The following is a 144,179-nucleotide window of genomic DNA, read 5'->3' as shown; positions in this document are numbered from 1 at the left end:
GCCACTTTTTAAACTAACTTATGTTCAACCTGTATGATAACAATTTCTACTTGTGAGAGAATTCAAACTGAAAAGAAGTTTACTCTAATTATAACAACTGATAAACTGTCCCTAACGCACCACCGTAGTTGGCCCGTCGAATCATTTTGACTCGGTGGGGCATCGTCAGCATTTTGTTAAGCGTGATAGCGCAGAAGAAAGATCTAGGAGCCTCCCACAAACGTGTTCGCTGTGAATTTAAGCAGTTGTGTGCTTCTTGGACAAAGAATTTGTAGAAATGCCGCTCTCACTGTTTTTAAGGCCTTGGTGAAGATAAACGGCCGACAATGTTCGTGAGACGGTTTGAGAAGTCAAACCTCCCTTGATGACATCTTACTTTCCACCGAAAGTTCGTCAGTAGCTTGTCAAAAGTCAGTGGTTTATCTGGGCATACTCCCCTTTTCTCCACTCGTAAAACTGACCACCTACCTGTTAAATAAATAAATAAAGAAATGTATGGCCATTTCTGGGTCAACATTATATTATACACCCAACACACTGAATCCGAAGAAAATGATGTTATGTAAAGAATATACATGAGAATATAGGTTATTTTTATTTAAGATAAAAATGATTCTGGGGAAATAGGCCTCTACATTTATTCCCTATCCCTTCACTTTAACAGCTCGATGGTCTTGACTTACTACAGACAAGTGTACATCAAACATGGAGTTGAAAAAAAAAAGCGAAACTATGCACCACCCAGCAAAAGCAAATAGAACATTCAGCTTTTCTCTTTTCAGAACTCGAAATTTGAACCAGGTAGGTTTATATAGGAATGTGTGCAAGTCATTGTCAAGGACTGAGGCATCTTCAGATTTCTAACTTAAAAACTATCGGTTGCTCGTCACAGGCAATGACGTCACTCCAGAGTTAAATACAGGACAAATTTAGGGACATACACGTTGTCGTGGCATATGAGAGAGACAGAACCCGACGTCACTTCCTGCTTGTATTGCACGTAAAGGCCAAAAAAAAAATCGGTAAAGTGAAGTATATATTCGATGAAAAAGACCATTAAACCCATGTGTTTGTTTTAATCTTTCCAACCGAGCATAATGGTTTTAAAGCATCAGATTGTGCTGTGGTTGGAATGACTCAGGAGGTATAATCCGTGCCATCTATATGTTTGTTCATTTGTTCATTTATAGGTCCATTTGGGCACATGGATTTATAGATGTGTAAGTACATGCATCTCGAATGATGAAATCTAGCGGGCTGTGTGTGGTAAGTGACAAAAACATGATGTGACGTCACTGGTCCCGATATGGTTAGATAAAGCCACTGTAGAATTCCAAGTTTCAAATGCGTGTTCCTGGGTTGCGTTTTACTGGGTTGAAAAATTCGAAAAATACTAAATCCAACTATTTTTGTATACGGTGTTTAATGGTCTTTCATCTGACATATACTTCACATTAGTGTTGTCTTTGCCCGGAATACTCTGACGTCCAGACCAGGTGAAACGTTGCTCAAGTGTATACTAGTCGTCCAATTGTTCACAGTCTTATATTGTATTAATATAGTATTGGTGCCATATTAAACAGAATAATCTGCTCAATGACAGAATAGTCTGCTCAATAACAGAATAATCTGCTCAATAACAGAATACTCATTCGACCCATTTTTTAAAATTTAACAAAGTCTTTTTTTTGTTGAGATTTAACACATTTGACAACTATTCATTTCAAGCGGTGGTTCTCTTGTGTCAGTAAATTCAGATATAACTAGAACGTACTTTAGCTGCTGAGGTGACCTATCCAGAAATAGAACTTTTAACATTTGTGTTTCGTGCGTTTATCTAGAACATTAACTAACACTGTTACTTCTAACAATTGCCACCAAAGCTAATCTAACCCGAGCAATGAAATCGTCTCATCCATCACAGAAACTTTCCCCTTGCCTACTTCCTGGTTTTGACAGTAACCAATCCTGGATTGCAGCTATTGTGATAGCTGTAATACTTATATGTTCAGTGTAAGGCCCTTCTTATTCTGACGTAGTTACTTGATTCATGGGCTTCGTGCTTTGGACATTTTCTCTTATACCTATAGCGGACGGTACGATTCCGCTACCAGAGGTTGTGGATTGGAGTTCTCTGCATTCTAAACCCAAACATTTGCTACTTGAAAAAATGACGTGTCTCGTCACCACCACTGTGTACGTGGCAATTTGTCTGGTTATTGTGGTAGGCATGGAAAGTGAGTATATTTTATGGTTATGATTTATAAAAGTTTTACAATAACCTTTAATTTAGTTTATGCCGGAACATTTAAGAAGTATTGCCATAATGAGTCGTGCTCACTTTTAGTGATAATTTATGGTATAAGTTATGGTATCTTATTGATTACTTATAGCTATATTCGTCCCTGATCATTCTGTTTTCATGTATAAACTGACTCAACTATGTATTAGAAACTGTCGGTGACAACATGACGTATGCGTCAAAAAATACAATAAAATATAGCAACAACCAAAACGAAATGTATACACAGTTCGTGGCATGAAACAAGAGGAATAAAAGAATTAGATAAGAACTGGGGTGGAGAGGATTAAAAATTATGTTCTGAAACACAACTTACCTCTTTTTAAATGTCGTGGATTTGTTGCCCTGGAAACGGGAAAGAATGTGTTTAATTCTAAGAAGGGCAGCATTTATCTCAGATATTTTTAGGCAACATTTTTTAGACAATTATTTTCCGTGCTTTATACATTTTTGTGACACTTTCACCTGTGTGTTTTTTACCTGTGTGAAATGGTGTGCTCTTTTACATTTGTTATACTGTTTGGGTTTCTAACACAACTGTCAAACTTTTTTTTTAAACTTCCTTGACATTTTCTGTGCTTTTCGACTTTTGTGGAAGAGCATGTTCACAGTGGGGTATTAAAGGACGTAAGTGACGGGAGCAATTCTGCTGGTAGACTAAACATCCCCGAGGCCTGGTACCTTTGCATTGTCTTAATGTCATTGTATGTTAAACGTGATGGCAACACAGTATGTGGTAGTTCTAGACTAGTAACGTTTAATAACTTGCAAGTAACGTCACTGCATTTTTTTACTTAATTCTGCTTAAGCCATGGTGCTAAGGAGTATGTAATTTTCTACTATTTATGCATTTATATGAAGAGGAGGAATAAAACCGTAAGTGAGGTAAATTGACAAGAGGCTGTATTTTACCCGTTACGTGTGACCATTTGCCAGTTATCACACTCTCGTCGCTGCTCCGGTTCTCTCTATGCTGCATGTCTTAATTATATTTGATATGAGAAGCTAAGACCAGGGTCGTGGGGATTTTATAAGCTAAGACCAGCGTCGTGAGGATTTGTCAGCTAAGACTAGCGTCTTGGGCATTTGTAAGCTAAGTAAACATTCCATTGGCCGTTGAAATAATTAAGAAGTGTTGACACTGAGTCTGTGAAACGATCATTCTAAAGGGTTTCAGTACTGAGTCTAATAATACAGGAAGCGATAACACGGCTCACCCTCCCCAAAGCCGCCCCCCCCCCCCCCACCATTTTAGTGTATATTTGCTATATAGTGGTCGACAATATAAACTCACCTTTTCTAACCAGTTTTTGCTGTTTTTTCTTTTCTTTTTGGCTTTGCCTCTAACTTTCCACGACTGCAATTTTCAGACACTCCTCACAGTGAAAGCGCCCCATCAAAACAATTTGTCACGATGTCCATTTTTGCCTGTTTTCACCATATACTGGAGTATTTACTCCCTTTAGCTACCTATGTATGTTTTTCTTTTATTTTGATCCACATTTAGAAGTTCTTCCGTCCCCAAACTGTGGTAACAATGAAGAGGTGGTATTAACCACCGGCAGAAAAGGCATATGTGTGTGTATTGAAGGATGGAAACGGGTTGTGTCGGAAACAGGCGAAAAACATTGCAGGGGTAAGTTGTAACGTAAAAATACTCTGTTCTCCAGATGAATTAAAACATTGTGCTATACAGGTACACATTTCTAGTTCCATCTGATTATTATTTCTATTATATTTTATTATTCATTTTAATTATTCCATTTTAGGTAGCGGCATGCCACACATCGAACCACGACATCACAATCAGTATGACCCATTCATTAAGATCCCCTAAGTTCAGAGTGAAAAAGCTATGTTGTCAAACTTTCAAATGGGATAGTGATTTACCCGTGTTTAGTTGACACACAGCCAGCTATGTTGACACAACAAATCAAAATAACACAATAGGTAGACCAACAAGTTTTTTCATTTACAGCTGATGGGAATGAGGTCATGGCCTCCAGTCACCATGGTTTTAGGTTACTGAGTGGGGTTTGTGAGTGGTCAGCAAATCCACCACTTTTTGCTCAGTTAAACAAAATTCATGCGTGTTTCAAATGAGTACATATTCACACAAAAATTATCAAAAATTGATCACATGCCTTGCCCACCTGGTGTTAGCATTGTCCTGTGGTGTTAGCATTCAATGTATGCCCTTCCCTTCATTCCGACTCCATATCTTGGACTCGGTTGAATTGCGGTTGTGTAACCTATAGCTCTCTGTACAATCTAAACAGTTGTCTGTATTTGAAAGAATACAGAATCGACGCTGACTGGCTCACAGTGGAGACAAGGTTCCCTGGGTTAAACTCTGCAGCCTTGGTCACGCTTGAATAAGTATGCCATGCCTAAAATTCATTGCGTTCATAGTTAATTTAAAAGTTAAGCTCAAAAATCAGTTTTCGGCTACGTCTTAAAACAATAGGTTTGTCAGGTACCTGTCGAACTTCCGTGGTTTATTCAGGCCAATACACTTTCTTCAACCCATAAACCAATTTCTTTTCAGAGACCTGTAGCCTTTCAAAACTGGAATGTCCTAAAGGCACAGCGTGCTCCAAAGGTGAAAGAAATGAGTACGCATGTGTGTGTGCCGAGAATTTCACACTGTCGCCATCTGGCGAGTGCCTTGGTTAGTACATGTACACCTATAGTAAATAAAGATGACATAGTACAGATGTTAACTCTAAAAAAGCCTAATGTGTATCGTTTTGTACACTTGTGCAAATTTATTACGGTTAATGTGTACATGTAGTACACACATATAGTCTTGTGTATCTTTTGAACACAACTGCTTATTCAAGGGTATTCTTGTGTTATGTCTCGTAAAATACACTTGTTTTCATAAACCGTAAACTTGGAACGATTAATTTGACATTGTTATTGTCAGAAGTTTCCAAAAATGTATGTAGCGTGCCCAAGACGGACGCACAAGACTTGTTTCACGTGATAATCTGTGTCATTAAGTTCACATTTTACAGCATCCTACATGTTCTTAACCTTGCCAGTGTCTTAGAAAATAATGACATACAATTACAAACGATTTAATTCGTGTATAGTCTTGATATGGTCTGTACACTCTTGTGTACTGGGGATTATTTTGATGGGTTGACTGTTGTGCTGTGTAAAATAGGGACGAAATGACGAAATTTATTTGAAAACGGCTACATGTACATCAGGATACCCTCAATCTTGTTACTGGACACACCTCTTTGCGTTTTCGTCGTTCACCAATGCCAACGGACAGGTGTGTTGGAAGAGGTAGGGTAGAGAAATTGGCCAGTACGAGACATTATTCCATGGCTAATGTCTTGGATTTTCTCAATCTTTGAGCATCTGTGTTCAATCTAAAGCGTTACAGGCGCCATCATCGCTGTTATTTCACTATTGTAGACTAGGAATCACACACGAAAGTGAATTCAAGATGCTGTATGGTGTTTTGCAGGTAGTCGAATCCGAAATATGTTTAGGCACCAACAAATGTAGCACTGTGAAGAGTGTACAAAACGCAAATGGTATTGCCTATTTTCGTAGGACACATATACAATAGTAAACATAATCAAACAAAGTTTTTCAAGTACTGGCAAAACTATTGAAGTCAAACGTTTGAAGGCTGAATTTTAATATGCAATCTGTACATGTGCATGTATGTTGCACTCAATGATTTCTCTCAAGTAACACATTTTGTGTTCTCGGGAGCATCGTTGTCAAGAAATAGGGAATAAAAAAGTTAAATAAGTCACAAAATGATTAGCTAAGTAATAAATACATTAATTAAGACATGAAAGCCGCGGTCGTATAAGTGAAATATTCTTGAGTTCGGCGTAAACACCAATCAAATAAAGAAATTAAGACATGATATTCTTGAATATTTCAGCAAACCCCAGGGGCAGCGTTGCGAAACCCTCAAACTTGGCATGGATTGGCGGAGTTGTTGTGGGAGCGATAGGCGTTGTAATGCTGGTCATAGTTGGCCTCGTTTTGATCATAAGGTAAGACAATTAAGCTTATTTCAAAGTAGATGCTTGCAGCGTTTTACCGTCTTTGGTGCGAAACGCGTATGGCGCTATTCTTCACGAAGTATGTTCAGATACAGGTATAGGCATGTAAGGGAGAGAACAGCATTCTTGATAAGCTGTTCTCTAGCTTTCCATTTTATATTAGTTTTTATGTAAGTTCAATAATAATTGTAAATGTCTGTGATTTATTTATATATTTATTTGATTGGTGTTTTACGGGGTACTCAAAAAATATTTCACTTATACGACGGCGGCCAGCATTATGGTGCGAGGATACCGGACAGAGCCGCTTGAAACCCCACGACCATCAGCAGGTTGCTGACAGACGTTCCCACGTACGGCCGGAGAGGAAGCCAGTATGAGCTGGAGTTGAACTCACAGACATTGCATTCCTGAGAGGCTACTGGATCACTGCGTCGCGCTGGCACGCTAACCACCTCAGCCACGGAATTCAGTAATTGTAAATCTCTCTGACGACAGAATAATAAATAAGTCTGGAAAAAGTAGTATTTCATAATGGTAACTATCAACTTAATTAAGGACAGTTGATCTTTTTCATCTGTGTAAGCTTTCATTGGTAAGGACATCAGAGGAGTTCCCTAGCTGTTTGTTACTGTCACAGTAACGGAGTAGGTATAGTTTTATTTAGTACACTGATGTTGCTCCTGTTTGATCCCTGCATATTAAAGAAATACTTCTTTAAAACTTTTTAAAAATTGGCGACATGACATGGTTAACATATATGTATGAATGGCGTTTTATGCCGCAATCAAACACTCTAACGCTTTGCCACCCACGACAAAGCATTACACTTATTTGCGACGAGATATCTTTTAAAAACGTTCGTTTTTTGATAAATTTTATTTTTCGCAGATATCGACGGAAAAAAGAAGACATTGCTTTTCCAGTAACAAATCAACAAGGTGACAATCTAAAGCAGATGACTTCGGACAATGCGAGTAATGCTGAGGAGAACGCCCAGAGACAGTCGGAAACAGACGGAATCTCCCGAGTGTTGTCTCTGCACGTGCATCATGAATATGGAGTGGCCGATAGTGAGCACGTGATCACACACGACGTCACGGCGAGTAGTGGAATGACAGGTGATACCCAGGCGAGAGACTCAGTGACTTGTACTCCAATGGTAAAATTGTTAAAAACAGAAAACCAGTCCAAAGTTAGATGTGTTGGATTCATTGAGGTGCCATCTTTTATAACCGAACTAACAAGGAAAACAGTGCTACTCTGGGACAAAAGACAATTAATGTGTAACATGGGCCTTGAGACCGGAACAAACAACAGACACATAAATGTAAATTGGTATTTGAAACAAAACTATACAAACGGACGGTCAAGTGTGAGATTAAACTCATAATAACAGAAAGAAACGAAATCATAAATGTCTTAGAAAACAATGCCATACAATTACAAACGATTTAATTCGTGTATAGTCTTGATATGGTCTATATACAGTTGTGTTCTGAGGAGTATTTTGATGGGTTGGCTGATGTGCTGTGTAAAATAGGGACAAAATTACAGTCAATTACAGATATGCAATTTATTTGAAAACGGCTACTTGTTCATCAGGATACCCTCAATCTTGTTACTGGACACACCTCTTTGCGTTTTCGTCGTTCACCATTGCTAACGGACAGGTGTGTTGGAAGAGGTAGGGTAGAGAAATTGGCCAGTACGAGACATTATTCCATGGTGATGTCTTGGATTTTCTCAATCTTTGAGCATCTGTGTTCAATCTAAAGCGTTACAGGCACCAGCATCGCTGTTATTTCACTATTGTAGGGCTAGGAATCATACACGAAAGTGAATGCAAGATGCTGTACGGTGTTTCGAAGGTAGTCGAATCCGAAATATGTTTAGGCACCAACAAATGTAGCACTGTGAAGAGTGTACAAAACGCAGATGTTATTTCCTATTATCGTAGGACACATATACAATAGTAAACATAATCAAACAAAGTTTTTTCAAGTACTGGCAAAACTATTGAAGTCAAACGTTTGAAGGGCTGAATTTAATATGCAATCTGTACATGTGCATGTACGTTGCACTCAATGATTTCTCTCAAGTAACACATTTTATGTTCAAAAATGACCTGCCTCATAATGTAGAAAATAAGGCTTATACATGTAGGTGTGAAGAAATGTTTTGGAGCCTATTTCACTTAAATGGGTGGGGATTTTATTATTTTCAAATACAGTCTAGTCTGACAGGGTACAGTCTGTACTGACATGCAGTCATACTTCAAATCCAACTTTCACTCGTATTTTTATACAGTTGTTTGTTCTTTGAATGCCGGGTACATGTATCTGCTACCCCAGTTGTCTGGGAATTCACTTTACATCCCCCGCTTCGGGAGCGGTAGATCCAGGGTCAATCCTGGGTAGGGTCACATCTAAGATCATAAAAGAGGAAGTGGTAACTTCCTCGCTTGGCGTTCAGCATTAAGGGAATGGTGCAACGACCGGTTGACCTGTATCGATATAATGGCTTAGATGGGGCGGCTTAATTGGCTCAGGTAAGTAGTCTCAATCAAGCAGCACTTTATAAAGTAATCCGCCCTGCGACAAGGATTCACATTACATGCACTCTAAGGACCCCTTCGTACTCATATGACTGAAAAATTGTTAAGAGCGGCGTTAAACCCCAAGCACTCACGCACTACCCTTTCCATCCTGTTATTTTGGCAATGTGCTGTTCCAATCTTCAGTTATTTTATGAAGAAGATTCACTATTGAAAACCACTTGTTTACTTGACCTCGGTTATTAAAGGAAATTAATTCTTAAAAGTTTGCTTAGCTTGCCGATGGCGATAATATAGCAAGTACAACTTACCGCGCAAAGAGAACACAGAGTCTGTCGTCTAATTCAAGCGATTAAAAGGATACGGTATTATCTGCTGCGGCATTAAATTTGTCCCCTTTTTTCCCTACTTTTCCTCAGTTCTCCAAAATTAATGTTTGAAGACACTGGTTGGTGCGCGTGCAAATTGTCCTTGACAATCATGAAAGCATTTACAAAGAACGCCTAAACAAACATATTGTGGACAGATAAGGCGGCTTGTTTCACTGTACTAACAGCGAAACGCGTAAAGTAAAGACATCTATACACTATTGTGTATATAAGCTGTAACATACCTTCTCTCACAAAAATAATGTGACAGGAACACAGAAGTAATCTTGATTATACCAGGAGAACAGTCTCTCAATAGTTGAAATGGAGTGGGTTGGCGTTGTTGTTTTTGTCATGACTTTTAACTTGAAAACTGCCGGCGTTTTCTCAGACGGTGAGTAAGTCAGTTTTACTGTATCTCCGTTCTTTCCAAAGATCACTGCTCGTGTTGCCTTTATGACAATAAGCGGCCGGCGACGCTCGTCTGGACGTTTACAAAGTTTATCCTTAGTTAAGGACAACTTCTCTTATAATGTATATTTCTGTACATCAGATGTGGGAAAGTTTACCAGTAAATTGCTAAACTTCGCTGTATGGTTTATGTCGGACATCTGCTGTCCTCCGTCCATAGCGCTAACATTCGTCATATCTATGAAAAATCCTCCAGTGTTAAACAACTATCAAATAAATAATTACTGCTTCCATTGTTCTTGTCGTTATGTTTGATGCTCCGCGTGGTTTTAGGCATTTCCACATACTAAAAATAAGTGTTTCGTTTTTAAAAATATTTCTTTACAGTTTAGGAACGCGTGTTTATTCATAAAAACCATGTTTAATAACTAACGAGATGCATTTCTTACAGTAAACATGTGAGATGTTTATACAGTATTGTATTGAGGTGATTATTTTCATTAAATGCAAATTGTCCAGTAGGCATGACTTTGTGTTTATATTATGTATGAAAAGGACGATAAACATTTTAAGATGTTTACTATAGCAAAGATGTGATATTAAAACAATATAAATGTCACATTAAGAAATATATCTCTTAAGTCACTAAACATGGCTCTTCTTGTGAATAAACGCCATGGCACGTTGATAGGCTTTAACTAAAATGGGTTTAAAAATGAAACATTACTTTTAGTGTGCAGGTGAGTTTTGCTCTCATATTCCAGCGCTTATATATTACCAGTTGGATGTACCGCGTGACACGTATTATACGTCATACCTATAGCTCTTAGCGCATGTCGTAATAGTTGTCGCACATGATGATCCCATAGTGGCACCATTATTACCTCAAGGGGATTAAGCTATGGTTTCGGTGACTTTTGTTCGTCTGTCAATGGCATTATTATGGTGAAAGCTATGGAGGGGGTTCAGGCTATTTTTCATCATAGTGAGAGAAGAACAGATGCGCGGTATTGCGCTTCGTAGTATGGGTATTGGAACAGTTACCCTGTGTTGGAGGTGACTGCTCCCTTGTACAACAGAATTCTTAAAGTACTGGCGTGCGTTTGTCGAATCATGAAGGCTTACCAGTTGTGAGTGTTAGGTGCACAACCAAATGATACACTGTCTTCACGTCTGCTGCTTTACTATAAACGCTGTAGCCCTTTCTTATATTCTATAATGTTTAAAAATTGTCGTCATAGCCTGAACACACGGCAATCGTGTCCAACGCTGGGGTTATGTATACACGGATTTCTACATTAGAACAACCGGAAGTTTACCTACAAGTATGTATTGCCTCTCCTCTTTCGTGATTCTTTACACAGATGTAGACGAGGACACATTTGCTAAATTATATACATAATTATGTCACCTTATGTCTGTCCATGTGAAGGAAGATGAGGGGCAAAATAGCATACAGATACCACAAACAGGTATCACACAATGACATCTAACGATATAACAAAGAATCTTTCTATGCATGTCCTTCGGTTTTCCTCACGACCATCTATCCCATCAACTTTACACTTACCAACTGTATTGCTGATAACCCAAAGTAGTGCAATATCGAACATTAGAAAGCTACAAATTTGACAATGATGAGTTCTTAAACTGAATTTTAGGAAAGCAATATGCACCAGAGATTGGGAAACCAATCTAGATTGCAGTAAATAGACTGAAAGGCTCACAACATAAAAATGGGAAATGGTCACACGTAACCGGTGAAATCCGGGCTTATTAACTCAATCAGGGTTTTATTCTAACCATTCATGTAAGTGCTTGTGGCAAATTGCACGTCCCCGGAACTATACGCCACTGATATTGTAGTTCGTGAGGGAAGAGTAAAATATGAAGGACTTGCCTGTCTTGTCATTCACCTCAGTGAGGGTTTGGAAGTCTACTTGTTGATAAAATAATGCACGCTAGTAAACCCTTACGCCCATGTACGGTGGAGCCTAGTCCCGTCAATAACTTTGGTTAATATGTCAGAGGACTGAAGAGTGATCTAATGGTTACTTTACTAGCTTTAGGATACCCCCTCCCCCCTCCCCACCCCCCCCACCCCGCCAGGATTTTGAAATTTTTCACTTTGCCTGCTCTCACATCACGCTGATAACCTTGAACTATCCACGTGTAATCGTTTGAGCGGTCTATCCTTCGTTTTCTGATCCACATGAGCAACCTCTTGTACATCATATATGGGCAGAGTTCGTCAGTAGCTTACCAATGGTAGGGGTTTACACCGAGCACCCGTTTCTCATACCGGCCGCCACTGTATCAGTACAAAAAAGTCTTCAAAAACAAATTCAGCGTTCAACAACAATCAAGTAAATAAATCAGTGGCCTGAGAGCTTTTTGTGAACTATGAAAGTTTCAGTTTTTCCTGCCTTCCCCTACTTCGTGCGGATACACTATAATCTCTTTGATTTTGATATTCTGATAGGTACAAAACTATGCTAAAATTTGCATAACCCTGAAAAGTTTTGGTTAGGTCATACAATCTTGCTTTCCCCCACTTCAAGCGGATACCCTATAAATCTCTTTAAATTTGATATTCTGATAGGTATAAAACTATGCTAAAATTTGCATAACCCTGAAAAGTTTTGGTTAGGTCATACAATCTTGCTTTCCCCTACTTCGTGCGGATACCCTATAATCTCTTTAAATTTGATATTCTGATAGGTACAAAACTATGCTAAAATTTGCATAACCCTGAAAAGTTTTAGTTAGGTCATACAATCTTTCCTTTCCCCACTTCATGCGGATACCCTATAATCTCTTTGATTTTGATATTCTGATAGGTACAAAACTATGCTAAAATTTGCATAACCCTGAAAAATTTTAGTTAGGTCATACAATCTTGCTTTCCCCCACTTCAAGCGGATACCCTATAATCTCTTTAAATTTGATATTCTGATAGGTACAAAACTATGCTAAAATTTGCATAACCCTGAAAAGTTTTAGTTAGGTCATACAATCTTGCTTTCCCCCACTTCAAGCGGATACCCTATAATCTCTTTAAATTTGATATTCTGACAGGTACAAAACTATGCTAAAATTTGCATAACCCTGAAAAGTTTTAGTTAGGTCATACAATCTTGCTTTCCCCTACTTCGTGCTGATACCCTATAATCTCTTTAAATTTGATATTCTGATAGGTACAAAACTATGCTAAAACTTGCATAACCCTGAAAAGCTTTAGTTAGGTCATACAATCCTGCCTTCCCCCACTTCATGCGGATAACCTATAATCTCTTTGATTTTGATATTCTGATAGGTACAAAACTATGCTAAAATTTGCATAACCTTGAAAATACCCTTCAATAACTCTTCAGCGAAACTGTGTTACTGGCTTCGACTGTTAGGCGCTTGACCATCGAGGATGCGAGTTCGAATCCAACTCTCTGTGAATCTTTCTGACTTCATGTTTTGGCCACATCCACGTCAGTAAATAGCGTTCCGTTATGTGCCGTCTGCAGAGTTTGTAAATCTTGCCTCTGTTCAGAAATCTTCCTGTCAGTATATAGTGTCCCGTTCTCTGCTGTCTGTAGGTTTGTATTACTTGTCTCTGTGTAGAAATCCTGCCGTCAGTATATAGCGTCCCGTTCTCCGCTGTTTGTAGGTTTGTAATTCTTGTCTCTGTTCAGAGATCATACTGTCAGTATATAGCGTCCCATTCTCCGCTGTCTGTAGGTTTGTAATTCTTGTCTCTGATCAGAGATCATACTGTCAGTATATAGAGTCCCGTTCTCCGACGTCTGTAGATTTGTAATTCTTGTCTCTGTTCCGAGAACATGCTGTCAGAATATAGCGTCCCGTTGTCCGCCGTCTGTAGATTTGTTATTCTTGTCTCTGTTCAGAGAACATACTGTCAGTATATAGCGTCCCGTTCTCCTCCGTCTGTAGGTTTGTAAGTCTTGTCTTTGTTCAGAGATCATACTGTCCACTATATAGGGTCCCGTTCTTCGCCGTCTGTAGGTTTGTAAGTCTTGTCTCTGTTCAGAAATCATGCTGTCAGTATATAGCGTCCCGTTCTCCGCCGTCTGTAGGTTTGTAAGTCTTGTCTCTGTTCAGAGATCATACTGTCAGTATATAGCGTCCCGTTGTCCGCTGTCTGTGGGTTTGTAATTCTTGTCTCTGTTCAGAGATCATAGTGTCAGTATATAGCGTCCCGTTATCCGCTGTCTGTGGGTTTGTAATTCTTGTCTCTGTTCAGAGATCATACTGTCAGTATATAGCGTCCCGTTGTCCGCCGTCTGTAGATTTGTAATTCTTGTCTCTGTTCAGAGATCATACTGCCAGTAAATAGCGTCCCGTTCTCCGCCGTCTGTAGGTTTGTAACTCTTGTCTCTGTTCAGAGATCATACTGTCAGTATATAGCGTCCCGTTGTCCGCTGTCTGTAGATTTGTAATTCTTGTCTCTGTTCAGAGATCATACTGTCAGTATATAGCGTCCCGTTCTCCGCTGTCTGTAGGTTTGTAATTCTTGTCTCTGTTCAGAGATCATACTGTCAGTATATAGCGTCCCGTTCTCCGCCGTCTGTAGATTTGTAAGTCTTGTCTCTGTTCAGAGATGATACTGCCAGTATATAGCGTCCCGTTGTCCGCCGTCTGTAGATTTGTAATTCTTGTCTCTGTTCAGAGATTATACTGTCAGTATATAGCGTCCCGTTGTCCGCCGTCTGTAGATTTGTAATTCTTGTCTCTGTTCCGAGATCATACTGCCAGTAAATAGCGTCCCGTTCTCCGCCGTCTGTAGGTTTGTAATTCTTGTCTCTGTTCAGAGATCATACTGTCAGTATATAGTGTCGCGTTGTCCGCCGTCTGTAGGTTTGTAATTCTTGTCTCTGTTCAGAGATCATACTGTCAGTATATAGCGTCCCGTTCGTCGCCGTCTGTAGGTTTGTAATTCTTGTCTCCGTTCAGAGATCATACTGTCAGTATATAGCGTCCCGTTCTCCGCCGTCTGTAGATTTGTAATTCTTGTCTCTGTTCAGAGATCATACTGCCAGTAAATAGCGTCCCGTTCTCCGCCGTCTGAAGGTTTATAATTCTTGTCTTTGTTCAGAGATCATACTGTCAGTATATAGCGTCCCGTTCTCCGGCGTTTGTGGGTTTGTAAGTCTTGTCTCTGTTTAGAGATAATACTGTCAGTATATAACGTCCCGTTGTTCGCTGTCTGTAGATTTGTAATTCTTGTCTCTGTTCAGAGATCATACTGTCAGTATATAGCGTCCCGTTGTCCGCCGTCTGTAGATTTGTAAGTCTTGTCTCTGTTCAGAGATGATACTGTCACTACATAGCGTCCCGTTGTCCGCTGTCTGTAGGTTTGTAATTCTTGTCTCTGTTCAGAGAACATGCTGTCAGTATATAGCGTCCCGTCCTCCGCTGTCTGTAGATTTGTTATTCTTGTCTCTGTTCAGAGATCATACTGTCAGTATATAGCGTCCCGTTGTCCGCTGTCTGTAGGTTTGTAATTCTTGTCTCTGTTCAGAGATCATACTGTCAGTATATAGCGTCCCGTTGTCCGCTGTCTGTAGGTTTGTAATTCTTGTCTCTGATCAGAGATCATACTGTCACTATATAGCGTCCCGTTGTCCGCCGTCTGTAGGTTTGTAATTCTTGTCTCTGTTCAGAGATGATACTGTCAGTATATAGCGTCCCGTTCTCCGCCGTCTGTAGATTTGCAATTCTTGTCTCTGTTCAGAGATCATACTGTCAGTATATAGCGTCCCGTTCTCCGCCGTCTGTAGATTTGTAATTCTTTTCTCTGTTCAGAGATCATACTGTCAGTATATAGCGTCCCGTTCTCCGCCGTCTGTAGATTTGTAATTCTTGTCTCTGTTCAGAGATCATACTGTCAGTATATAGCGTCCCGTTCTCCTCCGTCTGTAGGTTTGTAAGTCTTGTCTCTGTTCAGAGATCATACTGTCACTATATAGCGTCCCGTTCTCCGCCGTCTGTAGGTTTGTAATTCTTGTCTCTGTTCAGAGAACATGCTGTCAGTATATAGCGTCCCGTCCTCCGCTGTCTGTAGATTTGTTATTCTTGTCTCTGTTCAGAGATCATACTGTCAGTATATAGCGTCCCATTGTTCGCTGTTTGTAGGTTTGTTATTCTTGTCTCTGTTCAGAGAACATGCTGTCAGTATATAGCGTCCCGTTCTCCGCCGTCTGTAGATTTGTAATTCTTGTCTCCGTTCAGAGATCATACTGTCAGTATATAGCGTCCCGTTCTTCGCCGTCGGTAGGTTTGTAATTCTTGTCTCTGTTCAGAGATCATACTGTCAGTATATAGCGTCCCGTTGTCCGCCGTCTGTAGATTTGTAAGTCTTGTCTCTGTTCAGAGATCATATTGCCAGTAAATAGCGTCCCGTTCTCCGCCGTCTGTAGGTTTGTAACTCTTGTCTCTGTTCAGAGATCATACTGTCAGTATATAGAGTCCCGTTGTCCGCTGTCTGTAGATTTGTAATTCTTGTCTCTGTTCAGACATCATACTGTCAGTATATAGCGTCCCGTTCTCCGCTGTCTGTAGGTTTGTAATTCTTGTCTCTGTTCAGAGATCATACTGTCAGTATATAGCGTCCCGTTCTCCGCCGTCTGTAGGTTTGTAATTCTTGTCTCTGTTCAGAGATCATACTGTCAGTATATAGCGTCCCGTTGTCCGCTGTCTGTAGGTTTGTAATTCTTGTCTCTGATCAGAGATCATACTGTCACTATATAGCGTCCCGTTGTCCGCCGTCTGAAGGTTTATAATTCTTGTCTTTGTTCAGAGATGATACTGTCAGTATATAGCGTCCCGTTGTCCGCCGTCTGTAGATTTGTAATTCTTGTCTCTGTTCAGAGATCATACTGTCAGTATATAGCGTCCCGTTCTCCTCCGTCTGTAGGTTTGTAAGTCTTGTTTCTGTTCAGAGATCATACTGTCACTATATAGCGTCCCGTTCTCCGCTGTCTGTAGGTTTGTAATTCTTGTCTCTGTTCAGAGAACATGCTGTCAGTATATAGCGTCCCGTCCTCCGCTGTCTGTAGATTTGTTATTTTTGTCTCTGTTCAGAGATCATACTGTCAGTATATAGCGTCCCGTTGTCCGCTGTCTGTAGGTTTGTAATTCTTGTCTCTGTTCAGAGATCATACTGTCAGTATATAGCGTCCCGTTGTCCGCTGTCTGTAGGTTTGTAATTCTTGTCTCTGATCAGAGATCATACTGTCACTATATAGCGTCCCGTTGTCCGCCGTCTGTAGATTTGTTATTCTTGTCTCTGTTCAGAGATCATACTGTCAGTATATAGCGTCCCGTTGTCCGCTGTCTGTAGGTTTGTAATTCTTGTCTCTGTTCAGAGATCATACTGTCAGTATATAGCGTCCCGTTGTCCGCTGTCTGTAGGTTTGTAATTCTTGTCTCTGTTCAGAGATCATACTGTCAGTATATAGTGTCGCGTTGTCCGCCGTCTGTAGGTTTGTAATTCTTGTCTCTGTTCAGAGAACATGCTGTCAGTATATAGCGTCCCGTTCTCCGCTGTCTGTAGGTTTGTAATTCTTGTCTTTGTTCAGAGATCATACTGTCAGTATATAGCGTCCCGTTCTCCGCCGTCTGTAGATTTGTAATTCTTGTCTCTGTTCAGAGATCATACTGTCAGTATATAGCGTCCCGTTCTCCGCCGTCTGTAGATTTGCAATTCTTGTCTCTGTTCAGAGATCATACTGTCACTATATAGCGTCCCGTTCTCCGCCGTCTGTAGATTTGTAATTCTTTTCTCTGTTCAGAGATGATACTGTCAGTATATAGCGTCCCGTTCTCCGCCGTCTGTAGATTTGTAATTCTTGTCTCTGTTCAGAGATCATACTGTCAGTATATAGCGTCCCGTTGTCCGCTGTCTGTAGGTTTGTAATTCTTGTCTCTGTTCAGAGAACATGCTGTCAGTATATAGCGTCCCGTCCTCCGCTGTCTGTAGATTTGTTATTCTTGTCTCTGTTCAGAGATCATACTGTCAGTATATAGCGTCCCATTGTTCGCTGTTTGTAGGTTTGTAATTCTTGTCTCTGTTAAGAGAACATGCTGTCAGTATATAGCGTCCCGTTCTCCGCCGTCTGTAGATTTGTAATTCTTGTCTCCGTTCAGAGATCATACTGTCAGTATATAGTGTCCCGTTCTTCGCCGTCGGTAGGTTTGTAAGTCTTGTCTCTGTTCAGAGATTATACTGTCAGTATATAGCGTCCCGTTCTCCGCCGCGTGTAGATTTGTATTTCTTGTCTGTGTTTAGACATCCTGCGGTCAGTTTACACCGTTACGTTATCTGTCGGCTGTAGGTTTGTAATTCTTGTCTCTGTTCAGAAATTCTACTTGCGCCAGACTGTGGATACAAATCATGGAGAAATTTGGGTCCAGGTAAAAAAGGCATATGTGTCTGCGAAAACGGATGGGATTTGGTCGCAAGCGGGATCAACGAAAATATGTATTGCAGAGGTAAGTTATATATAATACGGATAAGTTGTTGGCGAAAGTACAAATTGGCTGTTAGTTTTAAAGGATATTGTATCATTGTAATGAACCGTGAGTATTTTACACTATGCCATTACTGTGACCCAAGAATGATGCCGGGGCTTCAGTTCTGAATAAGGATAAAGAAAATAAAAATAAATTTATTTAAATGTAAAGGTGTTATTGAAATCCAAGGGCATCAATTTGGTCCAAATTTATTTATTTATTTATTTTTTTATTTTTTTATTTAATTGGTGTTTTACGCCGTACGCAAGAATATTTCACTTATACGACAGCGACCAGCATTATGATGGGAGTGAAACCCACGACTATCCGCAGGTTGCTGGAAACCTTCCCACGTACGGCCGCATTTAGTCCAAATTATGATAACGTGTATACATATATTAAGAATATAAATATGATCAAAATTCAGGTTGTTAGCTGAAAGATGTAAAATCTAGAGTAAATATATTTATTAAACATGTGGTACATCCTTATTTATATCATCATAATACCAAGAAAAGATATACCAAGAGGTGGTCCCAAATACCTACCGTACAAAATCATTTTCTGGTGTCGTTTTCTCTCCTAAAAATGGCGAAAAAATATTGAAGGCCTCATTTACAACTAACTTTTCGCACTGTTTCATCTAAACTTGATGTAATTTTTATGCTTTGTCCACCTTTAAGCTTTTGACAGGACTGGTACATGCGTACCACCGTTTATGTGGGCTTGTTGGAGATCACTGATACAGCGGCTGTATTAGAATCCATGTTAGTGTATGGCCCGAGTGAAGTGTTATTTTGTCAGGTGACAAAATGTGTAAGTACTAAAAGAGCACAGGACAATTTATTTGAATATATTGTTAATAGGAGAAATGGGGAGTGAAAATCTCCTGTTTCAAAATGGCATTCGAAACCTCGTTCTCGTGTGCGATTCGAAAAGGCCCAATAAAAAAACTGTGCATCCAATGTTATGAAGTGTATAAGTTAAGCTCAATGTTTGGTAGTTTGAACGTAACTTATTCGGTTACCCCCACCTCTTCAAACGTGCATAAACCTTTTTTTGTCTTTCAGAATCCTGTAGTCATACCAACGCGGTTTGTTCTGAAGGGACCACATGTGCCAAGGTTGAAAACAATCAGTACGCATGCGTGTGTGCGCCGGGTTACACATTTTCATCATATGGAGAGTGCTTGAGTTAGTACAGCTTTAGGCACTGGGTACAAATTTGCTTCAAATAGAAAGTACCTTTTAACTTTGATGTAACATAACTAAATCACCGTAGCATTAAAAAATCCAAGCTGTTATTTTTTAAACATGGCTACAGCTTTGTTTAAGCAGTTATATAGGCGCAGTTTTTACAAACAAGTGTACTTGGTAGAACGGGCTAAGTTGCTGTCATATCTAATTGCAGAAGAAGCTTCCACAAGTGTGTCAAGAGTTGTTGGATTTATGGCAGGCGGGATGATTTTCATCATGCTTGTCATCGCTCGTACAAGGGTACATAGGAATGTGTGGACAAACATTGGAAAGGTTTCAACATCTGTGAAGAACCTGTTCAGAATTCGTAAAAGCTGCCACTAAAATATATGTCAAAAAGTGTGACGTCACCCTGAGAAACAGAATGATGGAGTAACCAGGATGAAATCCTGAAATGCCGCAGCGCAACATGAACATGGTGCTATGACTTCACAGTATAAAAGATTACAGCACAGATAGTAAATCAACAGTGTGCTAATTGGTAAACGGCCGGTGAAACCCGGTCTCTTGCCACCTTGCCTAGGCTGGGATTTTGTACTAACTGTTCAAGAAAATGTTTTAAAAGCAGCAAGGCACATGCCCCATAGCACCACGGCTTAAGACGAATGAGGTGAAAAAAAGCTCTGTTGTGACATTTAATATACAAACACATCAAAGAAAAAGACCTCTAAGAATCGAAGAATGCATCACTTAAAAGACCATTCAAAACTATGCGTAAATATACTTTCATGTATTTTTTAAAGGACTTTTGCGAAGGGAGTTAAAGTCGCTCAAACATTTAACTTTTAAGGTGGGCTTTATGGACCATACTTTCTGAGTTTAGGAACTCTGACGTCACAGGAAGTTTTTCCAACTATAATCATCACACTGAATGTTGAAATTACTGTTTACCCACGAGTACTGAATACTGAAAAATGTTCTCAAAAATTCATTTCTTCTGATGAACATCAGGGAAAAATGTGACGTGACGTCAGAGTTCCTGGGTACAGTCAGTATGGCTCATAAGGCCCACCATAGAGGTGATGTGACGTCAGTGGTCCTAGGTACAGTCAGTATGGCTCTTAAATTCAACAAAATTCAAATATTTGAATGCCTTTCAACACTATTTTTTAAAAAATCTAAAAAAGAAATAAATGAAAGTGCTTTTATGTATAGTTTTCAGTTGTCTGTATGATGAACTTTACTTCATATTTTAGCTTTATTTTACTTTATCATAATGACAGGTAGGGAACTATGGTCATGTGACCATTACCTAAATTTCCACTTTAAAATGTTTAAAATCACATGTTTTCACCTTCAGTACAGATGTAAATCAATTATAATGTGAACCCATTAATTTGACATGGGCGATAACAACGAACTGAGCCTGGTCTTTAAGTGTACAGAGTTTTCTCCCTTTATCAGAATTTTTTGAATACAAAGATTTATTTATTTATTTACTTATTTATTTATTTATTTGATTGGTGTTTTACGGGGTACTCAAGAATATTTCACTCATACGACGGCGGCCAGCATTATGGTGGGAGGAAACCGGGCAGAGCCCGGGGGAAACCCACGACCATCCGCAGGTTGCTGGCAGACCTTCCCACTGGATACAAAGATATCACAAGCATTTTATCACAGAAATGTTAATACTGGCAACGGATTTATAGGTTTATAATTTAACTGAAAAAAACCTCCCACACGATATAATATTACTCGTTCGTTTCTAATCAGTCAGGGATACAGGCCTGTTGGTGTCTATCCTTTATATATCAAAATTGTTGATTCTTATTCCCAGCACCCTTCGTTGAATAGAAGGGAAACAGCTGGTCAGAAAGCAATCGGCAGAAAATCTTGTTGGAAAATAGCAAGGATTTATCGATTTGTATTGGTATGATCATATGTTGTACTTGGAGTCCATAGAATACGTCTGAAGGCATAGACGTAAAATGCTTACACACTGCTCCAGGGAAAACGAAAAACAGAATCAAAAGAACAGAAAGTAACATAAATTGTGCACCTTTCCAAAGGCCCTCTTCTCTTACACGCACGCAGCACGCTTGTTATTTACTTTATCGATGTACTATGTCTTCCTGATGGTGTAAGCTATTTACTCCGGTCTTCTCCCACCTTAAACTTTAGGGCCGTGATAAAAGGATTTGAACACGCGAAACACATTTGTTATTTACTTTGTCAAGGTGTATATCTTCCTGGTGGTGCAAGGTATTTACTTCGCTTGAAAGTTTAAATCTTTCAGTCGGGATCTTTGTTTAAACGTTGTAGGCCAATGGAAAAAGGGCAGCGCTAACGAATTCAAGAGTAACATTACTTTACAATGACTTAGCAGATACTTTCATCGCATTCACAAATGATAATCTGCAATATAATCTCCAATGTAATAAAAGGCTTACAGAAAACAGAGTAAAAACGGTATAATCGACAAATGGTCACGCATAACGGTTGAAACACGACTTTTGGTTAATTTCTTTTCCCCTCAGTATTCTAATTGTTCATGCAATGCCTAAATACCAGCAAATTATACACCTATAGTACCATGGCTGAAACAGAATTAGGTAAAAAATGCGGTGATGTTAAATGCAAGTTGCTTAGACGTAACTCTTGTAGAATTACACAAAATACTGTGTTTTGGCTGATTCCTCTTTTCCACCCCTTCCACGATCGATTACAACTCTCTAGACTAAAATGTCACCATAAGCTATGCCTATATAATAGCTCATGATGTCTTTATTGCCTTGCCGCTGATCGAACAATGGATGCCGAGGGCGTCAGCACGCCAGCACGGCGCAATCACACAAGAGCCTCTCACCAATGGGGTCGTTGTGAGTTCACGTCCTGCTCATGCTGGCTCCGTCTCTGGCTGTACGTGAGAAGGTCTGCACCCAGGTTCTGTCCGGTTTCCACCACCATAATGCTGGCCGCCGTCGTATAGGTGAAATATTCTTGAGTGCGGCGTAAAACATCTATCAGATAAATAAATCAACAAACAACTGATGCTACAGCATATCGGTATCATCCCACTCGTAAATATTCAATACCTCGCTAGTCTCTCAAGACTGATCGTCTGTCAATGACAGGTACGAGAATCTACACTGAATGATCCATCATGTATATACCCATTCTGGAGATCTCGCAGGCTCAAGTCGTTAAAGCATTTATGTACTGCGACCTGCGAGGTCGCGCGTTCGAATCCAGTTCTCACCGTCAAAAAGTTTGTATGGTAGCACTCGAATGCACTCCTCCACCCCTAAACCTTAATGCCTTGATATAAGTAGTTGAACACGAGTTAAATATAAAAGCCTACAGCATGGAGCAGCGAAGACAGTGTCATACAAGGAATATGGTCACTTGTATATCCGTTGAAGCACGGCCTGACACTTTATCTCAGCTTGGGTTTTGAACAATGATCAAATAACTATGTAAATGATGGCATTATGTCTCATATCTGGACTCGTTCCATTAGGGATTGACGATGCTTAATTCAACAATGCGTCAGTAATGTCACAGCAGTGTGTCCTTGTGGTAGGTTGGGGCAATGGCTGCCTCATGCATGGATAGCTCTGTTTTCGCTGCACTCGATCGTCCCCTGATCGTCGCAGGTTCGAACCCAGTCATTGATGTATTTGCTGTCCACTTGAATCGAGATGTTTGACAGGTGAAGGGCGGTGGTTTCCTCGAGCACTCAGGTTATTTCCACGCAAAATGGTGCATTCTAGAATAAATATATAAATAAATAAACAAATATATAAAGTAAAAGTACTGTATTCGATTCACGCCGATGCCAACATGCTAATAGTGCAGTCTGAGTGCAGTCTGAGTGAGCAACATGCACGTCGACACAGGGGTGATTGATGTTTGCAAATACTACAGATTTACCGGATAACGGTTTGGAAAACATTGATTCATAGATTGCTATTTAACGTTATATACACAAGAATTATTCTTTGATATGGTGGCGGAGTTCCCGGCGTTAACCAGAAACACGGGCAAGTTACTGGTGAACTCGTCCACATATAGTAGAAGACAGGTGGTCATCAGTTGTTATCACCATTGTCAAACGAACTGTGAGATTAGAACAATCAACAAATTTCCTGTCCAGGGTCGAACCCACAATGTATGTGTCTTAACGACTGTAACTTGACAAGTTACTCTGTATCCATGCTAAATGGTAGACGTACACGACACAGACATGTAACAGTTTTGTGAGACGCCAAACAACAGAGCAAGTAGTCACACTGTCAGCATCAAATATAGTTTCATGAATGATTATTAAGCAAAGCTTGCTGGGTTTTCTTCGATGGATTCGATTTCGCTGTTTTCGCAGGCTGTGTATACTTGGCGGGAGGCCTCATTGACATGGGAAGGATCTGTTCATTTTAGCTGTCATGTTCAATTACCCTGTGTAGCGGTCAGTCACTTAAGCCCTCCTCTCATGACACTGATCGTACATTGATCTGAGGCTGGGGATATCCAAACATGTCACGGATTAGCGGGATGTCACGACCATCTGCTGGGGGCATCCCTAAAGTAGGCCCTTAACAGTTAGGGGCAATCTTCATAAGCGACTGACAAGCTCTTCTGAAATATCCCAGGAACAACAGTTAAAACATCATCATCAGACAGAGGTCACATCGGGACTGTCGAGGGATCTCAAGAAGTGGTTAACGGGTTTCTGGTAGTAATGGCTGTCAGTATCTGCCATCATTTTATGAGAACGTAGTAGACAAGGGACATAAGACTGTGTGAAGTTTGCGACAACCAGCTAGAGACTGCTGGTATGATGAGTTTGGATCCTTGTGTATGTGGGTGGGCATTGCAATGTTTCCAGTTTTCGAAAAAGGAAATTTGACAATCATAAAAGTGTTTCAACGAAATGCACAGCAAAATCGATCCATGACATCTCCGCAAAGAGTACACTATAGATTTCCTCCCTACACGGTTACACTTTTGCTCCGTGTAACGAAATGAGGCGTGGCTATGATGGTTTGTCCCTGTGAGAACAAAACAACCCTCTGTAAATAGAGATTTATTCAGTTTCAACACGGATATTTTACAACGTCTGCTTGTATATTTGTGTTGTACTTCCTCTTGTAATCTGTCTGTATGGATATATTGTCACTATTTTACCTAAATTTTTATTCGGATTTGAACTAAATCAGAACGGCCAATACATGTATGCCATTTGATCAGGACAAACTTTAGTTCTAATCAAACATCTTGTGTTGAGAAACATTATATGGTCAACGACCAGGCGCGTGTCAGTGTATTATTGGCTCTTAAGCCCCAGTGCCTTTACAGCCGGAATAATTACATCATGGAATATTTGATTTACTTACTTTATATACGCTAATTCAGTGTTTGTCATATTTATGAAACGTTGTTCTATTGTAAATTCAATGATGTACCAACTTTTATTGATACAGAACAAAATGTGTATGTGACCGGTGATAGAACCCTGAGGACAAACATGGATCTTACATCCTTACCCACTGTAGCCAGTATCTATTCAGAAAAGCCAGTCTTGCGGGAACGTGTGTACATTACATGCATATTTACACAGATTAAATTTACGTGTTACGGGACTTCGTGACCATTGCCAAGTGGAAAAATCTTTGGACTAATTTTTTACTTAGGTGTAAACAATATTCAGGCAGTTTCGTTGTAAGCCACAACAGCGGGTAGCTTCACTTAGCGTTAAGCACCTTACTGTATACAGCTTGCTCGTTCTAGAGAAGGACAGCGCCATAATTCTCCACGATGTTCAGAGTTTAAGACTTTAATGTCCGGAAGACTTTAATATTTTTTCTTGTAATTTTTAGTTACAAACCTATTCAAAACATACAGATTTTGTTGATGCCCATACGGTTTTGGTGTAAATCAGTCCCATCGAGAGACTGGCACACCCAATATCGCAAACACCAACCAGTCCATTAAAAAAGTCATAGAATTTCGGAAATCGCCATTGTCAAGTTGAATCACTGTAAGTCGTCGTTATAATGGAGTAATCAATAAATAATATCAATATTTAACATTTTACCTATTTTGCAAAATAAAAAAGCGCTACACTTATAAAAAGAAATTATCAATTTAAATTCAGAAGGGAGGTGTCTATCTACAGCAAAATGTATGTTAGTACAAGTTAGTAAATTAGCAAATAAATTAACTGTTTAATCAAGGTATTCTATTGCATAGCATAGTTACTGACTTTACTGCACTTGAATCAATGAAATAACGTCAGGTGTGTACACGTTTTAGCCAAATTAGACGAGTTACGAAAGATATCAGAAAACCAGTAAGAGATGGTATGCTGACTGGTGTGTTAATCTGGTGTTTTGTGTCTGTGTGTGAATTGTGTTTCGCTTCATAATAAATTGACTTTGTTACTTTTCTGGTAGACATATTCAAAGATGTATCTGTTGAGATGTTTATATCTGTCTTTCTTCTGAATTTGCAATCTAGATCTTAATTTACCTTCAGTTGAGAGAACACTACAAGGGTGTTATTTCCACGTTTCTTCCTTTGTGTTCATGTCTTGGAAATCACACAATGTCTGGAAAGCCGGTGAAAAAACTGCTGGTCATTCTGTGATCTGTGGTCTGAGATATCCGTATGTCCGTCCCAATCTCTGGTATACTTTGATGATCACCCAGGTATGGTTTTATTATCGACTGGATGTCAGTTAAAACCAACCTTGCGCTCATTGTACAGAGATAAAAGATAAAAGCGATTGCAAGAGAACTAGCAGAATCCACACACTATAGGCTATTTTAGAAAAAGGCTATACAAATGGAAATCGACTAGTTGTCACCGAATAATTACAAGTTGTGGTTTTAAGAAGGTCCTGTTGGTTTGGAGAATGTAGATCAAGGCTCTAAATATAAGCAGACAGATTGTGTGGCAAAGTACACCAGGGCGAAAACAGACGAATTGACTTTCTTTGATGTGGACCGTTGAGGCCAGAAGCCTTTACGTTATCAGCGAATTATCCACCTGTTTTGTTCTTTCCCACAAGATAACAGCTTTGGTGTAAGGGATATCCTGTACACCAGGCGCTAGCACACTCTGACAACGCTGGTTCAATGACGCCGAGGAAAGAGATACATATAGGCTCCATGCCCGCTAGAAAACAGCTCTAGCGATATCAGGTACAACAAAGCAATGACGTAGATAGAATAATAACAGGACTGAGTAAGAGGGCTGCAATTGAAATCAAAACTCTGGCAACAGGATTATTAAGTCCTCTCACCCTGTATATCTCCCGCGGGAATAAAGTCAGCGAAAATTTGACTGTACTATAAGAGCATATCGCCATATGACATGATGTAAAAGTAAAAATTCAACTGGACAAGGATTCTCAATTTCTCTCTTCAAACGTGTGTGTTTTAACATAGATTAATCAAAAAAGATAACAGGATTCTTAGTTCCTCTCACCCTGTATATCTCCCGCGGGAAGAGAGTCAGCGAAAATTTGACTGTACTATAAGAGCATATCGCCATATTTGACATGATTTAAAAGTAAAAAGTCAATTGGACAAGGAGTCTCAATTTCTCTCTTCAAACGTTTGTGTTTTAACATCGATTAATCAAAAAAGGTTTCGAACTCTAAAGATTCCGAACATCTTTTATCTGAAGTGAAAGGAAAGGCTTATTTTACTTTATAGCAAAGTATAAATCATTTTAAAATTTGATTTAAATGCTTTCATTGTGATACCGAGGCATTTGTCACTTATACGATGAGGGTCAGTTTTATACGATGGGGGTCAGTTTTATACGATGGGGGTCAGTTTTATACGATGGGGGTCAGTTTTATAGGTAAACGAAACCGGAATGCGCAGGATGAACCCACCGACATATGGCAGTCTACTTACGAACTCTCCGATGTGTGACTTTCACACTTGCACGATATTTTGATAAAAGACAAGAGTTGTTTCCTTTTCTCTTGAACGCAGAGAAAGTAGTGTGCAAAGCTGTGTAGTGTATTCACAGAGGCAGATGTATAGTCTTTCGTTAAACATGAATGTTTCTAACCGCATAGGTGCTGATTCCTGTCCATTGTCCATCAAGCAACTTCTTTTTGAACATTTATGACGTAACCCGAGGAAACGAAGTCTTGGATCCGAAAACAAGCTGACGAAGTTTTACATTAGGCGTCAGAAAATGTTGCAATTATGTTTTCGTCCAAAAATATATTGATTTACAGAGCGTGTAATATTACGTTTCAATTGCCTTAGGGCAGTTTTGCCAGGGAGTATTAGTGATTTTCTAGATGGAGGAGAAAACACAATGTCCAAAGCACAACCACACTTGAGCTCCAAGATATCCATAAAGAGTGATCTACCATGGTAAGCGGAGATCTTTTGATGCTTGTCAACCGTGAGCGCTGAAGTTTCCCCGGAAATACTTGTGTCGCCATCTTCACACGCCCTTATATTGAGCCGACCTTAATGTCTTCGTTGAAACATCGACTCTAACACATTCACATGGCAACATTAAATCCACGTCATGTCATACATATATAATGAATGATTTGAAGAAAAAATTTAATCCAATGAAAATGAGTTCTGTTATGCTGTATGTCTTCGGTTCTTGGAAGAACTGGAAGAAAGATTTCCTTTCTGAATTCCTTGCCTGCAAAGCTGCTTGTTTGGTTTGCAAACTAAAACAGCAAAAGCCTAGTCATACCTTGACTCCACGCGACGTGAACACAGATGTTTTGGCACATCTGCAATATAAGACTTTAAATACCTTTAAAATTTGTTTACGTATTTATTTTTTCTATTTATTTATTTCTGTGCAAACCCACGACAATACACAGTTTGTTGGCAAACCTTCCCACACCGAGTGATTTCTCGTATTGACATATCAAATGATAGTAGAAGTAGCTACCTTTACACAATGATATAAACTGGCGAATTCTATCTCGTATGAAACAGATCGTTTGTCTTATATTCAGGCATTTTAGACAGCGTTTTAACCCATTGTAATTTGTCCTATTAACCTGTTGTGTGCCATTAATCCAATGATGAAGATTCTAAGGATGGCCACTAGTTTCCCCTGTGCCCTGCCCTAAGGTTGGCGTTTAACGTTTTAAATTTCACAGGTTTAAACTACAAAGCGCCCTTCAAGTAGGAGCGCTTCCCATGTCACGTTTGACAAAAACCTATTATTAGTTTGTTGCCAACAGATCAGATTGCTTACTTTAGAAGGTTTTAAACACAAATCGCGTTAGAGTAGTGTTTACAATAAGGACGGCGTGTCACATGGCAATATATCTTCTCATCTCTCCCCAAATTGGACCGTGGAACACAATCGGGTAGAATCGCTGACGGCGATCTCAGATGTCCTGCTTTCTGTTGGCCAAAACGTACGACAGAATGGACTTTCAGCTGACAAAGCAGCTGATATTCGGAGCGGGCAGTTCGTGACTGAGACTCTACCCTAGTACTCAGGGAGGTTAGTGGAAATAGAATCGTGATTGGACCAATGGTCATCCGCTATACGTCTGTCCGCTCGACCAAGGCCTGTGATGATTTCAACTGCTATACAGGATCCATTCCTTTCACATTCTAATATCAACTGGCGTCTGGTTTCTCCCTTTATGTTCGTCTTCTGTTCAGTGTAAATGTGAGTGGTGAAGGGTATATTTACAGCTGGCTACTCATGATCAGCAGCATGTGTAAAATCTGCCAATGACTTCTGTGAAGTAAGAAAGTAGTGTGTATACATGTTTTGAGGAAACCAATCGAACAAAAAGTGTGGATCCTCTTCAGAGTAAAATTGGGTTTACGTGGCCGAGGGGTTTAGCACGCCAGCACGGCGCAACGACCCAGAAGTCTCCCACCAATGCGATCGCTGTGAGTTCAAGCCCAGCTCATGCTCAATTCCTCTCCGGCCGTACGTGGGAAGGTCTGTCAACAGCCTGCGGATGGTCGTGGATTTCCGCTCGAACCATAATTCCGTCGTATAAGTGAAATATTTTTGAGTACTGCATAAAACACCAATCAGATAAATAAATAAATATATAAATCCAGAGTAAAATTAATCCGGGCGTAAGCTTTGCAATCAAATGTCCACGCTTGACTTGGCAGGAAGATTTGTGAGCAGAGAAATGCTCAAACAGAATCCTACCATAACGAACGTTCTAATTAAAATCTGGAAATTGACGTTTGAGTTTGCTAATACGACTCCAACTTTTGTAATCATTTAGAATTGTCTGAAGTTTTGGCCTTATTCAGGGTGTTATCTGTTTAAATGCAGTTCATCCGTGAATGAACTAAAACTGTAGTGTCCAGTGTCTGCCATACTGTCCAATTATCCATACAGACCTCGCGGGTTTAATCTACTAAAGCCTAATCCCCCTTGCAACAGTTTTGGATCTGACCAATGAGATCCCAGGCTCGAATCTGGCCTTCACTAATTCTACGACGTCGTTAACTCTAGGGGGTTGTCAGGTACCTGACGAAAGGCGGATGTATTATCTGGGCACATCGATTTTTCTCTGCCCGATGTAACAATATGACCGATTTTGTATAAATGCAAAAGGTATGAGTACTGTGTGTTAAACCATTAAAAATATACCAATAATGTGCAAAATGTATAAATACTGTGTATTAAAAAATTAAAAATATACCAATAATTCATTCTACGAAGTTGACTAAAAAGTGAATAAGGGGATTAAACGTGTTGTGGCATTGCTCTGAAAAGATTTGCTTATAAATCTACGCTGACTAAAGTGTAGCGTTGTCATAAGGAACACAGAGCAGAAGTAATAGAGGACATGAGAAGTGTATAGACGTGTAGTCGCTATGTTCTCTGAAGATGTCTATTATCTACAATCAGCTGATAATGCCCTAAGTGATAAGCCCATCTATGAATAATGAAGACCAGATTTTGGTGAAGCTTGTTGGAAATTAAATGTACATGTTGAAGACATGGTAGTGATAAATGAAAAAGAAATCAAAAACCAATATGTCGTGGAAATGTGTTTTTTTTTTTAGAAATCCCTAGCAGATCATTGCCAACGAGCCATTGTGATAGTCCAATACATCACGCCAGAAGTCAGACGTGACCGCAGACGAAAGGAGCAGGAAGATACGAAAAAAATAGCAATGACCTAGGTAGGACTACAAATATAATCGTTAGAGATGAGTTAGATTCGCTGTTAGTGCAATTCCTAGAAATTGTCGAACGTAAAAACTTCTGCAGTGGTGGCTATTAGGCCTTAAATATGTGGCTGTCAGTGAGACGGGTTCTTGTCGGTTAATGGTGAATTAAACCATCATCTATAGGGTTTCTTGTGTGAAAAAAAAAAACCGAAGTAAAAAACGCTCTGAATTTGCACATCCGAATATTCCAAGGATCGGTAGCTTTTACCGAATCCAACGGGGCACGTATTTACTTGTTCCTGCATTTCGGGAATATTTTAGAAACATGTATATGATTAACTGACTTCTTTTTTTCTCTCACGCATTCTGCATATTTGATTTTTGTGTTGTACTACTTGATTCACTTGATTTCATATTGCAGATTTTTGAATATCTTGGAGAAAAAGCGATCAATTCAACGATAACATTAGTGCTTACTGTGTAAATTTGGACATGGTTGTTCCATTCATCAAACCGGCCCCAATAACACAGATAGTAGAGCGTGGCTTCGGGAGGTGTAGATCTAGGGTCAATCAGGTCACACCTAAGACCTTAAAAGAAGAAGTTGTAACTTCATCGCTTTGCGTTCAGCATGAAGGGGATAGTACAACGGCTGGTTGACCCGTATCAGTATAATGGCTCGGGCGGGGCTAATCCGGATTATAAAACTTGATCAAAACATCCATACAAGTTATATGACCATAGAAGAGATGATGCGTAGTAATAGGCCACCAAAATTTGTTTAGTTCAACGGGGTACTGGGTATTTAATTTGGATATTTAATTTACTCTATGAAAATCGTTGTTAGTCAATGACATATTTTTACTCAAACATTCGCATATGTATTTGTGCATGTTGTGAAAGTTTTGTTGTGATTAACGTTTGTCCTCATATGTAAAACATAAACTTTATAATGTTATCACTTTTGCCATATAGTGGGAAGTTGAATATCCGTATTTCTGCACGGTATCCTACAAGATACAGTTAACTAACGAAATTACTCTTCATAATAGGTAATATATTGATAAAGAGTTCTTTTTTTTTGTCTTTGGAAAGATACTTTTGTGTTACTGGATACATGGGTAGGCCAATTTAAATTAAATAAGTGTTATTACGAATCAACATGGATAATTCTGACGGCATGCTAACATGGGACATTCATACCAAAATCATACTGGAATTCTGCTTGAAAGCACATGTCGTTGTCTATCATTAACTTGTCGTGTTTTGTGTTATATTTAGCCAAATTACAAGGCTGAAACTTACATGTTCTTGAATATGAAACTTGAAACTTATAGATTCACTTATTTTGTTTGGCGATGTGGCGTTAAGCCATAATCATTCATTCATTCATTTTGTTTGGTGTTTAACAGCGTGCTCAGGTATGTTTCATCACATTTGTGGCTCAGTGATTTTCCCCACACTTCATTGTCTAATACCAATAATTTCAATGTGAATAGAGTAGGCTACCATTTTTCGGTTCCATTCCTGATGTATTGCTAACACTGATACAAACTCGCTTCAATGCATGCTTGCCTGGGGCTTACAAGTCTCACACTTCTCACATAACCGTGGGGCCTCGGTTAGCGCGCTAGCGCAGCGTAATGACCCAGGAGCCTCTCGCCAATGCGGTCGCTGTGAGTTCAAGGCCAGCTTATGCTGGCTTCCTCTCCGGCTGTAAGTGGGAAGGTCTGGCAACAACCTGCGGATGGTCGTGGGTTTCCCCGGGGCTCTGCCCGGCTTCCACCCACCATAATGCTGGTCGTATGAGTGAAATATTCTTCAGTACGGCGTAAAACACCAATCAAATAAATAAATAAATCTCACATAACCGTATAAGGGGAGTAATACAGATCTGAAAAAAGAAGTGTCCTTACGAAGGTGTCTACGGCTGTCATTGAGAGCTATAGTCAGTTTCGGTTTTGGGACACACTGTTTCTCGCACTAGGGCCGATTCCCCACTTCATCATACCAGGTCCTTTAGTACAAGGGAAGGAAGAGATTTCCCTTCTGGACCTTCTACGTCCTCACATAGCCGAGTTTTCAATTGGACTTAGGAATTAGGCTTTGATCTGGTCAGTCCTGAATGTGAGATAATGCTAATTTTACCCGTAAAATGTTGTTGGCAGGTCGTGTAGTGCAAGGTCTGGTGCCTGAAGGTTAGTGGGGGTATTTATAGTCGCCATAGAGAAGAGATTCCGAGTCAGCCCTCGGAGGTTTAGATCTGCTTTATATTAACAATCACGTGACGAGACGCATCAGGTACCCGCTATATCCAGTCACGGTCACAGATGGCGCTCTTTATTAACTGCCAATGGGAGACTGTTAAAATGAGTCTTTCTGCTCGAGCGTTCTGTTAAGATTAACTTCAGTGAACATATTAAAATATAGTATATTGGTAATATGGCTCTTTTCTAAACGATGACGGAGAACGAGAAAGCAAATATTCAACAAAACATACCCGTACATGTACTATGTTTCATTATAAACCCCTAGAAAGACAATCGCACAGGGAATTTCCCTCATTTACATAGATTTGGTCTTGGTTAATAAACATTTTGTTACGATAGTTTGTCACGCAAAACACCGAATGTACTACGCATTACCAACGCAGAAAAAATCGATGTATGTGCTAAACAGTTGTATTAGTGGCCTAAAGCCGTAAATAGGCTCTAATTAGTGTAATAATTACAATTAAACATTAAATCACGTTTATTATCTGTTGCAAAGAGATATTTATCACGCGTTTTAATTTTAAGCATCTATTTCTTCAGTGAACCAAAGTGTCATTGTTATATACACCGTGGTAGTTTTGTTGTTGTTGTTGTTATAGTAGTCAAGAACATTAGTAGTGTGTACCTTTTCATTGACATTTATCTTTTCTTTCCAAATCCAAAAATTCTTCTTTTACGGTTTCTTTTTAGTTGCTGTCTGATTTTTAAGTTACTGATGTGATTTGTGTTTCACGTCGTAATCAAGAAATTTCCACCTATATAACGTCGATGGGGATTTTCACTGGCGGAAACTGAAGGTCCTAGAGTAAAACAGGGCTACGTACCTTACAAGCCTTATGACAAAAAAAAGCGCAGCAGCAGTAGCATTATGTAGATTCGAACCACCGATCTCTGTGGTTATGACCTGATAGTTACAGCGAGCCAGCACTGTAATCTTCTGATCCATCATTGTGACTACATCATTCGTGATTCTCCATTGGCATTGGTTGATCAGATGGGTTAAAATGTTGACATGCACTTGGCAGAGCTGCAGATTACGCTTACACATGGTATATATATTTTAAACCCTTCGCAGCTGACGTCATGTTTCTTTGTGACGCTGTCTTCCATGGCGCGTCATTGTGACGTAACGCCATCACAGCAGCGCTGTCGGTTTTTCCTAGCTGAGATTTACATATACGCAAGAAGGGCTTTTTAAATTTTTAAAAATAAATATTGTAGGGACAAAATTGTTATCCGCGAGTTGAGAAGGGTATATGGGGATTTAAATCCGATATACCCTTCTCAAGCCTTGGACAGCTTATACTATTCAGGTAAATGTGGGTAATTCCTAAAGCTTGTCTTTATATCTTAATCTAAGGAAAAGACAACAGATAATACAACCGTAGATATTTCTGATCAGGAGCAGACACAGAAATAAATAGCCACAATACATTTGCTATCTCCATCCATGTCTGTTGTGTTCCCCATTAATTAGTAATTACGCTTTCCTTCGACAAAATAATGCGTTAAAAAAGCAACTAATTAATTAATATAGTAATTATACAATTGAACAATTGACCAACCTAACAGAGGTGTCGGCCTTTTACCAGTGGTCAGTACATATTTATTTATTAGATTGGCGTTTTACGCCGTACTCAACAATATTTGACCTATAGGACAGCGGCCAGTTCAATGACCAGTACAGCGGCTAGTGCGTGGGAATAAATTCGAATGCTCAAGTTTTGCCATAAATAATCTTTATTTCAGATCCAAGATTTACATTTTTATACCAGCAAATGTTTTAAGGTACATGAGGAGAGAAAGTTCTTACGGTGTATATTAGCACTACTTTCGTATGGCTGTAGTGACGGCCCTTCACAAAATACAAGTACCTCTTATATCTCCTGGCATCACAGCTCCACAAAAAGTTTGACAGTCTGTGAAAAATGCTTAGTATGCTATTTCACAACATCCTGGATAGTTTGGATATTTTTAAAACGAGACAACTGACGTCATACCCCTAGGTCAGCTTTTGTCCACCTTCCTAATAACGTAGTCTCTATCAGTGGGTCATCTGCAATGTACGACACTTTTGTTGTTCATGAAACACTGGTGAAATAATCAGTGAATGCCTGCCAAACCTTGGCTGTTTTATCGTTACACATTGAAGACATGCGCATAACGGAATGTGAGCTAACGGAACCGGAATTCAGACTGCACGGGTCTACCGATCGATCTCTCCCAACCACACCTGGTTACAATGAGATGACGTCACATTGGGAACACAAACATTTATACACCGTATTTGTGCTTGTTTTGTCTGGTCATTCGCCGTCCACTTCTGATAACATGTGCCTCGTCTCTGAGTTCTGAAAAAAACAAAGAAAAATACTCAAAAAAAAAACATATAGCACATAATTTAAGAATAATGTCAAATCGCAGCCTAAACATTGGAGACTGCGCTTCGTTGAAATGATATAGCGGGAAATAAAAACAGAAACGAATCTTAATAAGTAGTGTTGCTTTAGGGCTGCATTAACTATCACAGTAGCTTTCGGCTTGGCACAATACTGATATGTTAATATTGGGCTTTATGAGGAAAAATTTAGGGGATCGATGATTAGACACGTTGTCAATGAAGTGAAGCTTTGTGTGGACGAATCAGTGGAGAGGAAGACAGTAAGTCTATAAATTACCCGGCAGTTTCGAGTTACGTCGTCGCAGACTTGTCCTGCGGCATAGCACTTGTTTATTCATTTGATTTTCTCCTGCGATCATCGCACTGTCTGAATTACTGCCCGGCTTGTAGAATTGGTGAGAAACTTTACTGTGGCCTCAAGGAAGCCATAAAATAACAAATAACCAATTCAGTCTGTGGTGTAAAGCCGTTCAACCTTTATCCCTGGAAGGGTCACACACCAGACTTAGATCGGCGCCCACATGCTATAATTGGCACCTGCTTGACAAAATTTGTGCTGGTTCGGCGAGGTTTCTTTTGGGCGTCAGTGCAATGGGGATGTGCTATTCCAAAAACACCACAGTCAGACCGTCTGCGGTCAGTATGCCGTAATTATGACTCAAACCGATCAAGTACTTTTTCTTTCCTGAAGCGTAAGACCTTATTCAAGTACGAAATAAGGAGGTTTGACGAATTAGGCCTTTACCGCCTTTGCCTTAATATCAAGCAGGAAGGTCGTAATGTAATATCGAGTTTTAACACCACACCATGCAACTTGTCACAATCATTGTTAATTAAATACATTTTCTTATTTCAATTCCGGTATGACTATATGTTGTTTATTATTTTAATTTTTTTATTCCTATACCGTTTGGACTGTCTGAAAAACCATGTTGTGCAGAGCCGTGTTGAAAAAGTTAAGCATTTCCCGAGCTCTTAATAATTAACTCTTCGTAATGCAGACAGATACCTGCTAAAGGTCACTGGTTCGCTCCAAGCATTCAAGTCTCCGCCACCCGGGATATTAACCCTTTTCATACAAGTGAAAAAGTCTTTAGCACGATGTCAGACAACAAGCAAATAAATAAATAAATATTAATGGTGGAATTCCATCCGACGACCAGCTGAGCAGAAACCATGCACCAGCGTGATTTGCCCTAACAATAATGGGCATGTATTTGACAGCAATGTCCATAATTGGACTGCATTAGGGACTGTTTAACAAAACCATTTAAGTCTTTGCACAACAAAATATTTGAAGCCGGATCCTGTGATGAAATTGTTCTACTGCGAGAAGAAATCAGCGGTCAAAGTTTGTTGATTTAATAGATATATTAATGAATTAATATATTAATTTTTTGTTAATTTGGCTAAAGCCCGAAATCACTGTGAAAATCACATATACAACGTGTAGCCAGACATGTATTACGAAATTCACATGCACTGCGAATTCTTAAAACAACGACTGCATTGTGACAGTATTCAATAATTCAGATACACTGTGATCCAATATTTGAATATTTCAAATGAGGGCAAAACAAAGTACCAAGACAATGAGTCAGAATGAAATATTTGCTTTTGGGAGTTACACTACTTGTAAATTACGTATTGTAGATGATTCCATATAAGATATCATAGACAAACATTTAACAGTATCAAGAATGATATAAAACATGATTAAACTCATAAACATCCAAGCAGTCTCCTCAAAGCACATGCGCCGATCTTAATGCTTACTTTACACAAATAGCACCACAGGGAAATATTGTACAATGCCTTACCGGTTGGTTGTGACCATTTGCCAACTATTACACCATCGTCCCGCTATTGTCGCTGCTTTCCTCTCTATGCTGTACGTTTTAATTTTATTTTTATGCACTTTACAAATATGTATCTTCATTCTAGTGAACAGCTAGTACATTTTTATTGATGATGTTATACAATCACGCGCGTGGAGATAATTTGGGAGGCTAAGCCCAAACAAACCCACATGTGTCGTTCGACGATCGAAAGATGACACCTGTCTTCCACGTCTACTGGTGCCAGTGGTACAAAGCGAGCGTTAGAGAACGATGCATGCACTGTAAGGAGAATGACATCCAAATACCTTGACGCCATTGGCTTTATAACTTGTGTCTAAGCGGCTAGCGACACTGCTTGACGATCTGCGCATGTCCGTAGTTGTTGTTGTAGCGGTGGAGGCCCTATCCTCGCAGTGGGTGTATGATATAGTCCACATAGTGCCCGTGTCTCTGCGGCCTTTCATCAGCTGTCGTTGGTGCCATTTCCGCCTCAGTACAGACAAAACCTGGAGAAAATAGGAGATTTGTCGTTAGGGAAAAGGCTACTTATAAAAATGACAAAAATCAATATGGCTAATAATTAGCAGTTTAATCTATACCAAAAGCTCACTACTATAGTTCGTACTTTAATAGCCCATCACGGTAAATAATGTGGACGTCCCGGGTTTTTCAACTTAAGTATTTAGCTTCTAACGGCGGTCTGTCGACGCTGATGTTAACCATGTGTGTCGTTCAGTAAGACACAGTGTGGTGGACGTCAAGCGGGGTGTAAATTTATCTTAATAAGACTGTGATTTCGTACCTTTTCTACCTCTAATTGTGAAGAGCACACACTCGCCGGATTCCATTAACTCTCATCATCTAAGGATACACAACTATCTCAATGGTTTTAGGGATGCTGAACAAGCTAATCCGATTCATAAAACTGACCCTCATCCTATACGCTAAACATTTTTAAGTTCTTTAATTGTTTCAACAACATTGAAATAACTAAATAAATAAATCATAGCCAGTCTCGACTTTCCAGACATAGTCCATTGTCATCCAGTATTACATCCCATGCAAATGATTGTCGCGGCCTCTGTCGCCGAGTGATTAGCATGCCAGCGCGGCGCAATTTTTTCAGGAAATATCCAATGCGTTTGCTGTGAGTTCAAGTCCAGCTCTTGCTGGTGTTCTCTCAGGTCGGAAGTGGGAAGATATACCAGTAACCTACGGATGGTCGTGGGTTTCCCCCGCTATGCTCGCTTTAATCCCACCATAATGCTGGCCGCCTTCGTATAAGTGAAATATTCTTGAGTACGGCTTAAAACACCAATCAAATAAATAAATAAATAATCAGTCTCAGATAAACGGTTTTAACGGACAAACGGAGCAAGTTAAATTCCACTAACTACAAAGGTTAAACACAGGATTTACCAGATTAATTACACGTAATGAAAACCCATAAGACGGTACACGTATAATGAGCATCCTGGATTAAGTGTAGACTCAATAGGCTACGTAATAATGGAATCTACCTGGATTCCAAAGTCTCACCTCACTGTTGAAAAACAGTATATTGTGGCCACAAAGAAACCCTGAAAGGAAAAAAAAGTGTACGTAAAAATCATGTGGACAATTTTGGGCCATGAGTATTGAATTTAACTGGACTCGTACATCTGTTTCGTACATACATTTATAACAAAAAATGGAGTGTTATTAATCAGCCTGGATGCGTATATATCAAACGTCTTGAGAAAAAATCGAACACAGCTACAATTAAAGTCTAAAATTTGTACGCTGATTCTGCGCTGCAGAACAGAGTACTAACTTTCAGGTCCTTTCCTGTTCCCGAGACTGGCTTTGGCAGCACTTAAGTCTTTATAAGTTGCCTGATATATACGGGCCTTGGTTTTTAACATTTGTTGCCATTTTCTCTCTCTATATATAAATGTTTGAGCCTGTTTTGGAGGGTTCTTATCACATCATGTAACACGATGTCGCTGTTCATTTGACAATTGTGTCTCCTTGTAGCAGCGCATTTTTTCACAGATACGTATTTAGTGCTGCCCCACCGTAACACCAAGCCAGAGACACCAGACGAGACATCCCAACCAGTCAAAGCATACTGACAGGGACATACCAGTTCACGAGCTAACCCCGCATGCTCTGCGCGGCTCGTGATGAAGAAACAAGATTACCAGTTCAGGGTGTATTAGCCTTCTATCAGTACGATGTGAGAGGAACAACGCTGGCTTATTTACTTGATGTGCTCAGCTAATCGAAGACGATCAGCGAGATTACAAGGTCGAATACAATGATATTTAAGGAAACAAGTTTGTTGCAGCATAGCGACATCGTTTCTGCCGTTTTTTGCACTTACAGATATAGAGTTTTCATTGTTATCATTCACTGGGATTAAATTTTACTTCGTCGTGGATTTGGTTAGATATGAATGAGGAATTTTCAAATTATCGATGCTGCCATTACTGATTAGTACATTTATCAAATCAAAATCTATAAGCAAACAGGAACGCTTGTTGATTAGATCCCAGTCTGAAATAGCAGAATATTTTTGTATGGTAAGAAATATTCCGCATAAAGTACATCATAATGACTATTTAGAATAATATAATCTAAAATACCTGGTTCAGTTCATCTGGATGAAAGGTATAAAATCTATATTTGCTTTGTGACACGCAACCGGTAATATCTGGCCTCTTGTCAGTTTACCTCCGTCAGGGGTTTACTCTCGTTCCACATGGCCTTATGTATATATATCTTTATCAACACATCTGATGTTCAAGAATTTTTCACTTCTTTAATTATCATTTTTAAAGCGTTTTATGATAGCAGTCAGTTTTATGGCCGGAGTAAACCAGTGACCATCACCAGGTACCTGACAAATCTTCTGACCTAAAGCTACAGTTGAAGAGAGCGATGGATTCAAGATCGCAGCTTCATTGGCCAAGATTCTGATGGTCAGAAAGAGACAGATTCAGACAGGTCCATACAATGTGCGAGCCGAATGTTTTACTTCATCCCACCTTTACTAGAGATCGACTACCTGCTAAGCATAAATACATGTATTTATTTATCTGAGTTGGTGATTTACGCCTTATGCCGTAGAATATATCACCTATTCGACGACGGCGGCATTATCGTGGGAGGAAACCGGGTAGAGGTTGGATTAAACCTCCAAACATACGCAGGTGCTGATAGACCTTCCAACGTACACTCTCTTATCAAATATACCTGTAAAGATATAATTAGCGCCGAGAGTATGACGTAAATATTCCGAAATGGGACTGTCCTTTGAGGAACGAATCGGGAAAAACACGAACTGTACACCAAGCAACGGAATCAGAATCAGTGTAGCCCGAGTCGCCTGCCTGCGAGAAGAAAAAAATACACTCATTTTACGGTCATTGAAAGTCAAAGCGACGAGAAACAAGGACACAATCTGCCGTCATAACTGCATCGCATGCGTATTTAAGATATGCACCATACGACCAGGAACAAAACGGGCACAACAACAACAACGTAGATAAAAGTTTAACATCATCTTGTACAGTTTGTCATGTTATTGTCAGGTATAATGAGTATGGCCCTCTGCGAAAACATGTTTCATTTACAAGACGGTAGTTAGATGTATATGCTCTCTCTCTATATATAAAATGTTTGTTTAATTGAATGATATCGCCATGGGTAACAACTGTTCATCTTACGACATGGGTAGATAAAAACCCAGACAGCTCAGAGAATCTTCCGCCATGTAACTAACTGATTAACCTTCGTACCTAAGAACAATATATTGTCTCTGGCAAGGCGAGCTTAAAGTGTAGGCCATCTACTTCAGTGATGGGAGATGCAGCCTCTTGGCAAATTTATTCTGGCACACTTCTAAAGACTATAGGCTTAGTACAGACACAGAAATGCACATTTAATTGTAGTGGTTAATTAGCCAGTGATGTTTTGCATATTTGACACATTCCACGTCTGTATGGATGTTTATATTTTTCTTTATAATTTATTCCTACATTAAATTAGATCCTATACATGGTGTTTTTTTATGTTTGCTACGATTTTCTGTCCAGAGAGAAATTTTATAAAATCTTCTGTTGATAGCGTTAAGCTGTAGACACTTTATTTAGTTAGTGCATTTATCTTCTAGCTTAATGATGTACTATTCACAAGTGTTAAATTTCAACGTTGAATGCATTCGTTTACTTTAAAACAGAGACTACAGTGAGCTTAGTTGCTTAAAAACACGACTTGTGGTGTTAGAAAAAAAATGCGCTGGACTTACTTGGTTTGATTTGGCATCCGTAGAGTTTAAGGCGCGTAATTTTGTGACCAACAACCGTACAATGTTACACAGGAAAGCAACATTTAACTGAAAGAGAGGGAATCATTTGGTATCTGAGAGTAGGGATGGACAAATATGATGGACAAAATGATGGACAAAATGATGGACAAAACGATGGACAAAATGATGGACAAAATGATGGACAAACATGTGAGTGGTTCTTATGGTTAACGTGTATGGTCCGTGCGTTCACTCTGCCCATTCAACAAAATTTACTCAATGTGAATTTCTGTTTACTCACTAAACATTCGAGTTCGTAGACAAAAGAGTTTCGCAAACAAAAATTAGCAGATATATACAGACGATGAATCCAAAAACCTAGCAGTGTAATCCTGGTAATAAAGATCCTATTAGCTGTTGCCAGGGCTATATTTAACGAAATGTGGGCTCTTTATATTATTTGATTATAAAACATTCAATAACTGTGACTCTTCCGCCTGTCAAATTACTTGAAAGGTTAACTACTTTTGGATCCTTGCAATTTGCTTCTTTGCATTTGGAAACTGATAATGTGAACAGCAATATTCCACATTAGTCTCATATTCTTAAGTACGGAAATAAAGAAGAGAAATGTACCGCCAAGGGAGGTAATTCTTCGAAAAGGGAAGTAACCTACGCATTACGAAAATACGGAATACCATGACTGAGATAAAAAGCGGTCAAAGAAAACAATTAAAAACTTACCACTAAACTGATAACGATTGGTGCAATTATTATCCACTGTAACGGACTGTGTGTCATCCAGCAACTAACGAAAACAAAACAAAATAGAGATAAGTGCAGTCTTTTCAGGGGAAAGTTGGATATTTAAATTAAATTTGGATCACGAAAATGTCTGACAAGTTTATAGCATAAAAGACGTACAGCTAAAGCAGCGATGGCACTGTGATAGCAAGTATCCGGTGAAATACACCCTCTCGTCAGTTTATCTCGGTTAGGGTTTTATTCGAACTGTTTATTTAAATGCTTCGGTAGCTCCAAATTACACACCCTCTAGCACCCTGGCTTAAGCAGAATTAGATAAAACAAATACAATCATGTTAACTACAATTTGTTAGACGCCACTGGTCTAAAATTAAAAAAGACATGGAAATTTAAAATAAATTTGAGTCACAAAAGTGTTTGATTAATTTATAGTATAATGGACAGTTGCATAGAAAGTAAACCCAGAGCAACGACGGCAGTGTGATAGTTGGCAAATTGTCTCTCGTACCAGTGAAATGCGGACTCTTGTCAGTTTATCTCACTTAGGATCTTATTCTAACTGTCCATGTAAATGGTTCAGTAGTTTCAAATTGCACACCCCCTAGCATTATGGCTTAAGTAGTTTCAAATTGCACACCCCCTAGCATTATGGCTTAAGAAGAATTAGCAAAGTGTACAGTTATGTTAATTACTGTTTTATTAGACGTCACTGGTCTCGAATTACCCAATACGCTGTACTGCCGTCAAATCACATTCGTCCACATGCTGATATACCCGCCGTCTACATCTACATCTACATTCATACCTTTGTCTGTTAATTTCCGTGTCTGACATAGATCTCGTCACGCCGTAAATCAAAGCTAAAATGACCGGAAAAACTGGAAAGAAACAAAAGGTCATGAACCAATCACGCACGTCCAACGTCACTTTCCTCTGTACTGAATCTTTGGAGAAACATGGCAGTTTTATATATCATGTATTAGCGCATATTTCAAATTAGGTAAATATATTTATTTACTTCTTAAATTTGGTGATAAAATCCCTATTTGAAAATGATTGATGTCAGGTTGATAAGAGCAGGAATTTACCGCCCTCACAAACCAGACAAACCTCCTGACTTCTCTGCAAACAAATGTTAAAACCTAAAAAACTCAAGCTTTTGTTAGAATTTGAAACAATATTAAGGTCTTTCTTTAATATATACCGGTGATCTACAGAACTGTATACAGTAATGCACAGGATCAATATTCTATTATACAGGCCACTCGCCTTTAAATAATGAATGGCCGAATGGCCGATAACACCGTCAAATAAATGAACGATGGGTTGTAGTGTGTGGAAACCTTTCAGCGATGTCCATACTGGATGTAATATGAACCGCGCTTTAGTTTGATGAGCAATCGAGAGTCCTATCAGCAAATGTTAGGGGCCTCAATTGAAAAATCCACTCAACAGTTAAGCACAATTTCATCCAGTAGAGAATAATACGGCTATCATTTAGGATATAGTTATGGTTTGCCACTACTACCATTTCATCTACTGTTGTTGCACATAACTTCTCTTTACAAACGTATGAATCTTTCTAACGGACGGGAATTGATTTTCTTTAACTACAATACCGAAGCTATTTTCTCTTCCACGCCCCCGTTTCTATCTATGGCAACCACTTCACGTTTCCCCTAAAACTTAAGCTTACCATCAAATTCTAGGGTCAGACAAGTTGTGGGCGGTTTTAATGACCATCAACTCGTCCAGGAATTTGATTGATGGATTACTATTCTCCAGCGACCGTGGGCTGTGGGCGTGTTAATACCAGGCATCTGTGCTAGGCTAGCAACAATCACGTGACCATTGGAGCGGCCATTTTGAAGCATGGCTGCAATATTACTTAACCCCTATGCTGTTCCAATATGGAAAGCATTTTATCCTTTCTAGAGTCGGGACATGAAATTAAAACACGTTCTTAAGAACACGTGAATGGAAAACTGTTTAAATTGAGCGTCGATAACTACTTGTGGACAGAAGACAAGTGCCACACTTCCGAAATTGCTTTGAACCTCCTCCTTTATACTGTATTAATGAAGGCCTGCCTTGTTTATTTCATTCAATCTCAAGTACAAAAACTGGTATAGGTGGTTTGGTGAAATCTAAGTTTTTCCCATCAAATGATCTGAGGTTAAGTCCCATTAAAATCAGCCTTTCTCCGCACTGATTTGTCACTAACTAGGCTTATAATTACACCAGTCTCACTAAAGCCAAATGTAGTAGCCCCTCTCAGTACTGCCTTATTTCAGACTAGACACGAAGTCACACTGAACTCACATTTAGTAACCGTCCATGTACTGACTTTTCGCTAACTCCACCAAGACCTGAAGTTACACCAATGTCACTGAAGTCAGATCAAGTGTACCCTGCAAATACCGAAACGTCGCTATCTAGACCTAAAATAAAATCGAGATCACTAATGTCACATCTAGTTTCTCTGGCGTAAGATCAAGATCACTGAAGTCGGGCTTGTCACTAACTAGGTCTAAAGTAAAATCAAGACCACTGAAGTCAGACTTGTCGCTAACTAAATCTGAAGTAAAGTCAATATCACCAAAATCAGACTTGTGGCAAACTGGATCTGAGGTAAAATCAAGATCACTAAAGTCAGATTTGTCGCTAACTAGGTTTGGAGTAAAATCAATATTATTAAAGTCAAACTTGTTACTAACCAGATCTGAAGTAAAATCAGGATCACCAAAGTCAGACTTGTTGCTAACCACAGTAAAACCAAGATCACGGCAATCAGATTTAACCCACCACCTAGACCTGAAGTAAAGTCAAAATCACTAAACTGAGGTCTAGTAGTCTCTCTCTACACCGATTTGACTCTTACCTAATTCTGGGTTACGTTTGCTCTAAGCCCGTCCTCTGTTAGCCAAATCTAATCGCGCTTCCGTATTTCAGAAAGTGCAGTCTCCTTTAACTCTTTGAGTCATTTGTGTATTGAAACGGCCATTTTATTTGAGAAAATAATGTCATGGCTGGAGGAAATCGGAGTGCCCAGTGTAAACCACCGACCTAGGTCAAGTTACTGACGAAATTTTCCAGGTGTGGCGTAGTGATATGCGCACCATATGTGTAGACGACAAGCTGTAATCAATGAATGTAAGACTGAGCAGACGGACACATCGACAGTTTATTGTTACCAAAGCCCGAAATGCAGTGGGAGCGGGGGAATCTACAAATTTGTTTGCCCAAGACAGAGTTTGAACTCGAGCCTCGCTTGTTTTAGGGATCCGTTAACCATTTAGACCACGGCCGCTCTCCGACCACACCAGTTGATACGGCACTAAAGTTTGGCCTCTCCAATAAAAGAAGGGTCATCGGACAGAAGGAGATCAGGTGTCACCTCATACCGAGGTGGGACTGGGGATTCCGTTAAGGGAGCGGCTACAAGATCCGACATTAGCAAAATTGAATTGTGATGCTGACCAATTGTTATAAAATATAGCGACATATATACTGATTTATAACATAGTATTGAGCCTACAACACACACAGAGCCAGAGCCTGGGGGGTAAACACGCATAACGCATCTATGTATATAACATGATACATACATATCATGCAGGTTTGCTTCCACTATCCATTAACAGGAGTAGAATATTTAATTGGACCCAAATATAAGCTATACCCGAACACCAGGGATCAATTCAAATTTGACATTTAGTGCCATGTAATCTAACTGGGTGTCTAACGGATGGAACTGATAGATTTAAGCAGACTGCTCTTTGGATGGAACCACTTATAATTCATGACGCTAGCTTTTAGGGACAATTTTTATAGGTGTATTGCTAGTTTGTTATGAATCACATCACCACAATGTTGAACTCTGTCAGCCGTTTGCCTCGAACGCCAGATCGGATTCTTAGTTCGGTTTTGGTTAGAAGATATATGCCCAGGGCCCAGGATTGGAGCTACAATCCATTGTACAGCCTACAACTGAGTTTACAATTGATTGTCATAATTAGTTATGCCGCCTGCACAAAGAAATTGTAATGATATTGTAACGTTTCAAAGTTACAATCGCCATCGTAGGCCAAATGTGGCATGTGTAAATGGACAATGTACCAGTCACTAACGTTTCTTGCCTTCATTTTCAAATGAGTTCTTCATTATACTGAGTCAGCAACTAATAATAACATGTGAAAAAATGCTCGTAACATCTTTTTGAGACAATTGCATTATATATCTTTGCAAGTCGAATTGAAAAGTACTATCTAACAGTCTGTCTAAGGCAAGTGTTTGGACTTTCTGTAAATTTGGGGCGATTGTAAATATTTTTGGGGTGGTCAACCCAATTGTAATTTGTGATTGCACTTTACCACTATCGTAGCTTACAATCTGTCCGTGCAAGAGGGTGTCCATTGTAAGCTAAGGCTACGATCGAGATCTTAGTGATTTACCATATAGTAAGGCTTACAATCCGTTTGCGCGAGAGGCCCCATGTGTTAATATCTGTACAACAAAGATGAAAAAAATAAATAAATAATCATAGCCCTGTTAGTGACAAAATCTTGTGTACGGTCTTAGGGTATACAAAATAAATAAACTAATGTAATGCCAAAGCATTTCACGCTTAAACAAGTCGGTGCGTAGCAGTTCAAAAATAAAACATCTCATTCTCTGCTGTTACCCTCAGCGTTTGTATACTACGCCTTTGTTCTTTGTGCACAGCTATGCAGATACTACAACGTAAAACAGAAAATAAGAAGAGTACACCGCTTGGTCAGACTTGTTTTAGGCGGGCAATTTTCTCCAATACACAAATCAGTGAACGGGTTAAATTGGACTTCAATTCCTGACTAGGTAAGTGAGATTCAATCTGACTAACAGAGGGAGGGCTTAGGGTAAGCGTATAACCTGGAATTAGGTTAGCTTCAAGTCGGCGTAGGGAGAGTCTATTCGGTCTGACTTTATCAGCGTATACAACTGCATGTGAACACCAAAGGCTTTGCGATATATTTTAATCACGTTCGCCACGGTCATGTAAAAATGTGCACGTTTTTGCTGTTCCTGCTTGAAACAGATTCAACTCCTAAATATTTGTATGTATAACTAGGCCATCCTTGTTCATGTTTTGGCAATAAGATATAGGGTCGTTTGTGGCCAATGAATTACAACATACTCCCTCTGCAGGGAAACCAACCCCAATAAATTCTTTTCATCCAATCCTCGAAGAGACATCTCAAGCTTGTTAGTGAGAAGGGATGTTCTTAGCTCGGTTTCTCTGTTCTCTGGAGACATTACTAAGTAAGTGACGATACCCGGCTCATTTAGCTATGCATGGAAAAGGCTTGTTGGGTGCCAACATCCTGAATGACTACTCCTCCATTCTTATTCTCCTTCGCTGGAGTAAAAAGACGGTTTATTGTAAATGCTTATTGTAACTTTGTTTTATTACCTTGACGAATATTCCTCCTAAATTCGTGTTGATTTTTTTAACACTGCTATGACAAGTATCTTGGGACTGACTCTTGCGAAACAGGAACGAAGGGGACGCCATATAAAGTGGTAGTTCAACCTAAAATGGCCACTTCAGAATCTATAGGTCCAAACAGACGTTCGTGTTCTTGTTATACATGCATATATTCGAAGATATGCTCTCAGAGGCATGCCACACACATACCACAAATACCTTCAGGGTAAAAAACCTAACCATTGCCAGGTATAAAAAACCCACTCCTGATTCAAAGCCATACACCAATTAGGCAGGGGAACTTCCAAAAGCAGTTATTAGTACGCGTGGTAAGCTACAGATAACGGTTTCTGAGAAAAACTTGCAAATATAGTTTGTGATTGTTATTTTAACCTCAAGAAATGTACCCTCATAATTTTGTTGTTTTGTAGCATGCATTATTGTTGTAGGAAACCATGTATACAGGAGAACTTTTCCATGTGTATATACCTGTACGACATATATAATATTTATTTATTCATATTGTTATATTAATATTTTACTTATACGACAGGATGCAGCATTATGATAAGAGAAAACCACGTGTGACACATTTATGTCATGTTGGTGGAAGGCAAGCGGTCTCCAGCGACAGCGACCATCCGCAGGTGGCGAACACACCTTCCCCCGTACTCCCGGAGAAAAAGGTAGCGCGAGCTGGACTTGAACTCAGAGTGACCACATTGTTGAGAGGCTCCTGGATTGTTGTGCCGCGATGGCACGCCACCCGCCTAGGCCAGAGAAGACCCGAATTTTAAGCAAGGTTTCACAAGAGGGCACAATCGATCAATAATTACTACCAACCCCTCTCCTCCAAAATGTAAGCACGAGAATCTAGAAAATTCACCCTCAGAGAATGGTTTTAGAACCCGAGTCTCGTGTGGCCTATTAACTACCAATATTGCAAATATTAAGTGATGTTGTTTAAAACCTACCAAAAATGTAAGTCAAATCATTAAAACCAGTAAAACTTAACATGCTATTCAATGAATCAGAATAAAGCTGGCTAATTGGCTCAGCGATTAATTAGACGCCCTGTGAATCAACTGGATAGACGTCTCTCATTGTTTGCGAATCCGTTGTCAAACGCTAGATCTGTCAGCAACCTGCGAATAGTCGTGGGTTTCCCAGGCTCTGTCCAGTTTCCTCCCATCATAACGCTGGCCGGTGTCGTATAACTGAAATATTTTTCAGTACGGCGTACATAGAACACCACTCAAATAAATAAATAAATCACACACAATATTTCAGCGAGTGCCTTCCATTGCGTTACACTGACGTGTTAATATTACAGCGAAAATTTGTCCATGAAACGTCGTATGCAGACACACTGGATAGCCATTGCATGAAAGATATGTGAATCAGTCAGACTTTGATAAAGGCGAAATTCAGTCTGTATCATTTGTGAGACAGTGGGTAAGCCATTGGTTGCAACAGAAATGGAAGGAATGTCGTTTTGCAATAGCCGTGTCCTCACAAAGCCAAGGCGTCGTCCTATTTTTCTGTGGTATACATAATGCGGTACTTCGTCTGATTTATCAGTTACCGGACGTGGGCAGCATTCAAGGCTGCCAGACCTCTATCTTTCTCAACGGCGTTTATCGGGGTTCGAGCGACCCGTTTTACATTTAACTTCAAGCTATGAGATTAAAAGCGTTGAGGGGCCTCGTTGCTCCATGCATCACTGTCTACGGGCCTCCGTCTGCCGAGGGAATACAGTCATTTGTGGTATTTGGTGATCCACAGATGAGTTGAGGAAATGCCTCAATGCGTCGCTTTTCTACTTCTAGCTCATCAGTGCTTACGTCCATTGTGCTTGCTTTGGCCTTTCATCGTCGGTGTACTCTAAATCTTCCATCAGAGGCCTAACCTTATGACGAGCAATCTGGTATCAAGTCTAATAGAATTGAAGCAACCAAACACCCTTCCCTGATTATTAGACGGAGTGTCTTTTCCCCAACTGGAGTTCCTTCACAAATAAACAAGCCAATGACTGCATTTTTTGTATTCTAATTTACAGATTTTTACCCAAACCATTGGCTTTAGGACACGCCACGTGACGGTTCAACAAGTAAAACACTACCAATTCACATAAACAAAAAAGAGCCAATTTGATTCTTGGCTCCTTCCATTGGGTCAATACAGACAGCAGTCTGTATTTAAAACGTGGAATTTGAAATTTAAAACGTGGAATTTGAAAGCAAAAATAAGTGGATATGTTCTGAGCAAAGGGATCAAAGGCTGGGGGGGGGGGGGGTCATCAATAAGATTCCACAGGACAACGGTTTTCTGTGGGCACAGCGGCTTTCTTCAGTCACGGAATATGAGCAAACTGTCACGCTGACTTCCTCTCCGGCCCCACGTGGAAAGGTGTGGCAGTAACCTGCGGATGGTCGTGGGTTTTCGCCGGACTCTACCCCTTTACTCTCACCATAATGCTGGCCGCCGTCGTATAATTGAAATATTTGTGAGCACATCAATCAAATATATAAACAAATGAAAAAACACTGAATAAACAGTTAACACCAGTGATATAAAAAAATTTTAGGTGGTTTGGAGGGAATACGCACTGGTGTCACCTGGTACGTTTTATTTGGCAGACAAATACAAAATACTCACCCCAACCAATCAAACGACAAATAATAAGTAGTTTTTGTCCTGACGTGAAGGCAAAAACGAGTTTTGTATGGAGGTAAAATCCTTCACAAAACATCCAGAAGAAGTTGCTCGCAGTAAAATACTGCGCCAGTAAGCTAAGGCCACGGCACCAGACCTGGTAGTAAACAGAACAAGAAAAAACAGTATAAATAGAGATTAGCGCTGTTGGCTTTGTTATTTCAAGACCTTTATCCTGTTGGGTTTTTGTATTTTCCTTTGAGCTTTTGACTTTTTGATCTTCTATAAAGCCATCCGGGGCATTTGTATTTGTTCATACTTCGTTGTCTATTTTACCTAAAGGAGGTTTTTTCATTCAATAATGGACAAGTCCTTTGACATTATTTCGGATATTCTGAGCAGGAAATTAAGTTGTTACATTAAGCCATCGGTGCCAGAGCGGCTGCCGACGGACGACTGATAACACTGTTACAGGGAACATGATCGGCAATGATAAGCGGGAAAACATTTTGTAAATCTAACCCAGCTCTCGAATGGGTCTAAAGGTATATAAGTACTGGACAACACAGATTTAATTTCTGGACAGTTCGCATTTTCAAGAAAAAGTGACCTCATTAACTGTAGCTCGCTACTCATCTTCAATTGAACTTCCACACACAACTTGTGAAATAGGAGGATCTGTAACTACAACTGTCTATTGTCTATTGTTTTCTTCACCACAACCCAGAGGAGGTAATCTTACACCCCACACTACTACATTTAAGTTTGATAACGTAGTCATAAAAGGATTCGGTTTCGTACACTTTTAGCTTCTTGTTGCTTGGCTTCCTTGAATGTTACGTGGAGAATCATAAGAGATGTATTCGTTGTTATTATTATACGTACAAACACAGGAACAATTGGACAAGAACTTCGGCGTTAACATAAAGGAGATATCGTATTGCTTTGCGCTCATAGATCTCTCCTTACAGAAGGATAATAAATATGGTTTTATTTTACCTGTTCACTGACATTAGCTGTAAGACTGGAAATCAAAGCGTGAAATCTACGGTTGTTAACTGTAAGGAAAGGGCATTGTGCAAAGTCTTTTTGGAGGGAACTATTTCCGTTCACAAAGGGCCGAGGCAGGGAATTCAGAAACGTTAAATGTTGATTTGTTTTTTTTTTTGTCAAGAATCCGATAAAAAATTCAGATCACAGTTGTGGTTAATGACACGTTTAAATATACACCGAGGCGAAAGAATTTGCTTTTGTCAGAGATAAAACATAACACTCTCACTGTCACACTGACGGAAAAGAAAAAAAAAGTTCAATGCCCTTTTGTGTAAAAACCAGATTTCAATTATCTGGAAGCCAGACCATATCAAAGTTTCAAAGTTTGAACAGATCAATACAACGTGAAACAACACGGAACACTATGAAGTAAAAAGGCTTTAGAGAAAAGACAGCATAAAATATAAATTTATTATTTTGAAACATGGATGGAAACGTATGTAAACAGCCACAGCCATTTACGATAAATGTATAAATCAGCTCCTAATGTAGAATTCTTACAACGCCAGGAGATGTGCCATGTTAGAGAAACGTGAAACACCAAGTTCATTCATTCATATGGCTCAAAGGCAAAACATGGCTTCGGTGACGTCACCTGAAACAGCTGCCTTCTCCAGTAATAGAAATTGCTCGCATCTGATTGGTTAAAACTAACTTGGTGGCACCGTCTGTTTTGTCCATGTGCAATATTTTGCTTATTCTGAAAAGCGATATCTCGGTTCTGCAACATCACAAAAACAAAAAAAGGAATGTTTTCTTAAACTTCATGTGGGATGCTTTACTGATGATTTAATTGGTTTAGTCAAATATCAGAAGACCTATGTAACATTGTTTATGTATTTTGGTGGCTTGTAAATGACACAGGTAAATGTCCCTATCGGACAGGATTACCAAATCAGGTATTGTGGGATGAGCGAGCACGATCGACAAGGTCGCCTCACCGGGTTAATGATGTGTAGTGTCGTGCTAAACCTGCAAATTTTGATTTATAGTTTTGGAGCTAACGTCCGTTATAGTCGTTTGAATCTTGCTTTATTTTGAAGTATGATTGTAGGGTCCTCCGTGGACGAGTGGTTTGGAGGCACCCAGGAGCCTCTCACCAGTGCGATCGCTGGTAAGTTCTGGTTATGCTAGTCGTGGGTTTCTGCCCGTTTTGGGAATTAGCCTTGCGATTACTGATCAGGAGCGCCCTTCTTGGCTGACGGCTGGTATACGAATGCCTGTTTCGCCGCATAGATTCTGCCCGTTTTCCTCCCATCAGAACGCTGGCTGGCGTGAAATATTCTTGATTACGACTTAAAACACCGATGAAATAAATAAATAGATAACTTATTATATTTTGGCGTCTTCCAGCAAGTAAGAAAAAACAGAAACTGACCGATTATAAAACATGTTAAGGGGAAGTAATTTCTTTGAAATTCTCCCTAGGTGACGCTTCTTTGTTTATGGTTGGATTCACTCGTGAAATCACCCAAGGTACAACACATAGCAATAAACGGCGTATCATCGTGATGTTCAGCAGTTTTATTAATCCCATGGCTATATTTTCTGAACAAGATTTCTAAGGCTCATCATCCGGCTGTCGTAAAAGGGAACATTGGACGCATACCAGAAGTTTTGTCCTATTTTAAAAGGTGTGTTTCAATATGATTGTGCTCGTAACGCAAAGATATAGTTAGCAATTACCGCAGCATAACGGCAGAAACGGATGTGTTTAAAAATTGCTGATTGTTTCTCTTTGACATATTACCATTAATTATTTATTTGGAACTTATAAAACTATCCCCTTGGGGATAGGTACTTTAGGTTGCTTTGAAAATGAGTCCTGAAATTATTGATTTGGAATCGCCAAGCACGTTTATGAATAGTATACGAATGTCGGACTTGACGTCTAGGTATGCAGAGATAGGGACATGCTCTTTTGGCGGGAAATGTTGAGCGATGTCGCCCGCTCAGGAGTGATCTACTTACAGAGTTCGCCTGGAGGACTGACACGTTGAAGGACACCACGGAGTAATACAGGATCCAGACCAAGGCGCAAGACGTGTACGACAGGAACAGGTTTCGATGTAATGTTATCCTTTCGCATTGCAACTGTCTGCAAGAAAGGCCAGAATTGTAAGCTGCAAATTGAGTTATTCGGTTCATTTGATCGGCATAAAATATAAAAGACCACACAGTGTGGAAAGTAAAACGAGAGCCGCGACGACAGTGTGGCATCTGGCAAATGGCCACACATGTTACCAGTGAGATTCTGCCTCTTCTCATGGTACCTCAGTTAGGGTTTTCCTCCAACTGTTCAATTCACATTAAAAAAACCCCCATTAAAACAAAGGAGCCGTACCAAGTTTAAGCGTAAAGGAAACCTGAGTACCCGGGGTACAGCGTAAAGGAAACCTGAGTACCCGGGGTACAGCGTAAAGGAAACCCGAGTACCCGGAGTACAACGTTCGGTAAGAGTAAAAGTATTACCCGATAAATATTCAATGTGTGTTTATAATAGCTGCTTTAAATGTGCGATTTTTCGTCCAAATTGTAAAAGTTTGCAGGAAAATGCCAAACAAGGCGTTTCACACGAATGCTTGAGTTAGCCACAGTGCATTACTTGAATATTTAGAAAAACAAGAACAAAACAAGAAGGTTTTACCTGAAGTAGAAAAATATGCAGAGGGAGATGAGCAGAGTGACCACGGAGATGGAATAACCGATGATGTACACGTACAGAGTCCGAGTACTGCTCTGCAACAACAACAAATTTGTTTGGCTTCTTTTATTAGGAATAAGGACCCTATGACCACTTCTGTTTTTCAAGAAAGGCGAATGTGATTCTGTGTATTTAGGGTGTCAATTCTTTTTCATGGCCATCCCGTCATTTTTGATGTACAGGTGCATACTGGGTATGAAAGTAATTCAAATAAGGGCCTAAGCTTTGAGCAGGTATGAGTTTTGTTGAAATTCTAGGCGAGAGGATACAAAGTGTCAGATAGTGATGTTACTAGAGAAGTTCCCTTGGTGTTACTGGGTACATCTCACAGCTTCGGGCGTAGGGACGCTTTGATCTTGACGATTAACTTATGTCATGATTTTTATGGCTGTTTTCTCTTTTGAGCAAAGCAAATTTTGAGCAAAGCAAATTTTGAGCAAATTCCATGATTTTTATGGCTGTTTTCTCTTTTGAGCAAAGCAGACCCCAATGCTTATTGGCCACGTAATGTTTGGTGTTGAGTTACTAAACGTTAACATTATCGCTTATGGAAAATCAATGTGGACCTGAGAGCATTGGTGTTTAAGAATTTTTCAGTTTCGTGATGGAGGTCTGATTAAAGGGTCGACGGACCTGGAGATGGCTGGCATCAGCTCAAGCTTCTGACTTAAAGCCGCGGCCAAAACAGCCAGATGTGGATTTGAGCTCGTTGATCAAGGGCTTGACACTCGCAGTGAGTCAGGGCTTTAACACTTGAAGTAAGCTAAGACATCGCAACAGCAAAAGCAACAAAGCAATGAGCAGTGACTCGTAGCCATAATAGATGGGTGTATTCCTTTATAGCGTTAATTCTTACAATACCTAATCACCTTATCAACGGATTCTAACATTGTACAAGATTACACTAGGAAACAACGACTTAACTTGCGTATTGATCATGATTTGGATTCTTGGATGCGGTTCGTTTGTGGAATGGAAATGGTTTACGAGAGGCTGGTATATATGATTGCCACCAGCATATGCTATACATACCTCTAGCTCTGTGTGATTGACGCATTCTGAGTAGTTAGACCAGGGGTTGTTCGAAGCAGGATGTCTCCACCAGGTACCATTCTCTGTGCAGTACTTAGAGGCCATCACTGAAAAATACACCGTAAAGAAGGCAGCTGTGTTAAAACGTTGATTGTATATTGTAGGTTGCGGTTATTCAGATTTTCACGTGAAAACACGTGAAAAACTTAAATGTGTATTTAAAGAGCGTGAAAGTGCAAAAACTGGTGTGTGAAGTTTTAGAGTGAGTATAATTCTCTTGTAAGTAAATGTGGACAGAGCGTTCAGAATCTCTGGCGCTCTTGCTTGATGATTGTCTAGTTCCGCTTAACCCGCCGTCAGGGTTGAGCACTCATCATGTTAAATTAGATCGTCACTTTGGGCATATGAACAGTTACCATTAAAGTGCAACTAAGATACATGTTTTGTTATCGACAACTTATATTCTAGCAGGGGCCTCCGTGGCTCAGTTGGTTAGCGCGCTACCGCAGCGTAATGACCCAGGAGCCTCTCGCCAATGCGGTCGCGTTGAGTTCAAGTCCAGTTCATGCTGGCTTCCTCTCCGGCCGTAAGTGAGAAGGTCTGCAGCAACCTGCGGATGGTCGTGGGTTTCCCCCGGGCTGTGCCCGGTTTCCACCCACCATAATGCTGGCCGCCGTCGTATAAGTGAAATATTCTTGAGTACGGCGTAAAACAGCAATCAAATCAATAAATAAATATATTCTAGCATGATTTTGAATACTGATTTCACTCAGTCGCCGAGAATATACCTTGCGTCTCTGCAACTTCGCTGAAAAGTGTTGACTGCTTCTCTTTGCACGATTCCGTCCTATTTGATACCTCATATAGTTTTGTTTTACTTTGGTGATTTGTGCTATACTCGTTTTGGGAATGAACCTGGAACGTCCTTATTGATTGACGACTGGTATACGAATGTCTGTTTCGACGCTTAGATTCAATAATAACTGATACTTTATTTAACCGCTGTATCCTTGTCCAGCATTTCAATCCTATTGACCTTTCTCTAGCATACAAGAATAGTGCTTCCTTTTGACAAGGTTGTCCAACTTCTGGTGCTTCTTCCACGAAACATGACGCTCAGAAAACAAGATGCATTAGTTTCCCAGTCATAGTTTACCATTACCACAAACACATATGTGAGCTACGTCTATTATTGAAGGAACAGGGGACTCTTATATTTATACTTTATATTTATAATGCTTATATTTCAATGCCAGACGTTGAAATTTCGATACATTCTAAATGTTAAATAAATATTTATGAGGTGGGCAAAAAATTTTAGGGGCTCAAAAACATGCTGCAAATTTGTATTTCAAATTTGGATATATTTCAAAAAGATGGAATCGACGATAGAGAACTAAACATTTCGGTAGACAGACCAGTGGGAATTTTATCTAAAATATTTCAATTTGTTATTTTAGTTTATGTTTATTTACAGAAATAGGTCATCTATTGCAATTTCAAATCTGGTGTAAGGGTTATGTCCCAGGACAGGTTTTCCCTTTTCTTCTAGATCTTTTCATGTTGTCATTAATGCTATGATTTAAGTTTTTATTATTAAACTTTGTGTTGGAAAACCAGTGCATGTCACGTCATCAGAATTCCATACTTTTCGCACGGTTTTGATTGATTGAATTTTACTGCCCCAGGTAAAAATACATAATTACAGAAATAGTACAATAATACGGTGTGAAAAAATTAGAACAAAGTAGAATCACAGAACATTTCTCATGTATTATGGTGATCCATTATATTTTGTTAGGCTTTTCGGGCAGTGTTTTTTTGTCGTTTTGATAGAAGTTGCAAATTGTAACTGTTTGAAATTTGGCTCTGTCTGATAAAATCTTAATGGCGTTTGAAGCTTGCTTTTCATGGTAGCACTATTGAATTTCGAGCAAAACCTCCAAGCATCTTCTGAAGAACCATCGGACAGATCCGTCTGAGATTTGATACGCATGTAGAACAATACTAGTTACAGAAAATTTGAAAGAAACATTAAAATTCCTTGAAATCTTTACAAGCTCTCCATCTCTCGAATAGTTGACGGTATAAAAAGTTTGAATTTTGAAAACACTTTCATGTATTTCGTGTACTTCGGGATGATTCAAAACCTGCTTGTCGTTTTTTGTCCATGTTTGCAACGCTTTGAAATATAGTCACAAACGAAATTCTATGTTACAGAAGTTACAAAAGTTATGAAGTTACGTAAAGTCAACGGCCTGTCAATAAAAAAAAACATTAGAGCTAGAAATTTTTAAGTTACGCTAAATTGTAGCCCAAGAAATGCACTTTCTGCGGCAGATATTTGAGACACGATTAATAGTTATCCCTCTAGAAGTGTTTGAAAGGCATCACACTACTTCAGAAAGAGAAATTTAAGCCCATTCATTTCACATATAATTAGACAGCATAACTGAAATATTATTAAGTACACCGTAAAACACTAATGAAATAAACAAATAAATGAACAAATAAACAAATAGACTAACAGAGTTAATTACATGCTCTTTATCAGCTTGCTTAACTGTCCATGATTTCAAAAAAAAGACTATATATCTTAAACATACTGGGATCATTTTATCACGTTACAACTGCTTTGCACTGATACAGAAGCCAAAAACCATTCATGCAGGCTAATTGGAAGTCGTGAAAATGGAGACAGTTCCTTTTTTGTGTTGTTCTTAAGTAACAGTATTAAGTTATATACTTTTGGATTGTTCACCCGTAACTTTCACCTGTCGTAACTTCGATGACAGCCCAGTCACAATGGTAGATACGCAAAAAGGTGGTCCTAAATACCCTGCATGCACGAATATATTTAAATGTTCTTTCTCCTGAGTGAATAAATCGAAAAAATATTAAAGACAAAATTTGCAAATAACTTTCAGCGCTCTTTCGTATGATACTGCATAATGCTATCCTCTGCTTGAAGTGAATGGTGAAATCAATACCACCTTAAACGTTCTACGAGGGCCATCATGTAACTGAATCGTTTTGAGATAAGTAAGTCCGCCGATAGGATTTGTTCTTCTTTTCAATGTCAAACAGCGAGAAAAACGGGTTGAATAATGAAATCAATGATTCCTTTCATGATCCCTCGGAAACAAGACAAGCAAGCCTAGTTAGTAGCGAAATACAGTTCACAGAGGGTCGTATGCACGTGGTCGAACGTTCAATGGCGGGTCATTAATACGAAATGCCCTCTCGTCATTTCCTGTTAAGTGTTAGTTTCACTGTCCTTAGCGCAGCGACCTGACGTAACAAGGTGGTAAGATCTCCTATGACAGACAGACTTAGCACTTTGCTGTTGACACTGCACAGTAGCTCCTGTAGCGCATCCATTCTGTTATCGAACGTTCTTTGTCTTACAGCCGAGATAAGGTCATGGAATTATCTATAGCTAATATTGATTTGGCAATTGTAAGCGATTTCAGTATACTGAAGTTAACAGTGAAGGCTTTCGGAAATGTTGCCGCCCCATAAAATAGTCCCCGTTATTAAGTCAGACTTATCGATCCTGAGTCCGAATGAGAACAACCTTTATCCCGGTGTTTTCACTCACAAATCTTATTTTTCCTCAGGTCTTGTGAATAATGCATGTCTCTTATCTACTCGTTCGTCCGTAAAGCTGATTCTGGTCTCTAGGTTATGCAATAGAGATTGGACAATGCGTGCATCCGAGGCGTAAAGTAGTTCTAACGGTTCACGGATACGGTCCACTTTCTGCTAACACGCCTCTAAGTGAGGAGAGTGTATCTTGTTATCAAGAATATAATTGCTGGACAAAGCTGTTTGCGGCGATACAGCCAACAAAGTCATGCAACGGCTTTCTGTGAATTTTATCTCTCCACCTTGACACTATTCACGATGAAGAAGATAACAGAATAAACAGTGGTGTAAATCAATGTCGTAAAGGTTAAAAAAATAAATAATTTCACTTAGAAACGCGTCAATGTGCAGCGCTTAAGACAAGACTCAAATACTATTTAGTTTTTTGTGACTGTAGAACTTTTACTTGCGGCATTATAACACATGTGATTGGCTCTGGCATTCTCATACAACTCTCACGACATCGTAATAAGAAATTGTGCATTTTTACATTAAATTTGCTGACAATTGTTCGGTTATTTTTCTGTAGATAAACAACTCTCTTCTAACTGTTAATTTACAGCCAAGTCACATTGTGTCAGGGATAAGGTTCAGGTCCCTGACCATGGTGCTGTATACTCTAAAGTACACCAAGATGATGTTAAGTTGTAAATCGATTGTGAGTCAGTACTGTAAATCTACAGCAAATACTAGTGTTTGCCCAGTGCATTTCACAGTCGTCTCCATTTGTTTATATTCTGCAGTGTTTTTCTCTGTCGTGAAATACAGAAAATCAGTGTAGGCGTATACAAAGGTTTTATACAGTGGTTGTCTACACTATGTAATTAAAGGCGTTCAGCACAGAAAGTAAAACCACGGCAACGACGACAGTGTAATAGCTGGCAAATTGTCACACGAAACCGATGAAATATGACCTCTTATCACTTTACCTCAGTCAGGGTTTTATTCTAATTTTTAATGCAAATGGTTAAATAGTAACAAATTACACCCCCGCCCCTCCACCGCAACCCATCCCAAGCCCCTCTCCACATCTTCGCCTAAGCAAAGATAGGCAACAAAAAGGAATTCAGTGATGTTTATTGCAATTTCATAGACGTCAGAGGGTAAAGAATTACTGATTAATTATAACATTAAAACAATGCAAGCAGGCATCGGGGATGCTTAGTCCACCAGCAGAATCCTGGTTTATGCAGGAATACACCATAATTAAAGACGTTCAGCACAAAAGTAAAAATCACATCAACGACGACATAGTGATAGCTGGCAAAGGGTAACAATGCCGGTTTACAGCGGTGATATTACGAAGTATTTAATTGTCGTCTGCAAGCTTCAAAGAAATGACAGCTCTGTGCAATAAGTTTTGTATTGACATTTTTGGTAAGAAAGTACAAGATTCCAAAGAGAAAGCTATACTTCGCTCAAACTCGCGATATTGTGTAGCTATAGTTAGACTCTACTCTGTTTATTGTACTATTGCTCGATTACAAATCGTAAAATCATGAACAAGATTTAGAGACAACGTCGTTTAAGGGCTTTACTTTCCTTTTTTATAATTTATATTGACAGTCTAACAGCGATTTTTACCAAATTGACCTATGCGGTTGTGCCAAACTTGGTGCAGAGTGAAGACTTCCTCATGCATGAAACCAGAAGTCAATGATGTCTTCGATACCACATGGTGCACCTTTGCACATGACGTCAAGTACAAACGACTGTTAAAACGGTTACACTAAAAAAAACATAAATATCACAGATTTGTGCATACACTATGCTTGGCCGAGACTCTGAATGGTACAATGGAATGTGTAGGTCTTTCCGAACCTATGCCTCCCACGTTGAATGTGTAGATCTATATGTTCAGTAATGCTTACCGATTCAGTGTAAGAAGCATAGATTCGGAAAGGTCTACACGTTCGGTGTGAAAGGAATATGTTCTGAAAGTGCACCTTCAATGTGAGAGGCATAGACTTGGAAAGATCTGTACATTCAATGTAAAAGGTATAGATCTACACATTCAACGTGGGAGGCATAGGTTCGGAAAGACCTACACATTCAACGTGAGAGGCATAAGATTGGAAAGGTCTACACCTACAATGTGAGAGGCATAGGATTGGAAAGGTCTACTCATTCAACGTGGGAGGCATAGGCTCGGAAAGATCCACACATTCAATGTGAGAGGTATAGGCTCGGAAAGACTTACACATTCAATGTAAGAGGTATAGATCTACACATTCAATGTGAGAGACCTTTCCCAACCTATGCGGTTGGGAAAGATTTGTACATTAAATGTAAGAGGTATAGATCCAACATTCAATGTGAGAGGCATAGGCTCGGAAAGGTCTACACATTCAACGTGAGAGGCATAAAATTGGAAAGGTCTACACATTCAACGTGAGAGGCATAGGTTTGGAAAGGTCTACACATTCAATGTAAGAGGTATAGATCTACACATTCAACGTGGGAGGCAAAGGTTCTGAAAGGTCTACACATTCAATGTAAGAGGTATAGATCTACACATTTAATGTGAGAGGCATAGGTTCGGAAAGACTTACACATTCAATGTAAGAGGTATAGATCTACACATTCAATGTGAGAGACCTTTCCCAACCTATGCGGTTGGGAAAGATTTGTACATTAAATGTAAGAGGTATAGATCCACACATTCAATGTGAGAGGCATAGGCTCGGAAAGGTCTAAACATTCAACGTGAGAGGCATAAAATTGGAAAGGTCTACACATTCAACGTGAGAGGCATAGGTTTGGAAAGGTCTACACATTCAATGTAAGAGGTATAGATCTACACATTCAACGTGGGAGGCATAGGTTCTGAAAGGTCTACACATTCAATGCAAGAGGTATAGATCTACACATTTAATGTGAGAGGCATAGGTTCGGAAAGACTTACACATTCAATGTAAGAGGTATAGATCTACACATTCAATGTGAGAGACCTTTCCCAACCTATGCGGTTGGGAAAGGTCTGTACATTAAATGTAAGAGGTATAGATCCACACATTCAATGTGAGAGGCATAGGCTCGGAAAGGTCTACACATTCAAAATCAATGTGAGAGACCTTTTCCAACCTATGCGGTTGGGAAACATCTGTACATTAAATGTAAGAGGTATAGATCCACACATTCAATGTGAGAGGCATAGGCTCGGAAAGGTCTACACATTCAACGTGAGAGGCATAGGTTTGGAAAGGTCTACACCTACAATGTGAGAGGCATAGGTTTGGAAAGGTCTACTCATTCAATGTAAGAGGTATAGATCTACACATTCAATGTGAGAGGCATAGGCTCGGAAAGGTCTACACATTCAACGTGAGAGGCATAAGATTGGAAAGGTCTACACATTCAATGTGAGAGGCATAGGATTGGAAAGGTCTACTCAATGTAAGACGTATAGATCTACACATTCAATGTGAGAGGAGGCCTCCGTGGCTCAGTCGGTTAGCGCGCTAGCGCAGCGTAGTGACCCAGAAGCCTCTCACCAATGCGGTCGCTGTGAGTTCAAGACTGGCTTCCTCTACGGCCGTACGTGGGAAGGTCTGCCAGCAACCTGCGGATGGTCGTGGGTTTCCGCCGGGCTCTGCCCGGTTTCCACCCACCATAATGCTGGCCGCCGTCGTATAAGTGAAATAATCAATGTCAGATACCTTTCCCAACCTATGCGGTTGGGAAAGATCTGTACATTAAATGTAAGAGGTATAGATCCACACATTCAATGTGAGAGGCATAGGCTCGGAAAGGTCTACACATTCAACGTGAGAGGTATAACATTGGAAAGGTCTACACCTACAATGTGAGAGGCATAGGATTGGAAAGGTCTACTCATTTAATGTAAAAGGTATAGATCTACACATTCAATGTGAGAGGCATAGGCCCGGAAAGGTCTACACATTCAACGTGAGAGGCATAAGATTGGAAAGGTCTACACATTCAATGTAAGAGGCATAGGATTGGAAAGGTCTACTCAATGTAAGACGTATAGATCTACACATTCAACGTGAGAGGCATAGGTTCGGAAAGGTCTACATATTCAACGTGAGAGGCATAGGTTTGAACAGGTCTACTCATTCAATGTAAGAGGTATAGACCTACACACTTAATATAAGAGACATAGGTTCGGAAAAAGTAAACATTCAACGTGAGAGGCACAGGTTCGGAAAGGTCTAAACATTCAAAGTGAGAAGCATAGGTTCTGAAAGATCTACACATTCAATGTGAGAGGCATAGGCTCGGAAAGATCTACACATTCAATGTAAGAGGTATAAATCTACACATTCAGTGTGAGAGGCATAGGTTCGGAAAGGTCTACACATTCAACGTGAGAGGCATAGGTTTGAACAGGCCTACTCATTCAATGTAAGAGGTATAGACCTACACATTTAATATAAGAGACATAGGTTCGGAAAAAGTAAACATTCAACGTGAGAGGCACAGGTTCGGAAAGGTCTAAACATTCAACGATAACATGGACAACATGCAAGAAAGCGGCTGACTACAACCAGCTCAAGTAGCGTTGACAGGGTAGTATTTGTCGTATCGACTGCTCGAATTTGGCGATTAAAATGACCATTTTTCCGAGCCTATGCCTCTCAGATCTACACATTCAATGTGAGAGGCATAGGCTCGGAAAGATCTACACATTCAATGTAAGAGGTATAAATCTACACAATCAATGTGAGAGGCATAGGTTCGGAAAGGTCTACATATTCAACGTTAGAGGCATAGGGTCTGAATCTGAGAGGGTCTGAAGGTGAAAGGAATATGTTCTGAAAGTACACATTCAACGTGAGAGGCACAGGCTCGGAAAGGTCTACATGTTCAGTGTAAGAGGTATAGATCTACACATTCAATGTAAGATGTATAGATCTACCCATTCAATGTGAGAGGCATAGGTTGGCAAAAGTCTACACATTCAATGTGAAAGGCATAGGTTGGCAAAAGTCTACACATTCAATGTGAAAGGCATAGGTTGGCAAAAGTCTACACATTTAATGTGAGAGGCATAGGCTCGGAAAGATCTACACATTCAACGTGAGGCATAGGTTCGGAAAGGTCTACACATTGATTGTGAGAGGTATATGTTCTGAAATACACATTCAATGTGAGAGGCATAGGCGCGGAAAGGTCTACACATTCGATGTGAGAGGCATAGGCTCGGAAAGGTCTACACATTCAATGTGGCAGGCATAGGTTCGGAAAGGTCTACACATTCAGTGTGTGAAGCATAGATTTGGAAAGACGTATACATTTAATGTGAGAGGGATAGGTTTGGAAGGTCTAGGCATTCAGAGTGAGAGGCATGGATTGGGAAAGGTTTACACATTTTATGTGAGCGGCATAGGTTTGGAAATGTTCACGCATTAAATGCAACAGACATAGGTCCGGACACGAATACGCATTTTATGTGAGAGACATAGGCTTGGAAAGGTTTATGCATTCTATGAGAAAGGCATATAGGTTTGGAAAGGTTTATGAATTCTATGAGACAGGCATATAGGTTTGGAAAGGTTTACGCATTCTGTGAGACAGGCATATATGTTTGGAAAGAGATCCAATTGCATTGTGTGGACGAGCTTTACAAATCTTTTGCCTTATTTTTGTTTCCATAGTCGAATTCGATACAACAGATCGGACCGTGTGAATGCGGCTGTAGGCTATTCATTTGTACAGCGGGATTTTGGGTTGTCCTTAATTATCTAAAGCCTCATTCAGACGGTGAAATTTTCCACATGTTGAATTCGCCTGCACGATTTGAAAATAGGGCATGTGATATTTCACTCGGCTGTGCCATTCGACAATCACATCGTTTGAGCAGCGATTATGAAATTGACTTGCCATATGGTCATTTTAATCGCCAAATTTGAGCAGTCGATACGACAAATACTACCCTGTCAACGCTACTTGAGCTGGTTGTAGTCAGCCGCTTTCTTGCATGTTATCCACTGCAGTTTAATTGACCGCTGGTCGTTTGAAATGAACACCTAGATGGAGCTCAGGTGTATAGCAACAATCCCTAATGCTATCATCTCTCAGCCTTTCCAGACGTGCGTTATGCCAGCCATATGATGAGATAGACACCGATCTTTCCATCATGCCCAGACGTGCACGTATACGTGCCATTTATCAAATTCGAAGAAAAGCATCAGTGAAAATGACAGTAAATGCTGTACAGCTCTGATAGAGATGGAGTGAGTGAGTGTTTGGGGTCTAACGTCGTGCATAACAATTTTTCAATCATATGACGACGAAGGAACCCTGAGAGTGCATGTAATGTGCCTCCTTGTTGCAGAACGGATTTCCACCGCTCATTTATCTAGTGCTGCTTCACTGAGACACCTTACCGAAGGCAAGTAAGCTGCACCGCCCAAGCCATTACGCTGATACAGGTCAACCAGCGGTCCACTATCCCCTTCATGCTGAAGGCCAAGCGAGGCATTTGACATTTGTACAGTTGCAAGGAAAGATTGAGTGTATGACATTTGTAGAGTTATAACTTGTACTGTTTCGGGGAGAAATGAAGTGCATGACATTTATACGGTTACAGGGAGAGATGGAATGTATAACATTTGTACAGTTACAGGGAAAAATGATTTGATTTGATTTGATTGGTGTTTTACGCCGTACTCAAGAATATTTATACGACTTATACGACGGCGGCCAACATTAGGGTGGGAGGAAAGCGGGCAGAGCCCGGGGGAAACCCACAACCATCCGCAGGTTGCTGTCAGACCTTACTACTTATGGCCGCAGAGGAAGCCAACATGAGCTGGACTCGAACTCACAGCGACCGCATTGGCTAACCAACTGAGCCACGGAGGCCCCCAGGGAAATATGAAGTGTAAGACATAATACCAAATACAGCACCGAGAGTAAAACCAGAGCAGCAATCATTGTAACCACTGAAATATGACCTTTTGTCATTTCACCTATAGTTAGGGTTTTATTTTTTGTGTGCATGTAAAGCTTATATAATAGAAAAGCAGCCCCCCCCCCCCAGCACCATGGTTTAAGTGCACTGTTGCCCGTAAAGTTAGAATAAAAATTTTTTTTTATCTTCAAACTTATTTCTCTCTGAACACCTCAGTAATCATATTAGAGGTTAATGATTACATAGTGCGTCCCCATGACCTACATGCTGGTGACACAAATTCATGCAAATTTAGATTTATGTAATAAGGCCTTCTGCTGGGAGCTATAAAAGACCAGACGTCTGATGTTTTGACATTTTCCCTCCTCAAATCCTGTATGGAAAGAGCTTCAGAACAGACTGACATAGAGGCTCCCTAATGCATGACATAGCTATTGCCAATGCGCCGATATGTGCTTGTACTGTAACGCAGAGAATATAAGCAAGCCGAAGTTGCTGATTTCGTCGGGATATCACGGATTGCGGTCTGTAAAATCGTCTAACGTCATCGAGAGAGTGGGCCATTTGAAACCACGAAAATCTTCAGGACGACCACGCATAACTACCACACGAGATGATCGCCGATTGCTTAGTCTGTGCCGTAGAAACCGGAAAATGCCCACGACCCTCTTTGTCGTTTGTGAAAAAGACATTGCGTAATTAACGCTTCCCACCAAACTGTGAATCGAAGATTGCTACATCATGGTTCTCGAGCAATAACGAATGACCAAATGTCCACGCCTGACCGCTCAACTCATACTTGCTCCAGTGTCTTGGTTTACAGTTAAATCGTTAGCAGTTTAGGTAAATGATGTGGTCTTCCGTCAGACATGTTGAATATATCAGCCCAATAATCAGGAGGCCACTGATTTCTGACATCACCCGAGGCAATGGGTACTTGATGTCGAAACCGAGCTTACCGATTTTAACATTATGAATTAGAAAAATTGTTCGAACTTTTTTTCCTTGAAGAATATGAGCTCCAATATATCAACGCGTACAGATTGTGCTGTCACGTGTCACTGACTAAAGGCAATTTTGGTAGCTAGTATGACTGATTTTAGATAGCTGAATATGGATGACTCAATGAAAAAAATAGACTAAAGATGTTTCATTTTGGACTTACCACACTGTTAACATGTCTATATTTTTGTCCAGTGCATCGCAAGTCATTCTAACTCTTCTAGAGGTAAGAAAGTGAATACCACTTGAATTTGATTAAATGATCGACTTTGTAACCCTTTGTTGGTTTAGTAGACATCACTAGTCTTTCAGTTAAGATAACTTGTGACAGTTCAAAGCTGTAAACTCCACATATAATTTGTCAGCCAAATCACGCTATTTTCCGCTGCTGTCGAGCACAGACTTTGACAAATCGGCATGCGACATATAAAAACGGCTCCTTTCATATGAAAAAATCTAATCTAACTATGGAAATTTGAGGTTACACATCCTAATTCATAAAGGAAAAAATATGTCTTCCCTTCTCTCAGTAAGAGCGGACATTATTAATTTCAAATTACGCTCATATAAAAGAATTTTTACTCCCGTTAGATAAAAAGAGTAAATAGGTGACTCGCTTTATTATTTGATATTTTGCATGCCGACGATAATTTTTGCAATTTAGCAAATTTCAGAAAAAAACCTGGGTGTTTGGAAGAGGAGGGGAAATCCATGCGTGTTTGTAGCAAAAGTGCCTATTTGGGCATGTCATGTAGAAACTGAAAGAAAAATTTTGCACCCCGTAGATGGGCGAACCTTGAATGTGAGACATGGATGTGAGATATAGACTGCATGGAACAAGTTAGCTGATAGGACATGGAATGTGGAAACATGGATGTGAGAAATAGGCTGCATGGAACAAGTTAACTGATAGGACATGGGATGGGCGAACCTTGAATGTGGGAATTAAGCTGCATGGAACAAGTTGAGAAATAAACTACTTAAAACAATTTAGCTAATAAGACATGTATGTGAGAAATAGGCTGCACGGAACAAGTTAACTGATAGGTCATGCGATGGGAGAACCTTGAATGTGAGAAATAGGCTGCATGGAACAAGTTAACCGATAGGACATGGGATGTGGAAACATGGATGTGAGAAATAGGCTGCACGGAACAAGTAGAGAAATAGAAATTAGAAATAGACTACTTAAATAGACTACTTAGCCAATAAGACATGGATGTGAGAAATAGACAGCAAGAAACAACGTAACTGATACGATATGGGATGTGGAACCGTGGATGTTAAAAGAAAGCTAAGTTAGAACTAAAGAAAAACTCTCATTGGAATTGAGGAGTGTTTGCATGGACAACCACAGCCATATATATATATATATAAAAAGAATATATATATATATATATATATATATATATATATATATATATATATATATATATATATATATATATATATATATATATATATATATATATATATATATATATATATATATTCTTTTTTTTATAGTTCAAAGATGAGACCTCTGACGTCCAGCTCGCTCTGCCCGAGGATGGAAAAAGGCACCATACTGCCAACTCGGTTTGTCCCGGTATTACAGCACCGCGGGATTACCCGGCTACATGCCAATCCTAAAGACTATTCGCTTTAGCTGAGAGACATACATGATATGACAAGCCTTCATCCTAGGGATAAAGGTTGGGTAATGATTCACTGACACGCACGGTAGCCGTGTAGGAGAGGGAACAAACATGGCGTCAGGTGCAGAGACAGTGTTTCTTGGAGTTGTTGATTGATCGCCTTCTTCTCATAGCTTCACGGACCATGTCACTCTGTGAACCTGTTTTTTTCTGCGCTTGTTGTAGTTTGTTAAACATTGGAGTTGGAGTTGTCTGAGGAGAACAATATTGATAGACAACCTTATACAATGCTTATATGTTTCCACCATTAGTTCGTTACAGAAGAGAGAAAACACTCAGCACTCTGTCATTTGTTGAAGGAAGAGAGGGGGGGGGCGGGTGAAAGGAGTACTGGTATTGAGTTATTCAGAAGAACTAATAATGGTCAGTGTTGACATTGTTTCTTTCAGTTACGAATGAAATTTCTTCTTATTCTTTTATTCTTTCTTATTCTCTTGTGACAATGTCGGTGGACATGCATTTACAAATGCGTAACGTGCGCACGTGACTACGTGGTCAACAGAACGTCTGGACCTATAGCTCAAGTTGGACGATGTCTTTGTCTCTTACTGACTTGGCAAGACAGAGATAGAACACCCGGCGGCACTGTAAATAATTGTTCCTGGTGGACGCTATCAAATCTTGGCACCTGACACTAGGACAAACTCGCACGCTTATTATTCTTACACAATGGATATTCTCTAAGCGACCTTATTTGTAGTAATTTTGGAGACTTTTCCCTGCGTGGCGCTGGTGTCCGATTTCAACTGTTAGGATCGCTAGACAGAATCTGATCAAGCTCTGTCTAGTGCATCTTCTTTCAGGAAATTTCTAACAGAAACGGGAATTTGATCAGCTGCAAGACTAGTACAGTTACTAGTTGGCATGTTATATACCCGAGAAACCCAAGCATACATACATTCGCTTGAATGTTCAGTACGACGTTAAACACCAAGCATACATACATTCGCCTGATTGTTAACCACGACGCTAAACACCAAGCATACAAACGTTCGCCTGAATGTTAAGTGCGACGTTAAACACCCAGCATACATTCATTCGCCTGAATGTCTAGTGCGATGTTAAACACGAAGCATATATACGTTCGCCTGAATGTTTAGTGCGATTTATTTATTTATTTATTTTATTTGATTGGTTTTTTATGCCGTACTTAAGAATATGTCAAGAATGTTAAATATGACGCTAAACACCAAGCACACATACATTCAAATCAAATTAAGTAAATAACACACTCAGTTTTTTTCATGGAAACTCGCATCGTGATTTGTTTTCGTACGTACACACACACATAACTCATAACTTATTTTTTTCTATAAAAGTTCATATATATATATATACATACATACATATATATATATATATATATATATATATATATATATATATATATAATGAACTTTTATAGGCAGAATCTCGTTATGAATTAAGACAAAATAGAAAATTAATACAGCATAGAAAAGTGTGATAGCTGGCAAATGGTCACAGGTATGGTTTGAATTACGTCATCTTGTGAACTCACCTCACACATGGTGTTTTAATCTGGCTGTTCATGTAAAGGCTTAAGCTTGCATAGAATTTTGTGAAGAAAAGGTGGGTGAAGTAACCTGCAATTCCTATATTAGCACTGTTGAAGATGATTCCTGTATCCGATGGCACTGTCATATTTAGCATTTCACGCGATCTGACATTAGACCAAATAACGTAACGTCTGATAAAATTTTACTAAAGGGAATAATAAGGGTAATAAACCATGTTTTTCTCTATTCCAAAACAGACTAATATCTCTGCAACCCTGTTATTACGTCTAGCCTCTTCACGACGTGATGGATCGTGTATACATACGGATAGACTCTACCCGATGTCTCGGGTGGATCTTAGACTGTTTGCTAGTACTGTGAATCCTTCAGGCTGGAATGAGCCAGCTACAACTTGGACTCAGACTGCGATTAATTTGACATTTACTTATGCGGAATGACTCTGATCAATCCCTAATTCTGTACTCCCGAACCCTCTCAGCCTGGTCTTGAACCACATGTGCCACATTGCTGGTCAAAATTTCCTGAACTCTTTCCTCACTCTGTATAGACGATCCATCATGCACAGGAGAGGCCAGACGAATAACAGAGTTACAGAAAAATTAAAATATTTTCAAATGGAGAAAAGAACATGGTTTAACATCGTTATAATCCGAAGCTACATGTTAAATATGACTGTGTTGCGGATAATTATTATGCAGATGAAATTGTGGAACCATAATTGCATAATATAGATCTGAAACTAATTCTAAAATGGGAACGCTCTCATCTGGCTCGGTATAGCTTGTTGTGGATAAATACCTTACGTCCTGAGTTCCAGACTCACTTCAGAAACGATTTTCACTGATACTGAGTAATTGTTGTTTCATTGTCTGCATGTTCTCTATATTCTATGTCGATGATTGCTTAAGTCTTTTTATACGTATATTTTAGCATATGTTTGAACTGTTGGGAATCAATTCAGCCAAGAGATTATCCCTTCACGAAAATACATGTAACCATTCAAATGTTGGATTAGACGTTAATGTCGTACAATATTTTGAAAGAATCCCTTGTATCTTTTCACCCGGATGAATCAAGTTTAATTTAATGACAAACAATAAACGACAGTTTATGCCTTCAACACAGAAGAGGCGACTCCCAGCAAATTATAACGGGAAATCCGAGCACTGACCTGAATCCACTGGCCTCTGAACCCGACGACATTACTAAGCATCCAGTCAAAGCAGGGAATGGGATATTATAAAAGCCGAGCCCAAATTATATTTGGGTCACGTCTCGGAACGTGGTCAAAGAAATCCAGTATGGACTTAAATATACAGACGGTCCTAATATGCTTTGGGCACAGGAAAATAATGTACCTAGCAGCAGGTCATCCTAACCACATTATTGTGACAGGCAATTTAGGCTACCATTACTGAGGAGTGTCAAAAGCACAGGAGTTTACCTGAGTACAGACCTTAGCCTTTGCCGGACATATGAACATCCATGTTTATAACATGAACATGCTCCTTTTATGAACAGTTGCAATCAAAGCGGGACGGAGATGGAAAGTATCGAAAGACTATTATTGAAAATCTGAATTGAATGTCGTGCCTAGAATGTCAACTGTTTTCCGTCCATGTTCTGAAAACTGATGACTGCTTCCCTCTTGCATTAGCTTTATTTAGCTGCATTTAGTATTTTTATATTATTTCTTTCATATTCCAGAAATTTCCAAAATACAAATTACAGTACTTTACAGCCAACGACGAGATTCAAAAACATAAATACACTTTAAGAAACTAACCTAAACTAAAATAAATTTGTAGTTCCTACAAACTCTGTGTTATATACGTCAGCCTTCCTCTGTTATTCCTACAGAATACTTTTTGTCCCGTAAAACCGGGCCGAGGTGTGCGAATCCACATGTTGCTCAGGCTACATGTGTCTTCATGTGGCAGGGCGTGTCCAGAGCACCAGAGTGCTGCCGCCACTGAAGTATCATGCCGAAGACACCAGACATATAACACCCCACCCAGTCGCATTATACTGACACCGGGACAAACAGTTCTGTTTCCTTGCTCTAACCTGTAAGTGCTGAGCACCAAGTAAGGCAGCAACAAGTACCAGTTTTAAAGTCTTTGGCATGAGCCGACCCGGGTTTGATCCTAGGTCTTCGGACTTCTATGTACATAAGCAAAACAAAATGCAGGTCGAGTATTAAAATAAACTGAGAAAAATCGTATTTATGTCTGCCTCGTTTGGAGCTAAGCAGTGAGTGGTTAGAGCAAAGAAACAGGACTGGTTGGCCCGGTGTGTGAGATATGGCTGTGTGGGATGTTATATTTGGTGTGTTCGGTATGATACTTTAGTGACGGCAGCACTTTGGCTGCATGGATTCGCCTTGCAACAAGCAGGCACAGTATATGTACACATGCCTAATGAGTCCTTGCGTTGTCATCTGGCTGAAAACTTGATAAGTTCGATTTTTTTTTTGACTGGTGTTTTACGCCGTACTCAAGAATATTTCACTTATACGACGGCGGCCAGCATTATGGTGGGTGGAAACCCACGACCATCCGCAGGTTGCTAATAGACCTTCTCACTTACGGCCGGAGAGGAAGCCAGCATGAGCTGGACTTTAACTCACAGCGACCGCATCGGTGAGAGGCTTCTGGGTCATTACGCTGCGCTATCGCGCTAACCGACTGAGCCACGGAGGCCCCGATAAGTTCGATGTAAAAGCCTAAGCATACATATTTTCATACATACAGACAAAATTTCTATTGCAAATCGGTACGTAAATTAAGCATTGATGACATCACAAACGGGCACTGTACTACATTCATCAATAAAAAAAAAAACAATTTTAATATATGCAAGTCTATTTGTCTGACCTGTGCCTGGCATAGTCTTGAGTGTCACATTAATCATCTGTCAAATAAATAATTAAACCCTTGCCCTGTGAAGCCACATTATCCAAATTGACGTGTCAACTAGGACAGCCCTGCGAACATCAATCTCAGTGTAAACCTCGGCGCATAGAAGAGCTTAGGACGCGACTCAGCTGATCGCGCCGAGCTGGTCCCTGTCGTTGAGTGCCCTCCGACTTGAAGATTCCCCGACATACACGTAACCCTTGGAGCTGAGTCTAAAGCTCGGCATACACGAGAGCTTCGGACGCGACTCAACTCAACTGGTCGTAGTGGCTTGGACACAGGAGCTCAGGGTCGTGCGACTTGAAGAGTCACTGGCATACACGTACAACTCCAGTTAAGTCACGTCGTTATTTCGCATACACGAGCGTTTACAGCCCGAGGCAACAAAAAAAATTGCTTTTCCCAAGTTTTTGGCAGCTTGTCTTTCTTCGAGTAGAAAAATGTTGATTTATTTTGATAAGAAACACGGAAACTTTGAAACAAAATACAACCTCCACACTACTTTGATTCGTTTGTATTGAACGCAGTGTTGCATGTCTTTACGAAACACTAACTCATTCGCAAAAATGTCAAGAGCCACATTTACCATCGTGGCCTTAAAATATCCCTATCAAAGAAATTGGATAATATATCTATTGTTGACTTGATTCCAAAACCAAAAGTTACCCATCCAACAGTGTCATTTCATTTGCATTTATAGATATAATTAATTTCCCTGTAAATGTCATTGCATGGTTAGAGTAAACGTCTAGACTGCATACAATTTAGGAATAAAAATTTTTTCTGTAATAGTAATCAGTATTATGAATGTTGCACAGGTGTCACATTTCATTACCACGTACGGTTTACAGATCCTTTGATCCTTTAATCAACATCACCAGTTATTACTGCCAAAACTGGTGTCAAGATTAGTCCACCAAACGCCTTCACCTTAAGTTTCTTAAGTTTTGCAATGAGTATAATCCTCTTCTAATTACATATGTAAAAAATGAACAAAATCTATGACATCCTGCTTCCTAGCAAATTTCTTTCCTCTTTCCAACATCATTGCATGATAGTTGATAGTGTCAGCATTGTTTTGCTTGGGCAAAATCCACAAGTAATGCGAAAGAAGAAAGATAAATGTGTGTCGATGATTTATTGTACGATGTGATTCTAATTTTATAATGTTGAACTGAAGCAAAACATCAGTGTTATAATCTGAGGACAAATGAAAAAAGTGCAAGGAGTTAAGCCACGTACTATGCTATAAGTCTAGGCCAAAGTTCATTCGTTTTGCGGGAGCATAAAAGTGATATTCGGATATTAACATAACTTCAAATATACGTCTAATTCTCATCAGCATTTTCATTTTCATCACCGCCATTTTAATTACTTTATTTCAGTATCTATACGTCGAAACAGATATTTGTTAACCAGCCACCAACCAATATTTCCGGACTGTGTATGTCATTTCAAATTTCAAAGGGCCCAGCAGTCGGGAATTGCCAAAATGGATCTGCACACAACCACGAATGCGTATAGTTGGACTTAGGTTAGATGTACCGAATCCACATATTATCAACCACCATGGAAATGTCACAAGAATTCTTGTTGCTTTGTTTCTGCATTGCATCAATGTCACGCCGAAATGTCCTGCTGCACTCTGAGTGATGTAATCCCGTCCCCGTGGGATAACCTAAGTCAGGGACTGACAGATACATAGCTCTCCTTGGGTGAGTTACACTACGACCGTACATATTCTCGACGCGGGTGAGGGAGGGAGTGGGAAGAGAGCAATGTAATCACGTATAAGCAGGTTATGGACAGGAAACAAAAATAGCTCGATCTGGGCAATATCGCCGCGTCATTCACCTGACATCCGATATGTTCGCCATGATGGGATTTCGCTAATATGTTTATGTTAACAAAAACAGTACGTCCCGAATAACAGAAGATGACCCCTAGGGAAATGAGGTTATGGGCGTATCATATTTTTGTATATACATCTGTATTTATGCAATTAGTGGTGAACCTTTTAAGCAGTCAACCGAAAAAATAGGCAGTTTGAGAAACACACAATTAGTTGGATGTGAAGTGCAATAAACAATTCTGTACGGGCATTATTTTTTGAGAGGTAAAAACACATATTGGCATTGCAAGACTTTAGGTGAAAAGTGTCTAACCGTTATTCCGGTGGGAAATACGAAAACACTTTAGACGTTAGTACCATTGACTTTAATAAGTCCTTATTGGGTCATCGTTATGAACATGTCAATGTATAACCTTGGATGGCGATGAGGAATCGGAAAAAATCATGGCAAATGCTTTTCGTGTGGAGCTTTGACCTCTTAAAGGCGATGACAAAAAAGGAATAGAGAACTCCAAGAAGCTCCGTATCTTCAACTTACCATGCATGTTTTATTCAGGACTTATACATCACTTATTCTTGAATTCGTTTTGAATGAAGCAATCATGCTTCTGTGGAACAGGTTTTTGATAAGGGAAATTATGCTGAGAATGACAGACGATTCTTGAGTTTGTCACCCTTATTATGTTTATTTTTTGTCAATTTTCATTTCCATTTTCTTTCAGTTGTTATCGTGATCAGTAGTAATAGTATATACATCAATATTAACAATATTAGTTGCATTAATATAGTTATTCCAACATTATTTTTCATAAGTGTTTTTTGTTATAATAAATAATAATAACAACAAATTACTATTGATATTAACAGCAATCCCCAATACTGTCTACCTATTTATATACTGGCTGTTTTGTTTATTTTGTTGTTTTATGCCCGATGCAGGCCCCTAGAAAAAAGCCAAAGAAGTTTAAGTTGGAACTATCGCTTGAAATGAAACGATTTGAATATAAAGGACGAACAGCACAGATAGTAAAACAAGAGCAATGAGGAGATTGTGGCAGACGTACAGCATAGAGAGTAAAACCACAGCAGTGAGGAGAATGTGACAGACGTACAGCATAGAGAACAAAACCACAGCAGCGAGGAGAGTGTGGCAGACGTACAGCATAGAGAATAAAACCACAGCAGTGAGGAGAGTGTGGCAGACGTACAGCACAGAGAGTAAAACCACAGCAGTGAGGAGAGTGTGGCAGACGTACAGCATAGAGAGTAAAACCACAGCAGTGAGGAGAGTGTGGCAGACGTACAGCATAGAGAATAAAACCACAGCAGTGAGGAGAGTGTGGCAGGCGTACAGCATAGAGAGTAAAGCCAGGGCAGTGAGGAGAGTGTGGCAGACGTACAGCACAGAGAGTAAAACCACAGCAGTGAGGAGAGTGTGGCAGATGTACAGCACAGAGAGTAAAACCACAGCAGTGAGGAGAGTGTGGCAGACATACAGCAGAGAGAGTAAAGCCAGGGCAGTGACGACAGTGTGATAGTACATGTAGGTCAGATTATCTGGTTAATGTTTTTGTATTTTTAATTCTGCACAATGCAGTCTCATCTTCAGAATGGGTTAAGTTGCATTTATTTCACACAAGCGGTCAAGCAGGCAATGACCAGCTATTTCTGTATCGTGATTTGTATATTGTATACCATGACGATGTCAAAGTGGATGTTGAAAAAGAAACTCACATGATTCCGAGTGTGGCATTTTCCTTAAATTTTATACATCGGCTGACAGATGAAAAATACAGAAAATTCAGTATGAATTGCTTAAATCGAGAATTGTCGATAATTTTCTGACCTGATGTCTTAGATACAAGATTAAACTCCAAATGCACACTTAAACATATATGGCTTCATAAACTGCAATTAATGTCATTGCATTTTTACCCAGTTCTGCTTAAACTGTGGTCTTTGAGGACGTGTCATGTGTTGTTGTGCGCTGGCATGAACGCTCTAAATGAATCACTAACTGAGGAAAAATGGCGAGACCGTACTTCACAAGTTACGTACATGCATGATCATTAGCCAATCGTCCCACTGTCGTCGCTGCCTTGGTTTTTCTTTCTATGCTATGTCTTTCATTTTATTCAGCTCTCATGGGCTGAACTGTTACGACGGCGTCACGACTATAGACAGAATCTCCCCGGGTTTGTTTAGGCTGACGCCTCAGGACATTATTCCTACAGGGTGGCTCAGTACTCACGGTTTGGGTCAAAGTATGGAACAACGTCGGAGGGACAGGGGATAAAGGCCGTTGTTCCTGCCAGTGTGTCATTCCAACATCCCCAGCCATCGAATGTCCTGTTACAATACACCTGACCTACAGAGGGAAGAAATGCAAAGTTATCATACAACAACTATCTGCTACTATGATAGGTAGCTAAATTATGTCCAGATTGCTCTTATTTCAGATTCTTATATTATTGTTACATTTGGATTCTGATGGTTTTACACGAAGTCATTGTTATGTTGAATTGATGGTAAACAGGGTATTTTTGTTATTTACTTGATATTTAAAAACCAATTTTTGGACTCAGGAATATTTGGTAACACGGCTTTTTTTGTCTTGAATGCCTGCTGATAAAAAGGCAATGAAAAGGCATGAGGTGTCTAAAAATAAACAGAAATTGATATTTGCACAGCTTCTAATGGAGTCTCGCGGGCTAAGATTCTGTAAGAGATCAATTTGAATTCTCCGGCTGTGATCAATTTCGAGTACTGATACTTGCAGAGGGATGTGTTTATCCGCACTAAACCCATGCTGCTGTTCATAACATTTGTCTTTACGGTTTTGTGATAAAGATTAACAAGGATCGTAAAAATTCATGAAAACCATGAAAAGCCGCGTTTGTTGAAGATTTTTTATACGGAACTTTCCTGGTGTTAAATGGATGGTATTCGTATTTATTACCGTTACTTCAAAATGGAAGTAAGTATCACCAAAGAGACTTGAAAAGTTTTTACCTAAAATACTGTTACTGATATTTAGGATGCAGTAAATGTATTCAAAGGTGGATTGTGTGAACCGTACTGCTAGTGGCAGGCCCTCGACAACTTTAGTGTCTTTACATTGACTTACAGACGAAATGGTTGGGTACATTAATGCAGCGATGTTTTACCCGTGGGTAGGTAATATGAGCTATACAAAAATTAAAAGTTGTGTTTGGAGAGGGAAAAATATCTTATGACGTGAGAGTACCTGAACACGGTTCAGAGTCCAGACGTCAAAAAGGTACACCAACCGTCAACGAAAAAGCACGTTCCATGTCAATAATCGCAAGAACAATTTGCACAAACACAAATCACCAAAATCACCACGAAAGTATACAAAGCACACGTAAGGAATTAGAACAGCTTCATATAAAGCCCAACTTTGAATTTAAATATTTAATGCATTTAATCATCTCCAAATATTTAAATGAAATGAAAGTATTTTACTCATGGTTTTTGATTTGTCCGTCTAATAAATTTTACACCATTAGTTCAGCATTCTTTCACTTTAAAAGATAAGAAAATTTAAAAAAATGGCACAAAAGGCTGGAAAGAGAACATTTTTTTCTATCTGGTGGTGCCTGCTGCATAATTTTGCGATATTTCCTCGCCATACACGTAAAGCCTAAAAACGGCAAAGCTGGCATGAATCGCTAAGTCCATTGCGTCCTCCATCTTTAATACCCTGTAATTTATGCTGGGGGTGTGTTGCTCCTCAGCCAATGAGAGTCGTTAAAACTGCCGGCTTGTTCGTGTAAACTCGAAACCTCCGTCCAGGATTCCGGTTTCCCGATCGTCAAGAGGAAATCATTGAAGCGAAGTACCGTCGGTTGGCAGGTCACGTATATTTTCAACCGGAAATGTACGAACTGCACATCGGCGGTTTCCGACAGAAATTCTCATCCTAACACAGAAGACTTCAGGACTAGTTCTTAGGCGAAATGGAGAAGCCCACAGCGGATTATGGCGCTGAATTTATTTATAATTTTTCAACTTGAGGTACATATTAGACTTTTTATGGCATGGATATGTGAGGAAATGCATACTCTTTTCAATGGTATTTGTTTGATATTTAATTTTTTTTCTCCTTTAAAGGAATGCCAGCAAAAATACACCGGCTTCAGTGGAAAAAAAGATATTAATGAATGCAAACTTGGCCTTGTTTTAAAATCAAGAATGGACAAAAAATATACAACAAACTTTTAACGTGTTCAAAATACGTGGTTGCCTAAACACATTTCAAATTTACAACCTGATATGCGTCCTGTAACCCAATCCTAGCATATGGTCAGAGAAAGGAAAGGGTTACGCATGTGTACGTGGGAATACACAGCCAGAAAAGGCATGTTAAACTGAATTACTTGTTATCAGTGACAGACTCGTACATTTACTTCATTTATCAAACATCGAGCTCCAGGAAGATCCCATGCATGTTGTTCACATATTGAGATCATTTAGCGTGTTTATTTCGTCCTTTAGTATTGTAACATGTCACTTGTCAGTCCGAATACTTGAGTTTTGACAGATTAAACCGCCATTTGATCGTTTGCCTTATTTTAATAAGGCAATCCCATCACTACAGAAGGCAAGGAATGAAGTTCCACTTAGAGCCAATTCTTTTGTTTTGTTCGATCATCTCGTCCTTATGTTATATGTCACGTTATTTGATTAACGCTCAGAATCTTCCGATTTAAAAAACATGAAGGGCTCCATCGTTATAATGGGTAAGGGTTGAAGTTCCATTCAGAGCCAATTCGTAGCTGCTCGACGACTTTCTGCTAATGTTAGGACATGGTCAATGTTCCCTGCCCCTAACAGCCTTTCTCTTCATGCTGACGGACCAGGTCTTGGCGGCACAATAACACATGTTAGAAGTAGCAATGTCAGTGGATACAAAATGCCCGCATCCAGGTCGCTCTGATCCTACTCTACCTTAGGCAAACAATCGCAAAACAAATCTGTTTCTCCTGCTCGTCTCAACGACACATCACGGCTGGGGACGGTTGGACGAAAGTCGATTAGCAATCGTAGTCATCGGGAAACTGGCAGTGGTCAGGATTACTCTGGACAGTTGATGGCGTTTTCTGACCACACTAATTCAATTCACACCGACCATTCCTGGTCTAGCTTGAAACCCAACCGCTAGAGAAAGCGTCAACAAAAGCTTCCCATTGCTTAGACCCATTAAGAAGGGCTCTAGTGCGACAATTGCAAGTCGTCACGATGTTGGTTTAATGGAAAGAACCACGGAGGATATTTCCTGCGCTAAGCATTCCTCCTTCGCTTACCGAGCATGAAATAACAAGCGGTCTGGTCGACACCAGGCGCCGGTTATTTATCGTATGAACCCAGGATAAAACACCGAGTAATGACTCGAAACCGACACTGTAAATTAAACCATATTTTCAGGGTGATAAAAGCTCCTGTGACCAAGACTGCTGTATTAGGGCATAAAAATGTGACATGAGCGACCAACGTGGGATTCCTGAATACATTCAGTATGTGAGTTGACAAGACATGCAAATCATGCATTCTGTTTAATGTATGATGGAATGCTTCGCTGGCCTAATGCTTAGAGTGTCCCCCTTCCATGATCAGAGGCCTGGGATAGAACCCTGGTGGTGTCATACCAAAGATTTTGAAAATGGTATTTGCTATAGCCTCTTTTGACACTCAGAACTGAGAGGTTAGGGCAGGGAAACAGGAATTGAATACTAATTGAACAATTTACTACTATCTTGGATTTGACTTCATTATAAAGGTAATTGTTTGCAATAATATCAATGTATAAGGCAAGCTATCAGCCCAAAAATGTCTACCATGATCGATTGGTTCAAGCTACCATTTGTGGGACTGGCGAGGTAGAGAGGTGAGCGCAGGGGAGTTCAAACCCAGTCTTGTAAATTTCTTGCACTCTAACTGTTTGTATTGGGTCTGCCAGTAACCTGTAAATGGTTCTTGGTTCCCCGCTGGCTCTGCCCGGTTTCCTCTCATAAAATCTGAATTTGCCATTCAGGGCAGCGGTTCTACTATAAATTTACAATACAGAACAACGGTTCAACTATCAAACTGCCATACAGTGCAGCGGTTGTGCTTTAAAATAGTCATACAGAGCAAGGGTTCTACTATAAAATAGCCATACAGAGGAGCGGTTCTACTGTAACATAGCCATAAAGAGCAGTTCTGCTATAAAATCACCATACTGTAGTACACACCTGTACACTGCGTTGCCCACTGTGTGCTGAGTGCCTTGAGGTCAGATTGTTCTGGTGGTTGGTACTTCTACATGTACACATGCTGTGTGTTGCCGGGAACACAGCGTAATATTTATTTATTTGAGTGTGTTTAACGCCTTGCTCAAAAAATTTCCATTGATACGAGAGCGGTGAGGTTTTGTCAGGGGCAGGATAGTCGCAGCGAGACAGCGTTTTCAATATCTGAGCCAACAAAGCCCCCACTTATCGTTATAAGTGAGCCCGTGGTTAATGTGAATATTCTTACAGGATTCAAGAGCGCGAGGCTGTTCTTACTGGGCTCAAACCTTTACCATATTTTACAGGTGAAGACAAGTAAAAGCGGAGGACAAACTCAATTTGGTTTCATAAATTCTCCTATAGGCTTCAACAGAGGATGGTTCCTGGAGCGAACACGCCGTTATTAGCCAACATAAGGTTGATGAGTGTTAAGAATTCTTGAACCTCCGCCTACACAGTGATTCGGCCAGCCTCTTTTTGGAGAAGTAATATTATGCTAATGCCTTAAATACAGGATAAGTGTTTTTACCTTTGAGTACACTTTGTCCATGTTAAAGGATACCCTGCTATTCACAATGGGATAATAATTAGTAAAGGAACCCTCATGCCTTGAAGCTCTGTCAACTCACGGACATATTGGCGTGCTGTTTGTAATCAGACGAAAAGGCCATCTTTACCATGTGAACACATCCACGGAAACCAGTATGGATGAAATAGCAAGAATAAAAAGGTGAAATAAATTGTTTTGATATTTGTCTTGAATGCCTGCTGATAAAAAGCAAATGAAAAGGTATGAGGTGTATAAAAATAGAAAGAAATTGATTTTTTCACAGCTTCTACGGGAATCGCGGGGAGTAAGATTCTGTAAATGACCAATTTGAATTCTCGACTGTGCTAAATATGGAGTACCGATAATTGCACAAGGCCGTCTGTTTTCCGCACGAAACCTATGTATCTGTTCTAGCATTATAATATTTGTCTTTACGGTTTTGTGGTAAAGATTGATAAGCATCGTGAAAATACATTAAAAGCTGAAAAAGCCCCATTTGTCAAAGATTTTTCTAGTGGAACTTTCCTGGCGTTAAATGGATGGTATTCGCATTTATTACCGTTTCTTCAAAATCGAAGTAAGTAACGGACTTGAAAATGTTTCACATAAGATACTTTTACTAATATTTTGGACGTATTAAATGTATGAAAAGTGTCTTTACATTGACGTATAAGTGAAATGGTTGGGAACTTTATTTCAGCGATATTTTACCCGTGGGTAGATAATAAGAGCTATACCAAATTAAAAGTTGTGTTTGGAGAGGGAAAAACATCCTGTGTCGTGATTGTATCCGAACACTGGCTACATGGTTCAGAATCTAGACGTAAAAACGAATACCAGCCGTCAACGAAAAAGGACCGGCCCGGATAGCACAGTTGGTAGAGCGTCCGCTTCGGGAGCGGTAGATCCAGGATCAATCCTTGATCGAGTCACACCTAAGGCTTTAAATGAGGAAGTTGTAACTTCCTCGCTTGGCGTTCAGCATGACAGGGATAGTGCAATGACTGGTTGACCCGTATCAGTATAATAGCTCGGGCGGGGGCGGCTTACTTGCCTTCGGTAAGTCGTCTCAGTGAAGCAGCACTAAATAAAAGAGCTGTGGAAATCCGTCCTGCAACAAGGAGGCACATTACACGTACATGCACCCTAATGATTCCTTCGTCGTCATATGTCTGAAAAATTGTTGAGCACGACGTTAAACCCCAACCACTCACTCGCTCACTCACTCAACGAAAAAGGACGCCCCATATCAATAATCACAAGAACAATTTGCAATTAACGAACAACACAAACCATCAAAAATACCAAGAAAGTATATAAAGCACAAGTAAGGAATTAGGACGGCTTCATATAAAGCTTAACTTAGAATTTAAATATTTAATGCATTTAACTATCTCCAAACATTTAAATGAAGTACAAAGAAGCATTTTACCCATGGTTTTGAATTTCCGTCTAAGAAATTTTACGCCATTTTTTCAGTTTCTTTTCACTTTCATGGAATTCTAGCAAACAATATTTCTAGATGCACACAGGTCTCGGTGGAGATGGAAATTTACTAATGGCGACAACGCTGGCCTTGTCTTTAATTCAGGAATGGACAAAACATATACCACAAAGTTTTTATATGTTTAAAACAGTGGTTGTCAAAATGCATTGCGAGATTACAACTCGAGATAGGTTGTACAACGCAACCCAACCCTAGTGTATGTCCAGCAGATCAGAAAGGATTACGCTTGCTTACGTGGGAATACACTACAGGAAAAAGCATGTTTTAAAGTGAATTACGTGTTTTTAGTGACAGACTCGCACATTTACTTCATTTATCAAACAGCGAGCTCTAGGAAGTTCCTATGCATGTAGTACACATATAGAGATCATTCACTGTGATTATTTTGTCGCATGGTTTAGTACTGTAACATGTTACTTGTCAGCCCGTACACTTAAGATTTCAAATCTTCTGGCGGAACAAAACGTCACTTGATTGTTTGCCTTGTTTTAATAAACCGATCGCATCGCTACAAACGGCAGTGTGGTCCAGTACGTTTTACTCAGAGCCAAGTCTTAGTTTTTATCAGTTATCCCGTCATAACGTTATGTGCCATGTTATTTTGATTAACGCTCTCAATCGTTCTATTTGAAAAAAACTCAAGTGATCCCATCATTATAATGGGTAAGGGTTGAAGTTCCACTCAGAGCCAATTCTTTGCTGCTCGGCGACGTTCTGCTGATGTTAGGCGATGCTCAGTGTTCCCTGTCTCTAACAGCCTCTGTCTTCCTGCGGTAGGATCGCATTATGACGGGACAAGCAGCATTTATCTACTGGTACAACCTTGCTGGAAGTAGAAATGTGAGTGTATACAAAATGACCGCATCCGGGCTGCTCCGATCAAACTCTACCTTAGGCAAACATTCGGGAAACATTTTGTCCGTTGGAATTTATTTCTCCTGCTCGTCTGAACAACAAATTACAGCTGGTGGGACGACAGTCGATTGGCAATCATAGTTATCGCGAAATTGGACAGTTTTCTGACCACACTAATTCAATTCACACCGACAATTCCTTGCCTAGCTTGAAACCCAACCGCTAGAGAAAGCGTCAACAAAAGCTTCCCATTGCTCAGACCCGTTAGGAAGAGCTCCAGTTGGACAAAGGCAAGTCGTCACGATGTTGGTTTATTGGAAAGAACCAAGGAGGATATTTCCTACGCTAAGCGTTCCTCCTTCACCCACCGAGCATGAAATAACAAGCGGTCTGGTCGACACAAGGCGCCGGTTATATATCGTATGAACCCAGGATAAAACACCGAGTAATGACTCGCAACTGACTCAGTAAATTGAACCATATTTTCAGGGTGATAAGAGCGAACAGTGTGACCAAGACTGCTGTATTATGTCATAAAAATGTGACATGATCGACTAACCTGGGATTCCTGAATACACTCAGTCTGTGAGTTGACAAGACATGCAAATCATGCATTCTATTTAATGTATGATGGAACATTTTGCTGGCCTAATGCTTAGAGAGTCGTCCTTCGAATTGGGAAGGCCTGGGATCAAACCCAAAATACCAAAGATTTTAAAAATGGTATTTGCTACTGCCTCTTTTGACCCTCAGAACTGCGAGGTTAGAGCAGGGAAACAGGAATTGAATACTAACTAAACAATTCACTACTATCTTGGATATGAGTGTATTATAAAGATTATTGTTTTGCAATAATATCAAGGTAAGGGAAGGTATTAGCCAATTCACTACTATCTTGGATATGAGTTTATTATAAAGATTATTGTTTTGCAATAATATCAAGGTAAGGGAAGGTATCAGCCAAAGAAATGTCTACCGTGATCGACTGGTTCAAGCTACTATTTGTGAGACTGGCGAGGTAGAGAGGTGAGGACAGGGGAGTTGAAATCCAGCCTTGTAGATTGACCTGTAAATGGTTGCTGGTTTCCCCTTGGCTCTGCCCGGTTTCCTCTCATAAAATCTGAAATTGCTATTCATGACAGCGGTTCTACTATAAAATGATAACACAGAGCAACGGTTCAACTATCAAACTGCCATACAGTGCAGCGTTTCTGCTTTAAAATAGCCATAAAGAGCAAAGGTTCTGCTATAACATAGCCATACTGTAATACACACCCTGTACACTGCGTTGCCCACTGTGTGCTGAGTGCCTTGAGGTCAGATTGTTCTGGTGGTTGGTACTTCTACATGTACACATGCTGTGTGTTGCGGGGAACACAGCGTAATATTTATTTATTTGAGTGTGTTTAACGCCTTGCTCAAGAAATTTCCATTGATACGAGAGCGGTGAGGTTTTGTCAGGGGCAGGATAGTCGCAGCGAGACAGCGTTTTCAATATCTGAGCCAACAAAGCCCCCACTTATCGTTATAAGTGAGCCCGTGGTTAATGTGAATATTCTTACAGGATTCAAGAGCGCGAGGCTGTTCTTACTGGGCTCAAACCTTTACCATATTTTACAGGTGAAGACAAGTAAAAGCGGAGGACAATATCCAATTTGCTTTCATAAGTTCTCCTGGAAGCTTCAACAGAGGATGTTAATTCACGTACATATTGGTGTGCTGTTTGTAATCAGATGAAAAGGCCATCTTAACCATGTGAACACATCCAGGGAAACCAGTATGGATGGTTTAGCAAGGACAAAAAAGGCGAAATAAACTGTTTGATAGGTGTTTTGAATGCCTCCTGATAAAGGCCAATGAAAAGGTATGAGGTGTCTAAAAATAGGACGAGTAGAATTGTTTTTGCAAAGCTTCTACGGGAATCGCGCGTGGTAAGATTCTGTAAATGACCAATTTGAATTCTCCGATTGTAGCTAAATGCGGAGTACCGATAATTGCACTGGTCCGTCTTTTTTCCACAGTAAACCTATGTATCTGTTCTAGCATCATAATATTTGTCTTTACCGTTTTGTGGTAAAGATTGATAAGCATCGTGAAAATACATTAAAACCATGAAAAGCCCCATTTGTCAAAGATTTTTCTAGTGGAACTTTCCTGGCATTAAATGGATGGTATTCGCATTTATTACCGTTTCTTCAAAATCGAAGTAAGTAACGGACTTGAAAATGTTTCACCTAAGATACTTTTACTAATATTTTGGACGTATTAAATGTATGAAAAGTGTCTTTACATTGACGTATAAGTGAAATGGTTGGGAACTTTATTTCAGCGATATTTTACCGGTGGGTAGGTAATAAGAGCTATACCAAATTAAAAGTTGTGTTTGGAGAGGGGAAAACATCCTGTGTCGTGATTGTATCCGAACACTGGCTACATGGTTCAGAATCTAGACGTAAAAACGAATACCAGCCGTCAACGATAAAGGACCGGCCCGGATAGCACAGTTGGTAGAGTGTTCGCTTCGGAAGCGGTAGATCCAGGATCAATCCTTGATCGAGTCACACCTAAGATTTTAAAAGAGGAAGTTGTAACTTCCTCGCTTGGCGTTCAGCATGAAGGGGATAGACCCGTATCAGTATAATAGCTCGGGCGGGACGGCTTACTTGCCTTCGGTAAGTCGTCTCAGTGAAGCAGCACTAAATAAAAGAGCGGTGGAAATCCGTCCTGCAACAAGGAGGCACATTACACGTACATGCACCCTAATGATTCCTTCGTCGTCATATGTCTGAAAAATTGTTGAGCACGACGTTAAACCCCAATCACTCACTCACTCAACGAAAAAGGACGCTCCATATCAATAATCACAAGAACAATTTGCAATTAACGAGCAACACAAACCATCAAAAACACCAAGAAAGTATATAAAGCACAAGTAAGGAATTAGGGCGGCTTCATATAAAGCTTAACTTAGAATTTAAACATTTAATGCATTTAACTATCTCCAAACATTTAAATGAATGGTTTTGACTTGTCCGTCTAGTAAATTTCACACCATTACAGTTACACTTTAAAGGAATGCCAGCAATAATTATTTCCAGACGCTCACTGGTCTCAGTTGAGAAGGAAATATATTGATCTCGGCAACTCCGGCATGTCTTTAATTCAAGAATGGACAAAAATTATACGACAAAGTTTTAACGTTTTAACACGTGGTTGTCAAAATGCATTGTAAGATTACAACCCGATATACGTTCTACAACCCTAACCTAGTGTATGTCCACCAGAACTGAAAGGATTACGCTTGCTTACGTGAAAATACACAACAAAAAGCATGCTAAACTGAATTACTTCTTAGCAGTGACAGACTCACACACAGTTACTTCCTTTATCAAACAACGAGTTCTAGGGTGATCTCATGAATGTAGTACACATATAGAGATGATTAACCGTGATTATTTCGCCTTATGGTTTAGACTGTAACATGTTACCTGTCAGCCCGCACGCTTGAGATTTCAAAACTTCTGACAGAATAAAACGTCACTTGATCGTTTGCGTTGTTTTAATAAACCGATCGCATCGCTACAAACGGCAGTGTGGTCCAGTACGTTTTACTCAGAGCCAAGTCTTAGTTTTTATCGATTATCCCGTCATAACGTTATGTTATTATATTACTATGTTATTTGATTAACGCTCACAATTGTTCGATTTGAAAAAAAAATAAAGTGACCCCATCATTATAATGGGTAAGGGTTGAAGTTCCACTCAGAACCAATTCGTAGCTGCTCTATTAGTCTCTGCTGATGTTAGGCCATGCTCAGTGTTCCTGTAAACATTTGCTTTACCTAACAGCCTCTCTCTTGACGCTGGCGGACCACGTCCTGACGGGACAATTACACATGTATGTTATACTACAGCCGTACTGTAAGTAGTATGTGAGTGTATACAAAATGTCCGCATCCTGGCTGCTCTGATCCTTCTCTACCTTACGCAAACAATCGCGAAACAATTTGTCCGTTGAAATCTGTTTCTCCTGCTCGTCTGAATGATAAATAACGGCCGGGGACGGTTGGACGAAAGTCGGTCGTAGTTATCGGAAAATACTGGACAGTTGATGGCGCTTTCTGACCACACTAATTCGATTCACACCGACCATTCCTGGCCTAGCTTGAAGCTCAGCCGCTGGAGTAAGCGTCGACAAAAGCTTCTCATTGCTCAGACCCATTAAGAAGGGCTCTATTGCGACAATGGCAAGTCGTCACGATACTGGTTTAATGGAAAGAACCACGAAGGATATTTCCTGCGCTAAGCGTTCCTCCTTCACCCACCGAGCATGAAATAACAAGCGGTCAGGTCGACACAAGGCGCCGGTTATTTATCGTATGAACCCAGGATAAAACACAGAGTAATGACTCGAAACCGATTCAGTAAATTGGACCACATTTTCAGGGTGATAAGAGCGAACAGTGTGACCAAGACTGCTGTATTAGGTCATATAAATGTGACATGAGCGACCGACGTGGGATTCCTAAATACACTCAAGCTTTGATTTGAAAAGACATACATATACGATGTACTTTATTTATAAAGGACCGCTTCGCTGGTTTAATGCTTAGAGCGTATCACTTCGAATTGGGGAGGCCTGGGATCAAGCCGGGGTCGGGCCATACCAAAGACTTCAAAAATGGTACTTGCGGCTGCCTCATTTGACCCTCAGAACTGAGAGGCTAGCGCATTGAAACAGGACTTGAATACTAATTGAACAATTTCTTACTTTCCTAGATTTCAGTTTATTATAAAGGCTACTCGTTTATAGAAAACAGGAAAAACATCCATTGTATGCAAGACAGACGAAGGAGCAAAATTTGAATTCTTCAGCTGTAATAAATTCAGAGAAAAACTTATATATCCGATATTTGTTGTTTAGAAACTGCTGACTAAACGCTGAAAGGAACGGCACAAAATGAATTTACGGAGATGAGTGCGGTTTAGGCCGAGACTGCTACTGACATACATAATTTGTGATACTGTCGTTGAATATTACACGGCCTGTAAATCAACTAATTTTACACAACACTTTGTGAAATGGCCCTTTGGCTACACATAACTAAATCGTTGTAAACGGTCTCAAAATGATATCTTAAACAGTAGTTCTGTATTATCATATGTCACTTGATGGAGTGAATGGTAAAGGCTACGTCACAGCTTAAGCCATGCAATCTGAGAGCAACGCGTTTGATTGGATAAAATTCTCAAGATAGTTGTCTCGACTCACACCAATCATTTGTTCAGTATTGTCATTTTGTTCTATATGTTATTCGGTGAAATCTCGTTAAATAAAATAATAAAGTATGACACTTTTTAGAAAGCTTGGTACCCTGCTTTCCGTTGAAATATGTTTCATCCAGGTTTCGGGCCGTGATCTTATGGTTGAAGTTACCTGTTAATCGGACAGACGAGGTGGTTTGTGTGTAAGGGGTTGGTGTGGGGGTGGGGGTAAGTTCGAACCCGGCCTTGTACATTTTTTCCACTCTAACTGTTTTTACTGGGACTGACATCAATCTGTATGGTCGTGTTTGTTTTCCCGATTTCCTCCCACCATAATGCTGGCCGCCGTCGTATAAGTGAAATATTCTTGAGTACGGCGTACAACACCAATAACTAAACTATTTGTATCGCACTGGTTACAGTAAGGAGTCAGCGTGATTGCATGGCTCTTGCGTCTTTGAAAACTAGATAACTTTTTTATCTCTATGTCATACATCGAAACCTTCGTTAGTAATTTGCCAAAGATCGCTTGTTTACCCAGGGCACTTCGGTTTCCTTCACACATAAAACTAACTGCCAATGTAAAATTCTCGTGTGTGGCCTTACACAACAACGTAGTCCATCAACATATAACAGTAATAAATATAAATGTGTGTCTTCTTAGTCACCGGTTTTGCGGTCAAATGTACAGTATTGTATAATATGTTACCCTTTTGTAGATCTCGTACTGTGCATTCCGAGTGAGGAAACATAATTTAGGTTAGGGAAGGAATTATATTCTTAACCGGTGAAAATGCGGAATCTTGTGAAGTTATTGTAGTTAGGGTTTTGTTCTAACTGTTTATGTAAACGCGTAAATAGCAGCAACTTATAATCGCCCCCTAGTTTCATGGCTTTAACAGAGCTGAGTAAAAAGGGAAATAAAATGCAGTGATATTAATTGCTTTCCACACATTGACCTTCTGGCTGGAAATGTTGCCGTTACCTGGTCAGTGCTCACACTGTTATCACACATCGCCATCTGATTATCTTTTTACCTCCCCAGAGGAGTGCTTAAGTTCTTGGGGTTTAACGTCTTACTCTTTTTCCCAATCATATGACGACTAAGGAGTCCTAAGAGAGCATGTACATGTAATGTGCCTCCTTGTTGCAAGGACGGATTTCCACAGCCCTTTTATCTAGTGCTGCTTAACTGAGCCGGCTTACCGAAGACAAGTAAGCCGACCCGCCCGAGCCATTATACTGACTTCCTCTTTTAAGGTCTTAGGTGTGAAACAACACAGGATTGACCCTGGATCTACCACATCCCGAAGCGGACGCTCTACCAACTGTGCTATGAGAAAGGGAAGGGGGGGGGAGCGGTGTTCCGCAAAGGGTCACATGTATATGCCATCGTTTATTTGTCTTGCAGTCTGTCAGCAACTTTAGACAAAATACTACGGAGTGATTTGTATGGAACTTTGTGAACAGTTTGGCCTTGGGCCAAGCAGCGATCCAATAAATGTCAGGGTGATCGTGATCAACATCCTGATAGGGGAAGTTTCATAAAGATTCTTCATCGTTGTGACATAGAAAATGAGAGCATATATATTGCACAGGTTCGGGCTCTCCAAATGCTTTTCTATGCAGGAGTACATGTAAATATTTTTTTTTGAACTGGACGATTTGTAATGTGAGATTTTGCTCTTGGGCCATTTGGCCGTACACCTTGTTTTTTACCCATATTATCATTCACCATGTATTCTAGGCTATTTGTGGTGAGTTCAATAGCATCACATATTACTCTAATTTATTATAGCAAAAAATGTTAACGTTGTTAAAAAAATCTAGTGAAGAAGCCTGCAAGGAAGGAGCACAACTAAATCACCGGTCTTAACTTCAAATTGCCAAAGATCAGCCTTTTTCATGTCAGCTGTGATTTAATTTCCTTTAGAAAAAATAATGTTCCAAAAACACCCGGCTAGTTCCTGTCATGTCCAATTTGAAATATTATGCTGGGTTGCCTCTTTAATTTTTGGTTTGGACGTCGGAAGTTGTCTGAGATTTGAAGCAGTGTTCTTACAGCAAACTGCTGTCGATTGCCTCCCGAGTATCACTGCTGTTGGCAGGGATCTCAATGATGATTAGGCGGCAAAAAGAAAGATAGAAAAAATAAAAATTAAAAAAAAAACTGTGAAACAATGTTGGCTCCCAAAATTCAAGATTTTTGTTGATTGTATTAAGGAATTTTACGATTTTTAAATTTCACAGTAAAGAAATAGAGATGCAAATTTGAACTTGGGTAGGCCATGTTCAGTTAGTTGGACCTCGAGCTCATCATTAGTGGACAAAATAGCCTTCATTGTTTTCAGTATTCACATCGCTCTCCGCGTCCACTGCAACGAGACAGCTTCAAAAGGGCGCTGTGTAACTCTTTGTCATTACAAGAATTCTGTCTTCTCGTTGGCTAACTGAACACGAATTATCGGTTCACAAACTGGATTCACTGACAGAGACTTGCATTGTTCCTTATGTTGAAGCCTTGTGTAGTTTCTTAACAAAAGGTCGCATGAAATTCCAACTGATCGCTGTAAGGATTATTGGCACTGACATTTCATTTCTAGTAAAGGAACCGAAAGTTTAATGCGCTTCTTTTAAACTCTGCATATACATGTGCAGGCGTGAATCGAGGTCACTGACTAGTTGGGAAAGTTAGAAATTGTTAGAAGTGATATAGCATTTAGGAATTCGGCTGAGAATGTTTTAAAATAGAGGTGCCATATTCTGCTGAAAAAAAAATCGCCAAATTGGATATAGATATAGATATAATAAAGTTCCAACGAAATCTTTTTGATTAAGGCCAGCTTAACTTTCATGGTGCACAGTTTAAATACTGATTAAATTAATGCACCTTTAACATTACTTACGCTACTCTGGGAAACAAATTGAAAACTGTTGACTGCTTTTGTTTTAGCATGAATCCGTGCTAATGTTTTTACTTTACATATTATTTGGTGATTTATGTTGAACGTTGTATTAGAAATTGTTCTCGTGATTATTGACATTGAGTCTATTATGTTGACAGTTGGTATGTGAGTGTGTGTCACGACCCTAACATTACAGTTTTGTGCTCTCTACATTCAGTGCATAGTACAATTCCATTTTTTGTCCAACGAAATCGCTTAACATGGCTAAAAAACATCACTGGTAATACAATGTTAACCAAAGGGTGCAAGCATTATAAAGTCATCATCTAAAGTTCAGAGACCTGGGATTAAACCCCGGGTCAGGTTTTGTCAAAAACTTTCAAAATGGTAGTTTTTTCCGGCCTCGCTTGGCGCTCAGCACTGAGAATTTATAGCAAGGAAATTGGTTGGCCCGGTGTCAGTGTAATGTGACAGGGTAAGGGTGCCATGTCTGGCGTCTTCGGCTTGATACTTCGGTCTCGGCAGCATGAATTCACCCTGTCACAGGAAGACACCGTACATATAATGAAGTTATCAACCACCAGGAGTGATAACCGGCGTGTAACTCCCTTATATACCGCTTACTTTTGTTCAGAGAAAATGGACCACGCACAAAAAAGAGCCCCTGCGTGTAACAATCTGAACAACTGAAATCTGCACAAATCCACCTCAGCCAAGGGGCTACTTCTAATTTCGTTTTCTGGACCAGTGAGGAGTGATAAATTGTAATTAACATCACTGCATTTTTTTTACCTAACTCTGCTTAAGCCATGGTGCTCGAGACAAAATTCTGCTATTATAATATTCGCGTGAACAGATAGAATAAAGTTATTTATTTAATTATTTGATTGGTTTTTCACGTCGTACTCAAGAATATTTCACTTATACGACGGCGGGCCAGCATTATGGTGGGAAGAAACCGGGCAGAGACCGGGAGAAACCTACGACCATCCGCAGGTTGCTGCAACACCTTCCCACGTACGGCCGGAGAGGAAGCCAGCATGAGCTGGACTTGAACTCACAGCGACAGATAGAATAAAACCCGATATATAGAAAGCTGACAGCTATTGCACTGTCGACCCTGCTCCAGTTTTATTCTCCATGCCCTAATCTCTGGTTTGACATAGGGGTATTATGGGAGTATGTAGTCTGCTTCTCTCTTGTTATCAATTTTATTTACTATTTATGCATTGTTTCCGAAATATTCCTTTGGGGCTGTTGCTTTAGAAGTGGGAGTTGCGAAAGCCCCTTAACGGCTTACGACTGGTAAACGAATGTCGGACTTGGCACTTAGACTTTTACTGACAAAGCTACCACCATGCATATTTAATGTGAATTAATCCTGTCCTCGCAAGCTCATGTAAAAGGTAGGTATTTGTTATGGTTCTTTTGCTGTATTGTCAAGCCAAGTTCACACAGGGTTATTTCTCTTATGGACCAGCCGATTCGACCTATCCAAAATAGGGCAAACGTTATTTCGTCTTATTTCGACATATGAAATGCACCTTGATCTATTTTCATTAGACTAGTCGAATTCAAAGTCGACAGACCAATCACAAGGTATGGAAGCGACTTTATAATGATGTTCGAGTCTTGGGCTTTCGAACCAGAACCAAACCAGCTCAGTTAATAGTTCTTCACCAAAAGTTCACAGGCTAGCATGGTGCTTAGGCATAAAAAGTAGGAGGACTATTATTGAAGAGACGTTATTTAACATTGTTCGCGTTTTTAATTTTTTTGCGGATAAACGACCTTAGAATTCCTGACAATGGAAAGAAAATGTGCCTCTTTACCAGATTTCGCTTTGCTGTCCCCCGTTGGAAGCCTTGAGTGTCATTAAATCAAAAACCTTGTTATAATCAATAAAATTAGATCATTTAAATAGCTTCCGATAGACTGCGACGTCAGGCCCAAGTAAATATTGTTCTTGTTATGATGCGTCAGTGCGGCCGCTGTGAGTTCAAGACCTGCTTCTGCTGGCTTCCTCTCCGGCCGTACGTGGGAAGGTCTTCCAACAACCTGCGGATGGTCGTGGGTTTCCTCCGGGCTCTGCCCGGTTTCCACCCACCATAATGCTGGCCGCCGTCGCATAAGTGAAATATTCTTGAGTGAAACAACAATCAAAAAAAAAAAATGATACGTCAATGATTACAAAAGAGGAGGTGCCTTGCTTTATATATTTACTGTTATCTGATTGACAACTTAAAAAGTTACACCGGGTGAGAAATCGATATTTTTTCTCTTCTGTATGCAGATAAGCTTTAAACAAGTCTAGCTGTGCTGTTTTTTTTACCTGTAAATAAAGTGAACAGAGTCGTAACGATTTTTTAATAACCCAATTCTTAAAACTACGCGTGGAAATTTTAACCTTTCGCGCGTCTTGAAATATCGAATGTTTTGTCGCAGATATACATTCATCACACTTTTCTAAACAAAAGGCGTTCAACCCCGAGCAGTCACTCACTCACTCACTCTAAAGGAAAGGACCCCTTGCAACTACATAGGAAATCGTCCAACATTGGTGCAGCAGTGAGGTGACTATTTTTTCTCATTCAGGAAAATATGTAAAACTTACTCGAATACGAAGTATTACTGAAGAATATGTGTGTGAAAAAAGGAGTGATTCGATTTGTACTTGTAGCCAAACAAGACATTCTTTTATATATTGTCCAGCTATATGTTAGATAAATTTAAATATTTTATTGTAAATCTATACAGATTATATACAGTATTCTTCCAATTAGGCGAGTAAGTGCGTGCTTGTGGTTTAACGGCTTACTGAATAATTTTTCAGCCATATAACGACGAAGGAGTCCTTAGGGTGCATGTAGTGCCTCCTTGTTGCAGGACAGATTTCCACCGCTCTTTTATCTAGTGCTGCTTTACTGAGACGACTTACCGTAGGCAAATAAGACACCCTGAGCCATTATACTTATATGGGTCAACCGGTAGTTGCACTGTCCTTTTAATGCTGAACGCCCAGCCAGGAAGTTACATCTTCTTCTTTTAAGGTTTTAGGTGTGACTCCAAAAAAAAAATTTAATATGAGATATTTGACTAGGGACTGATATCGTTTACTATAGGTTTTTCAATTTAATTTTAACATTATTTTGGCGTTGTTGTGACTGTGTCAGGAAAGATTTCGCTAAACCAGGAACATAACGAGGATTAATGCGTTTGTTTCTTTGAATAGAGGTTTACACCGTATACCGGTTACTCAAGAATATTTTACTTCTACGACGGCGGCCAGCACTGGTGGAAGGAAGCAAGACAGAGCCAACGAAAACCCACAACATAAATCTTCCCATTTACTGCTTCTTTTGAGCCATTTACATGAGTAGTTAGAAGAAAAAAAACCCTAATTGAAATAAACTGACAAGTGGCCGGATATCACCGGTTACGTGTGACCATTTGCCAACTCTCATACTGTCGTCTTTATTCTAGCGTCCTAGTGCTACGTCTTTTTGTATAACGCCCTGTTATGAAGGCTGGTGGAATTATGATATGAAGAAATCAAGTATGCATGTTGAGATAGTGAGGTACAACCCATACTCGGCGAATTCCCTGACCTAAAGCCACAGCCTAACAAGTGAAAACAGGGGTCTAACATGCTGCCGTCGCCGACCAAAATCTGAGAGAAATGATGCATGTACAAATGTTGCCGCAGACATCGACATGATCCCGATATATAGATATTGGCTGTTTGTACTTTGTGAGCAGAAAACAAACGGAGAAAGCTCCTTTTCAAAAATAAATTTGATCACTTCTTAGTCAATAAATCGTACTACCACCAAGTCAGTCTCTAGGATATTACATCCGTAACACGCCTAGTGGTAAGGCTGGTACTATGGAGGAAGTCTCTTATCGAAGTTTATTTCCTGATAGGTGCTTGGTCGTTAGCTTACTAGCGCAACCCAATGACCCAGGGGCCTCTGTCAAATGCGATGCCTGCGAGTTTAAGTCCAGCTAAAACTGGCCTCCTCTCCGGTGTTACGCGGGAAGGTCTGACAGCAACCTGTGGATGGTCGTCAGTTACACCAGGCTTTGTCCTGTCTCCTCCCATGATAATGCATTCTGCCGTCGTGTAAATGTAATATTCTTGTGTACAGCGTGAACTCCAATCAAGTAAGTAAATATTTCCTGAAATATTTAAATCAAAACGTCTGTAAGTTGATGATGTCAGGCCAAAGAGGCGCGTGACAATGATGTCGTAACCGCCACGCATATCTCCCGCATTGTCCATACGTTCTTCAAAAAACTGTTAAAAGCAACAGCTGCCCGTGATAACTTTCGAACAACTCAGTTTATCGATTTACGGGCTGGTATCCCAGCTAGTGATCACTGCAAACCACGTGCGAAGTGTTGGAATCACAATTAAACTAGCCGATAATGAGTAATACTAGACCAGTGATGTCTAAAAATTGCAGTTAAAATTGCTGCAATTTCCTTTTACCTAATTCTGCGAATGCCATGGTGCGAGGGGGCTGTAATTTGCTACTATTCCAGCATTTACATGAGCAGTAAGAATAAAACATTAACTGTTGTAAATTGACGAGGCTGTATTTCATCGGTCAGCTATCACACTGTCGTCGTTGCTCTGCTTTTACTCTCTATGCTGTATGTCTTTAACTATATCCAAAATGTCCATGGCGTACAAATTATGGATAACCGCAAAACACGAAAACAAATGTCCTGGCCATGGTTGGCGTAAAGCAGCAGCTGAAACAGAAGGCGCGACATTCGGACATTGGCCAAGGGCCTGTCAACCTTTGGGAGATTTATTGGATAGCTGAGTTAGGTATGCACCTCGATACCTTTAACGTAGAATAAGTATGGTTCATTAGTACCATTCATCGATATCATACTCCCACAATTGTACATGGCCCTTACAGACTCATCCCTTTCGGTTTATTTGGATAACTGGCACATCGCACAAATTGCTAAGAAGCCATCAGAAATAACCACCGTAATTTGTTCTTTCCATTTGCTGGATTGGAGACTGGAGTTAGGGTCAGGAAGGACAATAGAGTCCGTCAGAGGGGCCTCTAATAACACTGCCATATTCACAAAGTCAATTGGCCCCAACTGGTGTTTTATGATCCAGACAAACCAAATAAGCATGCATCTTTTGGGGGGAACTATAAGGTTACTGCATTTGCTATGTCGTTCTCTTCGACCACCAGCATTGGAAATCAATTATACCTAGCACTTAGACCAACCGTTCTGGACAATTCATCTTTCAGTATGGCCCAGGGGATTTTCTAGGTAACAACAGATTTATTACAAAATAGGGCATAAGATTGTCTCCAAATTTACTGGAAATATGCCTCCCAGAGGACATTGCCAGACAAAATGACGCACAAATCAGTTGTTGTCATGCCTTACACAAGAGCAGTTAAGCGTTTATATTTTATTTAAAGGGTGTTGCACGGAAGGAGACGATTACTAATTTAATGGGGATTGTGTTTACTACGTAGGTCTGGGCGATAGACGGGTTTACGAATGAAGATGTAAAGGGAGGCCAGCAACTCCAATGTAGTCGACGTTACAGCTTTAAGGTTACTTCAGACAAATGGGTCCATGATCTGCCTCCAAGCTGAAGAGTGAAGGAGCACTGACTGGGTAATACTGCCATATTAATTTCTGCAGTGTTAGTTTGCACTTAGTCAAGATATATGACAAGTTTGTCTGTTTTTTGATAGAACTGAAAACTTTATTGCCAGTGTTACTTCCTATCCCATTGGAGGTTACCAAGATAGCAAAATGCCTTCAATTCCAGCAACCACAGCTCAGAAGAAAACTGCTGGTCATGCCAGGTTGATTTTCTGATCAACCTGAAAAGTGCAAGAAAAGTGCAAGCTGCACAGGGTGATACGGTATTGTACCACGCGAAAGTTAAGGCATATATATTTTGAGGCTGAAGTTGACACATAAATAGTAGGGGAAAATTATAGCGCTCGTTAACCTTGAGTGGGCGAGGCGCATTAAAGTAAAAGAGAGCTAAAATATGAGGCAACTGAAAACTATGCATAAAACTACTTTCATTTTTTTCAGATTTTTTCTCAGATTGTTGAAAAGACATTCAAATCAAATATACTTGGTCATATGAGCCACAAGGTATGTAGGAAGTTTCTAGATTCTAGGAACATTACATCTTCTATTTTCTCCTGATGTTCACCAGAAGGAAGAAATCTTAAGGAACATTATTTTAGTGATCTTTAGGTCATGGGTAAAGAGAGTTCTTCCAATATTCATGATTACAGTTCTAAAACTTCCGGTGACGCCCTGAGTTAGTAAACTCTGATAGTATGGTCCATAAAGCCCACCTTAGAATTCAGATGTTTAAACGCCTTTAACTCTTTGCGCAAAATTGTAAAAAAGGAAATGAAAGTACATTTACGTATAATTTTAACTGTTCTATTCAGTGATGCCTATCTCGATTTTAGAGATCTTTTCCTTCAACGGAGTCGGTTTATAGCAACATCAGGCTGCCAGCATGGAGAAAAAAAACCAGACAGTTGTGATATAGTGAACATATTGTTACACTTCACAGGTGAAACCCGACCTATTGTCTTAGATAGAGGTTTATACCAGCTGTTCATCTCAATAATTCAACAGTAGCAACACACCTTGCCAGTTGCACCATGACACAAGTAAAATAAGCTGTGATGTTAATTACAATTTATTACCCGTCATTGGTCTGGAATTACCCAAACGCTGTGTTTTCATCGCGGTTAATAAACAGTAACATGGAAACAAGGAAAAGGGACCATTCCACGGGGACTTCTAGTCCAATAACATAACAAGAAAACTCACTCTGTCTCCTCGGTGACTGCTAATCAGAATTCTTCCAGTAATATTAACAACCGATGTCAATATGACCCTATATTCATTAGTATGATACATGCGTGCCCTGTTTAACTTTTTCTGTGTGTATTTGCAGAGGAAGAAATAGAGAGCCATGTGCCAACCATCATAGCGTAGCTACTGGTTGGATATAATAAAAGACTTACAGCATACAGAGTAAAATCAGAGTAACAATGACAATGTCATAACAAATTGTAACACGTAACCAGTGAAAAACGGCCTAGTGTCAATTTACCTCAGTTAGGGTTTCATTCTAACTGTTCATTGTAAATTCCCAAATAGTAGCTTTCTTCACGCCCCCTAGCACGATGGCTAAATTTATTTATTTATTTATTTATATTATTGGTGTTTTACGCTGTACTCAAGAATATTTCACTTATACGACGGCAGCCAGCATTAGGGTGAGAAGAAAGCGGGCAGAGCCCGGGTGAGACCCCGACCATCCGCAGGGTGATGACAAACCTTCTGTTGGTGGTTTAAACAGAAGTAGGTAACAAAATGCAGTAACGTTCATTTACTCAAAATGATGTGTCGTTAACACATTTAACATATATAAACAACATTTAAAAAATGCAAAGCCGTATACATTGCCATTGGTATCCCCTTTAACTACTGAAAGTCTAAGAGAGAGTACTGTAATTTGTATACCGCATGTTATCCGGCAATGGTTAGGTAATGTCAAGGTGCATGATCTTCCCCAACAGTACCATTGATTCTGACACACAGTGTACATAAGCATACAATAAGTCAGCAAGTGGAACCAATTACCAACTTGTAATAATGACACGATGAAAATGTCAGCAGCAAAACAAACCTCAAAAGTATGTCGTGTTTAGTGGCGGTCGTTTCGACTAGCGTGCGTTATGACCTGATCCCTGCTGCAAGATGCATGATTCCGTCCTGTTTTCGTACTTTATATACTTTCTTAGTTTTTTGCTGGTTTCTGTTATACGTCATTTGGGAACTGGCCTTGCAATTATTGTCCTGGGACGTCTTTTTTGGTTGATGGCTGGTATACGAAAGTCTGTTTCGACGCATAGACTAGTGCCCCTTTATACCTTGCCCTTTCTCTCCAAAATATTGAACAAACAATGTCTGCGAGGAAGTGTCTGTTACAATAAATTCTTCTGTTCGTTACCGACATAGATTGTAGGCCTTTTAACGCGTCAAAAGTCTTCATCTGAGCCATAGTGTAGACCATATACGGGCTGTCGTTCGATGAATCGAGTTTTTTTCAGCGCTCATGTCTTTTTCAAACTGCCTGAAGAAACGCACAGGAGAGAATTAGCATTTCCAAAAATATCCTGAAAGCCAATCCTTTAATGTAAAGGAATATTATAGATTTCATGGTATTTTTGTAATATGAGGCGAGTTATGTCTAGACAAAATCTATAGGTGTCATTTCTTTATGCTCTATTTAATAAAACAAAGAGCTCTAACTTAAGTTACATTAAAGCTTATACATGCATATATTTATATACGTATAAATACATGTAAACATCTATTATAAGTGGATTTGACATTAGTGGTTTTTTCACTGAAGTAGCACTTTACGAACAGCTTCTCTATCCATGCTAACAGTATTACATGTGAACAAGCATACGTTTTAAACACATTCCCCATACTCTCCGACTTGTAGGTAAATCATTCTTCAGTACGGCGTGAAAACCAATCGGATAAAGTGGTAAATATAAACTTGAATGTTTGATCAATAATCGAGCCTTTGTAGAGTATTTCACGCAAAATTATAATCTTGATAAAATCCATAAATGAAATATACAGAAATTTGTCAGATTCATTCACGACTATATACACGTGCGGTATCATATCCGGTTACAACTATACCCGTTTGTGATCATTTCCGGTTACAACTATGCCCGACTCGGACCATATCCGATTACAACCATACCTGGTTTGGACTATTATAATAGCAAGTTGGAATTAAAGCATAGCTGCGATATTTTTACAGTTTTTCTTCTGTATTATGACAGAATATTGTTTCTGATACAATTATAGAGCTTTTAATGTTTTAAAGGTTAAAATGTTGTGGAGTAAGCCGTGGATTTGATGTATCGGAAATTACACACCGATGTCTTTACGACATCTTTGGAAAGTGTTGACTTCTATACTTATACATACATATATATTTCTAAGGGATTATGATGCTAATTTTGTTAACGGAACTGGTCTTTTAGGAATCTGACATTGGATATTGTTTTAAATGTTTGACACTTTGCGTGCTATAATCGCATACATGTAGGTGAGAGGTTCTTGTCATCTTGATGCCCACTTACCACAGGTCTCTGGTGCAATAAATCTAATCAATTCTCGTTGTCCTATAAACAAGCATTTCAGAGCATAATGAATATTCACGAGCCACAACACCAGCGAATTGTGTTTTAAATTAACTTTATGGTTTATCCAGGAATATTTATTTCTTGATAGGGACAAGCATTCTCGGCAAAATAAACATCACTTTTTATTAAGTAAAAGTGGCTTTTCCACTAGCCATTGTAACATTTCTAGACGTCATGGTTCAGAGTAATCAGAAGCAAAAAAAAAACGTCTTAGCTTAAGTAAAGAGAATTCCGACAGGTCTGGACAATGAACAGCTCACAGGCATGCAATCCCGGGCTCTTGTCACCAATTTGCACGGCATTGCCATTGTTGTATTTATACTGGATGTTGTGTTGATAGGAAGAAAGTGCACGACACTCCATCAAAAGTGTAATTATGTTGGTGGACGAATGCCACAGTTGTCTACATGTTGATAACGAAGGGAAAATAGTTTTAACTGTTATTTTTCATCTCCATCCCGTGCTTAAGAGCTTGTATGCGAACACATCTCAGCACATCGGCAGTATGTGAGCATTTGCGTGCACTGTATAACACAGGTCGGACTGACATTTCATAAAAAATAACAGGTGAAAAAAGGTGACACAGAAAGCTAATTTTAAAGAGTCTTATTTGATTAACTAAAGTCATCCTGACATAAGATTTACATTTGCAGCTACGTTGTACTTGTAAAACAAAGTAAACAAAAAATATATATATCTACGTTCAATCTTATGTGCCCATGTCCTGAGGGGATTATTCTAGTATCGGCTGTCATGTTAAATAAAATATTTAAACAATGATAATATGCAGAGTACACTGTTAGCTGCACGTCTTAAATTATGTTCTGCAAAGGTTTAGCCAATTCTTAATAAATATGTCAATTTACTCTAGCTGCCTAGAGCAAGTATATACCTAACCCCAATATCAAGGATATTCACTTAAGCCTAGAACAAATATATCGCTTATTTCACAGTTGTCACAGTTGTTAATATGGCATATTAACAAGACACTTCTTATGATTTCGTAAGAGAAAGAAAATTCTGTAATGACAAAGATAAAAACCAACTCTTAAATTTAAACCTGGCATAAGAAAAAAAGGCAACAGGTGCTCGTGTTAAACTTGAAATGCTTTTGTGATCTCAGTCCCAAAATTAAGATCGTTTTCAGATCCCGGCCACAAGTTCACAACCGTTTTTTCCCTGTTCCAAGTTTAAGACCATTTTGTTATCCCGGGTCCAAATTTGAGCAAGTTTTGAAACAAGGTTTTATGGATACTGGTCCCAAGGTATAGACGGTTTTGTGATCGTCATCCAGAGCTAAAGACGGTTTTGTGATAAAGGCCCCAGACTTTACAAGGTTTTGTGATCAAGGTCATGAGTTTAAGACAGTGTGCTAATCCTGGTCAGAAGCTTATGACGGTTTTGTTATCCCGGTCCCAAGTTTAAGGCTTTTTTTAAATGGTGGTATATTCATCGTGTTTGAATTGGATCACCAGTTTGGATATATGGACAGTTGTAATCAAAGGGCCAAGGGCAAAGGGCATTTTATTATCGACAATTTATATCGTAGCATGGTACACGATTAGAATACTGATTTCACTCAGCTGCCTAGAACATACCTTACGTCTTTCCTACATCACTGAAAACTGTTGATTGCTTCTCTTTGCTTGATTCCGTTCTATTTTCATACATTATATACTTCCTTAGTTCTTTGGTAGTTTGTGTTAGACGTCGCTTTGGGAACTGGCCTTGCGATTATTGACCCGGAACGTTGGTTAAAGATGATTTGCATTTCATCAATAAGATGTTCATATCGATACGTCATGTATAGGAAAGTTCGTTAATAGCTTATCAAAGGTAGGTCAATCCTGTTTCCGCCACACATAAAACTGATCGACATTGTACAAAGAAAACATTAATGAGTATGGCGTAAAACTTACAATCAAATTAATAAATTACAGTGTTTGAATACTACCTAGGTGATTTATGAGCACACATAAGTACACAATATATAAAGTACACTGCTGTGAACGGCTTTGTTAAATATATGTATGCTTGGGGATTTTCAATAGGTGTATGTACAAATACCGGTACTATGTCTTCTTGTGACAGGGCGAGTCCATGACGCCAAAGTGTTGCCGCCAATGAAGTATCATGCCGAAGACACCAGACATGACACCTCACCCGGTCACATTATACCGACATCTGGCCAAACAGTCCTGTTTCCTTAATTTAACCGATTTGTTAAAGGCTGTACTGAATGTAGCGAGTTCCCCATTAATAGCGCTATGGAGACATGCAAAACAAAATAGCTACAATTGTGCTACACTTATAAAGCCCAGCTGTCAATTGCTTCGTCTTCCTTACTGGCCGATCAACAGGAAAGCTAATTTTTTCGAAATGTAAAGCGTGTAATCTGAAGACTGCCTCAGGTTAGTTAGCTGGAGACGATAACAGCGGAGCTAAAGAGAACACGATAGTCCATGAGAACTCTGGGGAATAGCACCATACTTGGGATTTCTATCCATGGAAATTTTGTTTCTTTCAGATCACAGACTAGCCCATTTTGATAAGATGAGCCCGGTTCTATCCCAAGAAAGGTCCACTGATGCGAGCCTAACGAATTTACTGGTGCTCTAATTCTGCTATACCAGAATTTTAAATCATAAATATGTTCATAAATATTTTCACAGTTCAGATTTGACACTAGTGTTTGGATGTCTGGCTGGGCTTCAAATGTGGTCCCATATACAAAAACTATAGCCAAATGTCCTTTCCACCTTAAAAGGATTAAACCAAAAATCTTTTAGACAATATTTACAGATAACTTCATTTTACGTCCAGTCTACTTTGTGTTCACCCTACCTTTAGCTACGTTGGTTTGTCTGCAGTTGAAAGTCTCTCAGTCTCTATAGGTATTGCTCTTCAGTCAGCAATCGGTATACCTAGCATGACTAAGAACGGTCTGCCTTCTGGAGCTGTCGGAGTGACAACCAAACTATGGACCTCGTGGTGGGATTCATGATGATAAATCCATCTATTCTGTACTGACATAGTCAGCCACGTATATTTAATTCTTTATTTCATTGAAGTTTTGCACCGCACTCAAGAATATTTTATTTATACGAGGGCGGCCAACATTATTGTGGTAGGAAACCGAGCACAGCCTGGGAGAAACCCATGACCTTCTAACGTGCGACCAGAGCAGCCAAGAAATCTAAGACTTCGAGTGTTTTACCAGGTATAGATTTGATTTGTCTTTCTAATGATGAATGTTCTAATTCTGAACGAACTTTAATTTTAAGAGATGAATGGAAGCAATTTGCCACACAAACAGCAGTTCCGGTAAGTATTTCATTGGTACATCGAAGGAATACGCCCCGTCGTTTATGAGCACACTGCGTAGCCAGTGCGACAATATTGATTTTTGTCCAAGATATCCATATTCTGGTCTCCCAAAACAGACATAAATGTGTACGTGATCAAATGTTTTGGATACTAAATTTCCATATACGTTACACGAAAATAAGAAAAACTCCAGATAAGCTTCAACATGTTTCATTTGCAACGAAAATGCATTTAAAAGATTTCTGTTGCGACACATTTGCTTGCCTGAAGAAGAAACCGATTCTCAGGTTGAGCAGAATGTTGTTATTTTTGACAAAACACGCTCATTGTCATCTATTATTAAAACGTCCATTTGCTTAACAGCTTTCGTCGTACAGTCTTTTGGAATAGGATTAGCTATTCACGGTAATTTATCCCCTCTGCGTGTACAGTCAGGACTGACACGTTAATTGGAGCATGTGCAGTGTTGTCAAACATACGAATTGCCCTAGAGAGCTGATTTATTTGTGTTTTCTTCTGGTTATTAGCGTCGCTTATACAACGTTATCATCATCGCGCTAAGCTGACGTCAAACCAGTCTCAATGTTGACATGCGTGCAAGGCTGCCTCATTGCAAAGCCATGTTGCTCACACTAAACATGCCTGACATCTAACACATTCAGGTACCAGACCTATCAGCACTTCTTATATCCCATTATTCTCAGTGCAATGAGAAAAGCGATTGACCTACAGTCTTTAATTACCTTCGATCGGCGACGGCTATAAAGCCCCGGTTTATTTATTTATTGACTTGCTTGATGTTTTACACCATACTCAAGAATATTTCACTTATACGACGGCGGTCAGGCGTATGATGGAAGGAATCCGAGCAAAGCCTACGATAGCAGAGGATGCCAGCATGAGCTGGAGTTGAACTCACAGCGACCGCACTGGTGGGAGGTTCCAGGGGCATGGCGCCGTGCTGGAGTACTAACCTCCTCGGCCAAGGAGCCATTCCCATTATGGCGATATTTGTTTTAGCGAACAGCAAAGAAACAGTTGGTAACCTTGACACGAATTTAGGCCACGGGCGCTTAAGGAACAAATCTACAGGATAACATTTCTGAATAAGCCATATTTAGCAATACTTGTGGTCGAATTCACTAGACGTAGAAAGAACTAGAACGATGTGTGAGTCGAAGTAACACGAAGTAAAGGCGAAGACGTAAATTGTTACCAAACGCAACTAACAAACGCAAGGAGAGCAGAAGGGCAATTAACCCGAAGGAACTGGAAAGGATTGTAAAGTGGCAACACGATGGAACACTGACGCAGATCGTCTTACAAGCGTTCTCTCCTTTCGACAGAAGCGCAACGTAAAGCGACGATCTTAACATCGAAGTTTAGAGAATTACAAGGAAGAAGGATTATATGAGAATACACGACAACGTGTGAATTTGATTAAATCATTTCTGTGTTAACACAATTTTGAACATTTTCAATACTGTTATAGTTCCTCAGCGAATCTAGTCATGTTCATGATTCGAGGCAAAAGTTTAACACAACAAAACGAACTAAAAAGAATCAGCACACACTGTTAAGAGAAAAGGGTCAAAACTACCAGAAAACTAGGGTCAAATGAGACCCTGATATTCAAGGTATAGACATGGCCAACTACAAATATTAGGGTCACTTATTTCAAATATTTAGGGTCAGTGTCCTGTTTCAACCCTAAAAATCCGTCTTGTTTAGAACAATGACCCTTATTGTTAGCGTCAAACAAAAAATTGAAAAATTGGGTCGAGCTGTCCCTAAAATTTTGACAGTGCATACAAAGCGATTTTCTCACCGCCACAGTGGCGATAGGCTTTATGTCGACAGGTTTGTCAGGTACTTGGCGAATGGTGGTCATGTACTTAGGGCACTCCGTCTATCCCATACATTCCGCCCTTGCTCATGACCGCCGTACTATAGCAGGAGTAAAAGCTTGACGTTTAAGTGGTATTTACAGACATTCATGTACCTATCGTCAAACGCTATAACGTCCCAGGTTACACAAAGTAAAAATAACATTCAACACAAATCACCAATGTACTAACAAAACCTACATCGTTTGAAATAAATCGATGCAGATAAAAGTTAACTGTTCTCGGTACGTACTGTTCACAAGTTTTAGTTATCGTTAGTCAAAATCATATATTTCATTCGTGCTTTGACTGTAGCTGTTCAGGTATCAAACGTGGCGATTTAATTCACACAACCCAGTAGCCCCAGGTTTAGCAGAATCAGACACAGTTATGAAGAAGAGCGCCAGAGATTCTGGACAGTCCGTCCGCAGAGTATAGGCGTGTGATGGAATAACTACTTTTCAGCCATAATGTGTGATGTTTATTGAAATCATTACACAACAGACATGGTCTAGCAAACGCTAAAAGGCAAGATTTGTACATGTACATGCCACATTCAGGAGCCTTCGGCAGGCTACTTGTCAAGTACGGAGAATTAATGTCAAAACTGAAACCATCCACCTTTCGTTAAAGTCGGTGCCAGGGGCAGACACAAAGTTAACGTATTAGTTATACGCATCAACCGAATCGTACTAATCACGCTTTCCTGTTCTAGACTCACGACTCAGCTATGTCCATCAGCTTGAAATGAGGGACGGAGGGGGTTGGGGTGTTGGCTTGGGCTAACTTCATAACATTACATCGCATTGGCGTTCATCCAGTGTTCATCTATGACATTAACCGAATGCCTTCTCAGGAGGCCGATATAAGCCGCACTGCTTTCAGTCCAAACTGCCCATTACGCGAGCAGTAAGAATTACAACACGGCCGATGTAGATCTATTTGCATTAATCGTGAATACAGTTTTGGGACATCGAATTTCAAATTTCACATGGACTTCGTGCTAGGAATATTGACAACTTCCTCATTGCAAATCGATGACATGCTCTTTTATTCGTAACCAACTATATTATATAGATCACATCAATGGAGCGGGTCGACTAGCTAATTCACGCCCTCCCAGCTGTGTACTCCTTTCTCTATTCCTTTAATATATATGTTCACATGGTTATTCTTTAACACTCAAGCCAAGAACTCTTCATTTAGACGATGACACTGAGTTTTATAGCTGTCGTGTTTGGGAGTAGACCATCGACAGTTTCTAAATTACTGACGAACGCCCTGACGTTTAACATACACATTTGCGCCTATAGGGGGTACACAAGTGATTATCATCAAAGGTTAAACTGTGAAGTCCGCCTAACGCCAATAATTCTAGGACTATGACAACGTGCAAATGTAAAAATTCCCGTACTAGGCCAGTACTGAACCGGCACCTCGAGTTTTGACGGTTGTAAGCAGCGCACATTACCAAGTTTCGTTCTGCTTCTATTTCTGAGATAAAGCTTGTTTTCGATGGCGACGTAGAGACCATCACAAAGCCCTTATATTGTATTTGTAGATAATCCCTTTGGGTAGAACTTCGCTATCAATGTTCTAGCATTTCCTTTGCATGATAAAAAAATGTGTCACTAGCATTTCGCTGCGTTTACCACGTAATCTACTTTAAATGATCTAGTTTGGGAACAAAACCGACTCACTGTGACGGTTCTTGGGATATCAAGACAGCATTATGTTATAAAAGTCAAAGTGATCAGAATGAATACATTGTTTGGTCGATTCCTAGCCAAGTCTTAGGTATGACCAAGCTCAGCCTGAAAATGAATAACCTCTAACTAGTTGTCTTTGTCATGAAAACATGAAAATTTTCGTTTCAGTTTGAATATTTGATTTATTTATTTGGTCAGTGTTTACGCTGTACTGAAGAATATTTCACTTTGACGGCGGCCTGCATTATGGTGGGAAGAAACCGGACAAAGTCTGGAGGAAACCCCAACTATCCGCAGGTTGTTGGAACGTTGTTTTCAAACGAATCTGTTTTAATATTCTTGAACCCCTGTTCGTCAGCTGAGCGTGGGGAATAGAATTTTGTGTAATTCGAGAAAGTTATTTAGTGAGTGCGTCTTGAAGTAAATTGATGCCATACACGAGATTTTTCCTGAGTTTTAGCTTTGGTTTTGAAATGACAAAATCATCGGTAACCGACTTGATTTCAAATATTGATATTAGCCCTAAATCACACTGCGGTCGCTACTCTGATTTTACTCTCTAGGCGGCACGTCTTTAATTACAACCAAAGTGCGACAGGAGGTATCTATATTTGTATTCCACGAGAGGCCGGTTTCATGAATTGCACTGAGCTAAGTATGCCCTCAACTACCATGATAACATATGTTGTAGAGATATAAAGGTCACTTAGCTAAGGGCTACTTCACCCTAAGTACACTTCATGAAACCGGTCCCAGGTAATTATTCACCGACTATGAGTTGTCTACCTGTTATATTATTTGTGTATTATTTCTAACACAGTCGTTTAGGAACAAGTGTTTTAAGTTGTTTTGGGAATGGGTCTTGCGATTACAAACGCCCTTGACAGCATACGGGTGGTACATGAGTGTAACTGAAGTAAACTGTTACTTGGTAAATGGTCACACGTAACCGGTGAAACACGGCCTCTTGTCAATTTATCTCAGTTAGGCTTTTGTTGTAACTGTTCATGTAAATGTTTAAGCAGTAGAAAATTACTAACATTTCTAACAAAATGGCTGAAGCAGAATCAGGTAAAAAAAATGCAGTGTTGTTAATGGCAATTTATTAGACGTCAATAGTCCAGAATTACTGAAACTGCTGTCTTTTCATCACATTTAACACTGAATAACACTAACGCAAAGAAACCGAAGACTTCGGGGATGCTTAGTCCAGCAGCAGAGATCAGGCTTCGTGGATGCTTAGGCCACCAGCAGGGAACAGGCTTCGGGGATGCTTACTCCACCAACATGTACCAGACTTCGAGCTACTTAGTCCACCACCCGAATTCTGCTTTATGCAGGAATATATACATTACAATTATAATTATTTACAATTAAACAGAATTAAATGTCCAATCAAACACAAATCGAGATGTCAATCTGATTTGGACAATTTTTCAACGTCAGTGTAGCAACTGGCCATTAAAGAATAACAAAAACCCCATGTTACTGGTGACGACGTTGAGGATTAAACGTCTCCGGGTACAGCCAGCCGCACATAGTGAGATGTATGGGAGGTCATTGACGGCTTCATAGGCGTAAGATTCATTCGCGGATAACCTCAACATAGGACTATCTGCATCTGGTGAATGATTGATGAGCTGGAAGTGTGGACGGACCAGAACTGAACTGTCAAAGCTAGGAAACATTTACAAGATCCCTCAGTGTCTGGACAATGGCGGGTAGCTATGTTCATCATCAAAGCTATTCCAAGATGAATCGATCACAGTGACTCTATGGCAAACGTGGTCTAGGGGCTGTCAACGTGTTATATCTGCAATGGTCACTTAGCCTTTTTTCATATTTGCAAAATGGTGTAAAGGGTATGCTTTTACCTCGTACAGAAAAAAAGTATTCTTTACACAGCTAAAAGAAATCATATGCATGCAAAATTGAAAACTTTGTGGCGTCACCATTGCCTATTTTGGACACGCAATAAGGCTGTTTTTTTTAGAACTCGACACTGCAGTGTGTTGCTTACTGAGCAATAGATCCTGAAAGTATGAAGCCGATAGGATTAACGGATATGGAGAAATTCGAAAGATTTTAATCAGACTCATTCCTTTATAGTTCGGAATTTTATAAACGCGAAGACTGTCAGAGTGTCAGCAGAATTGTGTTTAGCTGGGTGAGATTCCTGTAGTCTGTAGTCTTCAACTTCCACATGCCCGACGAGACATGAAACGAAGACAGGTCTTGTCTGAGGAGAGATGTGACACGAATAAACACCCATGACATGAGTGACCTTGTAAACAGTGCTACTAAGCGGGTTCACACATTCCTTGCGCTAACCTTTTGTAGACCAGTGACGTCTTATACATTGCTGTCAATATGGCTGCATTTTCTCACCTTGTTCTGCTCAAGCCATTGTTCTAGAGGTATTATAAGTTGCTTCAACTAAAACGTCCGCACGAACAGTTAGAATTAACCCCCCTGATGAGCTGACAAGATTCTGATTTTCACCGGTTACATGCAACCATTTGCCCACTATGACACTGTTGTCATTAAACTGGTCTTACTTTCTGTACTGTATTCGTTATATTTCAGCTCATATTCCCACTCCAGCTCTGTCCATGGCACTGCTAGGCCGTATGATAGCAATATTTACTGGAATGTTGTCAGCGATGCAGCTGTCGCTGTAATTATCCGCCCCTTCGCACTATCTTCACGTATCACTGGGCCGCGGTATGAAGAGCCACGGTTATTACAGACGGCATTTGTCGACCGCATCTCAGCTTATTGCCCAGAGGTGTTAGCTCAGAATAAACAACAATAATACGTGAGCTATCTCTGTCGCTTTGACTTCACCGCATTGAATCATACGTCCAAAATGACAGCACATATTCGGTTTTACAAAATCTCTGGGGGAATTTTGAGCGGTATTCATGTACTGCAGTTAATGCTCCTGAAAACTTGGCAATGTTGTTTTGACGTCCTTAACAGAGATATTGTTGGAGCATGACATTTGCAAATAATGCCGTTCTTACTGCAATGGTTTTTACTAAAAGGGGCAGGGTGGAGTAAGGTAACTCCAGTTTGTTCTTAGTTCGGAACCTGCGGATGGTCGTGGGTTTTCCCCGGGCTCTGCCCGGTTTCCTCCCACCATAATGCTTTCCGCCATCGTATAAGTGAAATATTCTTGAGTACGGCGTAAAACACCAATCAAATAAATCAAATAAATAAAATTCTTAGTTCGGCATCACGACATATCTCAGATATAAAAAGCCGAGCACATTTCCGTGCAACGTTGTCTGAAAATCGACAAATTTGGTTCTGCGTCGAGTGTATATTTTTTCTGGGTTTCCGGTTATCCGGTTTAAATTAGATAAAGGCTTCATGTGGAGTAAACAAAAGATTTGATCGATTTGATCTGAAGTCCATAGGCAATTATCGAACCTACAAACGCCCCTCATTAATTTATCTGCAAGTTATATATAGGTTATCTATTTGCTTCCACTGGGAGAATGCCTCTATCATTTTGTGACTAGCAGCAGTTTGTCACCCTGAGTTCCATGACGACTGAAAGCAAAAACACGAGCGCCTGATTTCATTGAAATTGAATTTAGAGATAAGGGGGTTGGTATTTGCTGCCGATAAGCGCGATGACGTGTATGTTCCCTTCGGGTTCATATAACAAACTTTATAATTTAACGTCTGTAGTCGGAGAAGTGCACCAAGCAGTGGCTATGCATTGATGTTTTACTCCACATACTCGTATTACTGATCTTGAAATTAAAATTCGCTCTCTGTTCTGTTAGGAGATACCTCTCCTTTACCTTAAACCATATGTAAGGTACCGTCTCTACGTACGATATTATTGAAGGATACCGCTGTTGATACATACAATATTATTAAAGAGGACCGCTATAGCTTAATAATGATAGCTGTTAATGAGGGAGGCCCCTGTCGCTTCATATGGTATTATTGAAGATGACCGCTATCGCTACGTACGGTATTATTGAGGGGGCCTCCTATCCTTTCAGATGGTATTATTGAAGAGGACCTCTGTCGCTACGTACGATGTTATTGAGGGGGGCACCTGTCGCTTCATATGGTATTATTGAAGAGGACCGTTATCGCTACGTACGATGTTATTGAGGAGTACTTCTGTCGCTTTATATGGGATTATTGGCGTAGGGTATCACTGAAGGGGACCGCTGTCTCTACGTGCGATATTATTGAGGTCGACGGCTGTCGGTGCGTACAATATTATTGGACACTGTCGCTATGTATGTATGTATGTATGTATGTATGTATGTATGTATGTATGTATGTAGCACCAGGTGTGCTTAAAACAATGCAAAGGAAATAAAGCTGATCACCATTGTGTGAGTGAAAAATTCTTACAGGTGGCTTTTAATTTAACAGCAATGAAATAAATAAATCTGGTTTCCAGTCGACAAAACGACTTTCCTCGAGAAGGAGGCAAAATGGGGCGTGAAATATGAGAGGACGAGATCAGCTTTCGAAAGAACTAATCGATATCCTAGGTATTTGTTGATCTGCAATTTGGCATTCTGGAGTATTCTTATACTTGATTCAGACTTACATCCAAAATAGTCTCTTACGCTAAAATTTTCAAGGAATTTTTTCTTTCAATATTTGTCTAAGAAGCTCATGACAAAATTTACATTACAGTTAAAACTTGAATCTGCAGCTGATTCTGGTATAATAACACAAGTTAAAACAGAGAGCGAGGCATCCTTGATCTAATGGTTAGCGTGCCACCACAGTGTAATGATCCAGGAGCCTCACACCATTGTGGTCGCTTTGAGTTCAAGTCCAGCTCATGCTGGCTTTCACTCAGGTCGTACGTGGGGACGTCTGGCAGCAACCTGCGGATGGTCGTGGAGTTTGTCCCAGGTTCTGCCCGGTTTCCTCCCATCAGGTCAATGCAGGTCATTATCGTATAAATGAAATATTCTTGAGTATCGCGTAAAACACCAATTAAATAAATAAATTTTAAAAAAAGCAGTGTGACTTGAGTCTAAGACAGCTATGAGATCCTGGCTGTGGTAAACCACACAATACACGTACATCGAAGCATCTAGTGCAGCCACGGCATCAGTATAATGGTTCGGGCGGGGCGGTTTATTTGCCTTCGGTAAGGCGTCTCAGTGAAGCAGCACTAGATAAAACAGCAATGGAAATCCGTGCTGCAACAAGGAAGCACATTACATGCACTCTAGGGGTTGCTTCGTCGTCATATGACTAAAATATTGTTAAGTACGACGTTAAACCCCAAGCACTCACTCACTCACTCGAGGCATCTAAACGTTGGAACCAACCCACTTTCACACCTTTCTATGTAAAAGATAGCGACAGTGTTAATTGGCGTTAACCAAGAAGTTTCGATGCTGCCCTAACAAGGGTAATGAAAAAGTAAATAATGTAGGCGATACTTCAAAGCTATGTGTATTCAGTCATTATTATAAATCGTTTCCTCTGCTCTGGTCGGATGATTAGGACGGGAAAAATTCCATCCATCATCAGTGGTTTCCTGTGGCACATCGTTTGTGTAGCGTCTTGTAAGCCAGCAGTTCCATGTGTCTCGTCGTAATGACTTGGCACGAAAGCCCAAGGCTGGAGAGAAGAAACAAAACAATCGACCGTTCTTGACTACGAGAAATTATACCGTTTCCACGAGATTTCTTCAATGGTGAAGTTTTAATCGGGTTAAGATCCTCATATGAATAAGTATCATTAACGATTCTTGCACAGATGTATTAGATTACACCAGTGTCATGGGTTACTACAGTGGTCAGGCTTGTGCTACCATAAATGAGAGTGTGATCAACGATTCGCCGAGTACCAGCTGCTAGCTCATGTGAGTCGTCATCAAATCAGTCTTCTGAATCATAAGTATTTGGTTAGGCAACTAGAGATTTGAACGACATCACATCAAACGCCTTCAGTTCATTTTGGTTTTAAACTTTGAATTGTACTGTATGTTGTTCATAAAGAAGGCATGCTTATGGCATGTTTTACAATATTGCTTGGTTTTTGTTATTGGCAAGCCTTTTGTGTCAGGAAATTATGTTCTATTGCAAAAAGCCTTGGAACTGCACACTGGAGATTTTTGACCTTTAGCCATAAAGGTATGGCCTTTAGCATATTGTTTAGTTGAAAACCTTGTGTATCTATGTGTACGAATGTTTCTATATATAATTCTTTTTACTGTTACTTAATGACAATAGAAAGCAATCACCAGCTGAACGTTTCTGAGGGGTGTGTAAACCCCCTTTTTAAACATATTCGTGAACGGTCGAAATAAAAGCCTAACTGAGCTAAATTGACAAGAGGCTGTATTTCATCGGTTACGTATGATCATTTCCCCAGCTACCACACTGTCGTCGCTGCTCTGGTTTTTCTCTCTGTACTGATGCCTTTTGTATCCAACATACATGTAAGTGACATTTGCGAAACGAAAACTAAATTGCATTTAGTACCCCCAAACCAGCAGATACATTTTGTTCTGTGAATCTGAGACGAACCATAATAATGTGTGTACGGTTTGGGTGTTACGTCATATCACGACGAGGGGTCATTAGACAAGTTAGTAAACATATAGTGTGTCTTCTTGTAGCAAGGCGAGTCCATGCCATTAAAAGGCTGCCAGCACTGAAGAATCATGCCCAAGACACCAGACATGACACCCCAGCCAGTCACAGTATACTGACACCTGGCCAAGCAGTCATGTTTCCACGCTCTAACCTCTCACTACCGAGCGCCTTGGGAGGCAGCAACAAGGACAATAATTTTTTAATCTGTAATATGACATGTCAACCGTGTCTGAATAGCTTAAAGACAGAAATGTACATGGAAGGTTGGTTATCTGACACAAAGAAAACAAACAGATGCTTATTAGCTGTTTCGTTATGAAATTTTGAATTTGTTTCATTGGCGTTTTATGCTGCGCTCAAGAATGTTTCACTTATACAACGCCGGCCCACATGATCGTAGAGTAAACCATCCTTATGAAATTTTGAACGGAAAATCTGTGGTGGGATAGCTTTATAAATAGAATTAGGTTAAAAAAAGATAAAAACAAGATAACCAACGTTATAGAGGTTCTATGCAGAAAAAGACTGGATCCTCAGTGACATTAAATAATCTGACATGAACATTTCTATGACACACTAATGCATCCTGGTAAGATTAATCTCCTCCATTCGGTTTTTTTCTGTGTCATACATGACAAGCTAGAAAAGCTCTGACTTTTGTCTGCGCGCTTCCGATTGAATGAGAGATCAACAAAACGTTCACATGGGTCTGTATCAGATACCTGAAAGTCACAGGCTATAATGATGATGAATTTTCCTCGGGAATCCATCCATATGACACATATATTTTAATTTTAGAGTCCGCACCACAATGGTTTTGGCAAAAAAGTTGATCAGCGCAAATTTATTTGATTTCTTTTTCTTATTTTGGAATAGTACAAATAATTACCTTTCACAAAACACCAGCTTCGTCCGTTTCCGTTCAACATCGACAATAAAGTCCCGAAAGTTTACAAAGCTGATCGGGTTATAACTTTTTTCAAACTTTAGAATCACTTAATACTGTAAATAGTAACTGTACGAGTCTATTTACTGAAAAGCAATGGTTTCAGTTTTTTTTTGGGGGGGGGAGTTGGGGGCGGTGGAATACAAAATATTGCCAAAAAACCCCTATTCATTCTTACCAATCTTCATCATACCCTCGTTAAATAAAGTGACAATTGGACACCCTTACTGTTTGGTGGTGAAATGTCAGTCCATAGATATCAGTTTTTTATGTTTCAACCTGAAAAAACAACAGACATTTCCGAACACGCAAATGATCCATCAATAGTTCAACCAAATATTCCACACATTGGTTACAAGTGTTCAATGTTTCTCTGACGTCGTGACGTCACAATTGCTTTCGCTGGGAATGAAATGAAAAGTAACGTTGTCATGAGATGTTTTGGATCCATCCACTGGAAATGGAGACGTAACAACTTGTGTGGGCACAGGGTTGTGTAGGCTTATAGATCTAACTTGATGGGAACCGTTCGCTGATGGAGTGGAGACAGTCACCTTTCGTGACAGAAGAAAAACGTAGTACAAGACGCTCACTTATGTAAGCAATGTATTTAGGCATGACATAATTTACTGGTATTCTACAATCTGAATCTGTCACACTTCAAGTATGCTCGATTATATACAGTCTACTTCTGACATGCGTATTATTTTTTGCATATTAGATACATTTACCAAACCAGCCAATAGGACCCGCCGCTTCGTTTCTTTAAAGCTCAGTAGGATGTCAATTCTAAACGCATATACAAAAACGACTGAATGCAGAGCACATTAATAAACCATATAATGATTTGTCCTTCTTGGATTCCTTAAAAATAAAAAATAAAAACAAAAAAGACAGATTCTTTCAACTTTTATCTGTATTGAAATGAATACAAACCGGTTTCTTAGAATACCCCCTTTTTTGGAAACTATTCCAATGGAGTTAGAGAACTCCTGGAAGCAGAATAGCCGCTTTGCTTGAAGGATCCCACCAACCCTTCCTCGTCCCTCACCTATTGACCTCTACCCCAGGGCGTAATTCGTGAAGAAAAACAGATCAGCGTGTAAGACCGTCTCCATCAATAAAGTTCCACTGGAGTTTCTAGCTCACGTGACTCCTTAAGAAAATCCATCAGATTTAGAACTTAACATTTTACACCTAATCGCATTTCTGCTGGAATGAAAGGTTAATGGCGGAACGAAATTACTACTATGGATTTCCACATGCTACCTGGAATTATTCTGGATAAAGTATTATGGCGCTGGTGGAATGCATCCTGTATCGTGCAGTTTGCATTCCATGATACCAGCTCAGATTAGCACACAACATGCTGTTTTATTCCAGACTGATTGCCGCCCGGGTTTTTAATAATTAAGGGACCTTAACGACAACAGGTTCGCCAAGCTAACAATTGACGACTCCGCTGCATGGCCATTGATATTACACGTGTTTTTTTTCTTTACGATAGATCGTGAACAGGGTCCACCTGTCTCTGTTTTACGCAGTTATAGGGCATATGTTTCTAAAGGGTTGTGCAGATTAATGTTTTATTATTTATTTATTTATCAATTTTTTTGCTTTATTGCCGTAATGCGGCATTTTCATTTTTATGACAACTCTTGGTTTTATTAACCACCGACCTTAGAAAGTTACCCAAAAATTGTTTGACAACCGCACCAGGAAGAGCTGGGTTTGAACCTTAAGCCCTTTTGTTTAAAACCTAGATCGGATGCATCGAAATCAGTGCTTTAATCAAATAAACCTACGTCGTCTAAATGATACGTAACTGTAATATGCCATCGCACCCGAGTGGTTTGTCTGTGATACCCTATAAGGTACGAAACATGTCCTGGTTGATTGTCCGTCAATTTTTTGTTGTTTTTCGCAGTGTGTAATAATAAAGGCAAAATCAGCATTTGCTGTCACGTGGAGGAGCATTCGTGTGCATTTCATAAGAAAATAGTAAAAAACATGGATCCAAAAAATACAGACGGATAGAAAGTGAGAGTTGAAACAATACACTAAAACACTGAAACAAGAGATTGAAAATACTCCTTATTAAATTTCAGCAGTTTATGGGCGATATTTGGTGATATAGTCAGTTGTTTTGCCCAAAACACACAAGATAGGATGTAATCAAAATGGAAACGGCATCCGCTGTAATTTTCAGCATGTCGTTTTCGTTTGCCCTCACTAATTGCGAGGTGTAACGTGCTGCCTCCATTGAGCTGAACGATTTCTGTAGCGATGTTCAGATGTCTTGGGATACCCTAAGGCCTTAGCGTTAAGTGAAATATGAAATCCACGACACTGAATGATCACCGTACAACAGAAAATGTTTACTCATCAAAGATCGATGTACATGTTGCCTATGGCATAATCTCGGGAAAACCTCTCCGTGGTCACGTGAGTTCCAATGAGTAGACACCGAAAGAGCTGGCTGAGTCCAATTTAACCAATTTAATCGATTAGCACTTGGAAAAAGTTCAGTTCCCATTGAAGAGGTGACTCAACGTGGTTCACGTTTCCGTGGCAAGACATTCATGCAGAGTTTATCTGGTGTCTGCCAAGTACACTGTAAGAGATCCAAATAAACCTATGAGTATAATCCTATAAGTTTAATCCCATAAGTACAACTTTACATGTAAAACCCTGTGAGTATAATCCTATAAGTTTAATCCCATCAGTACAACTTTACGGGTAAAACCCTGTGAGTATAATCCTATAAGTTTAATCCCATGAGTACAACTTTACGGGTAAAACCCTGTGAGTATAAGCGTATGAGTTTAATCCCATAAGTACAACTTTACGGGTAAAACCCTGTGAGTATAATCCTATGAGTTTAATCCCATGAGTACAATTTTGCGGGTAAAACCCTGTGAGTATAAGCGTATGAGTTTAATCCCATGAGTACAACTTTACGGGTAAAACCCTGTGAGTATAAGCGTATGAGTTTAATCCCATAAGTACAACTTTACGGGTAAAACCCTGTGAGTATAATCCTATGAGTTTAATCCCATGAGTACAATTTTGCGGGTAAAACCCTGTGAGTATAAGCGTATGAGTTTAATCCCATGAGTACAACTTTACGGGTAAAACTCTGTGAGTATAATCCTATGAGTTTAATCCCATAAGTACAACTTTAAAGGTAAAAACCCTGTGAGTATAATCCTATGAGTTTAATCCCATAAGTACAACTTTACATGTAAAACCCTGTGAGTATAATCGTATGAGTTTAATCCCATAAGTACAACTTTAAAGGTAAAACCCTGTGAGTATAATCCTATGAGTTTAATCCCATAAGTACAACTTTACATGTAAAACCCTGTGAGTATGATCCTATAAGTTTAATCCCATAAGTACAACTTTAAAGGTAAAACCCTGTGAGTATAATCCTATGAGTTTAATCCCATGAGTACAATTTTGCGGGTAAAACCCTGTGAGTATAAGCGTATGAGTTTAATCCCATGAGTAGAACTTTACGGGTAAAACCCTGTGAGTATAATCCTATGAGTTTAATCCCATGAGTACAACTTTACGGGTAAAACCCTGTGAGTATAATCCTATGAGTTTAATCCCATGAGTACAACTTTACGGTCGGTTGGGTCAAACCAATCTCTTTGAACTTGCAGCTGCCTCGCTTGGCGCTCAACAGTGAGAGGTTAGGGCAAGGAAACAGGACAGGTTGACCCAGTGTCAGTATAATCGGACTGCATGTAGTGTCATGTATGGTGTCTTCGGCGTGATGCTTCGGTGGTGGCAGGGGACTCGCCCTGCCACAAGAAGACACAATATATGTAAAAACAGCTTATGACTCATCCGCGTCATACAACGGAAAATTTATCAAGTTAAACCCCAAGCATACATACATGTATAGAATCATATGATTATAATCATATTAGTATGATCTTATTATAGTCTTGTTAGTGTGGTTATAGTCCTGAACTACACACGGAATTCCCGACATGTCTAAAGCGTTATAATTTGCACATTATACATGACTTATTTGTGTGTATGAATTATACAGAAAAATCGACAGCAAAAATTTTTAAGATTCTTAGAGGTTCATTCAGGCCAGTGCTGTCAATGCTCCACAGCTAGTGGTCATTCGCAGATGAATTGGTAGCTAACATGTATCCTCATGCCCCACAGATCTGTCTTTAATTCCATATCAGACAGAAATACGACGTATCAAGATATCCCGTTACCCACACGGCGCCATTACGCAGTCTCCAGTCAGCAACGCAGACCGCCACAGTACGAAGTTGATATCTGACAGAGAGAGTTAACATGATATTGATGTTTATAAGGCAAATTGTCCGTGTTAGGCACGCCATGATCCTAAAGTCGTTCTTCTCATCGCATTCAGTGTGGTTAGAGGCTCGAAACCAGCTCTTGGCAGTTTGTCAGCAGAATTTTAATTCAGGAAAATTCTGTTTTCTTTACCAGTAAGTCTTAAAACCTTAACAATAAGAGGAATACTTTTAGTGTCGATATAGTAATATATCCTTACTTGGATAGCCATACACTAAAGGGATTTGCACACGGCGTGGACATATCTTGCGTCCGTTAGATCAAATATTGAATGTCTGAAGTTTCAAACGGTTTATGTCTATTATAGCTTTTGGATAGCTACAACGGCTGAATGTCTATTATAGCTTTTGGATGGTTTCAACGGCTGGACGTACATTTCGACTTTTAGACGATTTCAACGACTTACGTCTATTATAACTTTTGGATGGTCTCAACGTCTAGACGTCTATTATATAGTTTCATACAGTGCTAACCGCTAGATGTCTATTATAGCTGATGATTGCACAGAGCAAGTTAATTTCGACAGAGCAAGTCCATTTCGCCCACTCTACAGATATAGGTAAAGTGAACATGTGTGTTCTTACATCTTAACGGTTGTCATTCTATAAAAACAACAAAGTCATAGTTTTATTTATTTGTTTTTTACTCTACATACACTCGTACACGAATTAGTTAATTAAACAGTATTAGATCAGAAGTAGTCGGAGAGATGTCCTACATCCTTTGGCCATAACGTGAAAATTTCTGGTGCCGTTTAAATTACATAGAAAATAATTCCTTTATAGTCATTAGAGCTGTTTAACAAACACGGGATCATGACAAATTTCTAGGTGTGTGACTTTCTTAACACGGATTTATGATAATCATTTTTGGGTCTGTATCTGTTTAGCTGGTCAGCAAACACAATTTTCTCACAGAATTTTAGGAGTCTAGGTAAAAAGGCCATTGATCCTAGATTAACTTAGTCGAGTGCTTTCACTGGTCTGAAACTACAACTGTTGTATTCACAAACCTTTTAAGTTTGTCACCTGGTAGTAATACACTGGTGTTTTTTATGTTAATATTTCCCTCTAAGTAGAGCCTCTCATTGGAATAACACGAACGCTACTGTCCACTTAATGGAAACGCGTGTTCAAATTGAACTTCCGGTGTAAGGGACGTGACTCCTGGTCAAAATGGTTTGGCATGTATCTGAACAGGAGCATTGTATTCTTAGGCGTTCTGTCGACTTTCCCTGCTGACAAACGCCGTTGTTGTTGGCTGTACAGACATTCACAGGTGAAACAAATGTTTGCAAGATTGTTATATGTATTCATTGTTATATTCTTTTATTATTGACCGTGTCCAGAGTTTTTCATTATATTAACGGAACATTTTGGGCAGTTAATTCGGGAAGTATTGTCCGCAATACATACAAAGGAGCTACTCTATAGCGATATACACGTTGTTCCGCTAGATCAACCTGAGGCATGTAGTATAGACGTCTATATTAGTAACGGGTTCCCATGAATTCAATTTTGTAAATATCAGAGTGACGATATAGTCAGTTTGGTTGCAGTGGTAGGCCTGATGGATGACGATCACGTGAGGGATGTGTTACTGTAGGTTATCTGAACCTAAGTCTTGCCGAGTCAAGACAAAGTCCTGGCGTTTTAACCGATGGTCAGCACAAATTCTAAGCCATTATCCCAATTTCACCAATGGAGACTTTCTATCAAACCATAAAGGAATCCAGTGGACATCGCGCTATTCGATGACTAAGCACAGTGAGTTAATAAGAGTCATTTAGTCTCAGACGCGGTTTGTTTCACACATGAGTGGCTCTGATAACGGTTTAAGACAGTTGAGCGGAAATGAAAACACCTACAGGTCTCTAGGAGCAAACCTAGGGTCACCTCGCTTCTGTAGGTGATTGGAGACAAATAATCAAGCTCTAATTGAGTCTAGGAGGAAATGGGAAAGCCTCCGTCCGGCGTATTAACTCGCCAAATGTTGGTAGTTTACTTCAGAAACTGTACTTTCTAAGGTATAAAACTGGTAACCATCGTCTAAGTGAAATATTCTTGAGTGCGGCGTAAAACTCTAATGAAATCAATAAATAAATAGTAGTAATCCTATGGCGTAAATAAATATTAAGACACGGGATAATATAGCACAGACTACAACACAGAGAATAAAACTAGAGTACACAGCATGTTGATGGCTGGCAAAAAGTCACACGTGACCGGTGAAATACGTCCTGCAGTCAGATGACCTCAGTTCATGTAAATGCTGAAACAGCACTACATTACACATCCCCTAGCTCGAACGATGGTCTAATGAGTTAGCTGTAAAATCAACTTGCAGTTTACAAACCATGTTAGTGTCCTTAGCCTATTCACTGATCTACAGTTTCCTGGTGTTTTTGTATATTATTTCAAAGATTAAATCTTTGAAAAAAGGAATTAATGCCGCTGGTAGTGGTCATACTGTTCTGCGCAGTTTATATAAAAAAGCATGCGTGGAATCATGGCACTTAAAATGATTGTTCTCAAAATTATCTGTAATACTTGCCTGTATGTGTCAAAAAGTAGCCAGTTGATTAACCCATTGACACGTTTCGCTTACGTTGTAAAAATAGTCATTTTGATCTGCATTTTTGTGAGGCATTTGTTTGTAAACAGCCCCAGTTACGGAATGGGACTGATTTTTGGCTTGGGATGGTGTGAAAATAGAAGCAATATATTTGTAGGGAATCTATAGACAATTCAGTCATATATCAACCGTTGTTGTATTCCAGGCTGAATTTGGTTCCAGTGTTGGATATTGCGTTCTTCACCAGTGGGTTAATACGTTACTTATACGTATTACTTTCGGAGTGTGGTTCAAACAAGAATTTGTGAGGGTATTTCTTCATTCTGCTCTCCCACTGATTGTAGGGCGCTGGTAGCAATAAGCCATTGACGACGCTCGTGTGGCCGGTCACTACTATCGTTTGAATGAATACCTGTGCGCCACACGATAGAAAGTTAATCAGTAACTTTCGAAAGGCCGGTGGTTTACGCCGGGCATTCGCTTTCCTGCACCCATTAAACTGACCGCCTTCGTATAAGTTAAAAACTCTTGGGTATAGCGTAAAACAACAATCAATCAAATAAATAAATAAATTAATGAATAAATTACGCTGCTGTATGTTGATGGCTACTCTGCCTGACGTGTATGCACATTGGTTATATACAATGAACTCAGCATTCCCTTGAGAAAGAGAGAAATCCAGTCTATCTGTTTTTTATCTCATTTTATTGTTCCTGGTGTAAATAGAAATAATAAAAAATTAAACATTGCGGCATTGACATGTGAGCCTACGCAGTGTTTCCTTAAGTGTTTGATGAGGGATTTTATTTCTGAAGGCTGCTAATTTTTCGTAAGAAGATCACATCAGCTGTAAGCCCGATTTCAGTCACGATACTTACACGTGTAAATTGTCACGTGGTTCCGGAGCATGTCATTGAGCATATGTCGGGATTGAAGAGCAGTAGGCGGACGAATTACATTTCCTGTAGCTCACTTAAACCGAATTTCACCCAAGATCCTGTCACTTTTGGAACCTTTTCATATGTATCTTTGTGGCTGTCCATGTCGTCACATGGAATTTGGCCTATAGCAAAGATTGATTATAGCCGCAAAAATACGACAGCTTCCAGAAAGAAATAACGTTTTTTAAGTCTAACGGATAACAACCTTTACAACTTTTAGAAAATTCAACATTGACGGATTTGGATATTTAGGATAATTCGTTTCAGCCGGTTTGGTCGAAGGTTTAATACACGACATGACAATACCAAAATGGCTGTTCGTATAGCCCTTACAACGCATGTGCCTCTCACTACGCGCAATTGACATCTCTGCCACCACTAGACGTGCTTGACCTTTAGAGCCTCATCACTGGCGTTCTCGCTCGAAAATGGCTGTTCGCATAGCCCTTACAACGCATATGCCTCTCACGACGCGCAATTGACATCTCTGCCACCACTAGACGTGCTTGACCTTTAGAGCCTCATCACTGGCGTTCTTGCTTGAAAATGGCTGTTCGCATAGTCCTTACAACGCATGCGCCTCTCACTACGCGCAATTGCATCTCTGCCACCAATAGACATGCTTGACCTTTAGAGCCTCATCACTGGCGTCTTCGCTCGAAAATGGCTGTTCGCATAGTCCTTACAACGCATGCGCCTCCCACTACGCGCGATTGACACCTCTGCCACTACTAGACATGCTTGACCTTTAGAGCCTCATCACTGGCGTTCTCGCTCGAAAATGGCTGATCGCACAGTCCTTACAACGCATGCGCCTCTCACTACGCGCGATTGACATCTCTGCCACCACTAGACATGCTTGACCTTTAGAGCCTCATCACTGGCGTCCTCGCTCGGAAGCATTTAAACAGCATTCGTCAATACAATTGTTTCAGGTGTTGGTTAGAATACTGCTGTGCATACCCTAGATGAAGAGAATGCATGTGTATAAAGTATTCATCCTAAAACAAAGCTTGAGACAGTGTTTTCTGACACCACTTTCTGTCATCAATTTTGCCTTCGTAAAATGTTGTCAATCAATGCCCTTGATCATTTCAGAACACGATAAGTCTTGAGCTGCGGTGTCTAGCTTCGTTGAATCGGTGATTCAGTGCTTTGGCTGTAGCTTTACAGTAAGGAATTTCTCGGTTACCTGCCCGCAAAGCCCTTGTTGGCGTGGATTGTTCGTGGATGAGGTATACAAAGACAACCAAATAAACAGATCGCAACAATAAAGCCAAGGTCAATCACGGGACCTTACAGATCATGGGCTAGTCGACCTCACAGATCATGGGCTAGTCGACCTCATAGATCATGGGCTAGTCGACCTCATTGATCGTGTTCTGTTCGAGGTCAATTGATCATGGGCTACCTCACTGATGTGAGATGATGACGCAATCGAAGATAAATGGTCTTAAATCTTAAACGATTTAGAACTTCCAAGGTAAAAAGTTGGGAGATTGATGCCGAACGAAGAAGAGACGAAAATCAGTCCAGTTTTGTTCTACGTGTAAAACTTTGAAATTTGAGCCGCTGTTGCTGGCTAAATTTGGATGAGGACGGATAATGTCTCGGTACTGGAGACAAAATGGTAACGCTGTCAAGTGCAGTTTCCAGTCACGTATGTGCTCCAGTAAATCACGCTGAGAAGCCAGTGCCCCTAATAAGTTGTGCATGACCAAATAAGCATCCGGTTCTTCTTGTGAGTTCCTGTATCAGGTCAGTTAGGCAATGAAGAATAGTATGATTGCTTCAGTTCACCGAATATTTGTCTTCTTTGTTTTAGATGAGGACAAATCTAGACCCGGCTTACACGGATACAAAGCGATTAGCTAATCATAGGACCAAACGTGTCCGATGTTCGTCAGTTCACATTGTTTTCAAATTCTACATTGCCAGCTGGAGTAATGAAACTGTTTTGCAACCATTGTCAATAAAATGCCTTTATTTAGTGATAAATTGGCTGTGTGTAGCCTTTTCAGCCTACCACAGGCTTCAGAGAAAAAAACCTTGGGCGAAGCCGTTTATTCATGAACATAACATGTTCAGAATACTTTCTTAGAATATGGTAAAACTTGAGATTGTGGTATAAAATATAACAAAGTAGCAGAATGTAAAACGTGTAGTAAATTCTCATCTATTGTCATAGTCGGTTAACAGTTGAAATGTTAAATGTCACTAAATTTTCAGACTGCGTTAAGCCTAAGAGTGCCTAGGTTAATTTTTTCACAACATTAGACAGCACGCACGACCACACGAACGTTAGACAGGACTCATCATCACACGAGCATTAGACAGCCCACATGACCACACGAACGTTAGACACCACACACGATCACACGAACGTTTAACACCACACATGATCACACGAACGTTAGACAGCACACACGACCTCACGAACGTTTGACACCACACACGATCACACGAACGTTTGACACCACACATGACCACACGAACGTTAGACACCACACACGACCACACGAACGTTAGACACCAAACACGACCACACGAACGTTAGACACCACACACGACCACTCGAACGTTCGACACCACACACGGCCACTCGAACGTTAGACAGGAAACACGACCAAACGAACGTCAGACTGCACACATGGCCACTCGAATGTTAGACACCACACACGACCACACCAGCATTAGAAAGCAAAAATGGACACACGAACGTTAGACAAGAAACACGACCACTCGAATGTTAGAAAACACACACGACGACACGAACCTTAGCCAGCAGCCTCACGATCACACGAACGTTAGATAGCACACATAGCCACATAAACGTTAGACAGCACACAAGACCACACGAACGTTAGACAGCACACACGATCACATGAACGTTAGACAGCACTCACGACCACACGAACGTTAGACAGTCCAAGGACCACACGAACGTTAGACACCACTCACAATAACACGAACGTTGGACTGCACACACGACCACACGAACGTTAGACACCACACACGACCACTCGAAAGTTCGACACCACACACGACCACTTGAACGCTAGAAAGGAAACATGACCACACGAACGTTAGACAGCATTCGCAACCACACGAACGTTAGACACTACACACGACCACATAAACGTTGGGCAGCACACACGACCACTTGAACGTTAAACAGGAAACACGACCACACGAACGGTAGACTGCACACGCGACCACTCGAACATTAGACAGCAAGCACGACCACACGAACGTTAGACAGGACTCATCATCACACGAGCATTAGACAGCACACACGACCACACGAACGTTACACAGCACACACGGCTACACGACCGTCGTCGACCGATCATCGTCATCAAGACACGACAACTAAGTGAGAAGCGGAGAATGCACATAAAAGTTTTTGTCAACGGCTGGGTTTTAACCCTCACCTCAAGATTCCTATATTTCACCTATATATCTGGATACAGGAGACTACCGACCCTTACCAGGCCCCTGAAACACATCTTAGCTTCACAGCTGTTACAATAGGAGCCGGGTTCGAGCTCATGACATCATTGTTTGACGTTTAGCGGCCTTCTACAGACAAAAAAACATATGACATTTCGGCCAGTGAATGACAATGGCTGCCTTACCTAACGAACAGATATCAAAGCCTTTTAATGCATCCTTTAGCTTTCTGTCACAGACTTTTGACATTGATGAAACACGTAGGCCCGTTGTGTTTGAAAAAAGACAGTCTAGTTTCGCTATGTGTTATTCTGTTCTCTAAGCATCTATTTATTTACGTTATGAATACCGGTACTAAATAAAGCACGAGCTGTCCATGCATCGTGTCGAGATCAATGCTAACATTTTACGGATCAGATTTTAGCCAGACACTAAGCTTTGGAAGGACTGCTGACATGTTAATCAGCTTTGTGGGTTGTCTTTGGAACAATGACTGAATATCGGCGTTCCAAAATATCTGAAATGTAAAAGTCCTGCAAGAGCAGAAATAAAACGAAACTGTTAATGTAAAGATTATTCGTATACAGGTGTGTACAGCAAAGCCATGCATTATTATTATTATTATAGAACAAATGTTGATGACAAGTCGTCATTAACAATTCCCCGTAGAACAGGCGTGTATCTGATAGTATGCCCATTATCCTTAGAATTACTTGATTTCCCCGAGACAATCATGATTTTGAGTAGTCAGAGAATGAATGGCGCGTAGATAAGATCACCGGTTGTTGTTGTTATCTCTAACTACTATTGTTGTGGTCTCCAGCCGTTGCCATAGCAACCCTGAAAAAGAAACCGTGAACGTTTGGACGGATATAACGTGAGACAACCTAATCAAAAGTCATTACACTGCGTCTAACGAGACACTCTTGCCAGTTAAGTAAGTACGAGAAAATCAACTGATAAGCCTTACACATAAACTCGCCCCTGATGTGAAAGGAAACAGGCGATTGTCGTGCGCTATAGAAATGAACAAAAACCCAGGCGCGATCATAAGCAGAGGTGATACGGTAAACGATTGTAGGCCTTTGAACCTCGGTCCAGTATAAAACTGTTGAGAAGTTGATCAACGGTTATTTGCTTGATCAGTGAAAACCCGCCGCTGCACCAGTCATCATCAAAAACACTAAGACCACCGATACTCGGTGACCTGAAGCAACTTGTACAAATATACTTCATCATCGCGTTTCTAACTGACTTGGTTGGAACTAACAGGACATGCGTGGAAGGGGAGGCGGTAGGTGGGGAATGGGAGGAGGATGGTGGGCAGAGAGGAGAAAGGAGGATGTTGGAAGGGACAGATGCTTGTTTGGTCATGCAGAAACCATAACCTGCATTAACTTTTTAGAACAGCCGTCAGTTTTAGGTGTGATTTATCAGAACGAATAGATGACTGGAAAACCCATATTGTAACGCTACGGCTTTGTGTCCAACACTGTAGAACACCACTCATTCTACCAGTTTTACCCTTCATTATTTATATAAGGTCAAAGTCTTGCTAGCTATTTTTTGTAGCGTTAAAATATCTAAAGTGTTGTAGATATTTAGTGTGAATGGCGAACTACAGGCAATACGTATATGTACCAACAGTTCCATACTACATTACCGTGTGCGCAAAAAACAAAGCCGTCTTCGTGTTTAAAGGTGTCGTTGGCCAGGGCTCCTAGCGGCAATTTCTGATGTGGCTTGAAGTTAGGGAGGCTATCAGGTATACATGGTGCGGTGTCGTAGTTTTTCACTGGTTATACCCGTTTTGACAACCTTAAGGATTAGATAACCATAGGGTTATATAAGTGAACCCTTTTTAACTGTCGTGTAAGGCACAAAATAATAAGTAGATGCAAAGGAAAAACGGTTATACTTTTCCTGTGGTTCATCAGTACCTTTGGCAAGGTACTGATGAACTTTGCCACTTGTGACGTACTAATATGCAAACCACATTGCTGTGAAAGGACATTAGACTGCACAAACTGCTACACATGCGTCGTCGACCTCTTAAAGGGATACAGCGAGGCTTCTGAATGACTGGCGTGAGAGGTAGGCGAGCGCAATCTATGGCTACCCTGAGCTGGATTTTATATATGGAAGATATATTCCAGCGTAACCTAAACTGCCGGGTATAACCCAGGAAATCCTATCCCCACTGTCAGTCAATGAGAAACGATTGTGTATCGTTTTAAGGTCTCGAAAACAGCGTGGCTAGGGCAGTCTGGAGTTGCCAGTTACCTTATGCATTGCCACGGCCCATTGCTGATCCATATCACTTGACTACAGTTCTGTATGGGTTGAAATCTATTGCGTGTAAGCTCACAGTTGGTTGCGTGACGTCCATTACGACATGCTTCTGAAGGTAAAAGGTTTTTATCGTTATGATAATGTGTGGATTGGATAGCGGATACTGGGCTTTGTAACCTATATAGGCCCCCCAAAAACCCAAGGCGGGGACACTCTTTCTTTCGTGCGTAACTCCTGAACACAAAAATGAACTTCCCATGATAACTTTAGTGCCATATACTACTTTAAAATATCGATTCTAAGCCAGCGTGTCTTTATAAAGCTACTTTCAGGGATATCAGAGAGTTTATGCGTGATAGATGTTTGAGGTCATTCAGATCAGCCTGTGTACATATACAGTAGATATGCGATCAGATAAAATCGCACTGACAGCCATCTTGAGCATGGTGTAAACAAATATCAAATCAATGTGGAAATTTAAATAAAATGAATTTATTTATTTATTTGATCGGTGTTTTACGCCGTACTTAGGAATATTTCACTTATACGACGGCGGACAGCATTATGGTGAGTGGAAACAGGGCAGAGCCCGGAAGAAACCGACGACCATCCGCAGGATGCTCACAGACCTTCCCACGTACGGCCAGAGAGGAGATAAAATGAAGTAAATATAAGCGTCAAGTCCGACATTCATATAACATTCGTAGTCCGTAAAAGGCGTTCCAAGTCGATAATCGCAAGATCCATTTCCAGAACAACGTTTAACACTAACTCCCAAAGACAAAGGTATGTAAGAAATTATACAAATAAGAAATAAAGCCGGTAACACACAAGAGAGAAGCGGTTATCAGTTTTCAATGATGCCGGGCAGACAATAAATATTCCAGGCACGAATTCCATATTAAAGTTCAAATTTGAATGAGTTCCATGTCAAATAACAATTAAACAAGTACCTCAGTCGCGCTTTAATTGCAGCTGTTCATAAAGGCATCATGCTGATGTAATGAGCTACTTTTACGGTCCCTAGCCCCAGGGTAAGTGGTATTAGATACAGTTTGAAAATGACGAGCGTTACATACCCTAACCGATCAGATTGTGATTCAAAAGTAACGGACGATTACGTCTTTCCCGTTAATATGCAAAGATCTCATGCTACAAGAGGCGCCATCTATGATGCTGCACATGACATACAAGATAGACGGTTACACTGGGCAACCAGCGCCATCTATGTTGTTAAATGCCCCGTACGTGATAGATATGTACATACGGTTATACGGTTATAAGTTTCAGGCATTCAGCAAATTCAGTCACATTTGTTGTCAGACTGACTAGTGCTACATCCCTAATTGGGCATTTGGTCGCCCTTTGTTCAAATTCAGCTCATACACTGGTGCGGGGTTTTTTAGACACGATGCTAAAGGTTGCTCCTTACAAGTTTCTCCAGGCATCAAAAGCAAATAAATAAATACATATACAAACGAGTTGCATAAACAAATATTTTGCTAACTTACTTGTCCGATTACCACCACACAGTTTGTATTTAAAGACTGGATCTGGATAGTAAATGTAGCGACTGGTGCAGAGACATTTTTGTCGATAAGTTGGGGCAGCAGGTGAACATTGTGCGTAGGCCTACTCAGCTTGACAGAACCAGGTACTCGTATTCTGACGGAGCGCCACGTTGACCGACTGATGGGTTAAATACTTGTTGTTCTTCGCCTTTCACACGATGGTGGTCACTTAAATGGGTGAAACAGGAGTTTTAGAATGACCTTTCACAAATTACTCACCGACATTCCCATGTAGATGTAATGGCCGACGACAAGTGGTCTTCAACGAACGTTCGTCTGCTCGAAAGTTCATACAAGTGTCGTCGATCGCTTATTGTCGCCAAACACGGGCTAGACCGCGGGATGCGCCAAGGCCGGGGTTGAACACAAACCCCTTGTGCACTGTGTGCTTATGAATCGAGCACCCAGAATATCTATGGGGCATTCCGGCGAAGAAGTACTTTTACCTTCTCCTCTCCCCAACTCACCCAACTCAGGGGCAATTACTCAAATTAAACTCTCGATGGCTATGCATCGGCCAATTAAGCCAAGCTGATCGTTGAAATCCAAATCTGTCTCTTTACCCATTCAAGTTAGAAGGTTTATCAGGTACCAAGCAATGAGTCTGTGTTTATCACAGATTCTCTGATTATTCCTACCCATAAGCATGACCAAGGTCATGAAAATATTTATTATATTTATTTCATCGTTATTAAATGCCTCACACAAAAAATTTTCACATGTGATGACGGGTAAAACCACCTTAGGCGAACCACCGTTGTGTAGGAAGTTTTCCAGCATATAAGGTATAACACATATACACACTTTATGGCTGAAAATAAATTGTCTCCAATGAGCGCAATTTTGCAAAACAAACATCGTCTACCGCTTACTGTCAGCAAGGCGCCACGAACAGTAATAGCAGGGAATCTCTGTGTAAGGCTGGCATCGAGCAGCATAAAGGGCTGTTCAAGCTCATCAATGACAAAGTTAAGACATAATCAATAATGCCAAGCCCTATAGACAAAAGAAATTGAACAAGGAAATTTGTAGGATTTCTATCACAAGTTATGCATGAATTCCGATGGTTTCTGAGTTTGATCTGAGGTTCCAGAAGGAAGATCTGAATTTTCTTAAAAACGGACATTATTTGAAGCTGTCTCGTTGCACAGAAACCAATGGTCAATCAGGAAAAAAAAAGAAATGCAAAAGCTTTATAGTTTGTTCTATGTAATGCAAATTACATTAGCAAAATATTTTATGCAAATCGGACAAGATATTTGCAGCAGTTACTGTCACGGAAACTAACAACCAATGGCAAACATACATACATACATACATACATACATACATACATACATACATACATACATACATACATACATACATACATACATACATACATACATACATACATACATAAATTAGTCTACATTGCGACTGCATTTCCTAGAATGATTTACGCCAAGGCAACAAGATGTGTTTCAGGGATTCAGGCCGTTTAAATTAACAACGGTAAATTCAAAGAGAACTGTTACCACAATGCTGTGGAATAAAAGCTGTGGATTCTACATAAATGATTCCCAAGATGCCTTAAAAACTAAACTTGCATTTCTCAGTGAACAAAACATAGTTCTCCGACTTGTGTTTACGATTCCATGGTCTACACCATCAGAAAACAATATTTGTCTTTAAACTGCGTACTGCGGATACACGAGTAACCCAACGAGAATCACGCAGCTCATTAAATATGCAAAACTTTTACATGGATTGATCTGGTTTTCAGTGTTGATATGAGATTTCACAAAACGAACCTGCACTCAAGTTGGAAAATAATTAGATACTTGCAACCTGGCAGATGGGCACAACGGGCAAACAGTGACTGTTTTGAAAAATGTCACCAAGATCTACGCTCAGTGCAGAAATGACACCCAAATGTTGAAATACTCCTCCTAGGACACTAATCACGAAAGCCAAAATTCCAACACGAAGGTCGCTTATGCTTTTCTCTGATCCACCAGTCATGATAATGGAATAAGACTTCAAACAGAAAGCAATAAGAACAAACCGGGTTACTGATGTTTTATGCAATTTGGAATGGCTAGATCCGTGGTCAAGTCCGCGATCAAATTCATGATCAAATCAGTGGTCAAGTCCGTGATCACGTCCGTGATCAAGTCCGTGATCAAGTCCGTGATCAAACCCGTGATCAAGTCCGTGATCAAGCCACAGATATAAAAGAGAATACATAACTAAAGTCTATACGAAATATTTATCTTCCGTAAAAGTTGACGGCGGTGCTCTTGTACTGCTCACAAGCAAAATGTTAGTACCCCAAGGATTTTTTTTTTAGTTTATAAGGGTGGTGCAAAATCATCGGCATTTGAAACAGGGCCAGTACGACGATATACATCGATACACAAAAAATCGATTGTGTGTATGAATGCGAGTGTATGAGTAGAGTGCAAAAAGTACACTTAATTGACTCTTTAAATATGGAAAACTTTAATGACTCTTTAAGTATAAAAAAAATTTATCTGACTTATTTACTCTACAGTGGTTTATTTAATTGTTGTACTGTGGCATATTTCAGGTGTACAGTGGTAGCCAATATTACTGCGAGAAAAAACCGGGAGGAAGGACACAAAACCTGCATAAAGGGAGTAGGACATCTGTAAGCCACACATGTAGGAGACAGTATAATATAAGCTCCACACCAAACATATGTGGCTTTCTGTCTGCCCTACAGACACAAAACGATGCTTTCAGTAAGCAGACAAGACAGCAGGTTGGTGATGCATGTAATGTTCCTCGAGCTGATTAGCGTGGCAGGAAAATGTCCTGTCAAAACAGTGATATTTTGTATTATATATGGGGGTAAAATCATGAGCAATGAGACCCGAGACACCGTTAGAAGGAAGATCGATTCTATAAATTCCAAGTAAAACAACACAGTGTATAAGGTATTTTTCAAAATTCAAAATTAAATTAACTCTTTATGGAAATTAATGCATGCATCGGGAAGAATTTTAAACTTGACAATAATTAGAGTTGGCTCGGAAACCCAAAACCATATTAAAGCAAGTTTTAATCAGGATGTTTTTCACGAGGCCATGGAGTAAGTCATTTTAAGGCAACCAAAACTCGATATCGCTTCACTCGTACCAAACGCACATATGGTTACAAAGTAAAACAGGGTTCGGTCAAGGTAAGCAGAAAGCTCCGTCCAGGGCTTTAGAAACAACTCGTGCTTGATTGGTTAAATTTGATAACACAGCATCGCTTTTGATTATCTAGATATGCACGATCTTGCTAACATAAAACTTCGATATATCGGTTATGGAACATCACAAAAATATAAAGGTATGCTTGCTAAAAGTCATGTGGGACACTTTGTTGACGCGTAAATACATTTATTGGCCCAGTGTTGTTTTTAACGTAGGTCAGCAAGGGGAAATGAGCGTAAGAAACAGTCAGCGGTAGTCGGCAGTTTTGAAGTACGTTGACAATTAAGATCTTCAATGGTTAGCGTGCCAGTGCAGCACAATGACTCCAGAGCCTCTCATCCATTCAGTCGCTGTGTTCAAGTCCAGCTCATGCCGACTCTCTTTCCGGTCCTGCGTTGAAATGTTTGCAAGCAACCTTTGGACTTTGGCTTTCTCCGGGCTCTGCCTGGTTTCCTCCCACCATAATGCTGACCGCCGTAGTTTGGTGCAAAACACCAATAAAATAAACCAAATAATTAAGGAAAATCTGCATTCACTTCATGAATAATATCGACGTGAAATATCAAACCCGATGATCGCTTAAACTAATCTTGCCACACAAATTACGGCATTCAGATCAAGCCTCAAACTTAAAATTCTAAAAGATGAAACACAAATCCACGTTAAACTTTACATTCGAAAGATAATACAACAATAGTAACGAAATCTAAATCCGATTTCAAACAGTTACGCTTTATTTTACCATTTTACACTGATACAGTATTAAGATTGGTCTTCCGTTTTACAGAGCAAGGTAATATAATAGTTTGTCCGTTACAAGACCCATGCCGTGAGAAAAGCTGACATATTGATTCTGAAATGACAGACGAACAGGTGGACAGAGAGAACACTTCAAACCTGCACAGACCAAGCGAGACATCTGCGCTCCATATATGCACAGGTGACTGTATAATAACATGAGGAGTAGAGAAGGACATTAGAACACAAGCCGTTAACCATAATAGATGTCTCGGGCCAATAATCGCAAGACTAATTTCCTTTTTATTTATATAAAGTATCTAAAATAAGAAGTTAGAATGGATTCAAACAAAGAGGAGTGGAATGGCATGAAAGCCTGAAGGAGATTAATATATCTCTCCTCTATGCAGGGACAAAACTGACATTTCAATATATTAAATGCATATACATACAGATCTATCAATGCATTTACCGTTTTGAACTTTAAACGAGTTATTTCAAGCAAAAGGTGTAGATGTGATGTAACTGATACCTTCTGGGTCACAACAGTCCACCGTAGAATCTGTTTTTTTAACACGATTTGACTCGGCTAGAAAAATTCTAAAAATTAATCCGGGGCAGTTTTTAATAGGCTTTCATCTTATATACACATCGTTTTAGGGTGGTACTTGCCTTTAAGCTCACAATCCAAGGTCAACTTCAAATTCAAAGGTCATGCATACTGCCCATGAAAGTTACCAAATCAAAATGAAACTTCACACCCTAAGCTCTTAGTAATCGCCATCAAACACGAGATACGGCATCCGAACTCAAACATCTTTACTACCATTTTTCACTCCTGAGAATGATCAGGTGCGGGATTAAGTTTGTGCCGTTTTACATAGCAGGCCGCTTTAATAGCCTGTCTGCCGCAGGGAGCATAGCCGCGAGATGGGGTGACTTATTGATTCTGAAATGACGAACAGGTGCAGAGAGAAAACACATCAAATCTGCACACAGCAAGTAGAAGATCTGCGAGTCACACATGTAGGAGACTGTGTAATAGAAACTTACACCAAACATTTGTCCTCCAAAGAAAGACAACGAAACTCTGGCTTTGCAGACAAGATTAAAGTTTTTACCATGCAAATAACGTTTTCCTAGTTGATTAACATGGAAAGAAAAGGCCGTGCCAAAGCAGCAAGGGACAAAAACGAGAGCAATGGCACTCGAGTGTGCGGTAGGCACAAAAACAGTGGTATAAATTCCTAGTCAAACAACAGGGCGTAAAAATTACCTAATTGACTCCTTCATTAACGTCAACTATGCACTAATGAGGGAATAACCGCATTCCCGGGGGAGCAATTGGTCTGTTATAGGCCGACGGTAAATAACGTGGCTCAGAGTTCCGGATCTGATTTAGTTGTTACAGGATAATGAGAAATTATCGTGTTGACGCCATTCTCCACGGGGTAGCGCTCCCAGATTAAATACGGGAAAACACCGCGATTCTTTGGGTTAAGCGGTTATCAGGCGACATGCAAACACCGGAAATACTAACTAGCGAACTGCCCGGTGTTTGCATAGTGTCTGGTGGCACACGGTCTGTTTCCGTCGAGATATGAATGTTTTGGCGTCTAGATTTCGTACACGATTACAACCAATATGAGTCAAATATACCTAATAGCGTCAAGGCTGTTTCTGGTGGATTTCTTTCAATACGGTTTTTTCGGTGCCCTCACATATTTAACTTATGAACAACTGCAAAAATCGATAATAAAGAAACATCTTTGGTTACCCAGCAAATCATGAGGAGTAAACTTCTGGACGACCACTTCTGAATCTTCATTTTTGCCTGTGATGATTATGCTTTAAAAGTGGTCTCTGGTTTGTTACTTTTGCATCCTCACCATTAACTATCAATGATTGAGAAAATGAAAGTGTACAGCGAAACGAACAACACCAGAGCAGCGAGAACAATACGATAATCAGAAAAAATGGTCAAACGTGACCGACTAATTAGTTAATTTACTTATGTGATTGGTGTTTTACGCCGTTCTCAAGAATATTTAATTATACGACGGCGACCAGCATTATAGTGGGAGGAGGCCGGGTAGGACTCACAGCGACCGCATTGGTGAGAGGCTTCTAGATCACTGCACCTTGTTGGCGTGCTTACCCCATCAGCAAACTTGGCCACGTGACCGAATAAACCCGGCCTCATGTCAATTTACCTGAGTTTGGGGATTTATTCTCTAACTGTTCATGTATATGCTTAAATAGTAACAACTTATCCCACCATAGTATCATGGTTTAAACAAATGTATTGTACAGACGGATCCTAACCGTCAATCCATTGTCGCTGGAGGATACGCTGACCGTCGGCCCATGGTCAGCGTACGATACGCCGACCATGCACCTTCATACACGTACCGAGACGCGATCCTCTGGACATCGGAGCGGACCCTCGGCCGACCTTTGGCCAACCCTCGGCCCATTATCATCGAATGTTCTAACGCTAAATACGGACCGATTTCTTGCAAACCGCCATGTCTGTTGTGAACACCGTACGATACGCCGACCATGCACCTTCATACACGTAGCGAGACGCGATCCTCCGGACATCGGAGCGGACCCTCGGCCGACCGTTGGCCAACCCTCGGCCCATTAACATAGAATGTTCTAAATACGGACCGATTTCTTGCAAACCGTCATGTCGGTTGTGAACACCATGATGGCTAGTAGAATTTTTACCTGCACGTAAATTTCGCACAAAATTCGAGTTTTAACAGCTGACTGTTTGGGATCCCTACTGTTTTGGTCCGCCACAGCTGATACGTATAAAGGCCAGTAAGTTAATGTTTTCCCCTTTAATCTCGAGTTCCAAAATTGTATACCGGATTTCACAATTGTCGATCCTGTCGTTTATTACTTTTTATGGGCAAAAAATAGCGTTTATTATAAGACAAGCGCAATCATATGTAGCCTTTACGTATACGTGAAGACGTGCGATGAAAGAATATTCATCTACCTATTTATCTAAATTATGAAAATACATCAAAGTAAGTAAAAATGAAAACCGAAGATTTTTGGTACCCATAAAAAGAAATCTGTTAACGCAGTTCCAATCTAATTTTTGCTGTTGCTTTAGAAGAGCCCAAATAATTACCGTTCACGAAATATTAGCCTCGTCTGTGAACGTGTCATGTTCAAAATCAGTAATAAAGTTCTAAAAATCTATGGAGAAAGTCTCGCGAATAATATAGAGCCTACAGTGTGTCGTTACATAAAACTCCAGCAAGTTAATGAATGTCATGCACGGGCTGTTGGCGGACCCTACGCCGACCTTATGCGGATGGGAAGAGCAGGATGATGGGGTGTTTGATAAGAAAAAATCTAACTTAAAAACGCATCTGTTTGTATGAATTTGTACTGTATTTTAAGCACAAGCCAAGTTTTTGAGCATAGTTCCAGTTGTCGGTTTAAAATGCAACATATTTTTCCAGTTATGTCATTTTTATTATGTAAGTTGTAAACTTCATACTTAAATATAAATACTGTATTTTTTTGATTTTAGGCATTCGCTCACAGCACCTCCAGCTCACGCAGCGCGTCAAAATCCAGTACCTGCGATGTAATGTCTATAATATGTTATTCCTGGAAAAGTACAGCTTGATGAAAAATAACCTTACACAAAAATAATGAAAGAGTTAAAATATCTATACAAAAACAAACCAAACATCATTTATCGATACCACATAAACTTTCCTAGGTTTGCTTTTGTTTTTATTTGTGGGACAGTACACGTGCATGTATGTCCTCTACTGATGTACTGGTATGAACAAAGCAAGCACAGTACAGTACTGTCGTTGTAGGTAAAGGAGTCTCAAAGCTCAACATATACTACATAAAAGCTTATTTGAGATACCAGAGTTCCCAAGCTTTATTGTATAACTTTTTGCCCCAGACCGTAATATGTATATGGTCATGGCAGCGACATCGGATCAGTGCACCTGTGTTAAAGGTCAAAACTTCAATAGCCTGTGTGAATTTGTCTCTTGGGTTACCTACAACTTGGTCGATCGGGCGATCAATGCGACAGAATATGAACATGAAGAGGTTAAACATTGTCTTCGTCGCCCCTGAGACTTCATCAGTACAACCACCTTTTCAGCTACAAATCGCCGGATTTGACGCACCTATACACAGCTACTGAATCGATCTGCAATTGTTTTGGAACTATACATTGTCAACAGACGAATATCAGTCAAGAGAAGGGATGTTAACTGCCTCCGGTGATGTGACCGCTTTCCTAAACAGCTGTTGCAGACCTACAAAGCTGATCTCCTACACAAACATTGTACGGCGGATCATAAGAGCAAATAAAAAACAAAATATCAAATTGCTCCTGATCTTAAAATTACCCGAATGCTAGTAAAATGCGACAAAATAAGGCGCAATTGAAATAAATAAATACATAACTTATTCTGTAAAATGTTTGCATATGCACGCGTTTTTGTACATATGTTTGTAAGACTGGGAAATGAGTAATCCAGAAAGTGCCAGTTAGTTTGTTGCTCAGTTTTATTATATGGTGAAAAAACACTTTGCGGAGTTATTTTATATTTTCTGTGAGACAGATATGTATTTTGAAAACAACAACAACAAACCCGATAAGTTGTTGTTGTAAGTTTACGACATTTGTGTGACGTTTATTTGTCATGTCACATTGCTGATTTCGTTCTGACAAAGGCCACGTGTATGTCTTTTCACATGATAGAAAATTAAGACATAATTTTGTCATATTTCCGCTTTACAAATATATGCTCTTCAATTAATCTCACTGTTTTATGACCCCTAGCATTTATATTTAGATAAGTTCGTGTTTAACCGTGCTGGGCCCACTTGAACGAAGCCCCCTTAAAGTTAAGAGCGCGTAACTACCATGTAATATCTACAGTGGTGGTTGCCATTGTAGTTCCGTGCTCTTAACGTTAAGAGAGCTTCTTGCTAGTGAGCCCTGATTTACGTCACTGTGACATAAAGCAATAGCGTCACGTAACAAAGGGAGGCTACTGTTCCGTTTTCCTGCTGATTCTCGGAAAATGGCTGTAATCTGCAATATCACGCAATAACAGTTACACAATAGCATGATGACCTTTTCATCGTTTAGATTTATCACAAATTAGATTGACCTCTCCCTTTAAGCTTTGATGTGTTAACATTTGTTTTCTCGAATCTACATAAAACCGAAGAAATTCTGTGAATGTTTTTAAAATGGACAACTTTGAAGTCCGCTGATAGTACAGAGTTTAAAGGCAATGCGTCATCCTTGGGAGTGGTTTAATAATGTGTTTCATTGATTTTATACAGCGTAAAAGGAGTCCGTCTATCGGACATTCCACGTATAAAACATAGCTTCGTTCCTCTGTCTGTGTTCCAGCAGGTGAGTGAATGGGTGCGCTATAAAAAAGACACGCCACAGACCAACTTAACAATACCAGCTGTCATAGTAGTTTTGATGTAAATAAAATATGGGACCTAGCCATAATTAATATATCGACGTATTCTTGAAAGCGACAATGCTGAAAGTCTCCCACGGCCTCGCTCTGCGTGAATGGTAAAGAGCTGCATGGATCAACGATGACATGGAAGGAAAAACGGGCTACTGATGCGTTCAGAAAAGCTTAAAGAAAGCAGAATTAAACAAAAAAAGCGACATCTTCATTATATCATATAGGGGGCCTCCGTGGCTCAGTCGGTTAGCGCGCTAGCGCAGCGTAATGACCCAGGAGTCTCTCACCAATGCGGTCGCTGTGAGTTCAAGTCCAGCTCATGCTGGCTTCCTCTACGGCCGTATGAGGGAAGGTCTGCAGCAACCTGCGGATGGTTGTGGGTTTCCCCCGGGCTGTGCCCGGTTTCCAACCACCATAATGCTGGTCGCCGTCGTATGAGTGAAATATTCTTGAGTACGGCGTAAAACACCAATCAAATAATCAAATACATAAATAAATTATTATATCATACCTATTTTTTAAAACAATATTGCAGATTACGCTGCATTGTTTTAAAGTTATTGTGTTTTAAATGGGATGGCTATTTATACACATCACTGGAAGTAATTCTTGACTAGTGACGTCTAAAGGGGCGTATAAGTTACTACTGTTAAAACAGTAAAAGGAATAGTTAGGAAAAACCCAGCTGAGGTAAATTGTCAAATGACCGTATTTCACCGGTTAAGTGTGTCTATGCGACGAAACAGACTTTAGTGTAACAGCCGTCAGCCAAAATGGACGTTCCGGGCCAATAATCGCGAGGCCATTTCCCAAACTGACCTTCAGGGCAAACCATCAAATAATTACGAAAACATATACAGGGCGAAATTAGGACGGAATCATGAATTCAACAGTTTTCAGTTATGTTGGAAAGACGCAAGGAATGCTCTAGGAGAGGGAATTACACTGTTCAAGATACTGCTGTCATGTATGGTGCAGTGGAGGTAGAACTCCCCCCCTGTGGAGCCATGACTTGATTTGAAGTGATACGGCGCGCCTTAACGTTGATCTTTAGCCCGTTAGCATGAAGTTATTACTCTAGTTGCTGGAAGAACAATGTACTACCAAAAGCGTTTTCCATGGAAACGTCTGTGCATCGGAAGAATAAACGAACACAGAATGGGGGATAAAAGTTAGAGGAGCAGCGACGACATCAGGCAAACGGTAAAACGCCACCCATGGAATTCGGTGTCTTGTTATCTTACATTTATCCCAGTTAGGGATTTATCCTTGACGTTCATCTAAGCACTCTAATAGTAGCAAATTATACAACCCATGGCTTCGGTAAAAGAAAATTCGGTAAAAAGAGTACACAGTGATGTTTTAATAGTAATTTATTGGGCGAATAGAACTTACAACAGCTTGATCCGTGAACTGTAAGTACCCAGAAGTCTTAGAAAGCTACCGGTAATAAATCAATCCCAGAGAACTTCGCTCGTAACAAAGGCGTTGTCATAGAACCTTGCAGTAAAGTTACACTGCAAAAAATATCACTCCAACTATTGTGGGCTAAGTTGTCACCAAATTAGAGGACCTCTGCCAGACCTACACTGTACAAGCTTGGAGTATGTTAATAACTACACACATATTTATACTAATTTCTAAATCACCATCGAATTCTGCAGAACTGTTATGTTCCTGTCTGCCGCGCTGTTTTGTACGGTTATTGGACTAACCCTAATACCAAACAGTTACAAATACAACCAATAGGGAAGACGTTCTCCTCGGAGAGCGTAAGGTATTGATATCTTTTTCATCTAAGTTTCGATTTCGAGCATGACATTTTGTTGTGACCTGCTGAAAGAGAAAAAATGCCCTGACATTTGAAAATCAGATAAAGTAGTTTGGCAACTTACCATCTTGAGGATAAGGCTTGGAATACACAGTTTCGAAACACTCCATGAAGGCCCAGTACTGTGGATTGTCTTGATTTTCAACACTAATGTCTTCGCCAGGAGTAGAATTTGTGCCAGTCAAAGCGTCAGTAGAGTTTCTTCCTCTTGGCATCATCGTGTTTCACTGAAAAATATAGTCCTTTGGTTCACTGGCGAGAATATACTCTTGAACTTGGTCGACAGTAACGAGGAGTGTGAGGGAAAAAAGCAACAGGCGGTTTGCCCGGTTCCGTCAGTCAGTTGCGCCAGACAGTAGAGCTGTGGCCAGCCCGACAGTCAAGCAGAAACTAGTGAGCAGCCAATAACCTGTGTCTGTTTTCTGTCCCGTCGATCGATAGAAGCCTGACGGGAAACGGGACATTACGACTGAGCCGATATCGTTCGCGATCATCTCCCGCTATTGGTGATAGTTTATTAGACCCCCTTTCGTCTACCATAAAATCACTGTAGCACTGTAGTACGTATAGTACGCTCATATCTGGAGTGGTTTCGTTGTACTAGAAACACAGGCTGTATATGCATGTAAGTGAGACAGTTTTGCACGATTTATTTGGTCGTCATTATAGATTTGATGCCGAGAGGCACACACATTAAATTTGATGCTGTATTTCTGACCTGTTTAACATGATGGTTTCACAAACCGAGTTCTCAGCACCTGTGGGGCCTTATGATGACAATAAAACTTTTTGCGTTCTCTAACGATCGCGGGAACGGTAGATTCAGGGACACATACGACCTTAAAACAGGAAGTTGTGACTTCCTCGCTTCATGTTCAGCATGAAGGGGATAGTGCAACGACTGGTTGACCTGTATCAGTATAATGGCTCTGGCGGGGCGGCTTACTTGCCTTCGGTAAGGCGTCTCAGTGAAGCAGCACTAAATAAAAGAGCGGTGGAAATCCGTCCTGCAAAAAAGAGGCACATTACATGCACTCTAAGGATTCCTTCGTCGTCATATGAATGAAAAATTGTTAAGTAGGACGTTAAACCCCAAGCACTCACTCACTTGCTCTAACGGTGGTTAAAGGCTACTTGTCTTAGGCTAATATCTTGTGATTGTCCATGATAACACACATGGTGTGTTCGTCAGTGACCGCGAGGTCTCCTCAAAACGGGAAGCACAATCTAAAGACTGGAGTATGTTTGGTGGTAAGAAAAGAGATGCATCTCATTTTCGTAGCATCGAAGTCTTCTTGGTGTTTGCTTCAGATTGTATTAACTTTGGGTAAAGTCATCTTTGGGCTTGTCAAGAAAGGTAGCAATTTGATTAGCAAGGGTAGTGTCAAGGGTAGTGAGAATTTTACTAGTGAATATCAAGTGGGCTTTGGGGTTTTGTATGAATATAGGGGGCTGTGCCAGCATCTGGCACAATGGGCGTGGCGCTTAGAAAACAGGTGGAAATTAGCTTATCAAGTGTAAAGTCTGTTTGATGCTTAGTGGGAATTGCACTACTAAACTTAAAGCGGACCTCGGCATTTGTAGGTATATATAATTTTGAGGAACAGCATCATCATCTGGCGCAGTGGGAGTGGCGCATGGCAAACAGGGGAATATTATTTAACGGGCATGAATTCTGCTTGCTGCTTTATTCACAGGGATCTGTGGTAATTTTACACCTGAACTTCAACTGAGGTTAAGGGGTTTCTAAACATGCATTTAATCATTCATTTATTTATCTGATTTTTCTTTAATATCAGAATCAAAAATGTTTCACATATACCATGGCGGTCAGGTTTATGTATGAAGAAAACAAAATGGTTCGGAGTAAACCAGTTACCTTTGGCAACATTTTTGGCGTATTTCCTCACGTCTGACGTGCAATATGCACACCATACTTGAGGAAAGTAAATAGATCAAGTCAAAGAACGCGAGACTGTACAAACGGCCACACGGGCGTCGTCGGCCGTTTGTTGTCAAACAGTGAGAGTAGAA

The 144,179-nt window shown here is 40.0% G+C and overlaps 1 protein-coding gene across 1 annotated transcript; it reads right to left on the bottom strand.

Moving 5' to 3' along the window:
- Positions 1 to 34,572: 34,572 nt before the first annotated feature.
- LOC135477786 (calcitonin gene-related peptide type 1 receptor-like) lies at positions 34,573 to 142,498 on the bottom strand. Its single transcript, XM_064757987.1, has 13 exons — positions 142,210 to 142,498; positions 76,834 to 76,950; positions 55,048 to 55,154; positions 53,959 to 54,050; positions 53,283 to 53,409; positions 50,262 to 50,415; positions 42,942 to 43,014; positions 42,116 to 42,179; positions 41,372 to 41,458; positions 40,318 to 40,450; positions 38,620 to 38,660; positions 37,386 to 37,586; positions 34,573 to 35,189 (listed from the first exon to the last, which is right to left on the bottom strand). Exons 1-13 carry the CDS (start codon positions 142,361 to 142,363, stop codon positions 35,145 to 35,147), a joined length of 1,395 nt encoding a protein of 464 aa, XP_064614057.1. The 5' UTR covers positions 142,364 to 142,498; the 3' UTR covers positions 34,573 to 35,144.
- Between the last annotated feature and the right edge of the window lie 1,681 nt (positions 142,499 to 144,179).

This window comes from Liolophura sinensis, chromosome 11, assembly GCF_032854445.1.
Source record: "Liolophura sinensis isolate JHLJ2023 chromosome 11, CUHK_Ljap_v2, whole genome shotgun sequence".
In the NCBI taxonomy this organism is placed as follows: domain Eukaryota; kingdom Metazoa; phylum Mollusca; class Polyplacophora; order Chitonida; family Chitonidae; genus Liolophura; species Liolophura sinensis.
The sequence above is the reverse complement of the archived record's forward strand: the minus strand, read 5'-3'. Positions and strand labels throughout refer to the sequence as shown.

Excerpts from the sequence above, each read along its gene's own strand:
- LOC135477786 (XM_064757987.1), bottom strand. The coding sequence starts at position 142,363 with ATGATGCCAAGAGGAAGAAACTCTACTGACGCTTTGACTGGCACAAAT. Across the intron at positions 54,051-55,047 it reads TCAATCACACAGAGCTAGAG|AGCAGTACTCGGACTCTGTA; the intron begins GTATGTATAGCA and ends TTGTTGTTGCAG. Across the intron at positions 40,451-41,371 it reads CGGATGCCAAATCAAACCAA|GCGACTCGGGCTACACTGAT; the intron begins GTAAGTCCAGCG and ends TCTCGCAGGCAG.